This window comes from Salvelinus fontinalis, chromosome 14 (assembly GCF_029448725.1).
Source record: "Salvelinus fontinalis isolate EN_2023a chromosome 14, ASM2944872v1, whole genome shotgun sequence".
Classification (NCBI taxonomy): domain Eukaryota; kingdom Metazoa; phylum Chordata; class Actinopteri; order Salmoniformes; family Salmonidae; genus Salvelinus; species Salvelinus fontinalis.
In genome coordinates, this window is record NC_074678.1 from 17,250,284 (window position 1) to 17,394,462 (window position 144,179).

The 144,179-nt window shown below is 44.5% G+C and overlaps 6 protein-coding genes, 1 non-coding gene and 1 pseudogene across 14 annotated transcripts in view; 3 read left to right on the top strand and 5 right to left on the bottom strand.

Moving 5' to 3' along the window:
- The first annotated feature begins 23,041 nt into the window (after positions 1-23,041).
- On the top strand, positions 23,042-23,168 carry LOC129811180 (small nucleolar RNA ACA64). Its single transcript, XR_008752857.1, has one exon. It is a non-coding gene; the product is annotated as a small nucleolar RNA ACA64 (small nucleolar RNA).
- A 6,326-nt stretch (positions 23,169-29,494) lies between these two features.
- On the top strand, positions 29,495-32,362 carry LOC129811142 (aquaporin-4-like; annotated as a pseudogene).
- Positions 32,363-36,346: 3,984 nt separating this feature from the next.
- On the top strand, positions 36,347-53,203 carry LOC129869561 (BTB/POZ domain-containing protein KCTD1-like). Of its 2 annotated transcripts, none has more exons than XM_055944068.1 (5): positions 36,347-36,732; positions 49,188-49,381; positions 49,576-49,720; positions 49,882-50,187; positions 52,344-53,203. In XM_055944068.1, the coding sequence occupies exons 1-5, from the start codon at positions 36,724-36,726 to the stop codon at positions 52,503-52,505; spliced, it is 816 nt and encodes a 271-aa protein (XP_055800043.1). In that variant the 5' UTR covers positions 36,347-36,723; the 3' UTR covers positions 52,506-53,203. The 2 variants fall into 2 exon arrangements, with proteins under 2 accessions (XP_055800043.1, XP_055800042.1); XM_055944067.1 differs by lacking the exon at positions 36,347-36,732 and adding an exon at positions 46,120-47,865.
- A 99-nt stretch (positions 53,204-53,302) lies between these two features.
- taf4b (TAF4B RNA polymerase II, TATA box binding protein (TBP)-associated factor) lies at positions 53,303-68,013 on the bottom strand. Of its 2 annotated transcripts, XM_055944066.1 has the most exons (16): positions 67,912-68,013; positions 67,049-67,717; positions 66,581-66,714; positions 66,339-66,443; positions 66,036-66,197; positions 65,769-65,891; positions 63,306-63,395; positions 62,968-63,183; positions 60,475-60,610; positions 60,261-60,345; positions 59,832-60,001; positions 58,485-58,615; positions 57,066-57,191; positions 56,721-56,777; positions 55,506-55,613; positions 53,303-54,887 (listed from the first exon to the last, which is right to left on the bottom strand). In XM_055944066.1, the coding sequence occupies exons 2-16, from the start codon at positions 67,704-67,706 to the stop codon at positions 54,741-54,743; spliced, it is 2,448 nt and encodes an 815-aa protein (XP_055800041.1). In that variant the 5' UTR covers positions 67,707-67,717; positions 67,912-68,013; the 3' UTR covers positions 53,303-54,740. The 2 variants fall into 2 exon arrangements, with proteins under 2 accessions (XP_055800041.1, XP_055800040.1); XM_055944065.1 differs by lacking the exons at positions 53,303-54,887; positions 55,506-55,613; positions 56,721-56,777; positions 57,066-57,191 and having other exon boundaries at positions 58,523-60,001.
- Positions 68,014-68,506: 493 nt separating this feature from the next.
- Positions 68,507-70,968, bottom strand: psma8 (proteasome 20S subunit alpha 8). Its single transcript, XM_055944069.1, has 7 exons — positions 70,748-70,968; positions 70,268-70,394; positions 69,896-70,020; positions 69,577-69,699; positions 69,234-69,353; positions 68,937-68,999; positions 68,507-68,850 (listed from the first exon to the last, which is right to left on the bottom strand). The coding sequence occupies exons 1-7, from the start codon at positions 70,847-70,849 to the stop codon at positions 68,755-68,757; spliced, it is 756 nt and encodes a 251-aa protein (XP_055800044.1). The 5' UTR covers positions 70,850-70,968; the 3' UTR covers positions 68,507-68,754.
- Positions 70,969-73,696: 2,728 nt separating this feature from the next.
- On the bottom strand, positions 73,697-81,292 carry rad54l (RAD54 like). Its single transcript, XM_055944070.1, has 18 exons — positions 81,130-81,292; positions 80,637-80,723; positions 80,418-80,528; positions 80,231-80,291; positions 79,949-80,084; positions 79,661-79,730; positions 79,219-79,507; positions 78,789-78,913; positions 78,372-78,522; positions 78,076-78,202; positions 77,543-77,617; positions 77,048-77,181; positions 76,727-76,837; positions 76,168-76,291; positions 75,986-76,064; positions 75,721-75,900; positions 75,346-75,509; positions 73,697-75,124 (listed from the first exon to the last, which is right to left on the bottom strand). The coding sequence occupies exons 1-18, from the start codon at positions 81,130-81,132 to the stop codon at positions 74,923-74,925; spliced, it is 2,229 nt and encodes a 742-aa protein (XP_055800045.1). The 5' UTR covers positions 81,133-81,292; the 3' UTR covers positions 73,697-74,922.
- A 6,548-nt stretch (positions 81,293-87,840) lies between these two features.
- LOC129811143 (neurturin) lies at positions 87,841-92,126 on the bottom strand. The gene is made up of 2 exons (XM_055862350.1): positions 91,919-92,126; positions 87,841-88,268 (listed from the first exon to the last, which is right to left on the bottom strand). Exons 1-2 carry the CDS (start codon positions 92,124-92,126, stop codon positions 87,841-87,843), a joined length of 636 nt encoding a protein of 211 aa, XP_055718325.1.
- LOC129869564 (CMP-N-acetylneuraminate-beta-1,4-galactoside alpha-2,3-sialyltransferase-like) overlaps positions 92,039-144,179 on the bottom strand; it is a 121,217-nt gene continuing 69,076 nt past the window's right edge. For 5 of the 6 annotated variants that reach the window (XM_055944075.1, XM_055944078.1, XM_055944072.1 and 2 more), the window contains 2 exons: positions 140,853-140,999; positions 134,758-136,305 (listed from right to left, as the gene is read on the bottom strand). In XM_055944075.1, the coding sequence (XP_055800050.1) occupies positions 136,201-136,305; positions 140,853-140,999 (252 nt within the window). In that variant the 3' untranslated portion in view covers positions 134,758-136,200. Of the gene's footprint in view, positions 92,127-96,314; positions 96,377-134,757; positions 136,306-140,852; positions 141,000-144,179 lie in introns of those variants that run through there. The other variant, XM_055944073.1, reaches the window with a different exon arrangement.

Below are 144,179 nucleotides of genomic sequence, written 5' to 3' on the forward strand. Positions count from 1 at the left end.
TGAAACTGCTGGGCGCCAAATTCAAATACAGAAATACTATAGGTTTAAAGATTAACTTCTTGTGAATCTAACCACGGTCTCAGATTTAAAAAATGCTTTACTGCGAAAGCATACCTTAAGATTATTTGAGAACATAGCCCACTAGCCAAATCATTACAAACAGTAACCAGCCAAGTAGAACAGTTAACACAAGTCAGAAATAGAGATCAAATTAATCCCTTACCTTTGATGATCTTCATATGGTTGCACTCAGCAGACATTCATTTACTCAATAAATGTTCCTTTTGTTCGATAAAGTCTTTTTATATCCAAAAACCTCAGTTTTGTTCGCGCGTTTTCTTCAGTAATCCACAGGCTCAAACGCAGTCAAAACAGGAAGACAAAAAAATCCAAATTGTATCCGTAAAGTTCATAGAAACATGTCAAACGATGTTTATATTCAATCCTCAGGTTATTTTTAGCCTAAATAATCGATAATATTTCAACCGGACAATAACGTCGTCAATATAAAAGGTAAACAAGAAAGGCACTCTCTCGGTCTCGCGCATGAAAAAGCTCTGTGACACTTTAGGGTCCACTCATTCAGACTGCTCTTACTTCCTCATTTTTCAGAATACAGGCCTGAAACAATTTCTAAAGACTGTTGACATCTAGTGGAAGGCATAGAAACTGCAATTTGAGTCTTAAGTCAATGGATACTGTAATGGCATTGAATAGAAAACTACAAAACCACCACAAAAAAATACTTCCTGAATGGATTTTTCTCAGGTTTTCGCCTGCCAAATCAGTTCTATTATACTCACAGACACTATTGTAACAGTTTTGGAAACTTTAGAGTGTTTTCTATCCAAATCTACCAGTTATATGCATATCATATCTTCTGGGCCCGAGAAGCAGGCAGTTTAATTTGGGCATGCATTTCATCCAAAATTCCAAATGCTGCCCGTTACCCTAGAGAGGTTAAAGGAGACATAGGAGAACATGTCTCTAACAACTTTTTATTAAATGCCTGGGATTAAATATCACTGATACCTTACGCTGAGAAATTTACTACATTTGCGACAGGAAAAATTATTACATTTAGAGGGGTAACAGGACAATCTAAGGTGAAACAGCTATCATATATTTGTTGGACATTGGTCTAGTAACGGTACAAGGATAATTGCGTCTAAGGGTAGCGCATGTTAAATTAAGCACATATAAACATTTTGGAAGATTAACTTCTTTGGGGTAGGGGGCAGTATTTTCACGTCCGGATGAAAAGCATGCCCAGTGTAAACGGCCTGCTACAAAGCCAGAAAAGCTAGAATATGTATATTATTAGTTATTTGGATAGAAAACACTCTGAAGTTTCTAAAACTGTTTGAATGATGTCTGTGAGTATAACAGAACTCATATGGCAGGCAAAACCCTGAGAAAAAATCCAACCAGGAAGTGGGAAATCTGAGGTTGGTCGATTTTCAACTCAGCTCCTATTGAAGATACAGTGGGATATTGGTAATGTTGCACTTCCTAAGGATTCCACTAGATCTCAACAGTCGTTAAAACCTTGTCTGATGCCTCTACTGTGAAGTGGGGCCGAAGGAGAGAGGAATGAGTCAGGTCTATCATGACCTGAACATGCCCTGACCATGCGCGTTCACGTGAGCGCGAGCTCTGTTCCATCGCACTTCTGAAGACAATGGAATACTCCGGTTGGAACATCATTGAAGAATTATGTTAAAAACATCCTAAAGATTGATTCAATACTTTGTTTGTCATGTTTTTACAGACCGTAATATAACTTTTTTATTTTTCATCCGTACTTTCCGCTGGACCTGCCTGCGCGTCGTAAGTTTGGAAAGTGTACTGAACGCTAGAACAACAAGGAGGAATTTGGACATAAATGATGGACATTATCGAACATACAAACATTTATTGTGGAACTGGGATTCCTGGGAGTGCATTCTGATGAAGATCATCAAAGGTAAGTGAATGTTTATAATCTTACTTCTGACTTCTGTTGACTGTATATAATATGGCAGAAATATTTGTGTCTTGATTTTGCTCTGAGCGCCGACTCAGATTATTGCATGGTTTGCTTTTTTTGTAAAGCTTTTTTAAAATCTGACACAGCAAAATCAAAGGATGTTTTGGAACTTCTGAACGTAAGGCGCCAATGTAAACTCAGATTTTCGAATATAAATATGAACTTTACAGAACAAAACATACATGTATTGTGTAACATGAAGTCCTATGAGTGTCATCTGATGAAGATCATCAAAGGTTAGTGATTAATTTTATCTATATTTCTGCTTTTTGTGAATCCTCTCTTTGGCTGGAAAAATGGCTGTGTTATTCTGTGAATAGGCACTCACCTAAAATAATCGTTTGGTTTGCTTTTGTCGTAACACCTTTTTGAAATCGGACACTGTGGCTGGATTTACAATAAGTGTATCTTTAAAATGGTGTAAAATACATGTATGTTTGAGGAATTTTAATTATGGGATTTCTGTTGTTTTGAATTTGGCGCCCTGCAGTTTCACTGGCTGTTGAAGAGGTGGGACGCTACCGTCTCACGTACCCTAGAGAGGTTAAAACTAATGATTAACTTCTCTGCGCTACGGATCCCTTTTACGGGATCATTTTTCTAAACAACCCCTAGAAAAGCAATAAAATTAATCGCTTACCTTTGATAATCTTCAGATGTTTGCACTCACGAGACTCCCAGTTACACTATACATGTTTTTTTTGTTCGATAAATATGACTTTTATAACAAAAAAAACGCCATTTGGGTTGCGTGTTATGTTCAGAAAACTACAGCCTCATTCCGTTCCGGAAAGGCAGAAGAAAATTCCCAAACGTATCAGATTCAAAAATATTACAAAAAATATTTGTAATCATGCAATCACAAGTGAAATATACCAAAACACAGCTTAGCTTGTTGTTAATCCACCTATCGTGTCAGATTTTGAAAATACGCTTTGCAGCGAGAGCAATCCAAGCTTTTGTGAGTGTATCAATCAATGCTAGAACAGTTAGCTTTATATTAGCTTGGTTAGCTTGGTCACGAAAGTCAGAAAAGCAATCAAATGAATCGCTTACTTTTGATAATCTTCGGATGTTTGCACTCACGAGACTCCCAGTTATACAACAAATGTTATTTTTGTTCGATAAATATTACTTTTATAACAAAAAAACGCCATTTGGGTTGCGCGTTATGTTCAGAAAACCAAAGCCTCGTCCCGTTCGACGAAAATTCCAAAAAGTATCCGTAATGGTCGTGGAAACATGTGAAATGTTTTTTATAATCAATCCTCAGGTTGATTTTAACAAACAGAATCGATAATATTTCAACCGGACCGTAACCTATTCAATAAGAGAGAAAAAGAAAATGGAGAGCTACCCCTCTCGCGCGCAGGAACTAATCAGAGGACACCTGACTACTTTTGAAAAATCTCGCTAATTTTTCAAAATAAAAGCCTGCAACTATGTCTAAAGCCTGCTCACAGCATGAGGAAGCCATTGGAAAAGGAATCTGGTTGATACCCCTTTAAATGGAAGAAAGACGGGCCAGGAAACACAGATTTAAATTTAAAAAAATAACTTGTTTTCTTATACTCACAGACAATATTTTGACAGTTTTGGAAACTTTGGAGTGTTTTCAATCCAAATCTGTAAATTATATGCATATTCTACGATCTGGACCTGAGAAATAGTCTGTTTAGCTTGGGAACGTTATTTAAAAAAATAATAATAATAATAATCTGACCCCTAGCGTCAAGAGGTTAATGGACATCATGATTATCAGGTTTTGTTTGTAGTTCAAACTTTTGGCTTGCTGAATAGGTGTAGTATAATGAATGCTAACAAAATGATTTTTTTTTTTTTCTGGGAGAATGGGGGTTTCATTGTCTCTCTTTTAAATGTTTACCGGGGCTATAATCTTGGGGAGAGTGAGTGAGATTGAGGCTGTAAACTATCAAATTAAATAAGGCCATTTTTGTTTGTTTTTACCTTAACCTGTTTGGGCTGAAGGGGCAGTATTGAGTAGCCAGATAAAAGGTGCCCATTTCAAACGGCCTCGTACTCAATTCTTGCTCGTACAATATGCATATTATTATTACTATTGGATAGAAAACACTCTCTAGTTTCTAAAACCGTTTGAATTATATCTGTGAGTCAAACAGAACTCATTTGGCACAAACTTCCTGACCAGGAAGTGGAAAGTCTGAAATTGGGTCTCTGTTCTACTTCCTGCCTATAAATGGGCATGATACGTAAGAGTATACGTGCACTTCATAGACCTTCCCCTGGGTGTCAAGAGGCGGTGTGAGAAGAAATGGAGTGTTTATCTCGGTCTGAAGTGGAATACAGGCTCTTTGTATGACGTTTCCGCCCATTTCCTGTTTTCTGGAGGAGCGAAAGGGGACATGGATTTGCCTTCTGTTTAGCTGCCGTTATAGGCGACTAATATCTCCGGCTTTGATTTTATTTGATACATGTGACCATATCATCGTAAAGTATGTTTTTTCAATATAGTTTCATCAGATTATTGAACATTTTTCGGGAGTTTTGCCGTGTTCCGTTCTCTTCCGTTTGTTGACATGGAGAGATTCGAGCCACTTGGCCAGCGCGCTTGCTAAATCGAGAGGGAAAATGAACGTTCTAAATCCAAACAACGATTGTTCTTGACAAAGGACACCTTGTCCAACATTCTGATGGAAGATCACCAAAAGTAAGAAACATTTTATGATGCTATTTCATATATCTGTCGTGCATGTGAACTAGTCGTCGGCGCCCAACGTTTGGGTACTCAGCTATACCGAAGCTGGATGTCGTAATGAAGTTATTTTTTAGAATTCTAACACTGCGATTTCATTAAGAACTAATGGATCTATCATTTCCTATACAACATGTATTTTTTTGTTATGTTTATGAATAGCTATTTGGTCAGAATATGTGTGTCAGAAAACGTGTCAGAAAAATATCGTTGCTGTTTAGACGTTGTGGAAAAAGTAGCTAAGTTAGCACAATGTGTAACCACTGATTTCAGCTCTAAATATGCACATTTTCGAACAAAACATAAGTGTATGTATAACCTGATGTTATAGGACTGTCATCTGATGAAGAATATCAAGGATAGTCAAAAAATATATATCTTTTACTGGTTTGTTACGATCGCTAACTTTTGCTACTGGGAAATGGCTTGTCTTTCTGGCTAATATAACGCTATATTGTGTTTCCGCTGTAAAACACTTAATAAATCGGAAATATTGGCTGGAATCACAAGATGCCTGTATTTCATTTGCTGTACACTATGTATTTTTCAGAAATGTTTTATGATGAGTAATTAGGTATTTGACGTTGGTGTCTGTAATTATTATGGCTGCTTTCGGTGCAATTTCTGATTGTAGCTGCAATGTAAACTATGATTAATACCTGAAATATGCACATTTTTCGAACAAAACATAGATTTATTGAATAACATGTTATAAGACTGTCATCTGATGTAGTTGTTTGTTGGTTAGTTTGGTTGGTTCTTGGTTAGTTAGGTTTGCTTTGTGCATGCTACCTGTGCTGTGAAAAATGTCTGTCCTTTTTTTGTATTTGGTGGTGAGCTAACATAAATATACGTGCTGTTTTCGCTGTAAAACATTTTAGAAATCGGACATGTTGGCTGGATTCACAAGATGTGTACCTTTCATTTGCTGTATTGGACTTGTTAATGTGTGAAAGTTAAATATTTTTAAAAAATATCTTTTGAATTTCGCACCCTGCACTTGAAGTGGCTGTTGTCATAAGTGTACCGGCACCGCCCTGCAGCCATAAGAAGATAAGGTTCGCAAATACCCACACACAACACACTTGTTATGACTATATGTGTTCCATTTCCTTTGGGTTTAGTGAGTTTACCATTTGCCGACACCGGCCTCGGGGACGACCCGGAGGGAGAGGCGCAGGGCGATCCGGACGAAGACGGTGGAACTCCTGCAGCATTGAAGGGTCCAACACGTCCTCGACCGGAACCCAGCACCTTTCCTCCGGACCGTACCCCTCCCACTCCTCAAGATACTGAAGGCCCCTCGCCCGACGCCTCGAATGCAGTATGGAACGAAAGGAGTACGCCGGGGCCCCCTCGATGTCCAGAGGGGGCAGAGGAACCTCTCGCACCTCAGACTCCTGGAGCGGGCCAGCCACCACCGGCCTGAGGAGAGACACATGGAATGAGGGGTTAATACGGTAATCGGGGGGAAGCTGTAACCTATAACAAACATCGTTCACTCTCCTCAGGACTTTAAATGGCCCCACAAACCGCGCACCCAGCTTCCGGCAGGGCAGGCGGAGGGGCAGGTTTCGGGTCGAGAGCCAGACCCGGTCCCCCGGTTCGAACACCGGGGCCTCACTGCGGTGACGGTCTGCAATCTCTTTTGGCGCAGCACGGCCTGCTGAAGGTGAACAGCTTCCCATGTCTCCTCCGCGCGCCTGAACCAGTCGTCCATCGCAGGAGCCTCGGTCTGACTCTGATGCCAAGGCGCCAGAACCAGCTGGTACCCCAGTACGCACTGGAAGGGAGAGAGGTTAGTGGAGGAGTGGCAAAGCGAGTTCTGTGCCATCTCGGCCCAGGGCACGAACGCCGCCCACTCCCCTGGCCGGTCCTGGCAATAAGACCGCAGAAACCTGCCCACATCCTGGTTTACGCTCTCCACCTGCCCATTACTCTCGGGGTGAAACCCCGAAGTAAGGCTGATCGAGACCCCCAGACGTTCCATGAACGCCTTCCAGACATTCCATGAACGCCTTCAAGACCCTAGACGTGAACTGGGGACCTCGATCAGACATTATATCCTCAGGCACCCTGTAGTGCCGGAAGACGTGCGTAAACAAGGCCTCCGCAGTCTGTAGGGCCGTAGGGAGACCGAGCAGAGGGAGGAGAATACAGGACTTAGAGAACCGATCCACAACGACCAGAATCGCGTTGTTACCCTGTGAGGGGGGAGATCGGTAAGAAAATTCACCAACAGGTGCGACCAAGGCCGTTGTGGAACGGGTAAGGGATGTAGCTTCCCTCTGGGCAGGTGCCTAGGAGCCTTGCACTGGGCGCACACCGAGCAGGAGGAAACATAAACCCTCACGTCCTCAGCCAAAGTAGGCCACCAGTACCTCCCACTCAAACAGCGCACTGTCCGACCGATCCCAGGATGACCAGAGGAGGGTGACGTGTGGGCCCAATAGATCAACCGGTCACGAACAGCAGACGGGACGTACAGACGCCCAGCGGGACACTGGACGGGAGCGGGCTCTGCACGTAACGCCTGCACAATGTCCGCGTTCAGCTCCCACACTACCGGCGCCACCAGGCAGGAGGCGGGGAGTATGGGAGTGGGATCCATGGGCCGCTCCTCTGTGTCATACAGCCGGGACAATGCGTCTGCCTTCACGTTCTGGGAGCCTGGACTGTAGGAAAGGGTGAAAACAAAACGGGTGAAAAACATGACCCACCTTGCCTGACGAGGGTTCAGTCTCATCGCTGCCCGGATGTACTCCAGATTGCGGTGGTCAGTCCAGATGAGAAAAGGGTGTTTAGCCCCCTCAATCCAATGTCTCCACGCCTTCAAGGCCTTGATGACGGCCAACAGCTCCCGGTACACCACGTCATAGTTTCGCTCTGCCGGGCTGAGCTTCTTTGAGAAGAAAGCACAGGGGCGGAGCATTAGTGGCGTAGCCAAGTGCTGAGAGAGCACGGCTCCTATCCCAGCCTCGGACGACGGCCAGCCTCGGACGGATGGGCCAGCACGGGAGCCGAGGTTAACAGAGCCCTCAGGTGACCAAAAGCCCTGTCCGCCTCAGCCGACCACTGCAAACGTACCGAGCCCCCCTTCAGCAGTGAGGTAATGGGAGCTGCTACCTGACCAAAACTCCGGGTAAATCTCTGGTAGTTGTTGGCAAACCCTAAGAACCGCTGCACCTCTCCTTTACCGTGGTGGGAGTCGGCCAATTAGGCACGGCTGAAATGCGGTCACTCTCCATCTCCACCCCTGAGGTTGAAATGCGGTACTCTAGGAAGGAGATGGACTGCTGGAAGAACAGGCATTTCTCAGCCTTGACGTACAGGTCATGCTCCAACAGGCGACCGAGCACCCTGCGCACCAGGGACACATGCTCGGCGCATGTAGCGGAGTATATCAGAATGTCATCAATATACACCACTACACCCTGCCCATGCAGGTCCCTGAAAATCTCCTCTACAAATGCTTGGAAGACTGATGGCGCAATCATCAACCCGTACGGCATGACGAGGTACTCATAGTGCCCTGAGGTGGTACTGAAAGCCGTCTTCCACTAGTCTCCCTCCCGAATATGCACCAGGTTGTAAGCGCTCCTGAGATCTAGTTTGGTGAAGAAACAGGCCCCGTGCATTGACTCAATCGCTGTGGCTATGAGCGGTAGCGGGTAACTATACCTCACAGTGATCTGGTTCAGACCTCGATAGTCATTACACGGGCACAGACCTCCCTCCTTCTTCTTCACAAAAAAGAAACTCGAGGAGGCGGGTGAAGTGGAGGACCGAATGTACCCCTGACGCAGGGATTCGGAGACATTTGTTTCCATAGCCACCGTTTCCTCCTGTGAGAGGGGATACACGTGACTCCTGGGAAGTGCAGCGTCTACCAGGAGATCTATCGCACAATCGCCCCATCGATGGGGTGGTAATTCAGTCGCCTTCTCCCAAATCGGCATATTCAGGGGGAATGCGCACGGTGGAGACCTGGTCTGGACTTTCCACCGTAGTAGCACCAACGGAAACCCCTAAACACCTCCCCGAGCACTCTCGGGCCACCCCGTGAGAGCCCTCTGTTGCCAAGAAACAGTGGGGTCATGACAAGCTAACCAGGGTATGCCTAGCACCACGGGAAACGCAGGGGAGCCAATAAGGAATAGACTACTTCTCTCCTTGTGACCTCCCTGCGTCACCATGCCCAGAGGAGCAGTAGCCTCCCTAATCAACCCTGACCCCAATGGTCGACTATCTAAGGCGTGAACAGGGAAAGGCACAGGCACGGGAACAATGGGGATCCCTAAACTATGGGCGAACGATCTATCTATAAAATTCCCAGCCGCGCCTGAATCGACGACCGCCTTATGCTGGGAATGCGGGGAAAACTCAGGAAAAGTGATATACAAAAACATATGTGCAACAGAGGGCTCTTGGTGAAAATGGTGCCGACTCACCTGGGGTGACTCCAGAGTGCCCTGCCTGCTGCCTCACTACCCAGAGGAACCATCCCGGCACCGACCGGCAGTGTGACCTCTGCGGCCACAGATGGTGCACGAGCTGGAACCCCCTTCAGTCTCCCTGGGCACCGCCCCTCCCAGCTCCATGGGTATCGGAGAGGGGGTGCGGTGGGATGGAACCAACAGACCCCGATCTGAACGTACGCGGGTAGCCAGCAGGTTATCCAGCCGGGTGGACAGGTCCACCAGCTGGCCGAATGTGAGGGTGGTGTCTCTGCAGGCCAACTCCCGACGGACGTCCTAACGCAGACTGCAGCGATAATGGTCGATCAGGGGCCTGTCGTTCCATCCCGCGCCAGCAGCCAGTGTCTGAAACTCCAGGGCAAACTCCTGGGCGCTCCTCGTCCCCTGCCTCATATGGAAGAGGTGTTCACCCGCCACTCTACCCTCGGGCGGGTGGTCGAAGACTACCCGGAACCGGTGGGTGAACTCCTCAAACTGGTCCAAAGCCGCATCTCCCTCTCTCCACACGGTGTTGGCCCAATCCAGGGCTTTCCCGGTGAGGCACGAGACGAGGGCGGACACCCTCTCACGGCCCGAAGGAGCCAGGTGGACGGTTGCCAGGTATAAGTCTAGCTGCAACAGGAACCCTTGGCAGTTCGCAGCCGTCCCATAGTATTCCTGGGGAAGGGAGAGACGAGTCCCACTGGGACCAGGAGAAGGAGGGGCGCGTAGTGGAGACCCCGGTTGTGCTGGTGGAGGCGCTGGTAGAACTCCCTGTATCTCCCAGCAGTCCATTGTCTGGACAACGCGGTCCATGGCGGTGCCAAGATTGTGGAGCATTGCTGCATGCTCCCGGACGCGCTCCTCCACCCCTATACCTGGGGTATCTGCTCCTGCTGACTCCATAAGTTTGGGCCGGAATTCTGTAAGGGGTGCGTACTGGCTGCAGAAAGTTAGGCGCAGGAGAGCAAAAAATGTGTTACAACGGCGCAGATTAATAATAAAAATCACCATAAACAGAACAAACAATACAATGGGTACAAAACCCATCGCACACCAGAATAATGTGCACAAGCACTTACAATAAACAATTCCGGACAAGGATGTGGGGGGAACAGAGGGTTAAATACACAACATGTAATGGTGGAATTGAAACCAGGTGTGTGGGAAGACAAGACAAAACAAATGGAAAATGAAAAATGTATCAATAATGGCTAGAAGACCGGCGACACCGACCGCCGAACGTCGCCTGAACAAGGAGAGGAACCAACTTCGGTGGAAGTCGTGACATCTGTAAACAATTGTTGGAAAAATGACTTGTGTCATCCACAAAGTAGATGTCCTAACCAACTTGCCAAACTATAGTTTGTTAACAAGAAATTTGTGGAGTGATTGAAAAAACGAGTTTTAATGACTCCAACCTAAGCGTATGTAAACTTCCGACTTCAACTGTAGTTATTTCCACCATGCTGATCCATTGGAGTGTGATAGATAACTAAAGCTTACTTTATTAAACTCCATTGTTGGATGCACTGCATTATGCATTAAATATGTGCTTTTCACTGTCTATGAAGATATAGCTTTGATCTCATAAACTGTATGCATCTTTTGTTTTACTCCATGGGTTCGTGCAGGTTACTGTGTATCATAACCTTCCCAGACAAATTGCTAGAGGGCTTAGAAAATGTGTTGGAGGTTGAAATGGGAGACAGTGCTAAGTTTCTTGGCAGGAGGCTGAGCCAGTGCTATAGCAGCTGGTTACGTGCAGGAACCCATGCAATGAGCTATTGCTTGTATGCTTCTTGGTTTATGTAGAATATAATGATTGTTCTTAAATCTTGTAATTTTCTTTTAAGTTGAGCGGATTCTCAAAATGGGGGATTATGGTGGAAAATTGCAAGATTATGTTATAATACTTTCATTAAATCAAATGGTTGTTTTATGCAACAGAATAGAGTATTCTTAACTATTGTGTGTGTGTTCTACTGAAGATGGGCCTCTGGGAGATAACACTGACAGGAGATTTACAATGTTTTTTGGGTGATAAAACCTAAAGAGCATTCCAGAGCATGAGTATCATGAGAATTTTTTCTCGTATTAACTCCACCTCTCTTTAGGTGGGCTGTATTTTTCCACAATACTAACACACAATTTCTCATTATCTTCTACAAGCCTAGCCATTCCTAACAGTTACTCCCCCTACCTAAGTTGGGGAGGCCTCTTTCCTGTTATTTTGTTTCAGAGTTATCACAAGTCGACAGTTCAGTTGGCCTTGAATGTCTCAACTCTACCCAGCTCATATTGCGAAATAGTAACACAATGGTCTAGTCACACATATTATTGAATTATGACTCTAACACATTTCATACGATTATATGATTTCAGGGTGGAACACTTTAGCCATTACCTTAAAACATACAAATGATTCTATCAATGAGTTAATGTTTTTGTTCTATACGGGGCCAGACACTGGTCTCTACACAATGAAAACTGTTGACACAGCAGATACTGTCCACTATGTATTATAGGTATCTTTCATAAAATCTTAACCTTGTGACCTATTCTATATATCTGCTGTTCATCATGTAGGTTGACATGAGTGTATCTTGGCTATAAAGATACAAGCGTCAGATGCTAAGTGTCAGCTGCAGTGGTGTAAAGCTCGCCGACATTGGACACTGGAGCAGTGGAAACGTGTTCTCTGGAGTGATGAATATAGTATAAATATTTGTCATCGGTCCCCAGATCCTCAAAAGGTTCTACAACTGCACCATCAAGAGCATCCTGACCGGTTGCATCCCCACCTGGTATGGCAACTGCTCGGCATCTGACCGTAAGGCTCTACAGAGGGTAGTGCGAATGGCTCAGTACATCACAGGGGCCAAGCTTCCTGCCATCCAGGACCAATATAATAGGTGGTGTCAGAGGAAATTCATTAAAATTGTCAGAGACTCCAGTCACCCAAGTCATAGACTGTTTTCTCTGCTACCGCATGGGAAGCGGTACCAGAGCGCCAAGTCTAAGACTAAAAGGCTCCTCAACAGCTTCTACCCAGAAGCGATGACTGCTGAACAATGAATAAAATCCTCACCGGTCAATTTACATTGACTCCCCCCTCCCTTTTGTACACTGCTGCTACTCGCTGTTTATTATCTAGGCATAGTCACTTCACGCCTACCTACATGTACAAATTACCTCAACTAACCTATACCCCCGCACACTGACTCGGTACCGATGCCCCCTGTATGTAGCCTTGTTATTGTTATTCTTATTGTGTTACTTTTATTATACTTTTTTTTGTAAACTCTGTTTATTTAGTTTTACACACAAGACAACACAAAACAATATAAATAATATAATAAACTAGAAAGAATAAAAATAAAAATATATATAATTAGCTTTAAAACCTCTTCGGGCTAGAGGGCACTATTTTCATGTCCGGATGAAAAGCATGCCCAAAGTAAACTGCCTGCTACTCAGGCCCAGAAGCTAGGATATGTATATAATTGGGATATTTGGATAGAAAACACTCTAAAGTTTCTAAAACTGTTAGAATTATGTCTGTGAGTATAACAGAACTTATTTGGCAGGCGAAACCCCGAGGACAAACCATCCAGGACTTTTTGAGGTGACTGTTTTCAATTAGTTTTCTATGGGAATCTAGATTTCTGAGGCATCTGGTTGCAGTTCCTATGGCTTCCACTAGATGTCAAAAGTGTTTAGAAAATGGTTGAGGTTTTTCTTTTGAGTAATAAAGAAGTAGCCCTTTCCTTTCCTTTCCTTTCTTTCCTTTATAGATTTGGGGCCAAAGCCAAATCTATAAAGGGCAGCTGTTAGGTAGTCCCACTCAACGCGGTAAAAAGCTTTTTCCGCATCAAGTGAGACCACCACCTCCGGGTCCCCTGACGCGGGGGAGTACAGTATATTCATAAGGCGTCTAATATTGAAAAACAAATGCCTATTTCTCACAAAGCCAGTCTGATCAGAGTGGTGCAGCGAGCCTTCCATTCTGATGGCTAAAAGCTTGGCTATGATTTTGTAATCACAATTTAAAAGCGAGATTGGGCGATAGGGTCCACATTCCAGGGGGTCTTTGTTTTTCTTTAATAGTAAAGAAATTGAAGCCTGATAAAGACTAGGCGGAAGCTTTGAGTTATTAAAGCACTCTGCAAATAATCGAGACAAGAATGGAATAAGCAGACCAGAAAAGTCCTGTAAAATTCAGTTGGAAAACCGTCCGGACCCAGTGATTTACCACTTTCATTGCGGACACTGCTGTTGCAATCTCCCCAGGTGTAAATTCTTCTTCTAGCCAGTCATGGGAGTCTGTATCAATTGAAGGCATAGTCAAGCCTTAAAGAATGAATCAATCAGCAAAGGGTCTTGAAGAGTTTCAGAGGTGTATAGCGCAGAGTAAAATTGTTTAAATTGATCATTGATCTCTTTATGTATAACTGTTGTGGCACCAGACAGGGTCCTTATTTGTGAGATTAAACGTGAGGCCTCAGATTTATGGATCTGATGTGCAAGTAGTTTACTGGCCTTGTCGCCTTGTTCATACACTCTGTATCGAGCTTGCAAGAGTAACTGTTCAGCTTGCCTGGTAGAAAGCTCATCAAATTCAGATTGGAGTAGTTGGAGCTCTTTATGTAGATCAGAGGAAGGATCCGTAGCATACTTCTCATCCAATGTGGCTATGGATTCGCTTAGGTCTCGAAGTTGCTGAGAGAGATCTCTGTTTTGGTTGGCTGTATAAGAAATAACTTGGCCACGTAGGTATGCTTTGAGAGACTCCCATATGGTAGAGCAGGACATCCCTGGCGTTGAATTAGTTTCTAGGAATAAGGGGATTTCAGAGGAAATTAAATTGACAAACTCCTTATCTGAGAGTAAAATGGGGTTAAGACGCCATTGATAACACATAGGAGGTCGCTGGGAAAACTCTAGTTCAAGCACTAATGGTGAATGGTCAGAAAAAACAATACTCTCGTTAGTACACTGCCGAAGGATAGGCAGAAGTTTTTTATCTAAAAAGATGTAATCAATGTGGGAGTATGTTTGATGAACATGAGAATAAAAGGAATACTGTCTGTCTGTAGGGTGTAGGAAACGCCAGGCCTCAAACATGGCATATTTCTGAAGAAAGGCTTGAATAAGTAGGGCACATTTAGATGGGCCTGTAGTTGTTCGTGAGGACTTGTCAAGAACTGGGGACATTGTACAGTTGAAATCCCCCCCTAAAATCAACAAATTGGAATCTAAATTGGGTATAGCAGATAAAAAGGAAGAAATGAAACTTGTGTCATCCCAATTGGGAGCATAAACACTAGCCAAAACAAGAGGGGTAGAAAACAGCTCACCAGTTACTATGACATATCATCCCTCAGGATCAGCAATAACCTCAGAAGCTACAAAGGGAGTAGATTTATCAACCAAAATGGCAGCACCCCTTGATTTACTATGAAAGTCAGAGTGGAACACTTGACCAACCCAGTCCTTACGCATGCTAAAATGCTCACCAGTCCTCAAGTGAGCCTCTTGTAGAAATGCAAAATTTGCATTCAAACCCTTTAAGTGTGTCAGCAACCTCTTACAAGCCTAAATAAAACATGTTCTCTTCGCACAGAATGTCTGTGAGAGTGCGGTGTTAAACCCAAACCCACAGTCCCGCTCTTTAAAGTCGTGTTTTGTGTTAGTGGATCAAGCAGCAAAATGAGAGAAAAATAAAAAAGTGAATCCCTTGTGCAAACGAAATTACAAAAGCACCACGTGTAGATGTATATAATTATATTCCCAGTCTTATAACAGGCATTGAGAGAGAAAATAAATCAAATGTATAAAGGCTCTCAACCAAAAACCTAATTTGAAGTAAGCAAATCATAGAAAGACAATCAACAAAATAAAAAAATATTTAAAAAACTGGATGGTGCCGTAGTAGTCGTTTGGCCTGCCCGAAAGCTGCGCACTGCCTGGAAACAGTGGGGGAGTAATCCTGGTAGATCGAGAAGCTCTGTCCTTGAAAGCTCAGAGTGGTATTGCGGGCTCGTCTGAGAATCTGCATCTTCTCATGGAAAAAGTGCACTCGAAGAATTATGTCACGGGGCCTCTCGATATCCCGGGGCTTTGGGCGCAGCGACCGGTGGGCACGATCAATCAAGGGCTTTTCATCTAAGAAACTAAATCCGTGGCTCGAGGCATTTCCACTGACTCTGGGACCGATACCAGTCTCAGGTTATTGCGGCGAGAGAATCCCTCTAAACTCACACAACTCTCCTGCACCTTTTTCAAATCCGCATCCAGGCATTTCACGTCAGCCTCCAGAAAGGTAGTTAAGTCGGAGACATTTGTAGCAGAGGTTTCCAGTGCTGCAATCGTTGTAGTGTGCAACTCTGTTGTTGTTCTGAGTGATGTGATTGCTGGCACTATCTCGTTTCACAGGATGGTTAGATCTGCTTTTAAAGTATCAGAAACCTCCTGTATTCGGGCCTGAATCGTAGCAACTACCTCCGTTTTCATTTCAAATATCTCAGTTTAGTAGTTTGATGGCCTCAAGAATGTTCATTTCAGCGCCGTCAGACCAAGCCGCACCCCCGGGTAAAGTGTGAGTCCCCGGGCCTTCAGACTCAGGAGAGGGCGGTGATGAGAGTGGGTCTTGTAGGCCGGGTTTTCGCAAAGTCATGTTTTTGGCCTTGTGTTTCGTCGACATGCTGACATTCGAAAGCAAAGTAGTCTTGGTTTTTACGGAAAGGGATCAACAAACGAATATTTGAAAACAAATACAGTTCTGCTGCAAAATTCACAGAAACTTTAAGATTACTGCGGGAGTAAACAGAAAACCCGTCAGTGTTACTTTTTATTATAATTTATTCCTTTAGTCTACTTGGTAAATATTTTCCTAACTCTTCTTGAACTGCACTGTTGGTTAAAGGCTTGTAAGTAAGCATTTCACGGAAAGGTCTAAACTTATTGTATTCGGCGCATGTGACAAATAAAGTTTGATATGATTTGATTCGATTTTGATTTGATGAATCACGCTTCACCATCTGGCAATCTGGGTTTGGTGGATGCCAGGACAACGCTACCTGCCCGACTGCATAGTGCCAACTGTAAAGTTTGGTGGAGGAGGAATAATGGTCTGGGGCTGTTTATCATGGTTCGGGCTAGTCCCCTTAGTTCCAGTAAAGGGAAATCTTACAGCATACAATGACATTCTAGATGATTCTGTGCTTCCAACTTTGTGGCAAAAGTTTGGGGAAAGCCCTTTCCTGTTTCAGCATGACAATGTCCTCGTGCACAAAGTAAGGTCCATATCAAAAAATGGTTTGTCGAGATCGTTGTGGAAAAACTTGAATGGCCTGCACAGAGCCCTGACCTCAACCCCACTGAACACCTTTGGGATGAATTGGAACGCTAACTGCGAGCCAAGCCTAATTGCCCAACATCAGTGCCCAACCTCACTAATGCTCTTGTAGCTTCATGGAAGCAAGTCCCTACAGCAATGTTCCTACTTCTAGTGGAAAGCCTTCCCAGAAGACTGGAGGCTGTTATAGCAAGCAAAGGGGAACCAACTCCATGTTAATACCCATCATTTTGGAATGAGATGTTTGACGAGCAGGTGTCCATATACTTTTGGTCATGTAGTGTATCAGAAAGGTGGGGATATGACCCAACAATGTCCCCAGTATGACATGTGTTTAAGAGTTAGTATTGCCAAATCATAAACTCCATTATGTTTGCTTGGCACCAAAGTACCCCCAGCTTCTGTCCTCCAAGCCTCATCCTTCTCTCAGCCAACCCAACTGTTTAAACACTTACCCCTAGTGTGTGTGCATTTGTGTGTTTGTGAGTGTGTGTGCCACTGTGTGTGTGTGTGGATGTGTGCGTTTGGAACGTGCGAGTCTGTGTGTTGTTCTGGCCCAGAGTCAGCCACCTGATTAGCCCACTGTAGGGTTGCAGGGAGAGAGAACATGTATGGTTTGATAATGACTGAATACTTAGACCCTTCATACACCATCAGGCCAGAAAAATAAAAAAGGATTCCTGCGATCATGGGGTATTTAATGACCATCATCTATGTAATGATGACAGGTCATTGATGATGTCTGAACAGGCATAGACTATCTAACTGCGGGGGTCAAAGGCAGTATGTGAGCTCGTTCATAGGACACTTTCTCTCTGTGGCTCACTGTTGCTATATGACTCTTTCTGTCAAGGTGGACTCCAAGAACTCCCTTTCAGATAAAGGCTGGAAGGCTTTGACCTCAGCATTTTGGGTTTCTTGAACAAGAATAACGTGTGATGAATGATCTTTTTTGTCCTATCCCTCCTTTCCCTTATCCCTCTCTCCTCTCTGAGAGTTCCACTAGAGCAACTACCATTGCCAAGCCACTCCACATGAAGGAGAGGGGCTCTGTTAGAGCTTGAAGATTGGAGAGAAGGGGAGGTAAAGGGTTTGATGGGACTAGAGAGGGGTGGAGGAGAACCTTCTCTCCCCACCATTCAGAGCCATTGATTTGGCTGACTGGACTTGCCTGTGTTTCTTCCTGTGGAACTTCACTCTTTCAGGAATCTGCAGCAGACATGAATGAGTAATGTGTCTTTGAGTCAATCTGTATACACACACCATTCAGACACACACTCAACAAGCCATGTAAACTGTGAAGCCCACATTGAACTGAAAACAGTCTTGATATACACACTGAAACGCATATTGAGCTCCTCAAACAGACAAAGAGAGCCTAGAAACAGCTGAATTCATATCTAAATAAACTCTGGATAAGTAGAGAATAAGATAGACTATTCTCTTACAAAGGGCAGCGTCTCTGTGTATTAGAGGAGAGAAAAGCAGAGTAAAGCTATGTGAACATTCGCTCCACATGGCAGAATCACTCATGGAAAATATCTCTCTCATCCACCGCTCTCTTCCCGCTCCCTTCTACAGTACATTTCTCACTCTCCCTCTCTCTCTCTCGCTCTCCCTCTCTCCCTCCCCCTTCTTTCTCTCTATCTCCTTTTCTCTCTTCATCTTGGTCTCTCTTTCTCCCTCTCTCTCTCCCTCTCTCCTCCTTCTTTCTCTCTCTCTCCCTCTTTCGCTCTCTCCTTCATACTCTCTGTCCCCCTCTCCACCTCACCATCTCTCTATCTTTTTCTACCTCTGTTTCTTTTTCCCCCTCTCTCTCGCTCTACTTCTGCCTCTCTCTCTTTCTCTCTCTCCATCTCTCTCTTCCTCATTCTCTGTCCTGTCAATGTTGGTTCTGCTCAAACTGTCTTTGTTTGTGTCCCTGGCTCCTCTAGAGGGGTGCAGCTGCACAGTGATGGAAAGGGGGGTGGTGTGGTGGGGTGTGGGAAACAGAATTTATATATTTTTGTTTAACTATTTAAAACTTGTTCTTGGTATTGTAGAATTGGTGTTGAGGTTCACGTATACTCGTTTTTTTGGCTCTGGTCTTACCTGGTTGCAGTAATATTATGTGGATGTTGTGTAACTATTTCAGCGTGAAGTTGGTTTGGAGCTGGTTTGAACTTCTCTGTGGTTACAGTGTAACCAGGAACATTGTGTTAGTAGAGGCCTTATCAGCATGTCCCATGACCCTCCCTCCCTCATCTCTGTTTCTACTACAAACACTGATGCCATACACTGGTGTCTGTCTGCTACCTTCAACTGATATAAGCAAAAAGTATTTTATTGTGGTGGCAGCATCATGTTATGAGTATACTTGTCACTGGCAAGAACTTGAGAGTTTGTCAGGATCAAAATAAATATAAATGTAGCAAAGCACAGGTTCAAAAGTTACAGGAAACCCTACCTCTGTCTTCTGAAAATCTAACACTGGAACAGAGTTGGACAATTACACAAATTGCCTGTCACGTTCCTGACCTGTTTTCCTTTGTTATGTATTTGTTTTAGTTGGTCAGGGCGTGAATTGGGTGGGTTAGTCTATGTTTTGTATTTCTATGTGGGGTTTTGTGTTCGGCCTGGTATGATTCTCAATTAGAGACAGGTGTGTATCGTTTGTCTCTGATTGAGAGTCATACTAAGGCAGCCAGGGTTTCACTGGTGTTTTGTGGGTGTTTGTTTCCTGTGTCAGTGTTTGGGCCACACAGGACTGTTTGAGGTTAGTCACGTTTGTTGTTTTGTATTTTGTAGTGTTTTCTTGTTATTTACATTAAACATGTACAATTACCAATCCGCATCTTGGACCGATCCATGCTCCTCCTCGTCTGAGGAGGAGAACGACATTGACAACCGTGACAGAAACACCCACCACAACAGGACCAAGCGGATTGAGGAAGGAAAGAAGGAACTAAAGCAATGGAGAGAAGAGGAATGGACTTGGGAGGAGATCCTGGACGGCAAAGGACCCTGGACTCAGCCAGGGGAATATCGCCGTCCCAAAGCGGAGCTGGAGGCAGCGAAAGTGGAGAGGCGGTTTTATGAGGCAAAGGCAAGGCAGAGTGGCTGGAAGCCCGAGAGGCTCACCCAAAAATTTATTGGGGGGGAGGCTAAAGGGGAGTGTGGCGAAGCCGGGTTGGATACCTGAGCCAACTCCCCGGGCTTGCCGTGGAGTGAGAGGGCGTCGTACTGGTCAGACACCGTGTTATGCGGTAAAGCGCACGGTGTCCCCAGTACGCGTGCTTAGCCCAGTGCGGGCTATTCCACCTTGCCGCACTGGGAGGGCTAGGTTGGGCATCGAGCCGGATGCCATGAAGCCGGCTCAACGTATCTGGCCTCCAGTACGTCTTCTCGGGCCGGTGTACATGGCACCAGCCTTACAGGTGGTGTCCCCGGTTCGCCTGCATAGTCCAGTGCAGGCTATTCCACCTCGCCGCACTGGCAGGGCTACGGGGATCATTCAACCTGATAGGGTTGGGGAGGCTCGGTGCTCAAGAGCACGTGTCCTCCTTCACGGTCCGGTATATCCGGCGCCACCTTCCCGCCCCAGCCCAGTACCACCAGTGCCTACACCACGCACCAGGCTTCCAGTGCATCTCCAGAGCCCTGTTCCTCCTCCCCGCACTCGCCCTGAGGTGCGTGCCCTCAGCCCGGTACCTCCAGTTCCGGCACCACGCATCAGGCCGATTGTGCGTCTCAGCCGGCCAGAGTCTGCCGTCTGCCCAGCGGTGCCTGAACTGCCCGGCTGCCCAACGCCGTCTGAGCCATCCGTCTGCCCAACGCCGTCTGAGCCATCCGTCTGCCCAACGCCGTCTGAGCCATCTGTCTGCCCAACGCCGTCTGAGCCATCTGTCTGCCCAACGCCGTCTGAGCCATCTGTCTGCCCAACGCCGTCTGAGCCATCTGTCTGCCCAGCGCCGTCTGAGCCATCCGTCTGCCAAGCGCCATCTGAGCCATCCGTCTGCCACGAGCCATTAGAGCCGTCCGTCAGTCAGGAGCCGCTAGAGCCGTCCGTTAGTCAGGAGCTGCCAGAGCCGCCAGCCAGTCAGGAGCTGCCAGAGCCGCCAGCCAGTCAGGAGCTGCCAGAGACGCCAGCCAGTCAGGAGCTGCCAGAGACGCCAGCCAGTCAGGAGCTGCCAGAGACGCCAGCCAGTCAGGAGCTGCCAGAGATGCCAGCCAGTCAGGAGCTGCCAGAGACGCCAGCCAGTCAGGAGCTGCCAGAGACGCCAGCCAGTCAGGAGCTGCCCTACAGTCATGAGCTGCCCTCCAGTCATGAGCTGCCCTCCAGTCATGAGCTAACCTCCAGTCATGAGCTGCCCTACAGTCATGAGCTGCCCTCCAGTCATGAGCTGCCCTCCAGTCATGAGCTGCCCTCCAGTCATGAGCTGCCCTACAGTCATGAGCTGCCCTACAGTCATGAGCTGCCCTATAGTCATGAGCTGCCCTATAGTCATGAGCTGCCCTACAGTCATGAGCTGCCACTCAGTCATGAGCTGCCACTCAGTCATGAGCTGCCTCTCAGTCCGGAGCTGCCACTCAGTCCGGAGCTGCTGCCCCTTCTCCCGGAGCTGCTGCCCCTTATCCCGGAGCTGCTGCCCCTTATCCCGGAGCTGCTGCCCCTTATCCCGGTGCTGCCCCTTATCCCGATGCTGCCCCTTCATTTAGGTGGGTTTAGTTGGAGGGTGGTCATTGGGCGGGGGATACGGAAGCGGGGAGTGACTATGGTGGGGTGGGGACCTCGCCCAGCGCCAGAGCCGCCACCGTGGACAGACGCCCACCCAGACCCTCCCCTAGACTTTGTGCTGGTGCGCCCGGAGTTCGCACCTTAAGGGGGGGGTTCTGTCACGTTCCTGACCTGTTTTCCTTTGTTATGTATTTGTTTTAGTTGGTCAGGGCGTGAATTGGGTGGGTTAGTCTATGTTTTGTATTTCTATGTGGGGTTTTGTGTTCGGCCTGGTATGATTCTCAATTAGAGACAGGTGTGTATCGTTTGTCTCTGATTGAGAGTCATACTAAGGCAGCTATGGTTTCACTGGTGTTTTGTGGGTGTTTGTTTCCTGTGTCAGTGTTTGGGCCACACAGGACTGTTTGAGGTTAGTCACGTTTGTTGTTTTGTATTTTGTAGTGTTTTCTTGTTATTTACATTAAACATGTACAATTACCAATCCGCATCTTGGTCCGATCCATGCTCCTCCTCGTCTGAGGAGGAGAACGACATTGACAACCTTAACATTGCCAAAGTCACACCAGAATGGCTTTCCAAGAGGTGTTGAGTGTTCCGGAATGGTCCAGTCTCAGTCCTGACCTAAATTTGCTTCAAGATCAGAGACAAGGTTGCAACTCTATATTAGGAAGGTGTTCCTAATGTTGGGTATATTCAGTGTATGTTGCCCTAAGAGTTGTGCAAAGTTGGTAGAATCTTATTCAAAAGGATTCACAGCTGTAATGGCTGACAAAAGTGCTTCCACCATGTCCTAACTGGGGTGGGAAGACATACGCAATCAAGACATCTTTGTTTTTTACTTGTAATTAAGAACATTTTCACTTAGAAAATGTACAGTAGCTTTTGTAGATCAGTAGGAAAAACATCTAATTGAATTAATGTTTTGATTTCATTTTAAGACAGCAAAATGTGAAAACTGTACAAAGGGTGTGTTGTCCTGAGAAAAGGATTCTCCAAGTCTGGCCTCTGACCGCAGAGAGAACTTTCACCTCGTTCAGAATTACTTCAAGCTATAACATGTGTTTGTGTTCATATCCTCGATAAGACTGAATTAATAAATGTAATGTAATATAATATCAAATATGGTATAAGATCACTGACACGTACCCCATGTCCTCCTGCTCTAACCTCTGACCCCTACCCACAGGTGTGTCTGCGTGGTCTCGGGGCCCAGGTGTGTGGGCTGTTTGTGGAGGTGGAGGGCGTTCAGTTTGGCCGTTGTCTAGATGCCCTGCTGCCCCTTATCGAGAAACATTTACTCTTTTACAAATCAAACTTTTAAGATATCAAAATATTTAAAAAGGTATTTTTCCAAAAGCATTATCAAAGCATGATGTAGGTATTTATCTTTTCATTACAATCTTATATACCTGTGCTAACAGCTGCTCTATATCTGTCTCTGTGTCATTGAGGAGGAGCAGGATGAGAAGGCAGCAGACAAACAGCAGTTCAGCTACCTGACCCTGGTCTTCAAACTCACCAAGGACTGTAGCCTCCTGGAGCTCAGCAAGCCTCAGGACACACTCACTAACATCCTGGTTAAGACACTACAATAGTACCTATAACCTGGTCCCAGATCTGTTTGTGCTGTCTTGCAATCTGTTTGTGCTGTCTTGTAGTTGCGACCATAGGAATTGGCACGACAGCACTAACAGCTCAGGGACCCAGCTTTACTACCTCTGGATATCATATCTGTGATGTGCGCCCAGTCTGAAAATCACCTCAGATATCTCAGATGTCTGGAGAGAGACAACTGGGCCTACAGTACTGTGGTACGTTACGTTTATTGCCTGCTCTGTACGGCAGTGTGATTAAACTCATGTGCCACAATTGTTCACCTGAAATGTCTATTTTTGCACGTTTCTCACCTCTTGCTCTTTGGGTCGATGATGATGATGGCTATGTAGAACTGTAGATCTACATCAATTCATCGATCATTTAATTGATTTCTCAAATAAATAGTTTACTCTCTGTACTGCTTGCTTACCCCTTGGTGAAATGGTGTAATATTTCCCTCCACCAGTTCATGTTGAGACCAACCTGTGCTTCCCCCACTGTTGGGTGTGGCTCACCGCCTCTCAGCTGTTTGGTCAGCTGTTTGCTGCCTACCGGCCGGACCAGCTATCAGCCCACTGGAGGGAGGACACCACAGAGGAGGGCAGTGCCAACAACACCACAGAGGAGGGCAGTGCCAACAACACCACAGAGGAGGGCACTGCCAACAACACCACAGAGGAGGGCAGTGCCAACAACACCACAGAGGAGGGCAGTGCCAACAACACCACAGAGGAGGGCAGTGCCAACAACACCACAGAGGAGGGCAGTGCCAACAACACCACAGAGGAGGGCAGTGCCAACAACACCACAGAGGAGGGCAGTGCCAACAACACCACAGAGGAGGGCAGTGCCAACAACACCACAGAGGAGGGCAGTGCCAACAACACCACAGAGGAGGGCAGTGCCAACAACACCACAGAGGAGGGCAGTGCCAACAACACCACAGAGGAGGGCAATTCCAACAACACCACAGAGGAGGGCAGTGCCAACAACACCACAGAGGAGGGCAGTGCCAACAACACCACAGAGGAGGGCAGTGCCAACAACACCACAGAGGAGGGCAGTGCCAACAACACCACACAGGAGGGCAGTGCCAACAACACCACAGAGGACGGCAATTCCAACATTCCTTTCTACCAGCCTGGACAAGAATGTGACACACCACTTCACATAATCATATTTATCCTGCTACAAAAGATTCTGGTGTAATCAAGATAGGGAGGACAGAAAAAGTAATTGATAAACCTATCTCCCCTGTCCCTCAGATGAGAGTGCTAGTCCTGTCCATTCATCATCAGCTCCAGTCTAAATACCTAGACATGTCTACAGGAGAATAGGTAAAGACTGTGCTGTTACTCTGATCATGATGTAAACACAAACAATTGTGGTCCGGGTGTCAAACATCAGGGTTATGGGCCTCCCGGGTGGCGCAGTGGTCTAGGGCACTGCATCGCAGTGCTAGCTGCGCCACCAGAGTCTCTGGGTTCGCGCCCAGGCTCTGTCGCAGCCGGCCGCGACCGGGAGGTCCGTGGGGCGACGCACAATTGGCATAGCGTCGTCCGGTTAGGGAGGGTTTGGCCGGTAGGGATATCCTTGTCTCATCGCGCTCCAGCGACTCCTGTGGCGGGCCGGGCGCAGTGCGCGCTAACCGAGGGGGGCGGGTGCACGGTGTTTCCTCCGACACATTGGTGCGGCTGGCTTCCGGGTTGGAGGCGGCTGTGTTAAGAAGCAGTGCGGATGGTTGGGTTGTGCTTCGGAGGACGCATGGCTTTCGACCTTCGTCTCTCCGGAGCCCGTACGGGAGTTGTAGCGATGAGACAAGATAGTAATTACTAGCGATTGGATACCACAAAAATTGGGGAGAAAAGGGGAGAAAATAAAAAAAATTCAAAAAAAAAAATTTTTTTTAAAGAAACCATCAGGGTCATATTAATTTGTCACGAATGGAAGAAAATAGACTGGAAAAGGAGTGACAACCCAAACTTGTCCAATGTGAAAAAAACTTGTCCAATGTTTTTGTTTTACTTTATGAAAATCTTATGCTGCAGTGTGCCCTCGTGAATACAACTGAGTCAGTAAAACAACAAGGACCAAGACACACTTCATATAATTCATTAAAAATGCCTTATTTTAAACGCATACAGGAAAAAATACATACAAAATGTAGTTTTAGATAAATGTTTGGGGATACATGTGAAATATAAAAAACTGCCCAAATAATTATATTTAATACATTTGAAATACATTCCAGCATATATTACAGAATTACAGTGCCTTCGGAAACTATTCAGACCCCTTGACTTTTTCCACATTTTGTTACGTTACAGCCTTATTCTAAAATTAGTTTAAAAAAATGTAATCCTCACCACACACAATACCCCATAATGACACGGACTTGAACCGGATCGATCATCTCTCTGGAGAGACCTGAAAATAGCTGTGCAGCAACACTCCCCATCTAACCTGAGAGAGCTTGAGAGGATCTGCAGAGAAGAATGAGAGAAGCTCCCCAAATACTGGTGTGCCAAGCTTGTAACGTCATACCCAAGAAGACTCGATGCTGTAATCGCTGCCAAAGGTGCTTCAACAAAGTACTGAGTAAAGGGTCTGAATACCTATGTAAATGTGATATTTCAGGTTTTTATTTTTAATACATTTGCAAAAAAATCTAAACTTGTTTTTGCTTTGTCATTATGGGGTATTGTGTGATTAGGGGGAAAAACTATTTAATACATTTTAGAATAAGACTGAAATGTAACAAAATGTGGAAAAAGTAAAGGGGTCTGAATACTTTCCAAAGGCACTGTATTTCACAATATATGTTAAATATATCAGAAAATGTATTTCATGTATTTCAAAATACATTCTGAAAAACATTAAAGAATATATTTTCAAATGTATTAATTGATAAATTTGGTCAATATATATTTTGATGTATTTGGAAATGTTTTGTAAAATATATTCGAACATGCATTTAAATGTATTTGTAAGAAATATATTTTAAATAAAAATGTAGGGCAAATATACAAAATTGGCCAAATCATACTGTAAAGAAATGCTGACCGTCTTAACAATGAAACTTTAGTACTTTAGTGCGCTCTTGGGTATCACATGCACTTCTATCCAACTAGCTCTCACAGTCTAACATCAGAATTAGACTGTCGTCCATGTTTCTACAACGTCAAATTTCGACATTGCAAACATCAAATGTCAGTGTTTAACTATAAGATAGGAATTAACTCTGAAGGTTAGAGTTAAGTTTTGGGACATCTCAAATATCTCAAAAACAACTTTCTATCACTGGATTCAAACTTGCAACATTAACCCTTACCTTAACCAGACGTTCATCCATGTTTGTCAAATGTCAAATTTAGAAGTTGTCGCAAACGTCGAATTTCTAAGTGTTTAAGAATAAGTTTAGTCATTAACTCTGAATGGTTAAGGTAAGGGTTAAGGTTTGGGATAGGCTTAAAACAAATATCTAAAAAATTACTTTATATTGCTGGATTTGAACTTTCAACCTTTAGAATCAAAGGCAGATGCTCAAGCATCCACGATCCCCATCCACATCACCCTAGCAAAACTGAAACCTATTTGTAGGTAAGAGCGCTCACTGTTGCCCCTAGTGGCTGGTTTCCACATCATCTCCCAAAATCCTCAGACATGGATAGACATCAATTGCTGACTTGTATCACAGGTGACATGGCTGCTTATGTCAGTCTCATTAAGACTGCAGGACTGGTATGTACATGCTTAACCCTTAATTAAAGAACACAACATGACATATTAACTGGCATGACAATCCTTCTCATGGGAGGCCAAAACGCAATAAGACAACGCCATGCCCCCAACAAGCCATGCCTCTGAGTCTTCTAATAGCCTTTCGCTAAAATATATTTTGTCAAAATTATTTTTTATTGTACTTGACACATACCAAAAGCACTAACATGTGGTTATATGCATTTAAATTCAAAAAAGATTACTACAATCAATGGTAGTCATGTAGTCAGTCATGTAGTGACTCCATAGCTGTGTTCAAATACTCATACTAAACACACTAATCGTACTATTTGTGACGTAAATTGAGTATATAGTATGCTTATTGGTCATAGTATGGATGTAGTTAGTAATTTAGCAATTCAATTGTTGCCAGCAGCACAGTTACAGTTACCAACACTCTGGATAACATGAAAAAAATAAAATGGTCAGAGTGAGGTGTTCTCTCATTTGTGTCTGGAAGTAGCTAGCCAGTTAGCTTGGTTGTTTGACAGCCGTTGAGAGGTCAGAACACTCAGATCAACCCTACTCCTCAGCCAGAGCGTTCAACATGCGCTCCTAGAGGGAAAAGTGCAGAATTTGCGAAAGGACAATCTGACAACGCCCTGAATTTACAAATGCCCAGAGCACTCTCTGGCACTCCAGATTGAATATACGAATACACACCTGAAGTCTAGCTAGTAATTTGTTATGCTAACAAGCTAGCAAGAGGATGCATAGCAACAGCATCAACTTCGGGCAGACAGAGTACGCTCAACTGAAAGTATACCGTTTGTTTACAATATTTTTCATTACACAGAAAGTCAAAAAAGTATGTTTTTTACATCCATTGTGAATGACAACATTCATCTCTCAATGCGAAAAATCTTTCCAACACTCCTCCTCCATAACCACCAAGCCTCGGTGTAAAAGAGAACATTGTCATGCTCTGATCCCATATCTCTACATAGTTTTGCGAACAGGCATGCACGCAGTGGATGTGGTTTGATGTAGTTTACAATCAAAGTTACCGGCTGCAGTATATCTCAGAGTTCTGTGCTCAGCTCGTTTGTTGCTCTTAATGTATCATACAATGAAAATTGCAGAGTGAGACACATTTGTAACTAGATTGCAGGGGCTTGCCCGCCGTCCTGCCATAGATGGAGCCCCATCTGTGCAAAAGCCCACTATTTGATCCCATATGGAATCTGCTTTTCGTCAATATAGCCACACAGCACACTGAACTGAGCTAGGCTGAAACACCTGCATTTTAGAGCTGCCTTAATCAAGAAATCAAAAAAGATTTTTGTTCCCAAGACATTTGAGCTCCTCGTTGTAGATGTGTCCATAAACCAGAATACATGTGTATTTGTTTCTGGGATTTACCGCCCCCTGCTGCCACTGCGAATGCGATTGGTGCTATATCCAAGTGTTTAAAGCCTTTCTTTTTTCCTCCGAGTTGGTCATTTTGGGATTTGAATCTGGATTGGCTGTACCCGGCCTCAGATCAATTTAAGAGACACTGATGTGAAGTGGATTTAACAAGTGTTTTTTACACTCAGTGTATATAATATATTTTATTACTATTTTGATTTAAAAATACACCTCCCCAAAACACCCCACCCTGGTGGACACACAAAAGCTAACAAACAAGAAATGACCCTAACAAACTACAAAAGGACATAAACAGGAATGACATAAATAAACACAAAAAAAACAATAAATACAACTCATCAAACAAAACAAAACAACTACTATTTGGCTGGCGATCAGGAGCACCTTTCCTTTGTTTATGAAATCAGACCATCCGTCTTGACATGTTATGTGGTCCCACTTATTAGTAAAATCTTGAGACCTTACACTTTCTTTTGCAATCAATCCTTCTAGTGTATAATAGTGTTTGAATAGTAGTGTTATTTTGAAAGCATCCAATACTAGCATATTTGTTTTTTGAGTTTTAAAATGAAAACCTTCCCCAGCAGAATTAAGAGATTGTATATCGTTTTGCAAATAGAAAATATTTCCATAAAAAAGCGGATTAGAACTAGAACGTCAGCGAAACTCGGAATGCATCATTATGGATAAATAGAGGCTATTATAATCAGCAATCTGTCTGTTCTCTGTCCAAACTGAGCAGTATATCAGCAGTGAGGGGATGTTGATGGATACACCTGAAACATCCTCAGAATCAGAGGCATCACCTTTATAAACAGGGCAATGCATAGCCACATTTGTTGTTTGGTGTAAATTAAACAAATATTTCTAAACTACCAGTGAGTGAAGCTGGATGGCTTTCCTCCTCTCTCTCTCTCTCTCTCTCTCTCTCTCTCTCTCTCTCTCTCTCTCTCTCTCTCTCTCTCTCTCTCTCTCTCTCTCTCTCTCTCTCTCTCTCTCTCTCTCCTTCACCTTACTCTCTCTCTCTCTCTCCTTCACCTTACCCCCTCTCTCCTCTCTCTCTCTCTCTCTCCTTCACCTTACTCTCTCTCTCTCTCTCTCTCTCTCTCCTTCACCTTACCCCCTCTCTCCTCTCTCTCTCTCTCTCTCCTTCACCTTACACTCTCTCCCCCCCCCCCTCTCTCTCTCTCTCTCTCTCTCTCTCTCCTTCACCTTACCCTCTCTCTCCTCTCTCTCTCTCTCCCCCTCCCCTCTCTCTTCTCTCTCCCCCATCCATTCATCCTCTTTCCTCTCTGTCCCTCATCCTATCTCCTCTCTTTCCCTCATCCTCTCTCCTCTCTCTCCTCTTATCAGGACGTGTTGGTCCCGGTGTGTGTGTCCTTGCTGTACCAACCAGTGCCGATCCATCTCCTCTCCCTCCTGGCCTGCATGTTGTCATAGAGACAGGGTCATGGCCGCCTTCAAGGGGATCTTGACACAGGAGTTCTGGCGTTGCATGGGGGCGGAGTTCCTAGCCATGATAATCTTTATCCTCCTCAGCCTGGGTTCCACCATCAACTGGGTGGCTGAGGAGCACCCACTCTGACCTAGTCCTCATCTCCCTCTGCTTCGGAATCAGCATCGCCACCCTGGTCAAGTGTTTTGGACACATCAGTGGAGCCCATATTAACCCTGCGGTGACCGCAGCCATGGTGGTAACCCAGTGACTCAGCCTGGCCAAGGCAGTGTTTTACCTCCTGGCACAGTGTCAGGGAGCAGTGGTGGGTGCAGCTGTGCTCTACGGGGTTACTCCAGATGTTGTCAGGAGCGAGATGGGCGTCACATCAGTAAGAAGGAAGGGAGACAGAGTCTGAACTTTAACCTTGATTAGTTGTCATGTTAGTTGTCATCATCACTAAAGAGGAACTCAAAGTTTAAGTTGTTATGGGTAGTCATTGTCCGAGTCTAAAATGGCACACTATTCCCTACATAGTGCACTACTTTTAATCAGAGTCCTATGGGCCCTGGTCAAATGTTGGCCTGGGATAAAACCAGTATCACGATACATGTTAGTATCGTGGCAAGGAAACAAAACAAAAACAGGAAGCGGATTTAACTTCTTTAGGAAAAGAGCCCTAATGTTGGAAACAGACATCATTATGTTGTCATCCAGAGTCACATGTATTTATTTTCCCAGCTATAGCATACTATATTTTACATACAGCAGGTTTTTAAAGGACTAAAGAGTTTTTTCATTTTTGCCATATGTCCCGGCTCTAGTCAAAAGTAATGCACTACACAGGGAAAGGGGTGGCATTTGGGATTTAGCCCTTGTCCTCAAGTCTACTGCACGTACCTTACATCCTGTCTTGTTTGCTAACCAAGGTCTTGTGACTCTCCCCAGGTGAACACCAGTATCTCTGTGGGCCATGCCCTGGTTGTAGAACTCTTCATCACCTTGGAACTCATCTTACCATGTTCGCCACCTGTGACCCCAAATGCAGAGACCTGAAGGGCTCAGCTGCCCTGGCAATCGGCTTCTCTGTCTACATCGGACACCTGTTCGCTGTGAGTAGTACCTCAGATAGCCAACAGAGCTTGCCACTGTCATGACGTTGGCCTGTGGGTAAGGTTTATGACCCCCCCCATAAATACCTTTCTGCCCTCTCTCTCTTGACTCTACTGAAGGACTCTTGAATAGCCTTTGCTAAACATAGAGAGTCTGGGAACATCAAACGGTGGGGGGAAAGGAACCATATTTCGGTAATCCAACCAGTGGAAAATATGCATTGGTACTTAATGAATATGATGTCAGTTCGGTTGTCATCTGAGACATTATGACTGATGACAGGACGACATAAACTGTATCTGGGAAAGTCTACACATTCTAGTTATCAGATTCACATGGAATTGTTGTGCAACTTAAATGTTTAAATATAAAACTATTTGTGAAAAGATGAAATGTCATTTTAGCTTCCAAATGAGAGAATTGGGTTTTCATAAGGTTAGAGCTCTGCTCAATCAGTGGCCCGCCCCTGTGAAGAGACATGGGTTATAAACTATGAAACACACCCTTCTCTCTCTCCACTATATAAGCCCTTGACGAAAATGTAACCTCCTGTTCCGAGTACGCGAGGCCTGCAGCCTCTGCGTTAAAAGGGCAAATAACTTGCTGTTCCGGGTACATTAGGATGACGATCCGATGTCAGAATGGTTCAAGATAATAACTACAGAACGAAGCCAACCTCAGCGTGAGCTTTGGTTGCGAATGGTATGAACTTTGAACTCTTATTCACTACAGAAGTGATACCTCCTAGCCGTTGAGTTAGCAGCGGCCGCTGTAAATGTGGGCTAGGAAAGGACGGACGACGTATCCAGTCTAACACACAACGACAATACTACACGTATCCAATTTACCACCAGTGACATTCTTCCGAGGACAGGAAAATCTCTGTTGGCCAACACGGCCAGCATCTACGACCAACCTACCGAAGCGCAGCTCAGAGTAAATATTTATTGCATTTTCCTTTTCCAAATGGGCGGTAATTTAGAATGCATAAGATACTGTATTTACAATAGCACAGCTTCTCCCTTTGTTCCTCAGTCTTCCCGCTCTTTCACTCAAACCCAACCCCCTTTCTTTGTGTAACCAGCTGTCATATCTGTTCCGTCCGCTAGGGACGTTTTCCTTTATGACATAATTTGTAATCAAGGTATGATTCATTCTGTGTACATGTAATTCTGTGTGATTAGTTAGGTATTTAGTAAATAAATAATTAAACCCAATTTTGTATTGCTGATTCAACTTGTTAGTCAGGGTTCGTGAAGATAACCAAGAATTCTATGGTGTTCAGAGGAGTCTGAAAAAAGGTGATGATTAAATATTGACTGCTATTGATGTAAAATATTAATAGGTCTTTCAGAGTTTATTCGGAAGATAACAGCTCTATAAACACTCTTACATGGTGCCCCGACTTTCTAGTTAATTACATTTACATGATTAGCTCAATCAGGTAATATTAATTACAGAGAAAGGATTTTATAGAATAACATGTCATATCACTTAATCCGGCATAGCCAAAGACACGACACCACTCTTCATCAGTCAACAAACCCTAACCCTAGCACTAACTCTAGCCCCTAAACCTAACCCAAGCCGTAGGTATCACTACTCTAATCTAAGCCCTCTGGTTGGAATGTCCCAATTAGTATATGTGTGTAATATCTCTCCTCTGTTTAGCTTCCCTACACTGGTGCCAGTGTGAACCCTGCTCGATCATTCGGACCTGCCATGGTCACCTGGAGCTGGGAGAACCACTGGGTAAGAGTGAACAAATGAAACACAATGCACAGAACCACATACAACCATATACAACCATACACAACCACACACAACCTACACACAACCATACACAACCACACACAACCTACACTCAACCACATGAAATCCCTGAAACCCAACCACGCACATCCTCTCTCACAACTTCACTCAACCACACAGGGGTAGATTCATACAACCACAATCACAAAAACATTGACGCAATGCACAACCACACAAAAGCTGTATAAACTGCACACATTACCCTATGTGTTTACACACACAAAGAGAGAGCTCAAGCAGATAATTTAGTGGTTTCATGCATTGTGTGAATACAAATGTATGGTAAATAATGTATTGTAATATTTTGGAGTCACAGTAAAAGTGACTCCAAAGTGGCACAATATATTATTTACCATTCATTTCTATTGGGAACAAAATAATCTGAAACATACCCAAAACAAACAGCAAAACAAACAGCAAATGCATCTAACAAGTTTGTAGAGTCACAAGCTTGATGTAATCATTGTCATTGCGTGCTAGGAATATGGGACAAAATACTCCAATTTATATAAGTGAATTTTCCCTAATTCTTTTGGTCCCCTAAAATGAGGGGACTATGTACAAAAAGTGGTGTAATTTCTAAACGGTTTAACGGTTTATGGATGAAAATACCCTCAAATTAAAGCTGTCAGTCTGCACTTTTAGCTCATAGTCATTGTATAATTTCAAATCCAAAGTGCTGGAATACCGTGTGTCACTGTCCCAAGACTTTTGGAGCTCACTGTAGAAACAGACTCAGCCCTAAGACTCACAGCACCAGTCTTCTTTCAGTGCACGTGGTGAAGTCTCTACCCTCTCTGCTGAGTGGCTCTCTCTTCATCTTTCTATTCTTATTGGCCTGAACGATTCTCCAATAGATAACATATTGAGTCACTAACTTTATATGTAATATGTGTATAAAAAGACAGGGATGTGACAGGGTGGCTTAGAGAGATTTATTCTACTTTTATACTACTGTGTTTATTTCAACTGTTTCACTGTCTCCCTTCCTTTAGATTATTGCTATTGTCCTCCCCTCCTATCCCTCTCTCACAAACATATTTAATCACACACACAAACACACTGATCTTCCTCTGTTTTAAGTGAATAGTATAATTGATAAAATTATTCTTTGAAGAGAACAATGATTATTGCTCAGCCAGAAGGATTAAGCTGTTTCGTGCTGTTTTTACATAGTTAATATTGTTGTAATGGATAAGACCTCATGTTGGACATATCTCTTGAATTTTATATCAGTTGTCTTTCCACTGAGCTATGCTGCAGTATACTGAGGTACCTCATCACTTTTAATGTGAACTGGCCGATGGATTGGGTGATTTGTTGATTGATTAATTGATTTATTCGTTTAGCAAAATGATTCATAATCGAGAGTATGCTTTCCCTAACCCACCGCTATCAGATACAGTGTTTTCCTAAACAAATCCCCTGCGTTTGAGGCTCTAAGTGGAACTGAAGTTTGATCAATGTTAAGGTGTACTTACCACTTTCTAACAGCAGAGGACACCTCAGGAAAGGATTGACAGGCTTTCAAGTTTTTGAAAGCACAAGCATGTGCATGCAATGTGCATGCATGAGTGTTTTCTGTGTGTCTGTGAGCACACGTGTTGTGCGTGCATTTATGTTAGTGTACCGTAGGCCAGTCCCAGGACAGTGCTTAGTAAACTGTTATGTTGGTACAGTGGAGTCCCTCTCTCCTCAAAGAGCTCTGTGTTCTATCCGGTGGCTATCTATTACAATTTTAAGTATAATTGCTCCATTTAAATTTACTGGAGGGAGAAAAAACACAATTATTCTCATTTAAATTAATTGACCAGAGTAACAAGACACAGACATACTGTAGTTGTCCACAAATACCACAAGGACATAGAGACAGGGACATAGAAAGTGCTAACTATGTCAATACCTTGTTCTGTTGCTGGACATTCTGTCAATGAGGGAGATGTTTAGCCTCAGAATGTGAGGGAAATCACACAGCCAGATTGTACTGTGAATGGGAGGATTCAGATGACACGCCTGAAGGAGAATAAAACAGGGCAGGCTGATTACACACAGCGATGCGCTCCCCTTGTTCTGATGAGTACCTCCCCTGAGGAAGTTTAAATACGAAGTATTATTGATGTCTGACTGACTGACTGGTCTTGAATATTTAGAAAATTTGTGGTGGAATACCACAGGAGACCAATCAAACAAGACATGCCGGAAGGTGCGCCCAGCCTACAGTCTCCCTGTCTGTGGCTTCTCATCATCAACAGATCAGATCACCAAAACACTGCAATACTAACACAAAGTCACCACAACCATTGAGAGATCCTCAAAGTTGACACAATCATACTCATCAGTGTGCTGGTAGTTAGGGACCATATCCTCCCTTCAGTGGTAACAGGGACCAAATTATCCACAGGTGGTGCACCGTTGTCAGGACAGTAACCACTACTATAGGGCTGGGTGACCAAGGTGATACTAACTCACTCAGAGAACTGTTACCACACAACTGTAAGAAAACAACCCAGTCAGAATAGAGTTGCTGATAATAGCTCATTATGGCACTCTCTCCCAATCTCTATTTCACTGCCTCTCCATTCTCTCTCCTACTTTCCTGTGTCTGTTGTTCACCCTTCCTCTCCATTCTCTCTCCTTCTACTTTCCTGTGTCTGTTGTTCACCCTTCCTCCCCATTCTCTCTCCTTCTACTTTCCTGTGTCTGTTGTTCACCCTTCCTCTCCATTCTCTCTCCTTCTACTTTCCTGTGTCTGTTGTTCACCCTTCCTCTCCATTCTCTCTCCTTCTACTTTCCTGTGTCTGTTGTTCACCCTTCCTCTCCATTCTCTCTCCTTCTACTTTCCTGTGTCTGTTGTTCACCCTTCCTCTCCATTCTCTCTCCTTCTACTTTCCTGTGTCTGTTGTTCACCCTTCCTCTCCATTCTCTCTCCTTCTACTTTCCTGTGTCTGTTGTTCACCCTTCCTCTCCATTCTCTCTCCTTCTACTTTCCTGTGTCTGTTGTTCACCCTTCCTCTCCATTCTCTCTCCTTCTACTTTCCTGTGTCTGTTGTTCAACCTTCCTCTCCATTCTCTCTCCTTCTACTTTCCTGTGTCTGTTGTTCACCCTTCCTCTCCATTCTCTCTCCTTCTACTTTCCTGTGTCTGTTGTTCACCCTTCCTCTCCATTCTCTCTCCTTCTACTTTCCTGTGTCTGTTGTTCACCCTTCCTCTCCATTCTCTCTCCTTCTACTTTCCTGTGTCTGTTGTTCACCCTTCCTCTCCATTCTCTCTCCTTCTACTTTCCTGTGTCTGTTGTTCACCCTTCCTCTCCATTCTCTCTCCTTCTACTTTCCTGTGTCTGTTGTTCAACCTTCCTCTCCATACTCTCTCCCTCCACTTTCCTGTGTCTGTTGTTCACCCTTCCTTTACATCTCTCTGAGCCCAAGTAGACTCCCAATTTCAGGACGAGAAAGTAATTAATAGTGGCTTACGGGCATGGTGTCACTATTGTGTTCTAAGCCCTTTGATCAGCACCTACTGTGGATGTTTGAGCTGCATGACTTATTGGGCTGCATTAAAACTCAAACATTTACCTGACTGAGAAAGAGCAAGATAGAAAGAGAGAGAGATAAATCGTTTTTATGGAAATAAAAAACATACACAATAATGAAATTAGACATGTAGACACACTTTCTCCATTCCTTTCTGAATAGTCAACACAGTCTGACTCCTATCTCTTCCTCTTGATTGAGATTCACACTGTTGATTGCTCCATTGGTCCAGACAGTGTCCAAGAGATGTACTTTCTCTAATGTATAGTATGATACATATTTGATTTCGATAGATAGTGGCAGTTGACACAAGCTACAGTTTATATAACCACCATCATCTGCTGTTTCCCTGCCTGGCACACAGCAGTGTCCCTCCATCCATTAGAAGAAAAGTGCCCGCGGAAGGTCTCCATCAAAACTAATCATCACGAATAACATCAGCCTCTCCCGCCGCGAGGAGTAGCGCAGGCGAGCTAAAGGCGGGAGTGCGAGAGAGCCACAACTCTATTGCGGGGAGGCTTTCCAAACAAACCAGCTATATAATATAATCATTATTATTGTATAGAGTTGATCATTAGAAAAGGTATAAACGGAATCCAGAATAATGTTCATTTGATATGATGCAGGAATACGCTAATTGTCTCCTGATCTTAGCCTGAGGGGCTAGTGGAGCCTTGGAGCGACTGTTCTGTCTTCCGTCCCTCGCCAGGCTAATGCATTTCTCTGTAGCGTGCCGGGGAAGCAGCATATCGCCGTTTTTCAGAGAGAAAAGCCGATGATTGATGTCGAATGTTTCAGGTAAGAACCGTCTGAAATTTGGTTTGTTTTTAATTTCCTAGTAAAGATTGTGGAGGTGGATGTTGGGACTTATATGGGCGAGGGGAGCAGCACTGTTTTGCCCATGGGGTAGGATAGTGGACAAGCCTACAGTTTGCTGCTAAAATGATTAATCACTTGTGGTGAGGAAATTCTGATCTCTGTTAGTCTTGGAAGTTGTCACTGTCCATGGTCCTGCACATGTAGAGTGTGTTGATGGCTTGTCAGCAGTAGCTGACCAGGGCAGTGCTGAATGGACAGCTCCGAGGTGTTCACCATGCGGAAATGCCCCTTATTCAATTACAAAGTTAAATATGGAAATAGATTAATGACAATATTCTGTTGTTATACTGCAGTTCTATTGTTCACAGTAAGAATGTCATCATACTTACATGTTTCATATTTTCCCACACTCTGGGACACTCTGTGTGTGTGTGTGTGTGTGTGTGTGTGTGTGTGTGTGTGTGTGTGTGTGTGTGTGTGTGTGTGTGTGTGTGTGTGTGTGTGTGTGTGTGTGTGTGTGTGTTGTGTGTGTTGTTGTGCTTACTTGTGTGCAGCTTGCGTTCGTGAGTGTGTGTAGATATTGGAGCAGACGCAGTGTATAGGATGTGCCGTCAGCCCTGAGCCATCCAGTTGTTTGGCATGTCATTAATAATGGATCCTAGAACTCATTAAAGCTGAAGTGACAGCTTGCTATTTACGCTGGCTGGCAGGGAGAGAAATATGCTTATAGATGTACATTCCAAAGCATGTCTGTTCTCCTTTTCAGGATAATGAAATGTTTTAGGAGGATAAAATACCAAATATATGATCAGAAAGTATATATGAGTTTGATAGAGAGTAGGTAAGACATTAAAGACATGTCCCGGAACTTTGGCGACTAAGTCTTTTTTAAACCTCCTGATGCACACACAGCGAGCGAGAGAGAGCAGTGACGTGGTGAACATATCTGCACATGTGTGACTTTAAATAAGCAATTTCCCGGGGATCACTTTTGGCTTGTAAGCGCTTTCAGAACTACTGGCTAAAAAAGTACACAAAAGTACCAGGGGATCTCATTAAAGGTGTTATGGTGTAGGCCTACTTCATATGTGATTATTACACTATTGTAAATTCTTTACACTGCGAATGATTGTGCAGTTGTGTAGGTATTTTTTGTTATAATGTTATTTATATTGTGTATGTAAGGGATGGTGTACTACTGGCTGTGTAATCAAGTCTTCAAGGTTTTCCTACATTCTTTCTTGTGACAAGCATTGCTCTGATAGGCATTGTATGTATGCAAATAGTTTCTGAATTAGTGTGTGTGGGTTTAGTGTGTTGTTTGATATAGTGGGCATGTTTACATGGTGTTGCAGGTCTCTCCCGCGAGACAGACAGATAAATAGAGTGTTTGTCCCTGACTGAGATCTCATTAGAGACTACTGCTGGGAAGAATGGTTGTAGTCAATAGTGAGTGTGAAGGACAGGTGTAATGTGAGCACTTTCTGTTTATATAAGAGCATGCACGCACGCACACACACACACACACACAATTTATATACTCACACACAAACATGTCCACACAAACACACACATCCCTCTTTCATGCCAGCCCTATGCTGAGGGAGCATCTCTATCTATTGCATGGTGTTCATTTCGTAGGTTTTGACAAGGTGCCTCAGAGAGAGAGAGCTTTGTTCTTTGTGTAAGTGATTTTTCTTCTACAACTTCTCCCTATCTCTGCAGATTAGTCAGGGAGTAAATTACCTACCTGCACACAAAAAAAACGCAATCCTACACACTTTGCTGCCACGCGGCACACAGATATCCTTTTGAAGAGCGGCCATGTTATTCCCCGGAGCCCCTAAGGCTCTCCTGACATGCAAATCATCATAAAATGAAATGTAAAACTCTAATATGTATTCTGGGGCCCTTCTCTTATCAGCAACTGCACAAGCGGCATATAAATCAGGCTGGGATCAGACGCCACAGCAAAGGTCTCCACTTAAAGGCCTGGCTAATTGCTAATTGGGTACGGAGGTGCAAAACGAGGCATGGGTGTTTTTTCCAAATGTCTCAGCATTCCTTCCTGGTGATATGCCTTGGAGGCTGAGACACGGTCAGAGACAAAAGACACTGCTTCAGTTAAGCAAAGAGGTTTCAGAAAGGAAGGTTTCACTTTGGCTGTTTCTGTAGGGCTGTGTTTGCTTGTTGGTTGCTCCTTCCTGTACTGGACCTAGATTCATCTTAATCTTTGACCAAAAAAACACATTTTCAAATGAAAAAGTCCATTAAAAGTGATTTTCAGTCCCTCAATGTGTGCAGGTTTAGGATCAAGGTATTTCATATTAATTTCCTCACATATTTAACATTCTGACACATTCACATCAAACTCAGAAAATATGGTTATATTGCTATGTTCTACTCTCTGCACTGCTGTGATGGATGGAAGTGGATCACACTGCTTTTTCCATTGTAATAAATGTCATTAACACACTTCCTATAGATACACACTGTTGGGTCTGTCTGCCAGACGATTTCCATTACTGCCACACATGTCACGTTCGTTGTAGTGAGGAGACCAAAGCGCAGCGTGATGTGAATACATACTTTTAATGTAAGATGAATAAACACGAAGAACACTAAACAAACTAACAAAACAAACGTGACTGCTATAAACAATGAGTGCAGACATGCAACTTCACATAGACAATAACCCACAAAACCAAACTGGAAATGGCAACCTAAATAGGATCCCCAATCAGAGACAACGATAAACAGCTGCCTCTAATTGGGAACCAATCTAGGCCACCATATACCTACATATGTCTAGACTAGACACACACACCTAGACATACAAAAAACCCTAGATAAGACAAAAACACACATACCACCCTCGTCACACCCTGACCTAACAAAAATAATAAAGAAAACAAAGAATACTAAGGTCAGGGCGTGACAACATAACACCTAATTACCCACAACATTACCCACAACATCCAGCACTGCCATGTAGCAGCAGAGATAAACAGACTGCCTGAGATTTGTTCACTATATTACATTTGAATTTAAATGACAGCTCTGTTAGGCACTTGGCTTCTCACAGGTCCTCCCGTTTTGTTACTCTGAGTAAAGTTAGGGAAGAGGGTCTTCAACATTACAACTCTCTACATTATCTCCTTAGGGTATAATCAGGGAAATGTTAACTGTATGTCTATATGAACCCTAAGTTGGCAGCATAAGAAGTCTATGAACTTCCACAAGGGCAACATACAGTACAGTGAGCTCCAAAAGCATTGGGAGAGGGACACGTTTTTTGTTGTTGTTTTGGCTCTGTACTCCAGCACTTTGGATTTGAAATGATATAATGACTATGAGGTTAAAGTGTAGACTGTTAATTTGAGGGTATTTTCATCCCTATGGGGTGAACCGTTTAGAAATTAAAGCACTTTTTGTTCATAGTCCCCCCATTTTAGGGGACCAAAAGTATTGGGACAAATTCACTTATATGTGTATTAAAGTAATCCAAAGTTTAGTATTTGGTCCCACATTCCTAGCATGCAATGATTACAACAAGCTTGTTGGATGCATTTGCTGTTTGTTTTGGTTGTGTTTCCGATTATTTTGTGCCCAATAGAAATGAATGGTAAATAATGTATTGTGTCATTTTGGAGTTGTTTTAATTGTAAATAAGAATAAAATATATGTTTCTAAACACTTAAGCATTAATGTGGACGCTACCATGATTATGGATAATCCTGAGCGAATCGTGAATAAAGATGAGTGAGAAAGTTACAGAGGCAGAAATATTATACCCCCCCCCCCAAAAGCTAAATTCCCCGGTTATCATAGGGAAGTAGGGGTGCTGCATCACCCCCTGATAAATCATAATTAAAAAAGATACATACAGTATATACAGTAACAGTAAAAAGTCATTCAAGGGTTTTTCTTTATTTTTACTATTTTCTACATTGTATAATAATAGTGAAGACATCAAAACTATTAAATAACACATATGGAATCATGTAGTAACCAAAAAAGTGTTAAACAAATCAAAATATATTGTATATTATAGATTCTTCAAAGTAGCCACCTTTTGCCTTGATGACAGCTTTGCACACTCTTGCTTCATGTTTTTTTTTTCATAGAACCTTAGGAAAGGGTTCTTTATAACGCCATACAGGTTCCATTTAGAACCTGATGAATATGATTCTTTATAGAATCTTCAAAATAAGGTTCCAATAGCACGAAAAAGGGTTCCGCTATGTAACCCCTGGTTACAAGCCAAAGAATCCTTATTTCAATCAATCAATCGCTCAATCAATCAAATGTATTTATAAAGCTCTTTTTATATCAGCAGATGTCACAAAATGCTTATACAGAGACCCAGCCTAAAACTCCAAAGACACCAAAGAGCAAGCAATGCAGATGTAGAAGCACGGTAGCTAGGAAAAACTCCCTAGAAAGGCAGGAACCTAGGAAGTAACCTAGAGAGGAACCAGGCTCTGAGGGGTTGCCAGTCCTCTTCTGGCTGTGCCGGGTGGAAATTGTAAGGGTACATGGCCATTAAGGCCAGACCATTCTTCAAGATATTCAAATGTTCACATACGACCAGCAGGTCAAATAGTAATCACAGTGGTTATATGGGGTACAACAGGTCAGCACCACAGTAGTTAATGTCAGCTGGCTTTTTATAGCCGAGCATTCAGAGGTTGAGACTGCAGGTGCAAAAAGAAAGAGAGAAAGAGAGAGAAAAAGAGAGAAACAGAGAGAGAGAGATCACACAGGATGCCAGAAAAGACAGGATAATTACAACAGATAGGAAAGACCCTAGCCACCTGGCACATACACTATTGCAGTATAGATACTAGGGACTGAGACAGGGGGAGTTGGAGAACACCTGGACAGGGCCAAACAGGGAGGATATAACCCCAATCACTTTGCCAAAGCACAGCACCCACACCACCAAAGGGATATCAACAGACCACTAACTTACTACCCTGAGACAAGGTCGAGTATAGCCCACGAAGATCACCCCCACTGCACGAGCCGGAAGGGGTGCAAAACCAGACAGAAAGATCACGTCAGTGACTCAACCCACTCAAGTCAAGTATAGCGGGAAAAAGCCTGGCATGACGTGATGCACCCCTCCTAAGGATGGCATGGGAGAGCGCGAGTAAGCCAGTGACTCAGCCCCCATAGCAGGGTCAGAGGCAGAGAATCACAGTGGAGAGAGGGGAGTCGGCCAGGCAGAGACAGCAAGGGGGGTTTGTCACTCCAGTGCCTTCACATTCACCTTCGCACCCCTGGGCCAGACTACACTCAATCATAGGACCTACTGAAGAGATGAGTCATTCGGAAACATTGTGTTTCCGAATGACATCACCAAGAGGTAGCATATAGAGTGAGAACAATAGTGGTCCCAGAACAGAACCTTGAGGACCAGCGAAACATACCATCGATTTGTCAGAGGACAAACCATCCACAGAGACAAACAGATATCTTTTCAACAGATGAGATCTAAATCAGGCAAGAACTTATCTGCGTAGACCAATTAGCACAGAATCGTCTAGAATGTCATTGTATACTGTAGCGTTAAGATTTCCCTTCACTGGAAATAAGAGGCCTTGTCCGAACCATGAAAAACAGCCCCAGACCATTATTCTTCCTCCACCAAACTTTACAGTTGGCGCTATGCACGGGGGCAGGTAGCGTTCTCCTGGCATCCGCCAAACCCAGATTCGTCCATTGGACTGCCACATGGTGATGCATGATTCATCACTCCAGAGAAAGCATTTCCACTCCTCCAGAGTCCAATGACGGCAAACTTTACACCACTCCAGCCGACGCTTGGCATTGCTCATGCAGATCTTAGGCTTGTGTGCAGCTTCTCGGCCATGAAAAACCATTTCATGACACTCCCAACAAACAGTTTTTGTGCTGACGTTGCTTCCAGAGGCAGTTTGGAACTCGGTAGTGAGTGCTGCAACAGAGGGCAGATGATTTTTACACACTACACGCTTCCGCGGTCCTGTTCTGTGAGCTTATGTGGCCTACCACTTCGCGGCTGAGCCGATGTTGCTCCTAGATGTATTCACTTCACAATAACAGCACTTACAGTTGACCGGGGCAGCTCTAGCAGGGCAGAAATTTGACGAACTGACTTGTTGGAAAGGTGGCATTCTATGACGGTGCCACGTTGAAAGTCACTGAGCTCTTCACTAAGGCCCTTCTACTGACATTGTTTGTCTATGGAGATTGCATGGCTGTGTGCTCAATTTTATACACCTGTCAGTAACGGGTGTGGCTGTATTAGCCAAATTCACTCATTTGAATATATAGTGTAGCTCTTTCAATAGTTCAATAGTTTAGTTGGAATAGGGTCCAGTAGACAGCTGAAAGGTTTAGATGCCATGACTATTTTAGTGAATGTGTTGAGCGATACAAGTTTTTTCAAAACTTGAGTGTCTCCATTAAGCCAAGGTCCTGGCAGTTCTGTGCAGAATCAGGACAACTGAGTTTTGGAGAAATATGCATATTCAAAGAGGTGTCCGTAATTTGTTTTCTAATGATCATGATCTTTTCATCGAATAAGTTCATGAATTCACCACTGCTGAAGTGAAGGCCATCTTTACTTGGGGAAAGCTGCTTTTTAGTTAGCTTTGCAACAGGATCAAAACATTTATTTGGGATTGTTTTTATTATCCTCAAAAAGGTTGGAAAAGTATGTTGATATTTGGCACTATATAGAACCACTTGTTTTTAGTTTGTAGAGTCCTTAGAAGCTGTAATTGTAGAAGAGTATGAAGGACATAATTTATCTAAGCTAAGGTGGCAGCATAACTATGAACCTACACAAGAGCAGCATAAGAAGTATATGAACCCTCACAAGGGCAACATAGCTAACCTATGAGCCTTTATAAGAGCTCATACAGTCCCTATAAGCTGTAATGGGAGCAGTGCATCGTATGGAGGACACCCTGTAGCCTATCAGGCTGTATAAAGCTGCATCAAGGTCACGGATGCCCAGGGGAGGAGCAGTACTCTTAGCCTGGAGGTACAGCAGGGTGATGAGGTTCTATATTAAGAGGAATATAATATCATTGCTTTGTACTTCTGAGGCATTGGCATGTATGCTCAAATCAATGCACAAGTCCAACAACAGACTTCACACACAGTGGCTTGTGAAAGTATTCACCCCCCTTGGCATTTCTCCTATTTTGTTGCCTTACAACCTGGAATTAAAATAGATTTTTGGGGAGTTTGTATCATTTGATTTACACAACATGCCTACCATTTTGAAGATGCAAAATTGTTTTATTGTGAAACAAACAAGAAATAACACACACAAAAAAAGACTTGAGCGTGCATAACTATTCACCCCCCACAAAGTCATTACTTTGTAGAGCCACCTTTTGCAGCAATTACAGCTGCAAGTATCTTGGGGTATGTCTCTATAAGCTTGGCACATCTAGCCACTGGGATTTTTGCCCATTCTTCGAGGAAAAACTGCTCCAGCTCCTTCAAGTCGGATGGGTTCCGCTGGTGTACAGCAATCATTAAGTCATACCACAGATTCTCCATTGGATTGAGGTCTGCGCTTTGACTAGGCCATTCCAAGACATTTAAATGTTTCCCCTTAAACCACTCAAGTGTTGCTTTAGCAGTATGCTTAGGGTCATTGTCCTGCTGGAAGGTGAACCTCTGTCCCAGTCTCAAATCTCTGGAAGACTGAAACAGGTTTCCTTCAAGAATTTCCCTTTATTTAGCACCATCCATCATTCCTTCAATTCTGACCAGTTTCCCAGTCCTTGCCGATGATGCTGCCACCACCATGCTTCACTGTGGGGATGGTATTCTCGGGGTGATGAGAGGTGTTGGGTTTGTGACAGATATAGCGTTTTCATTGATGGGCAAAAAGCTACATTTTAGTCTCATCTGACCAGAGTACCTTCTTCCATATGTTTGGGGAGTCTCCCACATGCCTTTTGGCGAACACCAAACATATTTACTTATTTTTTTCTTTAAGCAATGGCTTTTTTTTCTGGCCACTCTTCCGTAAAGCCCAGCTTTGTGGAATGTATGCCTTAAAGTGGTCCTATGGACAGATACTCCAATCTCCGCTGTGGAGCTTTGCAGCTCTTTCAGGGTTAGCTTTGGTCTCTTTGTTGCCTCTCTGATTAATGCCCTCCTTGCCTGGTCCGTGAGTTTTGGTGGGCGGATATTTTTTTATAACCCAACCCTGATCTGTACTTCTCCACAACTTTGTCCCTGACCTGTTTGGAGTGCTCCTTGGCCTTCATGGTGCCACTTGCTTGGTGGTGCCCCTTGCTTAGTGATGTTGCAGACTCTGGGGCCTTTCGGAACAGGTGTATATATACTGAGATTGTGTGACACTTAGATTGCACACAGGTGGACTTTATTTAACTAATTACGTGACTTCTGAAGGTAATTGGTTGCACCAGATCTTATTTAGGGGCTTCATAGCAAAGGGGTGAATACATATGCACGCACCACTTTTCCGTTTGAAATATTATGGAATTGTTTTAAACAAGTTGTTTTTTTCATTTCAATTCACCAAATTTAGACTATTTTGTGTATGTCCATCACATGAAATCCAAATAAAAATCCATTTAAATTACAGGTTGTAATGCAACAAAATAGTAAAAATGCCAAGGGGGATGAATACTTTTGCAAGGCACTGTAGCGCTCAGAGTAGTGTATGACATCCAGGAAAGTACTGAATGTTCACTAAAGAGTTTATATTAGGACTGTCAAACAATGAAAAAATGTCAGAGTAAATCGCAGGATTTGCTCAAATTGAGCTGTAATTTAAGATTTCTTTATTCAAAAAGCATTACAAGAATATTGATTTTGTCCAAAGTTAAGGTAAGCAAAATCTGGTACATGTATAAAGCCCACTCATCAATAACTTTTTTTTTTTTTTTTTTACCATTATTTTACCAGGTAAGTTGACTGAGAACACGTTCTCATTTGCAGCAACGACCTGGGGAATAGTTACAGGGGAGAGGAGGGGGATGAATGAGCCAATTGTAAACTGACTTTTTTGACGTTGTATTGTAGTTTTAAGCTGTATAAAATATGTATTTTGAATGTTTTCAGTGTATTTTGAACACTTCCAGATAATGGGATTAATTGTGATTAAAAAAAAAACTTTAATTAACTGATTCATTCTGACAGCCCTAGTTTATAATTTTTCCCAAGAAACCTCGCCGACCCTGGCCTGTGTCATGTGCAGGGAAAGGTGTGTGTGTCAGGTATTGCCTTATCAAATGCAGCAGTTACTTCAATTAAAGAGAGACATGAAACCCTGTTACATATTCGTGCTGCATGTGAGTGGTCCAATATGCAGTCCAATACTGCAGCCTTTTTTGTGAGCGCGCTCCATTTACCCACTCGCTCGCTCCCTGCACCTTTAAGAGCGCGTGCCTAGCTGAAGGTCACTAAACAGTAACACAAAGCTCTCTCAGCTCTGCGGTCCAATATAGCGCATGCGCTCTGCCTGAGGACTGCTACACAGACTGCAATATGGCGAGAATGCCTGGCAGCGCAGACTGCTCTAGCGACACGGCGGGGACAGAGCGGGAGGAGCACATGAGCTGCCCAGAGACTGAGAGGAGCGGAGACGAGGCGGAAGAGGATGAGATCCAGGAGGTGAAGATCACCGGCGAGGAGGAGGGGGAGTACGAGGAGGATGTCGAGCTGGAGTGGGAGGCAGAATGTGTGGACCCCGTCAGCTGCTCGGTTATGGAGACAGAAGCGGTCCGTATGCGCAGTACGGACCAGTGCAGCGGGTTGGGACCGGGAGCGGGGGCGGACCCCGGACTGTTCCACATCACCGGACTGGACTCTGATCCGGAGGGAGACCTGCAGCGGTCTGACCGCTCCAGACTGAGCGAGAACACTCGCCTGGCTACTAGGTACGCAGTCAGGATCTTCCGGGAGTACCTGAGTGAGAAAGCCCAAAGTCCTGACTTTGAAACTCTGGACAAGGAAGCGCTGTGCGCGGTCCTGCGCTCCTTCTACGCGGAGGCGCGATCGAAGAGCGGCCAGCTCTACAGCAAGTCCTCTCTCATCAGCATCCGGAGTTCTCTTAACCGCTACCTGAATGAGCCGCCTTACTGTCGCACCCTGGACCTCACCAAGGACCCAGAACTGCGCAGCGCCAACCTGACCCTGGCCGCAGTCATCAGAAAGCTGGAGGAGCAAGGTGCTGGTCCCGTTGTGCAAAAACAGGCTATTACGCGGGCGGACCTGAGAAAACTCTACACCTCTAGTGTGTTTAACACCGATACGCCGTTCGGGCTTCTCAACAAAGTGTGGTTCGAGACATGCATGTATTTCTGTACGAGGGGGAGAGAGAATCAGCGCGAGCTGGAGGAGGATTCATTCGGGCTAGCCATAGATGAGGATGGGAGAAAGTTTATCTATTTCAAAGCGCTGGGGCCGTATCACAAGTCTCGCTCCGCGTCCTGGACTAAAAAAAGACCGGACACGGATGATGATACTCTGCCGCGCATGTATGAGACGGCCACGGAGTTTTGTCCATATGCCAGTTTTGTGAAGTATGTCTCGAAACGGAACCCGGTGTGCAAAGCGTTCTTCCAGCGCCCGCGAGACCACTGCTGCTTAAGCGACATGACATGGTACGAGAACAAAGCAATCGGTAAAAACCTGCTGGGCACGAGGATGCAGATGCTGTCGCGTGCTGCCAAGCTTTCAAAGACCTACACCAACCACTGCATCGGCGCCGTCTCCATAGCAACGCTCAACAGCATCGCGGGTATTGGGTCAAAGTCAGTGTCCCTTCACGTTGCCTCGGAAACGGTCAATGGTGGCGCACAGTCTTATCTCCAGCTCGTGATCCCATATAGCCGACAGGTCACGGACGCAGTGGAACTGAAGCCGCAGAGAACGACAAGGAAATCTCGTTCTCACTGCCCCGGCGACGTCTCTGGCCCTCCATCACCTAAGAAAATCTGTATGCGTTCCGTGGAACGCGGAGAGTCCCCGGTGGTCATAGTGGACGGTATCGAGCCCGTGGACGCCCGATCCCCGGAGCCCCACCGTCAGCCGCCCGCTCCTTTACCAGCTGGCGTGGTAGCAGCGCAGGTAACACAGTTTCACACTGCACCAACTGATCAGCAGTCTTCTAAATTTAATGTAGAATAAATGTACTAGTCTCCAAAGCATCCACAGATTATGCATAAATGTAATGATTTACATAATTTTCCATTTACTGTGGAAGTATTGACCAGTAAGATGTGTGTGTTGGTACTGTTTAGGAGTGAGTTCTGTCATTGGGTGTTCTAGGTGCTTTAGGAAAGAGGTCATGAACATTGTGTTAGCGTCCCAAATGGCACCTTATTCCCTATATAGTGCACAATTTGTTTACCAGAGCCCTATGGACACTGGTCAAAAGCAGTTCATTGTATGTATAGAGGTTAGGGTGCCATTTGGGACAAGCCTGTGAGTAGAGGACACATGAGTGAGTTCTCTCTGGGACTTTGTCTGTTGCTATGGGTGATGGCGCCCCAGGCCCACAATTACCCACCATGCACCACAGTGGAGCCCGCAGGGGGAGAGCCAGAGCGTGCAAGCTCTCCCTCCCTCACTCACACACTTATTTTATACCCATTTGCCTAAAGCTCACATTTTCCTGAGACACAGGCACTATACTGAACAATAGTACGACAGGCTGTCTCAAGCCTCTTTCCCCTAATGAAAAAAAAATTGTGTGTGAATGTGCATGTGTGAGTGTGTGTATATCCAGTATCATAATGAGTTGAATGTTTTTGCGTCGTTCCTCAGAAGAGCCTGCCTGTCGTGACCCTAGAGAGATGCACATGTCTCCTGCAGCACTAACAGCTCTGCTAATCTGTTTTCTGCTTTATCAGCTATACATCTATCTCACTATTTACCGTTTTCTCAGCTTTAAGAGGCAGACTGCCTTCGGCCATGGCTGTCTTTCTCCCTCACTGCACTTACCACAGTGAATGCTGACCAGTAGACTTTATAGCTTGTCAGTTTTTCAGCAGTGAAAACTTACTTGAAGCATTTCCAAGGTGTTTAAAATCTTCCTCTACAGGAATGTCCTCACCTTTCTCACCTGTATAGCAGAGCAGAGGAGACAGACAGACTCATATCTGTCTCTGGGTTTCTTTAACAAGACTCAGCCCACTCCACTGTCCTTAGTTAGCCCTGACAGACACTGAAATAGGAAAAAAAAACTCTTCGTCATGTAGTTCAGTGATTCATGAGTTAAATTGTACTCAAAACGTTGACAGAGTATGAATGAAGTCCCAGTCTACAACTCTTTACTAGAGTCCTGTCTCTACTTAGTCACTCAGGGAATGACTGTGTGCTATGTTCCCACAATATCTGTGACAAATTTCAGTTGGACATTTGTGTATCTTCTTCTTCTTCTCTCCCAGGATAGCCGTAATAGCAGCATGGCCAGCCGGCCACTGGTCTCCCAGACCCCTGCCTCTCCGCTGGGCTCAGGGGGTATAGGGGGCATCCCCACCCCCGCACAGCTCACCAAAACCAACGCCCCTGTACACATAGACGTAGGAGGTCACATGTACACCAGCAGTCTGGCTACACTGACCAAGTACCCAGAGTCACGGTAAGACTCGCACACACATAGCGTGTTTGAGATTGACTACATTGAAGTGGAATGCAGTCACTGATCTACAAATGACCTTGCATCCCAAATACCTACTCATTATGTGATCAAGATTAGCAATTCTGCGCTTGGCTTTGCTCAAACTGATCCCCTCAAACATGTACACTCTGATGACATGTACACCCCAATGATAGGATTGGTCGTCTGTTCAACGGGACAGAGCCCATAGTGTTGGACAGTCTGAAGCAGCACTACTTCATAGACCGAGACGGTCACATGTTCCGCTACATCCTCAACTTCCTGCGGACGGCCAAACTGCTCGTTCCTGACGACTTCAAAGTGAGTTTCTGACCCTGCACTCAGGCCTTGAAAACATTGTCTGTAATTGCACACTTATAACATATGGTGTGAAGCTTTGTGGGATACATTTTCTTTTTAAGAATCTGATGATCGTTATGTTTGTGTGTGTATGTCTGTGTACATGTGTGTGTGTGTTCCAGGAGTACTCTCTACTCTATGAGGAGGCCAGGTTCTTCCAGCTTTCTCCACTACAAGCAGAATTAGAACGCTGGAGGAGTGAGCGTGAGGCCAGGAAGGTGTGGCGTGTGTGTGAGTGTGTGGTGGTGCGTGTAGCTCCAGAGCTGGGGGAGAGGATCACTCTGAGTGGAGACAGGGCTCTGATCGAGGACGTGTTTCCAGAGGTCGGGGACGTCATGTGTAACTCCCTGAACGCAGGCTGGAATCATGACTCTACTCACGTCATACGCTTCCCACTCAACGGATACTGTCACCTCAACTCTGTACAGGTAACATGACAGACACTACCCTTACACTGCATAGAATAACCATAAAAGTACCCTACAACAACCCAAAATACTAAGTTAAGAGATAACGTCCCCTCAACAGATAAGGTCACCTCAACTCATAACATCACATTAACCCACCTCAGCTCTGTACAGGTAACATCCCACTAACTAGTACCCATGGCACAAGCATAGTATAACCTCATAGAGGGCCAGACCAGCCACAGAGAGAGAGACTAATCCTGGTTAGATATGAAACATGTGGCCATCGGCTACTGGGTCTGCTGGTTGCAACACTCACTACAGAGTTCCAAACTGCCTCTGGAAGGAATGTCAGCACAAGAACTGTTCGTCGGGATCTTCATGAAATGGGTTTCCATAGCCGAGCAGCCGCACACAAGCCTAAGATCACCATGAGCAATGCCAAGCGTCGGCTGTAGTGGTGTAAAGCTCGCAGCCATTGGACTCTGGAGCAGTGGAAACACATTCTCTGGAGTAATGAATCACGTTTCACCATTTGGCACTCCGAAGATGAATCTGGGTTTGGTGGATGCCAGGAGAACGCTACCTGCCCGAATGCATAGTGCAAACTGTAAAGTTTGATGGAGGAATAATGGTTTGGGGCTGTTGTTCATGGTTCGGGCTAGGCCCCTTAGTTCCAGTGAAGGGAAACCATAACGCTACAGCACACAATTACATTATAGATGATTCTGTGCTTCCAACTTTGTGGCAACAGTTTGGCGAAGGCTCTTTCCTGTTTCAGCATGACAATGCCCCTGTGCACAAAGGAGGTCCATACAGAAATGGTTTGTCAAGATCGGTGTGGAAGAACTTGATTGGCCTGCACAAAGCCCTGACCCCAACCCCATCGGACACCTTTGGGATGAATTGGAACGCCGACTGCAAGCCAGGCATAATCGCCCAACATCAGTGCCCGACCTCACTAATGTTCTTGTGGCTGAATGGAAACAAGTCCCCACAGAAATATTCCAACATCTAGTAGAAAGCCGTCCCAGAAGAGTAGAGGCTGTTAAAGCAGCAAAGGTGGGATTTTGGAATGAGATGATCAACAAGCAGGTGTCCACATACCTTTTGTCATGTAGAGTGGGTCCTTATAGCACTGCACTGACATGATTGGTTGATGGTAGGTGGGGGCGGGAGGTCCTGTATAAACACAAACTCACTTCCTTGACAACTTCCTTTAAAACAGCTCTGGCCTGCTCTGTGAGGTGCAAGAAGTATGAATGCTCTGATCTCTGCGGAGGCCACATCACAGTAAATGCTGTACGGCCACTACAGATGTCGGTTTGACTATGTAGAGCCTTCAAGGCAGAGAGAGAGGGAGTGGGATGGAGGCAGACAGAGGTTTCTAATTTAGCCTACTGCCTGCAAGAAACAAAGAGAGAAGGAGAGGGCGACAGAGCGAGACAGCGAGGGAGGGAGGCAGACACGGGATAGAGGTACAGATGCTCCTTCAGTGTATACTAATGGAATGCCATCTTGCAGCTATCAAGAGAATGTCTGCATACAAAATGTCCCCCTATTCACTATTTAGTGCACTACTTTTAACTAGGGCCCATAGTGCACTACATAGGGAATATGGTGCCATTTGGGACGCACATACTATTACACTAGAAAAAGGGTTTGTGTCTGTGTGCATATGTCAGTCCGTGTTTGTATGTGTGAGTTGTCGTAATAGAGGGGATCCTCCTATCTGTCACTGTGTTTTTAGGTCAAGGAAGGACAGGGTGAGATGGCTGGCTCTTCTTTAGTCAAACGGAGTCTTGCTAAAGAGAGAGATGAGTGAACTTGGGCCCTATGGGCTCTGTCTGTGCTATTGTTAGTAGCACATTTGCACATATTCACACATTGGTTCTCTTCCACAAACTGGAGTCCTGTATGACTGTGGTATGACTGGACCCTGAATCAGCCCCTCTCTGAAATCACTTCTCTGCCCCTCGGTCAACTGACCTTCCATACATACTGTATCAGACCACCAATTACCTGATTCATCGTCTATTCTCTTTTTGTCAAACCCCAAATAACTGTTGTGATGTGATTAAAACTTGAGATCTGAGTCTGTGTCTACCTGAGTGGTTATTCTGACAACAAGTGTGTGTACGGTGTCTGTAATGTATGTGTGTGTGTTTGATTAACAGGTGTTGGAGAGGTTGCAACAGAGAGGATTCGAGATAGCAGGGGCATGTGGCGGGGGAGTAGACTCCTCCCAGTTCAGCGAGTACGTCCTACGCAGGGAGGGAAGTAGCAACGGACAGCGTGGCCACACCCTCATCCGCATCAAACAGGAAGCACTGGACTAAGCCCGACCCAGGTCAGATCAGGGGTCAGTGGATAATTGGTCAGGAGAAACCAGAAAGCCACGCCTCCATCTCCAAGGGAACGCCAATAGTTGTTTTAAAATTTTGGGGACATAGGTATTGCCATAATGAAACGGTGATTGTACCTACACCAAAGGAGAGCAATAGAACTATGACCTCACCGCAATGAACTATGGAAGTCACTAACCAGGCGGTACGCAGATAGTGACTGACCCCTCTCCCCATGAGCAGGGACCTATAGCATAAAGAGAAGCAACATTAGCACTATCATCATACTACTCATGTTACTGTGTAGGATTATTCTGATTTATAGTGTCATAATACAATGTGGATTCATTAAGATTCTTACAATAATGTAAATAATCATAGAATGGGATGAGGTCATGACGGAAACTCTGAAATGGAGAAACGGCACTGATGAACATGGAAGATATGCAGCTGAATGTTAAAAAGCACAAGTGTCTGGGAAATCTAACCCAGCCTAAACTAAATAGATAAAATATATGGTTCTGTGAAGCTAAAGTTATTACGAGGAACTCATGGAATTTTTTTTAAGGCAATTTTTATAAACCAAAATATGGTTTTCACATGTTAAGTCTTAATCTTATGACAATGGAATTCTAAAGAGGTTCTTCAACATTTTATATTCATCACATTGATAAAAGAGATTTGTCTTGTCAGAGATTGAATTGTTGCATGTTTTATGCTGAGCATTAGCGCAGCAGAGGACTTGAGATCTGTATCAAAACTGTCTCTGTCACACTAAAGGAAATTTGATTTCATAAATGAATGACTGTACCAAAAAAACATGTTTCATACAAAAAAAGTATGCATGTGTGTGTGTCTATTAGTTATTCAGGAAACTGTAAATGATGAGAATATTCACAAAATGTTAATTTTAGTTAGGCTAGTCTTTCTCTAGCAATCACAGATCAGATGACAAACCTACCATCACCGTATAATTGAAACCGGAAAGTTAAGGGGGAGGTTTGCATTCATTTTAGGTGGCATGGTAAATATTCCACCTGCTTCAGAGTTGAGCAGAAAGTAGTTAATGAATATGTATAAGCAAAGCATGAATATTAAGTACACTAAAGTGCCTTTGTCTTCCTGGATTTGACAAGCTGTCAGAGGGAGGGGCTTGTCTTTGATCTGAGACAGGAACAGGAAGCAGTGGGACATATGAGCTTGTTAACGTTGTCGACGATAATCAATAATTCAGCAATCACCTAATCAATCAGTAAATCACATGAATTAAAATACTCCCTAACCATTTGCTATAACTGGCACAGTTATATGAAACAGTCTAAGTAGCTAACCTCCACATTAAGGGTCAGCATTCATTTCCACTATCAGATCCTTCTTTAACTGGCACACTGTCAGTTTGCCTAGCTTAGTGTTAAGTTAGAGGTGAGCAGTCTTTTCAGCTGAAAGAATTCTGATCCATTTCATTCTTTCCGCCCTCTGTATTTCATAGCCAAAAGGTACTTCTGTGCCTTAAAGCTCCTATCTTCTGTATTCAAAAATAGAGGAATAATGAATCTCAAAAACACATCCACAACTCTGACACACATTTCCACACACTCTCTGAAGGATCACTGTTTTTCCCTCCAAGTGACAACCTAAAAAAGGTATCAATTATGAAGCATAACATTTTCATGAAAACGTGTGAGTAATGTGGAAATAAACAAAGAATCCCTGTTAGACTGTAAAAGTACACCGTACGACACTCAACTAGGGTTTGCTATTAACTTATTTTAAATTGTCACAGGTTTACAATCATCAGGTCAACCATGTAAACATCAGTAAGGAATGGCTGTCTGTCTGTGATATTAGTAGCATGAAACTGAAAAAACAAGGAATAGTCAATGACCTCACCACAGAACACTCTGAATCACACTAAGGGCAGAGGGTCACTGCTTTAGGCTGTAACACAGAGCTGACTTCTACTGTTCTGACCTCTTCTCTCACAGAGTTGCCCTTCTCAAAAAGTGCAATATAAAAATGTTTGGTCCTGCCAACCTGACTACAATCTTTTCTCAGCATAAATCAGCAGAATTCAGTTACATTACTGACTGTGCTACAAATTGTTAGAAAATAAAATACATAACAAAAATATCAACAAAATAAAAATAATATACAACATCTGAAAGAGTGGTAAGGCATAGAATCTGGCACAAATGGTGGGGGAGAGTGATAGTATCTCACACACACAAACTATCTGAGCAGGCCCTTGTAGAGAGTGAAAGAGTGTCGTAGAGGAGGGTCCTGTTCCAGACAGAAGAGTAGGTCCCTCAGAGAGACCCCAGTCATTCTCTGAACCCCAGCCCTCTGTAGTACTGACATAATGCCACCTGGCCCCACCTGAGAGAAAGGGTGAACACCCCAACAAAGAGAGAGAGAGAAAGATGAACGGCCCAACAGATAAAGCTTTCATCCTAAACTTTTCAACATTACCATTATGCCAAACAGCTTCCCCCTTCTAGACCCCTCCGTTTCTCCTTCACATTCTGGCACACAGAGGCGATGCCTTAGAGAGCAGAAAGGAAGGCCCTGTAGCGCTACAAAGGAAAGGGAGAGGAGGCAGGAGAGGAAAGCTCCTCAGGCTGCAGGGTCCTCTGGGTAACGCAGTTCAAAGGCAGCGGTTAATGTGTTCAGTTTACAGAGCTTAATCTCTAAACCCATCGCCTGCAGGGCCAGGGAATTAAATAAACTTTGTTCAATTAGACACTTTAACCTAAACTAACAGTCCTGCGCATATCTGCTCCTTCGCGTCACAGGTCTAGTCTCCCCTGAATGTTGTTTCTTATCAGTGATACTAACACAGGTGTTCCTCATATACGCATCCCCTACCCACCTGGTAGATCCCCTGCCCACCTGATTTCAAAGATTGAAAATCTGCCAAAGATACCATAAAAACACTGATAACCAAGAACCTCCATCCACTCTCAGTATAATAACGTACACGCATACTGTACATACCTGGTTTCCATTGGAGTCCAGTGGTCTCTTCCTGCGAGGTCCGATGGCAGCCAGGGCAGTGAGGTTGGCTTCTCTGTGCTGCAGCTGAGCCTGCTCCAACTGCTGGAGCTACAGATAGAGAAGAGGGGGGGGGGGGGGTGTTATAAAACTCTAAAGCGGGTTTCCCAAACTTGCCCCGCCCCCCCGCCCCCCCCCCCAACTCATCATCCATCTTCGTATATTTGAGTTAGCTATGTAGTGCTAATCTAAAACTGTGCACCCCTTGGGGTCCCAAGACAGAGTTAAAGAGACGCTGCTCTATAGGATGGGAAGTTGAATGCTCATGAAGGAATAACTGAAACACTGAAGCTAGGGTAATTTCCATAAAACGATATACAGTGAGATATAGTGAGCCAATAAAGAATCACACTAGCCAAATGTCAACCAATTAATGAATAATGTTGTCAAGGTCACAGAGACAACCTCACACACACCGTAGGTGTTCTAATTTGATTCCGCTTTGTGCCTGCCGCAGGCCTCTACTCCAGCCCCAGAAACAGGCTCCATTAAAATTAGCTCCAATTACAGCTGTACCTTCTCTGGGGCTTGGATGTGTGTGAGTGTGTTGGTGTGTGTATATGCGCATTGGTGTGTAGGGTGAGTCTGAACACCCACACAGGCTGGGTATGCAAATTAAACGATTTTGTTGATTTCCGCTGTTGCCGTGGAAAGACCTCTGGGAACATTGTTGCCGTGAGCGATCCACCAACGGAGAGAAAACAACCTCAGTCTCTCCTCCCTCTGTATTACCAGTACCCTACCGCTGGCTGTCTCATCTAGCTACAGCCTCAGCCCCTACAACCCCCTCAGCCAAACATCACACACAATCTCATTTACTAAATCAACAATTAGTCTAAGAAATAGCAGGCATTCAAGCATTCCCAAACATTACTAATAAAAAGTATATATTAGGTTAGTTGTGGTAAAACTTTTTGAAAATGCTCCACCACTGTGCTATAACTGAGGAGAAAGAATCTAAAAATTAAGCTCACTTTGCAGCTACCAGTAAAAGCCCAGAGCCTTAATGAGCTGATGTGTGTGTGTTCTACTTGTCCTTCCCTGGAGACAGTGCTTCCGTCGAATTGTTTGGAAATGACAGTCTGATTGAATAGTTAAAGCTGACGTGACGCAAATTCAAGTAAAGCAAGCGCACACACAATGACATAACACACAAACCTCTTTGGCCCGTTGTTTCAGTAGTTGCTGGTCTGGATCATCAGTGTTACAGCGACTCTGAAGCAGAAAAGAAATAGACAGATGTTGACCGTCTGGAGGCAGCAGGGTTCTACAATGGTTCATCTAGACCAGACAACTTAAGTAATCATGAGTAACCATGTCCTCAGCATACTATAAATCATACAGTCAATATTTGTTTTTAATTCCAAGAACTTAATACACAGTAGCTAATATGAATAATGTAGCACCCATCACTCGCATTTATTCAACCCAAAATGCTAAATACTCAAAACCATGTCTGAGTAGCTTGTCAAAACTGAAACCCCATTAGTCTGCAACATGTACCCTGGCGACGCGGAGCAGTGTCTCCCTCTCCTCGCCGTCTCTCCTCTGCTTCTCCAGACGTTCCAGCTCTTCCAAGAAGTGGAGCTGGGAACGCACGTCACTGGTCTGAACGTGACTGTAGTCCTCCTACACAGAGAGACCATGAGGATTCTAGAAGAGCTGTAGTACTAGTTGTGAAACGGTGTTATAGTTGTAGTATGTGTATTATGAGGGCATCATGCTGGTAATAATGTTGTAGTGCAGGGTTTCTAAACTCCTGGAGAGCTTCTGGGTGTGCAGGATTTTACTCCGGCCCTTCACTAACATACCTGATTCACCTAATCAAGGTCCAGCAGAGAGAAGAGCTGGATAAGTTGAATATTCCGATCGGGTGTGTTACTGCTGGGCTGGAACAAAAGCCTGTACTCCAAGTAGCTCTCCAGAAGCGGAGTTGGAGACACCTGTTGTATTGCTTGTGTATGTAATGATGCCAGGGTAGGGCTGTGGTAGTGTGTATAATATAGTGATGCCAGGGTAGGGCTGTTGTCGTGTGTATAATATAGTGATGCCAGGGTAGGGCTGTTGTCGCGTGTATAATATAGTGATGCCAGGGTAAGGCTGTTGTCGTGTGTATAATATAGTGATGCCAGGGTAGGGCTGTTGTCGTGTGTATAATATAGTGATGCCAGGGTAGGGCTGTTGTCGTGTGTATAATATAGTGATGCCAGGGTAGGGCTGTTGTCGTGTGTATAATATAGTGATGCCAGGGTAGGGCTGTTGTCGCGTGTATAATATAGCGATGCCAGGGTAGGGCTGTTGTCGTGTGTATAATATAGTGATGCCAGGGTAGGGCTGTTGTCGTGTGTATAATATAGTGATGCCAGGGTAGGGCTGTTGTCGTGTGTATAATATAGTGATGCCAGGGTAGGGCTGTTGTCGTGTGTATAATATAGTGATGCCAGGGTAGGGCTGTTGTCGTGTGTATAATATAGTGATGCCAGGGTAGGGCTGTTGTAGTGTGTATAATATAGTGATGCCAGGGTAGGGCTGTTGTCGCGTGTATAATATAGTGATGCCAGGGTAGGGCTGTTGTAGTGTGTATGATATAGTGATGCCAGGGTAGGGCTGTTGTCGTGTGTATAATATAGTGATGCCAGGGTAGGGCTGTTGTAGTGTGTATAATATAGTGATGCCAGGGTAGGGCTGTTGTAGTGTGTATAATATAGTGATGCCAGGGTAGGGCTGTTGTCGCGTGTATAATATAGTGATGCCAGGGTAGGGCTGTTGTCGCGTGTATAATATAGTGATGCCAGGGTAGGGCTGTTGTCGCGTGTATAATATAGTGATGCCAGGGTAGGGCTGTTGTCGTGTGTATAATATAGTGATGCCAGGGTAGGGCTGTTGTAGTGTGTATAATATAGTGATGCCAGGGTAGGACACCTTGAGGACCATCTTGCGATGCTGTGCCACCACTGTGACTTTCTCCAACAGGTCTCTGAGACGCTCCTGTGTGGCGTGAGACACCAGACTGACCACATCTGACCCCACCTCGGACAATCCAAACTTCTCACCTGTGAGAGAGAGCGATGGAGAGAGAAGGCGAGAGAGTCCGGGTGGCCATTTGATTAATTAATTGTTCAGCAGTCTTATGGCTTGGGGGTAGAAGCTGTTAATGAGCCTTTTGGACCTAGACCTGGTGCTCCGGTCCCGCATGCCGTGCGGTAGCAGAGAGAACAGTCTATGACTTGGGACTTCCTCTGACACCATCTAGTATCTAGGTCCTGTATGGCAGGAAGCTTGGCCTCAGTGATACACTGGGCCATACGCACTACCCTCTGTAACGCCTTACGGTCATATAAACCTTTAATTCTGAACATTTTGACATCGCCACTATGCCACACTAATTCCATTCTCGTCATTTCTCCTACAATTCTGAAACAATGAGGCGAGAGGGAGAGATTCATTGTTATCTGTATCTGAGGTTAAGAAAGGTCAATTTTTAGTTAACATTGCTCCCTGCAGGTGACCAGAGGCATGACGCCTATCTAAAGCACAGAAGGAGTGGCAAAGTTGTACATCTTTACTGGTTACCAGTGTGGAGGATGTGTGTGGTGTGAGCAGTTGAGAAGGATTGTGGGTACCGGTGTGGAGGATGTGTGTGAGCAGTTGAGAAGGATTGTGGGTACCGGTGTGGAGGATGTGTGTGAGCAGTGGAGAAGGATTGTGGGTACCAGTGTGGAGGATGTGTGTGAGCAGTGGAGAAGGATTGTGGGTAACAGTGTGGAGGATGTGTGTGAGCAGTGGAGAAGGATTGTGGGTAACAGTGTGGAGGATGTGTGTGAGCAGTGGAGAAGGATTGTGGGTACCAGTGTGGAGGATGTGTGTGAGCAGTGGAGAAGGATTGTGGGTACCAGTGTGGAGGATGTGTGTGGGCAGTGGAGAAGGATTGTGGGTAACAGTGTGGAGGATGTGTGTGAGCAGTGGAGAAGGATTGTGGGTACCAGTGTGGAGGATGTGTGTGAGCAGTGGAGAAGGATTGTGGGTACCAGTGTGAAGGATGTGTGTGAGCAGTGGAGAAGGATTGTGGGTCCCTGTGTGGAGGCTGTGTGTGCGCAGTAGAGGTGGATTGTGGGTACCGGTGTAGAGGATGCGTGTGCGCAGTAGAGGAGGATTGTGGGTACCAGTGTGGAGGATGTGTGTGAGCAGTAGAGGTGGATTGTGGGTACCGGTGTGGAGGATGCATGTGAGCAGTAGAGGATTGTGGGAAAAGAGAGGGATTGTGGGTACTGGTGTAGAGGATGTGTGTGAGCAGCGGGGCTGGGGACAGGAAGGGTTTGTCCTGACAGGATCGTTCCACAGAGCCCATGAGCCCAGAGTTGGTTGCTAGGATATGCGCATTCTCCTCGCTCACGTTGACCCCAGCCATGGAGGCCACATCGTTGATGTCATCCTCCTCCCTGAGGTAAGCAAATCAAATTTATTTATATAGCCCTTCGTACATCAGCTGATATCTCAAAGTGCTGTACAGAAACCCAGCCTAAAACCCCAAACAGCAAGCAATGCAGAGTTAACAGAAAAAAATCTACCTCAGACAAACAAGATAACTCGGGCCTGGCTTAGAGTGAATTAGCGTTCAGTGAATAGCTATGCAATATTTGGACCCTCCATACATTCTGGTGCAGTACAACAGGCTCTGGTCACAAATGTATGTGTTACCTGAAAGAACCAACACTGTCCTTGAAGGGGTGTCTCTGGGCTGGAGGCAGCGGGACCAAGAAAGGAGTCCGCCTGACAACAGCACCTAGGGGGACAACACGGAGATGGGAACACAAAGTAGTGAGGAGAAAAAGGCCTTAGTCAGTTGACGTGTAAGGTGTGATTGACCTGTGTTGTGTGTGTGTGTGAGACTGTCAGGTGAGTGTGGTTCTACCTGTGTTGTAGTGCTGTCCTGACTGTATGACCATAGGTTTGGCCAGGCTCCTGTTCTGAACAGACAGGTATGTACGGGCCGGGGCGGGGTTTGTCACAGCAGGCTTATACACCACACCTCTAGGCTGCTGGATCACCTGTGGTGGGGCAAACACACCTCAGACTGAGCCTCTGGAACACAATTACACAAACCACACCATCTGGACATGTACAGTGAGGGGGAAAAAATATTTGATCCCCTGCTGATTTTGTACGTTTGCCACTGACAAAGAAATGATCAGTCTATAATTTTAATGGTAGGTTTATTTGAACAGTGAGAGACAGAATAACAACAAAATCCAGAAAATCGCATGTCACAAATGTAATAAATTGATTTGCATTTTAATGAGGGAAATAAGTATTTGACCCCTCTGCAAAACATGACTTAGTACTTGGTGGCAAAACCCTTGTTGGCAATCACAGAGGTCAGACGTTTCTTGTAGTTGGCCACCAGGTTTGCACACATCTCAGGAGGGATGTTGTCCCACTCCTCTTTGCAGATCTTCTCCAAGTTATTAAGGTTTCGAGGCTGACGTTTGGCAACTCGAACCTTCAGCTCCCTCCACAGATTTATGGGATTAAGGTCTGGAGACTGGCTAGGCCACTCCAGGACCTTAATGTGCTTCTTCTTGAGCCACTCCTTTGTTGCCTTGGCCGTGTGTTTTGGGTCATTGTCATGCTGGAATACCCATCCACGACCCATTTTCAATGCCCTGGCTGAGGGAAGGAGGTTCTCACCCAAGATTTGACGGTACATGGCCCCGTCCATCGTCCCTTTGATGCGGTGAAGTTGTCCTGTCCCCTTAGCAGAAAAACGCCCCCAAAGCATAATGTTTCCACCTCCATGTTTCACAGTGAGGATGGTGTTCTTGGGGTCATAGGCAGCATTCCTCCTCCTCCAAACACAGCGAGTTGAGTTGATGCCAAAGAGCTCCATTTTGGTGTCATTTTACCACACCACTTTCACCCAGTTGTCCTCTGAATCATTCAGATGTTCATTGGCAAACTTCAGCCGGGTATGTATATGTGCTTTCTTGAGCAGGGGGACCTTGCGGGCGCTGCAGGATTTCAGTCCTTCACGGCGTAATGCGTTACCAATTGTTTTCTTGGTGACTATGGTCCCAGCTGCCTTGAGATCATTGACAAGATCCTCCCGTGTAGTTCTGGGCTGATTCCTCACGTTCTCATGATCATTGCAACTCCACGAGGTGAGATCTTGCATGGAGCCCCAGGCCGAGGGAGATTGACAGTTCTTTTGTGTTTCTTCCATTTGCCAATAAATCGCACCTACTGTTGTCACCTTCTCACCAAGCTGCTTGGCGATGGTCTTGTAGCCCATTCCAGCCTTGTGTAGGTCTACAATATTGTTCCTGACATCCTTGGAGAGCTCTTTGTTCTTGGCCATGGTGGAGAGTTTGGAATCTGATTGATTGATTGCTTCTGTGGACAGGTGTCATTTATACAGGTAACAAGCTGAGATAAGGAGCACTCCCTTTAAGAGTGTGCTCCTAATCTCAGTTTGTTACCTGTATAAAAGACACCTGGGAGCCAGAAATCTTTCTGATTGAGGGGGTCAAATACTTTTTTCCCTCATTAAAATGCAAATCAATTTATAACATTTTTGACATGCATTTTTCTGGATTTTTTTGTTGTTATTCTGTCTCTCACTGTTCAAATAAACCTACCATTAAAATTATAGACTGATCATTTCTTTGTCAGTGGGCAAACGCACAAAATCAGCAGGGGATCAAATACTTTTTTCTTCACTATCTGATCTACTCAGGGAGTGAAGAATAATGATGAGTGTGATGCTCCTAAAACTCCAAACAAACACATCCACTCATACAGAGCTGTTCGTCACACTGTTAATTACGTAATCAACATTACAGAAAATCTGAATAAATATTGTGATTGCTCTCCACATCACGAGTTTTCCCTCTGAAGGTGAGAGAGCTGTGTGTCTCTGTCTGCAGAGGGAAGTCTGTCTGTGTGCAGAAGATAACTGATGAGAATCCTCATTTTGGGAGCAGTAGCTGTAACATAGTTAGTCCTCAGCCTAGGCTCTAACGGAATTAGACTTAACCTCAGGGCTCTGTGTGTTAGGAGAGAGAGAATGAAGACAAAGTGCAGAGAAGAACTTTGAGAAGTGAGCTGCCTGCTACACAACAGGGACTCTACATCTATATTACACTTTAACTGGATTACTATGTAAACCTCAGGTACATTATACAGTGTTGGAGTCGCCAAGCCCAGAACTTTTGAATGGATATAGACCGGAGAATATAGGAGCCCTGACCTGGGATCATGCTTGGCGTTTGTGTGATAGGTATATAGGTGATCAGTAGGATAGGCATGATTGGCATTTGTGTTGAATAAAAGGGATAACTTATATCCTGACGGAAACCTCTGCCTGATGCTTGGATGAAAAGGTGTAATCATTGAGAGTCTGGCTTACTAGCTGGGTGGATTTGATTGACTGGCCACTAGCAGTGCTGAGGTGGGTAGGCCTAGAGTTGGTGGAGAGGAGGGTAGGGGTGCGGCCTGCAGTGGGGGCCGGGGCTTTGGATGCCGGGGCCTTGGAGGCGGCTGGAGCCTGTGGCTTCGGTTGGTCAACCTCCTGGATGAAGAGCTGTGGGTTGGGGGTGAGCTGCCGCACAGCTGGGAGACTTTTCTGGAGGTATGGAGATAGGAGTGAAGAGGAGAGAGAGATAAGAAGACAGAGAATGAGAGGGATATGAATAAGGAATAGAATGTCCAGTTTTGTGTGTTGGTGTTTCTCTCTGATCACATCACCTTGAGAAAGGGTACCAGGTAGGGCTGGGGAGAAGACTTGAGCTCACGGTAGAGTTGGTCAGTGAACTCCTCAGGTTCAAGTCTCCCATCCTGGAGGACAAAAGACAAGAGACAGGAAAAAGTGTGTACGAGAAAGCATTTGAACGTGTGATTATTTAAGTAGTGTGAGCATGTGAGTGTGCTTTTCCCTGGTTACCAACCCGGTTAAACCCCCATTAAATATCATATTTGTACATTCAATCTTCACGATTAACAAACAGACCATATTACATTTTAAGTACACAATGCTGAGCTGTTATCCTATAAGTGTTTCAAATTTCACTTCTATTTTTCTTTACTCTATAATCCTGAGCCACAGGTTTGACTCCCTACAAAAACGTTTTCTTCACAGGAAGGCCACGGCACACTTTACTTTCTCATTATTGGAAGGCATTGTTTATGTATTTTAGTCTTACTCTATAATGTTACAGTACATCCTCCTGAGACCCAGCAAGTCATTTTTATAATGGACATTCGTTTTTGGTCCGTATCTCTAAGCAAACTGAGTTAGGTCCTGTTGTACCTTAGAGGACATGTTGGGCTTTTCAATGAGATCACGTTTGGTGTCGTCACCTTAATCCCTTTTTAATTCTGGTTCTTCAAAATATCTACCATCACAGTTAGCACATTTTTTGGTAAGTGTGTGGTTGTGTAATTATAATTGTGAGTTTGATATTCAAATAGGTAAATACAGTGCATTTGGAAAGTATTCAGACACCTTCCCCTTTTCCACATTTTGTTGTTAGGTTAAAACCTTATTCTAAAATGGATTAAATAAATGTTTTCCCTCATCAATCTACACACAATACCCCATAATGACGCATATGTATGTTTAAAAATAAAATACCTTATTTACATAAGTATTCAGACCCTTTGCTATGAGACTAGAAATTGAGTTCAGGTGCATCCTGTTTCCATTGATCATCCTTGAAAATGTTCTACCACTTGTTTGGAGACCACATGTGGCAAATTCAATTGATTGGACATGATTTGGAAAGGCACACACCTTTCTATACAAAAAGGTCCCACAATTGACAGTGCATGTCAGAGCAAAAACCAAGCCATGAGGTTGAAGGAATTGTCCTTAGAGCTCCGAGACAGGATTGTGTCAAGGCACAGATCTGTAGAAGGGTACCAAAACATTTCTGTAACATTGAAGGTTGCCAAGAACACAGTTGCCTCCATCATTCTTAAATCAAAGAAGTTAGGAATGACAAAGACTCATCCCAGAGCTGGCCCCTCAGCCAAACTGAGCAATTGGAGGAGAAGGGCCTTGGTCAGGGAGGTGAGCAAGAACCTGAGGGTCACTCTGAAAGAGCTTCAGAGTTCCTTTTGTAGAGATGGGAGAACCTTCCAGAAAGACAACCGTAACTGCAGCACTCTACCAATCAGGCATTTATGGTAGTGGTCGGACGGAAACCACTCCTCAGTAAAAGGCACATGACAGCCCGCTCGGAGTTTGCGAAAAGGCCCCTAAAAGGCTCAGACCATGAGAAACAAGATTCTCTGGTCTGATGAAACCAAGATTGAACTCTTTGGCCTCAATGCTAAGCGTCACGTCTGGAGGAAACCTGGCACCATCCCTACGGTGAAGCATGGTGGTTGCAGCATCATGCTTTGGGTATGTTTTTCAGCGGCAGGGACTGAGAGACTAGTCAGAATTGAGGGAAAGATGAACGGAGCAGAGATCCTTGATGAAAACCTGCTCCAGAGCGCTCAGGACCTCAGACTGGGATGAAGGTTCACCTTTCAACAGGACAACAACCTCAAGCACACAGCCAAGACAACACAGGAGTGGCTTCTCTGAATTAAATAAGAGCGTGTTAATAAATATCCTCTGTAGTAATCAGGATGTGCGCAAAGATATGGTTAATTGACTACAAAAATAAACATTTCGCAATGGCCATCTCAGTCTCTGGACTTAAAGCCCATTGAAAACCAGTGGTTTGAATTGAAGAGGGCAGTCCATAAGCGCAAATTGAAGGATATCAAGGATCTGGAAAGATTATGTATGGAGGAGTGGTCTAAGATCACTCCCAATGTGTTCTTTAAACTCATAAAAGATTATAGAAAAAAGATAAACGCTGTTATCCTCGCAAGGGAAGGGTGCCCAAATTATTTAAAGAGTGGCAATAATTTTATCATTTGTTTTATATATTTTACTAAAAAACAATCTCTTTCTGACAAATTGTATTATAAAATTAAATTTTCCAAAAAATGTGAGCATACACTACCGTTCAAAAGTTTACAACATTAACAATGTCTACACTGTATTTCTGATCAATTTTATGTTATTTTAATCGACAAAAAAAATAGCTTTTCTTTCAAAAACAAGGACATTTCTAGTTGACGCCAAACTTTTGAATGGTAGTGCACATTATAGCTCGGTATTTGTATTATTTATTTTATACAGTGTGTGTGTACCAGCAGGCTCTTGACAAGTTCTCGGACGTTCTTGGCCATGTCAGCAGAGTGGGTTCCACTAGAGGCCAGCTTGATCAGCGTCACCAGGAAGTTCTTACACTTCTTCACATTCTCCAGGACCTCCTGAACAGAGAGCAAAATGGGACACGTCAGAGGTCACACTGAGCAACAGAAAGACATACTAACCTTGGGTGTATCCAGGTAAGTGAAATGTGCCATGAGAAATGCAATGAATAGAGCTGACATCCAGTCAGCGGTCTGACTCACAGGTGTGATGGTGGGGGGTGTGGCCCTGGGGGTGTTGGTGGGTTTGGTTGGGATGATGAGAGGACCAGGGCCAGGAGAACGGGTGACTGTGACAGGGGCCACTGGGCGGATCATAGGCCTGGGGATCTGGCCTGCAGGAGGGGTCGGAGCAGCCCCTACCACCTGGAGTGAAGCAGAGCAAAACACGCATGCAGACAGAAAATGGTAACTGAAATGAACCACTCTTTATCCACTAATCAAACCATACCTGTAGTTAAATCACACACTAAACCAGACCTTGACCATTGGTTGAGACCAGCGTACCTTAAGCAAGGGTGTACTCTGTGCTGTGGTCACATGGGGGCTAGGAGGAGGCACTCTGATCACACCTGGATTTTCAGCTTTTCTCACGACAGTCGCTGCAGACACCTTTAATGACATAACAGCTGAATCTGTATCCACAGTAAGGCGGAAATCCAGTGCACAGCCCTAACACACACACACATTCATCTTCCAGGTAGGTACATAGTATGATAGACACCTGTCACAGTTTAACACACACACACCTGTGTGGTTGGTGGCCTAGGGCTAGGGGAGGTCCCAGTTCCAGGAGTTCTGGCTGCGAGGCCCTGGGCTGCAGCCAAAGCTTGTTGGGACACCAGCATCAGTTGGCCACTGTCACTACGGATGAGCACCATGCCTGTTGACAGAACATCACATTAAAAAAGGGAAACTTCACTGCACCATACCAGTGTCTATGTTAAAAAGTGCCCCTTAAGACAACCTCTACACACACTTTGCCAGCTAATCTTTCATTGATTCATTAAGTCCTCTCTCCTCCTCAAAATGCATTGGAGGAGAAGGTCCAAGGGGAGGGACCTTGGAACTTCTCCAATAAGGTTTGAGAAGGAGACAATGAGAGTGGTTGTGAGGAAATATGAAGACACTTTTTTCTCTCCAATATCACTACTCCCATCCACCTCCCTCCATTTTGCTTTCTATCAGTCCCAGGTGATGCTTGGTCAGTCACTCACCTGGCGGGATTTGAAAGTTGGCTGGAAGCTGGACAGACGTGGTCTGTGGGGGTCTGATCGATGCAGCTGGTTGCTGAAAAGTTGTTGGTCTTGGTATGGCTATCACTGCAGCCTTCCCCGGTGCCTGGGTCGCGGTGGCAACTCGAGTCACCGCTGGTCCCAAAGGAGAGCTCATGCGCGCTGGTGGCTGTGCGCTCATGGTCACCGTTGGAGAGCTCACTCTCGGTCCCGCAACCACCGGAGAAATGGGTCTCGGTCCCGTGGTTATCATGAACACCGTTGGAGGCAGGTTGCTCACGACTGACTTTATGGTTGTGGATGACGTAACAGGTTGAGCGCTTGCCTGGACAGGTGCGACAGTCACGGTGGCGGTAGTAGGTGCAACATGCATCACGGACAACGGAAGCTGGGTGGCACTGGATCCATTATTTGCGTTCTGTGGCTGGGTTTGGGCAGGGTCGGGGTCTTTCGTTGTACCTTTCGAAATGAAGGCGGGCATTGCAGGGCAACTGACAGAAGGTGTCGGGGCTTTGACTGTCGCTCCCACCTGCACAATAGTGTCCGAGATATTCGTGGTTCCACTTCCACTGTTTGCCGGGTAGGCACTTTTCTCTGCCTGATTTTGAGTTTCATTTGCGGAGTTTTCGGTGGTTGACATGATTTTGAAATCTAAATTGAAACATACAATACCTTAGTTTGCAAGATGACCTCACCATAGCAATCCTTTGGTAGTTGCTTTTTGTCGCTAGCTAGTGGGCTACTGACTAGCACCACCAATAAACAGCAAGTGGAACAGGTCTAGTGAATTGTTGGAAATGTCAGTCTAGGAATCACAGAAAAACATGACAAATAGCAGGTTTTACCTTAGTCGTGTTCATTCATTCTTCAGACCCACGCGTCCAGCAAGTGACCATGAGTTTGTAGCCATGTGGAGCGTGCATGCTGAGTCTGCACTGCGCTCTGGAAGCGCGAGGGATTCCGTTATACTGTGCTCTCATTGGCTGGTATACGCGATGACGCAGAAATATGAGCCACCTGCACGCGATACCGGTGTTTCCTAAATGCTGCCTGGAAGCCAATTATCCCCAAAGGTGAACACTTGAGAAACACTCAATTTCACTACATTAGTTCTGGAAATACTGTGTAAACCCATTATTTGCACAATAAAGTTAGGCTACAGCACATTTACATTTGAGTAATTTAACAGATGCTCTTATCCAAAGCAATTAGGGTTAAGTGCCTTGCTTTCGGTTACTGGCCCAGTACAAAACTAAATTGCCCAATGTAGTACTATTTGCAATCATTCATAATGAACATTTGCATCTCTTGGTTCTATTCTATTTCCTATGTAAGCAAATAAGAATGGACTGCACTCACATCTCATTATCACATCAGGTCAACTAAGAGTAACAGTTATTTTTCAACATTGTAAATGAGACCCGTTTGAGCAGTCAAAAATAAAAGCACAATCTTTTATTATTCAAGGTTCAATTTATAAAAGCATTATTTGAGTCAAATGCTTCAGTTCAGGGTCAGAATAATGTGCTAACATTACAGTGAACAGGGAGGTAGTAGCCGCACTACAGAACGATATATATAAAATGAAGACGAGTCAGTGTGTCTTGGAAAAGGGGGGTTGTGTTCACCCTCATTGAAGCCCATCCTCACACAAACTGAAAACAGGTCATGTGACAGACTAGTTTGACTTATGTAGATTTCTTCGGCTTCTTTTTCTCTGCCTCCTCCTCTTTCTCCTTCTCGATTTCAGCCACGAGGGTTTCAATTTCTTTAGACTCCAAAAGCTGATAAAGATGTACGAAACAGGGAATTAGTAATGATTTCAAATGAGAATTAATTGTTCAGTTAACTGCTTTTAGTGTGTGTGTACCTTCAGTGGCTGATTCCTCCTGATCACTGCCAGCTCAATGTTCTTTCCTCCTGACTGAACAACCTGTAAGCATAGGGTCAGGAGGTAAGCATGCTGCTGTTCATTACCATCAACCCCCATTAGTGACTTAGTTTCCCAATTCACATTATAGGGTCAACATGAACCATATTGTGCCGGCTCAGATATTTAGATTTCCAGCAACTATGGTGGATGGGTAATCAGGCCAGCCTAGTACAGCTTGCCTTGTTGGCCTTCTAGTATGAATCAAGCAAATGTTAGTGCCTTGTGTTAGCCTACCTCCAGCAGGGCTTTGATGGCCAGCTTTATAGCCTCGTTGTCAGTGGCGATGGCCTCGTCTGTGTAGTTCTTCTCCAGAAACTCCCGGACAGTCTTTGCACTGCGACCGATAGAATTGGCCTGCAGGGGAGAAGGTCGAGAGAGGTTACACATAGAAAATGGAACACTAAGCAACCCTGCAAAAATGTTGGGCTGAATAAACCACACCCCCAAAGTGAAAAATTCAAACAGATTGGATAATGCCAGCATTAGTGTGCGGGCCTCTGTGTTATGTTTTCTACACATTTAGCAGGATAGCAGAGTGTGATCTACTAGACATAAGAGAGAGGACAGTGTTACACACCTTCCAGGCATGATATGTTCCAGATGGGTCCGTTTGGTAGAGTCGTGGGGTTCCATCGTTGTCGAAGCCCACGATCAGAGCAGAGATACCGAAGGGTCTGCGTCCGTTACTCTGTGTGTAGCGCTGAAGGGGGGATAAAGAGACACACACACTTACTAAAAGGGTTTGACTGTGAGAGACACTACCTGCCTGGGTCATGTTCATTAGGCACCAAATGGAATAAAACTGAATGAAACAAGGATGACTACCACTACCAAGAAACACTAATTTCTATGGCAGTGAAGCATGTTAATACCAGTTTGTTTTGCATGTAGTCTACCTGTTTGAGTGTGGCAATGTGGCGTGTGATATACTCCACAGTAACAGGGTCCTCTACAGTAAGCCGGTGGCTCTGACACTCCACCCTGGCTCTGTTGATAACGATACGAGCATCGGCCGTCAGACCTGGAAGGACAGAAGAGAGGGACAATGTCTGAGTCACAACAGTCTGCATTTCAGGCCGTTTACTCAAAACTGACACAAAATACCTGCTTTTCGACTAACAAAACCAGTTCTGCATCTGAAATCATATCAAAGTTTATTGAAAACCAGTGAGAACTACAGCACGGCTCAATAAAAACTAGCTAACTAGGCTAATCAGACTGATAACAGGTGGTTAGGACTGTGTGTATGAGTAAATGGATGGTCTTACCTGCAAATGCCATACAGACATGATCATCAAGTGCACATATCTTGCGTACAGTCCTCTCCTCTTGGAGTTTAGCTACAGACTTTTTCTCAACACCCAAAACGACAATGTCTTTCCCTCTGATGCCCACCTGCACAAAATAACAATGATTAGTCAGTATATTACCATGTTCTGAAATGCGCATTGCGACTGCAATAAAGACGACGTGGAACAAAACCTGTTTGCTAGCTAGCTGGGCTAGTTGGTAGGTTAGCAATTACATGCAAGTCATGCTGTCCCCGTGGAATGTGTATCTCGTTGTTAGCAAGTTAGCTATATTGAATAATCATCTTATCTAGCTAATTCAGCTGTCAATTGTCAGTTCAAATTCACAAAGCAAATGAAGTAACGTTATGACAAATGCAAGAGAGTGAAAAGTAACTAAAGATAACGTTAGCCTTGCTAAATTGGCTAGCTAACTTAGCTAGTAGTAATAACACTCACCGCAGTAGAGCCTTTTTTCACAGCCTCTTGTGCATATTCCACTTGAAACAGGTGTCCATCGGGGGAAAATACTGTTATAGCTCTATCATATCTAGCGGCCATCTCTAACGACTAAGAAAAGTTAAAATACGAAGAAGTATTCACTTGTTAGCCAAATAAACCGCTAAGGATTTTGACTGGTACCAATCTGCGCATGCGGTTCTAGCTACACACTGGCGGTTGGTGCGATTGGACAGAAAGGACTAACCGGAAGTCCACAAAACATTAATTTGAAGGAGAGATATTTTACAATTAAATGGTTTGCTATTTTGAGGTATTCAGTGGTGAAATGTATTGAACCCATGTGTTTGCCAAGGATTGGACCCTTTTTTTTCCAATTTTCTCCTAAAATGACATACCCAAATCTAACTGCCTGTAGCTCAGGACCTGAAGCAAGGATATGCATATTCTTGATACCGTTTGAAAGGAAACACTTTGAAGTTTGTGGAGATGTGAAATTAATGTAGGAGAATAACACATTAGATCTGGTTAAAGATAATACAAACAAAAAAAGCGTTTTATATTTTTTGGGTTCCATCATCTTGCTAGGGAAAGCAAGAGAAAAGCCATACATTGAGATAGGATTATAGGTGTAATCTAGGTGTTGTCCACAAGATGGCAGCAGTGTGCGCAAAGATTCAGACCGATCCAGTGAAGAATTACATCACTACACAATAGTTTGTATCAAGTCTGCCAGGAGTTCGCCAAAATGTGCCGAATTGGTCAATTTATACATTTAAGTACATAACTATAGAGAACATACAAAAATGCTATGGTAATATTTTTTTTTTAGTTTACACACTCCCAGGAATGTCATACATGACAAATCATTAGCTTCCCTACAGAAAATACACAAACCTTCACACATCTAGATGGCAGGGAGGGAGCCAGAGAAAACAGTGGACTCAAACTGTAGAAACCAGTTCCTACATTTTAATGTAAAAATGTATTTTATCAAACAAACTATGCTTAATTTTATCTCTGGGACCCTCAGGATGACAAATCAGAGCAAGATTACTGAATGTAAGTACATTATTTACCTTTAGAGGTGAATGTATCAAACCAGTTGCTGTGATAAAAGTGTTTTGTAGTTGTGCACTATCCTCAAACAATAGCTTTTGTTGCTGTAATAGCTATTGTAAATTGGACACTGCAGTTAGATTTACACCAATTTAAGCTTTCTGCCAATATAAGGTCTACTGAGTGGCGATAGCAGTCTAAGGCACTATCGCAGTGTTAGAGACATCACTACAGTCTCTGGTTCGATCCCGGGCTGTCCCATAGGGCGGCGCACAATTGGCCCAGAGTCGTCCGGGTTAGGGGAAGGTTTAGCCGGGGTAGGCCGTCAATTGTAAATAAGAACTTGTTCTTAACTGACTTGCCTTGTTAAATAAAGGTTAAATAAAAATAAGACATGTCTATGTCCCGTAAAATTGGCTGTTGTTTACAGCGTCATTCTAGTCACATTATCACCTATTGAGCAACAACTGTCCCGGTTTAGGGACACCGATCCCGTAGAGGCTAACAGCTTACAGACGGTAGGCAATTAAGGTCACAGTTATGAAAACTTAGGACACTAAAGAGGCCTTTCTACTGACTCTGCAAAACACCAAAAGAAAGATGCCCAGGGTCCCTGCTCATCTGTGTGAATGTGCCTTAGAAATACTGCAAGGAGGCATGAGGACTGTAGTTGTTGCCAGGCCAATAAATTGCAATGTCCGTACTGTGAGACGCCCAAGACAGCGCTACAGGGAGACAGGACGGACAGCTGATCTTCCTCGCAGTGGCAGACCACGTGTAACAACCCCTGCACAGGATCGGGACATCCGAACATCACACCTGCAGGACAGGTACAGGATGGCAACAACAACTGCTCGAGTTACACCAGGAACGCACAATCCCTTCATCAGTGCTCAGACTGTCCACAAAGCCAGAGAGAGGCTGAACTGAGGACTTGTAGGCCTGTTGTAAGGCAGGTCCTCACCAGACATCACCGGCAACGTCACCTATGTGCACAAACCAACCGTCGCTGGACCAGACAGGACTGGCAAAAAGTGCTCTTCACTGACGAGTCGTGGTTTTGTCTCACCAGGGATGATGGTTGGATTCGCATTCATCGTCGAAGGAATGAGCGTTACACAGAGGGCCTGTACTCTGGAGCGGGATCGATTTGGAGGTGGAGGGTCCGTCATGGTCTGGGGCGGTGTGTCACAGCATCATCGTACTGAGCTTGTTGTCATTGCAGGCAATCTCAACGCTGTGCGTTACAGGGAAGACATCCTCCTCCCTCATGTGGTACCCTTCCTGCAGGCTCACCCTGACATGACCCTCCTGCATGACAATGCCACCAGCCATACTGCTCGTTCTGTGCGTGATTTCCTGCAAGACAGGAATGTCAGTGTTCTGCCATGACCAGCGAAGAGCCCGGATCTCAATCCCATTGAGCACATCTGGGACCTGTTGGATCGGAGGGTGAGGGCTAGGGCCATTCCCCCCAGAAATGTCAGAGAACTTGCAGGTGCCTTGGTGGAAGAGTAGGGAAACATCTCACAGCAAGAACTGGCAAATCTGGTGCGGTTCATGAGGAGGAGATGCACTGCAGTACTTAGTATCTGGCCAATAGCTGCATTGTTACTTTGATTTTGACCCCCCCTTTGTTCAGGTACACATTATTCCATTTATTTTAGTCACATGTCTGTGGAACTTGTTCAGTTTATGTCTCAGTTGTTGAATCTTATGTTCATACAAATATTTACACATGTTAAGTTTGATGAAAATAAAGACAGTTGACAGTTTCTTTTTTTGCTGTGATATATATATATATTCATGTACCCATGAGTTTCTAGTACAGAGACCATATGGTTCAAGAGAAAATAGCCTAATTAATGGGGGGGGGGGGGGGGGGGGAAACATCTAATCATCAATGGCATTATTTTCAGTTAACTCTGCAACTCTTCCCACTGATTTTTTTTTCACAACTGCCACCAGTTAGACTCCAAAACATTGGCAAGAAATACTGTAAATATAGACTTTGTAAAAAAAAAAATATCTATATATATATATTTCATGCTGAACACCTAATATTAAACACCAATGGTTTATATTTCGGATAATGTTTTACAACTGTCACTCTATAAAATATTTTACATGTGGTAAGGTCACACAAAGGGCCAGAGGTTATTATGCACCTGTACAAATCTTAAATGCACAAGTCCCACTAGATGTCTTGATAGATTGGATTACATAGAATCCTCCAACATTCTGGTAGTTCACTGGAAGTACATCCAGTAGTATACCCTTCCTTTACAACCCTAGTCAAGACTGTTGCATGCCTAAAGCCAAAAATAATTAATAATAAAGTGGCCTTATATGGCGTTTCAAATTGTGAAATAATAATGAACTCTGTGTGAAGAAAAACATTTATATGCACCATTTCCTTTATCTTGTTCAGCTCACCAATGTTTCTGTTTGTCACCCTTTACTCAGCATCTATGTTATTGTTTACATATTGTAATCTTTAATGCAGCATCTGCAGTCCTTAAATAATTGTTTTGTTAATATCTTGTTTGTTGAATTGCTAACAATTGTCTTGGTTCAATAAATCCTGACATTGAAATTGTCAGTTCTTTACAAAACATTTTCACTATCAAGGGAAAAAAATATACGATTTAACAGAAAACAATACACAATAACATTTACACTGTGGCTACAACACAAAAGACTGTAAGAGAGATGTGTGGACAATTGCAGGTAAGATTGCCTTTTCATAAGAAGAAAATGGTCTTCAATATGGTTATTACTCTGTTACACACCCTTATAAAAGAGTATGGGGGAATTCAGCCGTGAATCCATCACGATAAGTAGTATTCCCTTCATAAGATAGCTTGTCTCTTTTTGTCCGTTTTCCTAGGGTCCGTGCAATCCCGGGTCCTTGGGACGTCCCTACCACATTGAAATTTAAATGGGGTAGCGGTTTAGGGTACGGACATCCCAAGGATTCCAGATGGCCCAGTAAAACTGTCTGCGCTCTCTTGTCCAGTAACGTTGCTCCTATGTGCTGGTTGGCCGTCCTTGGTTCAGGGCTAGGCCCTCTCGTCAAATACCATGACTCCTGGTTGTCTCAGACCGCATGGCTGTCACACGACCCCTCTCTGGTCCTCGTGGGAGCGCTGGTGGAAGACAAAGGAGATGGCAGCGTCCCAGGAGGCCTGCAGTATGGGGTCTCTCAGGCCCCTCTTGTCAGAGCAGTGTTGCCACTGGGACAGGTCACAGGTACAATCAGAGTCCTCAGGAGGGGGCCGCACCTGTCGCCCATTCACACAGCGCCGACAGCGGAACCTGGCAGGGGCACAGGAGACAGAATAGTTAACATTAGTGGACAAATACAAGCGTTGTGATTAAGGTAAGTCTCGAACACATAAGATGTTTTAAATTATACTTGAACTCTTCCAAAGAGGGAGGATGTAACAACATCCAAGAATTGACCTCAACTTTAAATTAGTGTCAATGGGCTCTGCCTACTGCTGCGAACTGTGTTTGTACCGGTCGTGTGTGTGTACCTGTCATGCGTGTCACTGGTGGTCTCCTCACTGAGATGAAAGAGTTCTCGTAGCTCCCCCAGAGAGAAGTGTCTCTCCACATCCTGCTCTTCATCCACCACACAGCTGCTCAGAGCCTTCTTATGGGCCTGCCTCTGAAGGATCTTCTCCTCAATTGTCCCTGTCTGCAGGAACACACATAGCAACTGTCAGTCATACACGTGACGTAAAACACCATTTTGATAGTTCAATTGCAAATACCACCATACCGAGGTGAGACTCCCCTCCCTCCCCAAGCACTTGGAAAAGCGATATAAATCAAATGAATGAATTAACTAATTTGCGGCCGACACCACTTTTCAGTATGATACTCTTGTCATTCTCTGTTCTACTCACTGAAAGCAGTCTGTAGATGTAGCAGGTCTTTTTCTGTCCATCTCTCCAGACTCGAGCCATGGCCTGCTCGTCATTGGCTGGGTTCCAGTCAGGGTCAAACATCACCAGGCGATTAGCACCAATCAGATTCAGGCCACACCCCCCAGCTTTGCTGCTCAGCATAAATATGAACTCTGGGCTCTGAGTGAGAGAGATGTCATGTAAATACTCATGATCAAACAAACTCTTATAGCAAGATGCCATTTACAACATGTTCACTACCTACAGATGGGCTGTTGAACCTCTCCACTATCTTTGCTCTCTTCTTGATGGACATTGTGCCATCAAGCCGAACGTAGAGGTATCTGATCAAAAGAAAAAAGCGGTTTCTTTCCAATCTCAAAGTTCATTTTCAAGAATAACTGAAAACAATGGATGTGACAGCTCCTGTGTCAGTTCCTTTCTTACCTTCGAGTTCGACAGAGCTTCTCAAAGAGGTCCAGTGTTTGTGTGTAGTTGGAGACCAACACCACTTTGTCACTGGTGGTGCTTCTGGTCATGGCCAGGATATAGTCCAGAACCAGCATTTTACCTGGAGGAAAGATCAACGTCATTATAGATCCCATATTAACAATGGGGTGATTATAATTAATTATAAAATCAGGTGGGTCGAGCCCTGAATGCTGATTGGCTGACTGTATACCATTCGTATGACACTTTTTTTTGTTGGTAACCAGTTTATAATAGCAATAAGCCACCTCTGGGGTTTGTGGTATATGGCCAATGTACCATGGCTAAGGGTTGTGTCCAAGAACTCCGCGTTACATTGTGCGTAAGAACAGCTCTTAGCTGTGGAATATTAGCCATATACCACACCTCCTCAGGCCTTATTGCTTAATTATAAGGGGATAATACTGTACATGCTCATGACAATGCATTAAAAAACAGCATCGTAATGAATTATATCTGCGAGTTCTAAGTGTTACCTGTCCCGAATCCTTCATAAAACTAAATAATGTGTTCTTACCAGAAAGCTGTGGCTCCACAGCCTTGGTGGAGTATCCTGTAGGGAAGAGATCCAGGGCCCCATCAAAGCCCTCATCTCCCTCCACACACTTATCATAGATGAGAGCCGGGTCTGGGAGGCAAAGGAGAAAAAAAGTCACAATACAACAGACCAACATACACTGACGCAAAACCAAACAGCTAACAAAAGGATATCCACACACACACAACAACAAAAACAAGTTGTGTCAGGACAGAAATGTACATGGGAGGATTTCACTAATAATAAACTAAAGACAATACATATATAAAGCACCAGTTGATTTGTCGTTTGGACACTTACGGTTACAGAGCTTCTTGAGAGAGGTGATGGAGGACAGAGAGGAGACACTGATCTTGCCCTGCTGCTGCAGTGTCTGTAAGGGCTTAGCCTGCCTCAGGAACAGTTTATACAGCTCTGACTGGAGGGGGGTCAGCCTGCAGAGAACACGCAAATATTAAGCCGTGAACAATACAGGCTTTTAAATCTTTCCACTAAATGAGAGTGCCTTGATTACTTCTGGAAGCTTTTTTGGTATTGTTTACTATCCAACATCAACTTATTTGTATTTTATAGTATTCCAACCGAAATTAACTTGTATATTCAAGGGTCCCTATACGCCTGTAATGACTATTCAGGTAGTATACATTTGCAATTAGTTGAACCAGCGACACCATTATTTGTGACACTAAACACACCTGTTAATACCATCAGAAATACCATTATCAGTGGTCAGTTGCAATCAATACATATAATAAAATCTTAAAATGTAAAAATACATGAAAATGGAAGAGTTACCTGCAACAGACGACCTGCTCGATCTTAACAGGAAGATACTTTGAGAGGATGTCTGAGGTTCTCCGAATCAAGCATCTAAAACCACCAAGGAGAGAAAAATATTAAGTATAGGGCTGTGATGATACCAGTATCACAAAAGTTTTTCCATGGCAAAAATGAAAACACGAAGAAGACCAAACTCTTTGGTCCTTTAAAAACCTGCTGTATGTAAAATATTGTGTGCTATAGGTTGGAAAATAAATAAAATGAAAGTCTGGATGACAACATAAGGATTTTGGTTTTCCTAAAGTTTCATGTTTTGCTTCCTTGCCACGATACTAACGAGTATCACGAACTGGTATTGTCCCGGACCTATTAAGTAGTTATGTTTTGCCTTACTAAAGCGACCGACTTGCTCACTGTGTACCATGTGGGTCTGCGATTCAGCCAAGCTAAGATATATTAGGCAGATAGTCTGAAAATACACATGACCATAAAGATGTCCATTGTGTTGTAGATAAACTATTAAGTCTTCAGCAACGTGTGAGGTTTACCCATTGACAATGCTGATCAGCTCCTTGAGTTTCTCCTCTCCAACCTGCCTGTCTTTGCCGCTGGCGTCTGCATCACGACCCTTCAGGATGGGGAATTCAAAACGCTTCTTAAACTCCTGGGCTGTTCCTGAGAAGGGAAAGAAACCACAGGAGGACAGTTAGAAGGCAGAGAAGGGGCGATCTAACCGACCTAATTTAACATGTCTCTTCGTCTATTCAGAAAGCATACATACCTTCAACTTTTTATAGAATTTTATCCATTTGCCTCCATGTAGTTGTAAGTAGTGTCAGCTTACCCAGGATGCCAGCGTTGACAAAGTGCACCAGACTGAAGTATTCCAGCAGGTCATTCTGAATGGGAGTGCCTGAGATCAGCACCCTCCTCTGGGCACTCATAGCATTCAGAGCTTGGTACGTCTGGTTGTCCGAGTTCTTCAGCCGATGACCCTACAGGGTGCACAAGGAACAAGGTGTTATTGGCATAACCAGGTGAAATATATATTTACAATATATTACAACTATTACTACTTGTATATGGTCCATTTGAGGATAACATCAATCCAAAACCTGAGCAGAAGCCTAAGAACCATGACCTGTGTTCATAAAACAGTGTAGGAGTGCTGATCTAGGATCAGTAATTAATAAGAGTGGGGACCTGATCCTAGATCAGCACCACATTGTGAATATTGGCCTACATCTCCTCGTCACGGTACCTCATCACAGATGACAAGTCCCACTTTTCCTTTGTGTAGAACTTCAGCATGAAGCCGGAACGTCTCATATGAAATGATCAGGATTGGAGTAGGAACCCTCAAGCCACGCTGAGTCATGAAGTTCACTGTCAAGCACATAAACCCAGTTCACTGTCAAGCACATAAACCCAGTTCACTGTCAAGCACATAAACCCAGTTCACTGTCAAGCACATAAACCCAGTTCACTGTCAAGCACATAAACCCAGTTCACTGTCAAGCACATAAACCCAGTTCAATGTTAACATTTTATGTTATTCTTATTTATTTAGCCTGAATAGTCCACTAAGTAACAATTGTCACTGTTTCCCCAGGGAGTCCTGGGAACAACCATGCCACTGCTAAGGGTATTGCCACAACAGGAATAATGCTTAATGGTCAAAACAAACCTACCTAGTTTTTTGTCTATCTCCTCCTTGGATCCCCCATCGATGGCCACCGGTGTGATGCGTCCGCCCAGCCACTTTCCCACCTCGTTGTACCAGTTACGAACCAAACTGGAGGGTGAAACAACAATGGCCTTGTCTATCTCAGGCTTGGCATCAGGACTCTGGCGCAGCAGGGTCCACATGAGGGCAATACACTGCAGGGTTTTCCCCAGCCCCATCTCATCAGCCATGATGCAGCCATACGAGTCGGCAATACGTCTCCCGGTCACACAATCCCACAGGAATTTCACTCCCTGACAGAATACAAAATCTGGTTATTAGAAACAAAAGTATACACAAATACAATTAAGCGTGCTCTGGGCCCTGGTCAAAACTAGTGCACTATATAGGGAATAAGGTGCCATTTGGGACACAGAAAAGTATCAAGATTTACAAAGAGACTGTACCTCTCGCTGATGGGGTCTGAGGACCTTTCCAAGGACTGGATCCACAACAACATGTACAGGCAGTTTATCTCTGCACACAGAGAAACATATTAATAAACTTCTACTACAACATGTCATTTTGTGCAAAGTTATAAAAGTCTAATCTTTATAACAATCCGAGACCGTAACTGAGCTACTGACTTCACATCACCATGTTTTTCCTAATCTCTCCCTTTCCTTACCATAATTGTGCTACGGACTTCACATGAACATTTTCTAATCCCTCCCTAAATATTGAGATGAACTCACTTCTCTGCTTTTATCAGCTCATGAGCGCCCAGCACTGGAGGCTCATAGAGGACCAGTGCACCGTTTTCAAATGGGTCGTGAAGAGACTTCCTCACCCCCGCACGCTTCAGTCCTAGTGCTCTTATCCCCAGAGAGCCTATAGAACAAATACAATCCCATTGTAATAGATAGATCCATCCAGCATAATATACTGAGACTGTTCCTAAAGATAGTCATATAGAGATATGTGAGATATGTGGAGAAGACCTAGGGTAGCAACATTGATTTGACATATTTACTTACCTGTGTAATTGGGGATGGGGATTTTAAAAGGTTTTGAGAGAATACTTCGAATGAAGGCTTCCTGTAAAGACAATACATCCATGAGCAAAGTACTTCAAAATGATTGGCATGTCTATAACAGCATTATACTGAGTGTTTGTGTAAGCACATGCCAAATACATTTATGCGTCAAAATGACCATACTCACGTGTGCATTGCTGTCCACACATACGGGCTGGTTGGTCAACTGTGTCAAAGGCTTTCTGAAGGGAGAGATATAGCTTTCTCTGTTTTCATTTCCTCCTTTCCTTCTTTTGGTCTGAAACAACATGTTGTGTTATCCTATCTGCTTGACATTACAGTGAAATATAAGTAGGACATCATAGTCAAAATGGATGAGTTTCTGATCAACTCAAACATAACTTACATCTTCTTCTGGGTTCCAATCCTCATCCTCGGACGAATCTCCTCCATGCTTCCTTTTGGCAACCTGGCTTGGTGCTAGGCTTCTCCTCTGTCATGACATAATACACATTTGAGTAGACCATTTAATGTCACAAATAATTTTCTCTCTGCTCCTCCTTATGTCAAAATAAATGTTCCCCCACAAGCCTCATGCACATATATGGTGCACATGTAAGATTTTTGTTGTTGACATGAAGTGAAGTAGAGATAAAAGGGATTTGTCAGGTGAAGAAATAGAGAACCATTCAGAAAACCAGTCTGTTCGCAGTTTGGATTATTGTGGATATGGTGTCTCAAATTACGCGCTGCATAAGGACCAACCACCAAGGAAACCGGTAACGTTAGAGTGAGATCAAATTAAATTGTATTCAACATTCTGGCTATGCACTGAAGTAACGTTAGCGAGCTAGCAACTGCTGCTTCGACAACAAGCGTATTAGCAACGAACTACTTACCATTTTCCTCGTCTCTGGTGATTAATGGGGCAGTTAGGATATGATAACTGCTGTAGATGAATAGTTAAGTTAACAAACGATACATGACAGTTGCTACAACAATTGATTAGCTAGCTAGCTAGACTCCCATGTTTCTCCGTGGTTTGTTTACGTCTGTTAAATATCCCGCGCGCAGGTTGCACAATCATATGGCGACCGTTAAGGCTCAAAAAATAATTATCGTTTTGGAAATACAGTGTGGGAAAAAGCTCATAGGCCATCATTGGCCACCAGGGGACCTACTGAGACAGGCTATGCAGCACTCAGTTGACAACACATTACACATGTGAGATTATAATGTTGAATGGCAGTTTTATTCAGTAGTTTTATCAGTATCCATTTTTTTGTCATGATTAAAAGCATGTGTCTAGCTGTGTCTTCTTTATGTTATGTTGTTGACATCTGCTCATAGACCACAATTCACAGAGCTGGGAAACCCTTACAAATACTGAATTCCCCTTTTACCAGTGTTGGGGAGTAGTGAACTACATGTAGTTCAACTAGTAATTTAACTATATTTTGCAGTAGCTTGGTGGTATTTGAACTAAATTCAAATCTAGGTAGTGTTTTCAGTAGTTTTAATAACTTTTTTTGCCATGTAGCGGTCAGCTAACTACTGTAACTACACTACTTTTTTCCGAAAAGAAAATACAGGTGAAGTAGGCAATCTTTTCCTTTGTTTTGCATAAGACCTGCATAATTCTCACTTGAAACATATTTTTGCGTGTTTAATAGGCTAAATTACACACTATGTTAACGAATGACCCAAACGTGATCTGCTCTTGCAATTTGCAGTCTATGACAATTTTTCACTAAATAGTTTGGATGTAGTGAACTACTTTTTCAGAGTAACTTTACTGAAGTAAACAATATGTTTTACAAGGGTAGCTCTAGTGTAGCTTAACTTCTTCCAGTGTGAAGCTTGGTAAACTATATTTTCAGAGTAGCTTCCCCAACACTGTCTTTTACTGAATTGTTGCTAGGTAAAGATTATGCTACTTCAAGTGTGAAAAGCTTAAATATCTTTATCATCACCGTTCATCTCTGTGTTTGGGCATCTGTACCACACCTGTGTTAACATGGAGTTAATGTTCCTACAGCCAGTGCAGATCTCCCATTCACATGTCTGATAAGAAACATAAGAGTTTCCATAAACTCTGCAAGGTTTCTCCACAACCTCCCCTTATCCCTTGTAAACCGGGATCAGGAAACATGGGGGCAGGGCAGAGCTGGGTGTGGTAAGGTGAGGTGAGGTCTAGGTAACCACTGACCTGGCCGGCTGCCCCGGTGTGTGCATCCCAAATGGCACTCTATTCTCAATTTAGTGCTCTACTTTTGACCAGGGTCCATGGGGCTCTGGTCAAAAGTAGTGCACTATGTAGGGAATGGGGTTCCATATGGGATACAAGTTGAGGGTTTCCCAATCAGCTTCTGTTTTATTGTGGTCTGTCTTTCTCTCATGCAAACCTATATGGGACGTGGGCAGGTGAAAGGACAGGTGATATGATCCAGGGTCAGGTTCCTATTTTAGACACCTGAGTCATTATCATTATCTCTGACTGAATCTAGACTGAACTAGGCTAGTCTGCAGCATCACTGACTGAGTCTAGACTAAACGAGGCTAGTCTGCAGCATCACTGACTGAGTCTAGACTAAACGAGGCTAGTCTGCAGCATCACTGACTGAGTCTAGACTAAACTAGGCTAGTCTGCAGCATCACTGACTGAGTCGAGACTGAACTAGGCTAGTCTGCAGTATCACTGACTGAGTCGAGACTGAACTAGGCTAGTCTGCAGTATCACTGACTGAGTCTAGACTAAACTAGGCTAGTCTGCAGCATCACTGACTGAGCGTCTAGATTGAACTAGGCTAGTCTGCAGCATCACTGACTGAGTCTAGACTGAACTAGGCTAGTCTGCAGCATTCCAATTCATGTGTTAGATTTGGCCCTGGTGGCTAATTACAACACACTATTGTGACAGTGCCAAAATCAAGTAGCTGATTTGGTTCTGGGGCCGAGATTAGAACACATTTTAGTCTCAATATTGTGAAGACATGCAATGGTGATTAGAATGGTTATATCATATGAAAGACCTTGGATGTGTGTATGTGTATGAGTTTACTGCCTGCGTTCTGCCATGGTTGCTCTTCAATGGTCTGAGTGACAGGGCCTCAATTGAAAAAGGAGTTCCCACAGGAGTTTTTTTCAATAAGCAGAGCCAACACCACGTTCTGCACGTCTCTGTAAACTACCACACAAGGCAAGTCTTGTTCTCTTATCCAACACCATCAAACTCTTGATAGACTGTTTCTCTTGCATGAACACCTTTACTGTTAAGATAAGACCCGTTTTTAAACCATGAGGTAGGCCCCAGTGTTGCCCCACTCTGTATGACAATGTGCTGTCATCTGTCTATGCTACAGCACATTGCATGACTCACTGATTACACATCAACCACACACAGTCAGCGTGAGGACCTGCTCTAGGAGGTGCAAATCTACATTCTGATCTCTTTACTGTACCCCTGAAGAGAGAACACAGTGTAATAATAATATCTCACAGCCACAGGGCAGGTGGCCAAACAACTTGAACTCAGGCAGGGTGTAAATAGTCCAGTGTTTTGGGAATGAAGAACCTGCCTCCTGTTCAATCCATTAACAAATACATGGGAAAAACAAAGAAGCCAAAGAGTTATTGATGAATGAACTCAGATCTGCATTCAGTCCTGGGCAATTCCATGGTCACAGAGTGATGCTGAATTTTTCACTTTAAAATGTATGTCAAACAAAAACCAACGATTGCAAAGTTGAACAAACCATACAACTCTATGCACAATTACTACTTTTACCAGTTTCCACTGAACATTTTACAAACAAACATTTACTTGAAGAACTGTGCAGATGCAAAGTTTGGTAACAGAATGACGGTTTGTGCCGTTTGTGCCGTCCTTCTGTTACCAAACTTTGCGTCTACACTGTTCTTCCTTAATTAAAAGCCATTAGTAACAACTACTTATAAACAGTTATGATTACAGTCACAAACATTCCTTGATTAAACTCGGCCTATTGCAGATGTACCATATATGACCTTTGTGTATTTCTATCTTAATGCACATTTTTATCAGGGGTATGGTTAGGTCGGGTGTATGTAAAAAAAGGACAGGAGATACCAATATCAGGACAGGAGATATATATTTTCATATTTAAAGAAGCTTTATTCTTTTAAGTACAACAATAGTATCCATGAGACCTTTCAGACATGACAGTAACACAATAATAATAATAATAACAAGAATAACAATACACTACCATGTCAATATAATATGAATACCAACATTTATTGTCTTCGTTAAACACTGGATAATAAGGTTGTTTTAATAACAGGTAAATGTATGGAACTACAACAAGGTCCGATGAACAGGAGTAGGTCTAGTGCTGTGTCTGACTTAAAAGGGAAAATTCAACATTTTTCAACTTTATATTCATCATCTCCAGCACCATCAACATATGTGAAAATGGCGCGTTTATATGTTTTGTAGTAAAAAAAGATGGAGAAAGATAAGTGTTTATAATGACATCAACCAGTTAGTCGACAATTAGTAGAAAATGCCTACTCACAATTGGTCAAAATCACACAATCCACACCGATGATGTCATTGGAAACACTTATCTACCCTTATCTTTTTACTACAAAACATAGAAATGCACCATTTTCACATATGTTGATGTTAGGGTGATGCTGGAGATGATAAATATGAAGTTGAAAAATTGTGAAGATTCCCTTTAAGCCTAATTTATAACCTACACAAGTAAACAATCAAAGAATGCAATTAACTATGCAAGAGGTAATCCTACATACTTGCGTTGAGTTCCAAATTGTGGGGCTGCACACATTTGCGACAGAACAACGCAGGATTGCCATTTTGCATAGCTAATTGTGGATGTGTACTTGTGTAGGGTATGAATTGGGTTTTAGAGCAACATCTAAAAGGGAACAGAAGTGTTGGGTCTCTGATACCAGGGTGCCAGGGACTGACACTCATCTCTTGGCAAGGTTCCCTGGCAACACATGTGACTGACAAAGCTAGTGGAGGAGGCTACACCAGGTTACATTAGCTTGTTTTCTATCAGTGTATCTGGTTCATATAAAAATGTAGTGGATAGTGGATATACCTACATGCACTGTTTTGAAAGGTAAATCCCTCCTTGTCTGTGTGTGTGTGTGTGGGGGGGGGCAGAGACTTGTTGCTTGGAAACATTCTCTTTCCACAGAGAAAACAAAAGAAAAGAAAAAGAAAATAAAGCATACATGGCCACTTCATAAATTATAAACATCTGATATTTGTAAGAACAAGTGTATAACATAAAATGACAATAAATAAATAATTTAAATGTAATAAATACTTTCCCTAATGTACAATTCGGCGATGATGAGATGCATGGCATCTAACAGGGAAGTTAAGTTTGGACTTAAACGATGGGTGAAGGCCCCATGTTTGCAGATTAAATGCACACCAGATGCTGCAGCTTAATATAACCACAAACCGTACATGTACTTAAGGCAGAATAAAGATCAGTTATCATTTGTGTTCACACTTTGCCAGTCCCTAAACATATTTCTGTGAACAACTAGCAAACACAAAATCTCTGCACGTGTTACGGTTGAAGCACATGGTTAAAATGGAATAGAAACCTCTCTCAGTACATGGTTTGGTTAAACTTTAGTAGGCCTACCATTGGTGGTGGGATCTGGGTAGGCAACACAGATTGAGACAATGAATGACATCATGGATATAATAACAATGTATGGATACATCTTTCAATAGACTCTTGATTGTTGATTATTGTGAATACAAACACTTCTTGAAAGATTGATCATAACATTTCTATAATAAACAATAGTTCTCCAGATGATAACTATAAAGAGATTGAGGAGATATATGTCTTTCAGCTAATGTAAATCATAACAGCATGATCCTGAGAACTAGGCACAATGTACACAATGTACATAGCCTACTACAAACAGATGAACATTTCTTTATGAAATCCTACTGTAAAAACTTCAACAGTTGAACAAAAATAATGCTTCACTTTTATTTTCTTAACACCACTTGATATGAATATGTTTCTCAACACCTACACTTTCGCTTAACCATCAACAATCTAAAGAACACTGAGAGAGAGGGAGCTACAGTTTATACAATACTTTATAAATACATAAATATACTATAATGCAATATGTGGGATACATTAGTTCGTAAACTTTCCCCTTGTTTTGATATACTGTATCTACAGTACATTATGTCTTATTCTCTCTGCTGTATGTCTCCATTTCATTGGTCAGGTGTGGAGAGGCAGCCAATCAGAAGACATTATGTACATATGGGGTCCACTCAAACGTTCCTTCAACACAGATGCAACAGAGTGGTGTCAATGAAGAGTTCTGTTTGTCCATAAGAAACATAACGTAGATAAATTATGCAATATGAGATATTTACAGTATACCATCACGGTACAAAATATGATAAGCACATTCTGAATAACAGCTGTCAATATGCTCAATTATCTTTGTAATCCAAAAAGTTAAATTGACAGCGGTGAAGTGCCACGTTCAGAGCTGAAAATAAACCATGTGATGAAAGCTGTGTGTCAGGCAGCATGAGGTATGGCTGTTCCATGACTGACCTTGGCCCTGTGATGGCATCCTACAACACACTGTTTATAGTGTACAGGAAACAAGTTGGGCCAAGCTACAAACAAGTGCTTCAGATTCTGCTAGACTTTACAGTTAATCTAAGTAGGTACAGTTGATACCGTTTTGGTATTGTTCTCAGAGCATGCATGAGTTACTAAAGTAAGAGTAGATGTGTGCTTTGTCATAGGAATCAACTGAATGCCATGATGAAACACTTGGAGATGGGAGATGTACTACGGTTGGCTCAAAGCTACCTTGCTATGACCAATTCCTATGTGGATGAGCTGCCATGGATGAAGGAAACATAAAAATGCATTACATCTCATAGTTATTTTGGTCTTATTGGAGAGCCTTCGAAACCAAAAAACTTAACTTCTTAATATTTCTTCACAAGTATTTGTTCTTCAAACTGGTTGCCCTCTTTACGGTCAGGTGCCATGTAACCCAAAATGCTCCTCTTCTGGTTCAGAGTTAAGGTCCAATGGTCCAAGGCTTTTGCTTCACCATCTCCTCTTTTTTGACATAACAAAAGGCACATGAGGGCAGACACCAAGTGAAGAGCACCCTCTTATGGAACATCTTGCTGTCAGCACAGGGAGGGAGACATCCAGTCCTAACCACCCCAGTCCTAACCACCCCAGTCCCTGCCCAGGAACTCCATTCCTCACCAGTCTCCAGAGCCGTGACTCCTGGGCTCTGACTGAGGATGTAACTCCTCTGTTAAACATAGGGGTTTGATAGGCTGTATCTCTATCTTGCATCCGTGCTTTCCCTACCCGAGAAGACTGGTTAATCCAAAGTGGATCCACATCAGGCTGAAACCCAGCCATTGGGCCAAGGCTTCGGTCCAGGCTCTGATCCACCATTTATGCCCAACACGCCCACAGTGAAGGCATCTTAGCCACTTCCTCTCTTCACCCTGGAGTTTCTTTATGCATGTGTGTTCTGCAGGTAGACATCCTCTTACTCCCCGCCCGTCACCCCACACAGCTACAGTTAGCCGCTGACAGCCACTTGATGGTCTGCCATATAGTCTGGGCATCCATGAAGGAGACAGTCTCGTAGCGGGTGGGCCGGCAGCAGGGGTGGGCGCTCACCTTCCTGCTGGGGATACTCTCGTTCTCCATCAGGGCCTTAAGGGCCAGATCGTAGTTCTTACGGGAGCTCGAGCACGTCCCCACACAGTACTTAAACAGGATGATCTCATCTGAGTCGAAGCCCAGGCCCAGGTCTCTGACACGCATCTCCTTCTTCTCCATGCGGCAGTCCCGGCTGCTGTTCTTGGGCTTTTTGCTTTTCTTGCGAGAGCCTCTACGGGAGGGTTCGGGGTCTGGGTCAGGGTCTGGAGGTGAGCGTTGCCACCTGCTCGGATAGCCCTCTCTGTCGTCCTGCAGACCTGGGTTCTCTACAGGAGACAGGACACAAGGAGACACATTATGAGACACACGGAGAGACTAGGTGAATGAAATGGTGAGGCAATGACCTCTCTATATAGCACTTTGTGTTTGTTTGAATTACTAACCTTTCCCACAACATTCATAGGTACAATGTGTTTCTTGCGTGAGAACATAAGGAAATATAAGTCAATGAGAGAGTAGGAAATTAGCCCTTTGGATTTTGGCGTAGTTGTAGGTGAGTGACATAATACCGAAAGCAAGTAATATCTCTAAACCTGTGAACTCCGCAAGTAGTTCCAAAAAATGGTGCCTAGACAAAGCAACCATAATCTTAAATTATATACAGATTTCAGAGATATCCCAGATGTCTACTATGGCCTTTAGCAAGTAAAGTGAACTTCTCACAGTCTCGCTGGGTGAGGGCCACTGAGTACAGTGTAGGGTAGGTACTGCTGCAGCCTGTTGTGTGTGTCTGTGTGTGTGCGGTTCTTCTATCCTTGTGGGGACCAAAAATCCCCAAAAGTCCCCAAAAGGATAGTAAAACAAGGAACATTTTCCCACATGGGGACATTTCACACATCCCTATGAGAACAAAGGCTATTTTAAGCTTAGGGGTTAGGTTTAGGGTTTAGGGCTAAGGTAAGGGGTTAGTGGTTAGGGTTAGGAGTTAGGTTTAGGTTAGGGTTACAGGTTAAGGTTAAGGTTAGGGTTAGGGTTAGGGTTTGGAAAAAATAGGTATTTGAATGGAAATAAATTTTAGGTCCTCTCCAGGATAGAAGAACATAACATGTGTGTGTGTACATGTGTGCACATGAATAGTCTAGTGGGAGAGCTAGAACAGAGCATGTGTGGTTAAATTAAAAGCAGATAGGGCTGGTGTTGAAACCGGGAGTGGAATTCCTCCTGTTATCAGCTGAACGGTGCAAAGTGTACTGTAACAATGTAGGGTGATTACCACCGGAGGAGAGGAGGGAGAGTAGGAGCGGCTGGCTGGTCTCCAACAGGAGAAGTAATGTTGCTCTGTGTGAGTTATTAGTTATTAGTTATTTCAAAGGGAGATTTACCTTCCATAAACTTCCTGAAGCCCATCAGTATGTATGATGCATGAACACATTGAAGGTTTTTACTTCATTTGCGTAACATAGCACAGGCATTAGAGCTGTTTCAACATTCTTCTGACATGAGAATGGTTATGCACTGCACTATTGAAGTTTTGTAGGTCTACTCCGAGTCCTTAATGTGCTCATATGTCTTGGGTAATGGGTTTTCTGGGGAGAATGTTTTCTTTCAGTGTATGAGCTGATGCATGGAGAATTACAATAACACAAGTCAGGTCATGTAGTGTTGTTTACGAAAACGAAAAAATTGAATTTGAATAAAAATGTTCCTCCGGCAAAACAAGAACAAGGGAGCTGGTAGTCAACTCCTTCCACATCTAGCCATGTTAAAACACGCCACAAGGGTTTTAAATAATTTCATACAATTATAGAAATATTCCACAAGCTTTAGGGAATCACTTCCGACACAGTGTTGCTTCAAAGACTCTCTAAAAATCGGCTTCACAAGTGAAGGGGGGGGGGGGGGGGGGCATGTGTATACAAAGAGTCAATAAAGAAGCATGAACAATATAAACCAAAAGATATGCACTCATTTACAATATCTTGAAACTATCTTGCCCTCTAAGACCTGTGTGTTCTTGACAGAGTTCAAGTTTTATTGTCACATGCACAAGTACATTGAAATGCTTACAGTACCAGTCAGAAGTCTGGACACACCTACTCATTCCAGGGTTTTCTTTATTTTTACTATTTTCTAACTTGTAGAATAATAGTGAAGACATCAAAACTATGAAATAACACATATGGAATCATGTAGTACCAAAAAAATGTTAAACAAATAAACAAATAAAAAATTATATTTCATATTCTTCAAAGTAGCCACCCTTTGCCTTGATGACAGCTTTGCACACTCTCGGTCTTGCTGAAGTTGAGGGTGAGGTTGTTGTCCTAGCACCACACTTCCAAGTCTCATCACCGCTGGTGATCAGGCCGACCACTGTCGTGTCATCAGCAAACTTAATGATGGAGTTGGAGTTGTGTGCGGCCACGCAGTCATGGGTGAACAAGGAGTACAAGAGGGGACTAAGCACACACCCCTGAGAGACCCCCGTGTTGATGGTCAGCGTGGATGAGGTGTTGTTGCCTACTCTTACCACCTGGGGTCGGCCTGTCAGGAAGTCCAGGATCCAGTGGAGTGCAATTGAGATTACGTAGTCTGTGGATTCATTGGGGCGGTGTGCAAATTGGAGTGGGTTCAAGGTGTCTGGGATGATGGCATTGATGTGTGCCATGAACAGCCTTTCAAAACACTTCATTATTAGAGATGTGAGTGCTACAGGGCGGTAGTCATTGTGGCAGGAGACCTTAGAGTTTTTGGGAACAGGAATAATGGTAGTCAGCTTGAAGCATGTAAGTGTTACAGACCGGGACAAGGAGATGGTTGAAGATGTCAGTGAAGATGCCTGCCAGCTGGTCTGCGCATGCCTCGAGGACACATCCTGGAATACTGTCTGGCCCTGCGGCCTTACGAGTGTTGACCCGCTTAAAAACCTTACTCACGTCAGCCTTGGCGAGAGAGATCACCCAGTCCTCCGGATTAGCGGGGGCCCTCACGCAGGGCTCTGTGTTGTTTTTGTGAAGCGTGCATAAAAAGCATTGCGTTCGTCTGGTAGAAAAGCATCGTTGGGCAGATCACAGCTAGGGCTTCCTTTGTAGTCTGTAATGTACTGTAGCCCCTGCCACATGCGCCAAGCATCGGAGCTGGTATAATAGGATTCCACCTTGTTCCGATATTGTCCTTTTGCCTGTTTGATGTCTCTGCAGAGGTCGTAGTGGAATTTGCTGTAGGCGTTTGTGTCCTCAGCCGTAGCCTCAGGGTTGGCTGTGATAGCTCTGTGATTGGTAACTCAGAGGTCAGTGGAGATCCATCCACCCAGACCCAGGACATAACATATACAGCAACCTGCTGCATTGAAAACTACCAGAAGTTCTAGTAGCCATAAGCGAGTGATGGACTGCCTCCCAAATGGCACCCTATTACCTATGTAGTGCACTACTTTTTACCAGGGCCCATAGGGAGTCCTACAGGGCTCTGGTTATAAGTATTGCACTATACAGGGAATAGGGTGCCATATGAGACACAGACATTATCTTGTTTTATGGCCATTACCATTCAAGGCATCAGCTTCAGATGTATTAATTGTTGTTCTCAGAGAGACAGCTTGACAGCTCTAAAACTGATTTGATTATGGTTACAGTACACTGAAGGATGTATAATAGGATAAAGAATGTGCTTCTCCATCTAATAAAAACTCTGCGGACAGAGATGAACATGCAGGGCTGGGTATGTACTGTTAGATGGCTCCCACGCAGCAATCAGAGACCTTGATATACAGTAATGTTACATGCTTTCCCATGGTGCACTGGGGGGTCCTCTGCTCCAGATACTTTGGCTGCATCCCAAATAACACCCTATTCCCTACTGTAGTGCATGTCTTTTGACCAGGGCCCATTGCATTTTTATGTGATGTGGTTTGTGTGACAGCATCCATTATTTGACCCCTTTCTGAGATCGTGGAGTGGTCTGAGGAAGTACTAACCGAAAAGACTAGGCCAGGAGGCCTGGCCATGGCCGCCCCTCTTCTCTTCCAGCTCGTGGACCTCTGGGTGGTGGTCTGGGAGCCAGGTCCCAGTGGTGGTGGTCCTCTCCTGGGCTCGAAGCTGCTCAGTGTGGGCCTCCTTTGGGTCCTCCTCAGAGAACACCCCCTCTATCAGGGTCAGCAGAGAGGCCACCACCCACAGCATCATCTGGGAAGGGGAGGGAAACAGTACATGTCACTACAACATTAGAATTACTACACCCATTACAACACATTCATCCACAGACAGGGATTCAGTATGTCACTAGAGCACAGAGTTACTAGAGATGTAGGACGTTAACTTGAGCCTGTTTGCTACAGCAGGAAAATAATCCTGCAGCAACAGGAAATTTTAATTATTATGTGGATTATAATTAATGGACATTTTTTGTAGGGGTTGATAAATGTTTATTTTGGGGCAAATCAAGTCTGACATTTTAATAATATTTTTAAACATTGAATACTCTATAAATTCTCACCAACAAAAGAGTGATCAAATGAAGATCCTACATCTGTAGTTATTACACCCATTACAACACATTCATCCACAACATTAAGAGGAGCAGGGATACAGTATACACTGCATCATTAGAATTACTACTCCCATTACAACACATTCACCCACAACATCATATATAGGACAGACAAGGTTACAAGGCACTACAAAACTTACTGCAGTTACTAGAGCCATTTCCAAATATTCAACAAACTGACTGATTGAAGTTCAACAAAGGCAGAGAAATATAGAAATGACACATACATGATGTTGAATAAATAAACATAGTAAAATAATCAACATAGAGCAGACAAATTAAATATAGCATAAGAAAACATACAAACATAAACACAGAATGTAAACATAACAACATAGATAAAACAGTGGCTGCAAAATATAAAACCTGTGAGCCATACCAACCACAGCTGGTGATAATGTAATGTCACCACAAGCAAAACAACTCACAGCAAGGCCAACACTCAGTCTAACATTTTTGAGAAAGAGATACATTGTATATTGATTTATCTGGCTTGCAAGTCACAGAAGGCATGTTTATCTCTATGACAGCAGGCAACAACCACAACAAAGTTGCTTCGCTGGTTACCGAACACATCTCTCCTGTCATCATTTTGCTGTTTACTTGACTCCTTGTATGCACAGCAATAATTGCCTCTTGGGAATGAATACCGTTTATTGAATTGAGTTGGTTACAGAATACATCTCCGTGGTGGGTGGTGGCCCCAGCCCTGTCAAGGCATGCCCTGCCTGTTGTCCATTTGCATTTGATTTGGTCGTTGTATGTTACATAATCCCTGTGAGGTTGTGGGACTCCAAGCTGTTGTAGGTAAGGTGATCCGGATGCCTATCCTTACTGTCCCATCCCCATCAGCCTCCAGCCTCTAACACATAGCCGCCAGCCCCCTAGTCTGACATAGAGACACTCCCTCCCTGGTCAGGCCTCACTAACCAGGCCTAGGGCCCACTGGAACAGCCATGGATTCAAATACTATTTGAAATCATTTTGAATACTTTAGCTGTACTTGACTGAGTTTACCTGTTGCAATGGAACCAATTGTAAAGTCCTAAAAGTGAAAACCTTGCCCACTTTGCACTCCAGGTAGGCTAACCAATAGCTCCAAACTATTTGAAATAGTATTTGACCCAGGTCTGCTGGACAGTCCACTGACAGGCCTGTGGGCCGGCTGTGGCCAACACCTACCTCTTTAATTACTTCATTGACAGCCGACACCACTCCAGGGCCCAGCGAGGATAATGTTTCAAAGGCACTTATGAAATGAGTTTCTCTGGAGGCAGCAGCTGTATGTCTGTCAGGCCAGTACAAAGGCCCAGATCAGATTGGCTGTGTAGTGGAAACTGGCAAGGCTGAAACATACTACTACAGACAACGCTAATGGTTAAATCAAATCAAATTTTATTTGTCACATGCGCCAAATACAACAGGTGTAGACCTTACAGTGAAATGCTTGCTTACAAGCCCTTAACCTGTTGGGGATGGGGGCGCTGTTTAGACTATTTATGCTAATGTGGCTAATTTTTTAAACGGCTTCCCACAAAATCCTTGATCGTACAATATGCATATTATTATTATTATTGGATAGAAAACAGTCTATAGTTTCTATAGGAGTTGAAATTTTGTCTCTAAGTGGAACAGAGCCCATTCTACAGCAATTTCCCTGACATGGAGTCAGATTTGAGAAACGTTGGCCACTTTTCTGAAGTCATTTAAAAGGGCTCTGTCGTTGCTATGACTATACGGACACTTCTTACGTCTTCCCCTGGATGCCTTTACGTGATGACGATTCCAACGGGCTCGATTGCTCGTTCACAGGCCCTACAAATGAAAAAAACCTTTAGCTAGCAAGTCTTTTCTTGCTGCGTAACGCGCGTGGAAGACACCGACCCTCTCCTGTTCCAAGCATTAGTTTAGCCTGTTATATTTCTCCGGTCATCTTTTCACTCGTTATAGGAGTTACAAACATCACAAAGTAGTTAATTTAAAGCGTTTTATAGCAATTTATATCCGTTTAGTGCGATTTTGGGACATTTATTTTTGCAACGATGTGAAAAGTTGGAAACGCTTTTCAGTTCATCCCGAACGTAGTTGACATTTCCACATGGCAAGAGGACAGCTTTCCACCAAAAGACGATTTCTCCCAAGAAAGGATCCTTTGCCCAAGATACTGATGGAAGAACAGCTCAAGGTAGGACATTTTTATTATGATAAATCGTGTTTCTGTCGAAACATTTTAGTGGCTTAGGACGCCATGTTTTTTGACGTAGCTTCGCTTGGCGCAAACTGTATTGAAAAGTAAGGATAAATTAAAAAATGTAATAACGCAATTGTATTAAGAATTAAATTGTCTATCAATCCCTGTCCACCCTATATTTTTTAGTCACGTTTATGAGTATTTATGTATAAGAGTAGATCACTGTCTAAGTGGCGCAAGGACGTTTTCTTTACCAGCTTGTCTACATTTCACATTGTCTAACCATGATTTTGGTGGCTAAATATAAACATTTTCGATCAAACTGTATATGCATGTTGTAATGTGATGTTACAGGAGTGTCATCGGAAGAATTCTGAGAAGGTTAGTGAAAAAATTAATATCTTTTGGCGATGTTGACTTTTATCGCTCACTTTGGCTAGAATCAATGCTGGGCTGCTAATTGCTATGTGCTAAGCTAATATAACGATTTATTGTGTTTTCGCTGTAAGACACTTAGAAAATCTGAAATATTGTCTGTATTCACAGGATCTGTGTCTTTCGATTCGTGTATGCTGTGTATTTTTACGAAATGTTTGATGATTAGTAGTTAGGTAAACACGTTGCTCATTGTAATTATTCTAGTCCATTTGTGATGGTGGGTGCAATTGTAAACTATGCCATATACCTGAAATATGCACTTTTTTCTAACAAAACCTATCCCATACCATAAATATGTTATCAGACTGTCATCTAATGAGTTTTTTTGTTGGTTAGGGGCTATAAATATCTTAGTTTAGCCGAATTGGTGATGGCTACTGGTGTTGGTGGACAAATAAAAGATGGTGGATTATGCTAATGTGTTTTTAGGTAATAGATGTACATCTTTACATATTGTGTCTTCCCTGTAAAACATTTTAAAAATCGGAAATGTTGACTGGATTCATAAGATCTGTGTCTTTCATTAGCTGTATTGGACTTTAATGTGTGAAAGTTAAATATTTAAAAAAAATATTTTTTTTGAATTTCGCGGCACTGGTTTTTCAGTGGGGGGGGGGGGGGGTGCCGCTAGCGCCACGCTGATCCTAGACAGGTTAACCAACAGGGCAGTTTTAAGAAAATCCCAAAATAAAAAAGTAAGAGATAAGAATAACAAATAATTAAAGAGCAGCAATAAATAACAGAGGGGATATATACAGGGGGTACAGGTACATAGTCAATGTGTGGGGGCACCGGTGTCGAGTACTACGGTATATACATGTAGGTAGAGTTATTTAAGTGACTATGCATAGATGATAACAGAAAGTAGTAGCAGCGTGGGGGGGGGGGGCAATAGTCTCGGTAGCCATTTGATTAGCTATTCAGGAGTCTTATGGCTTGGGGGTAGAAGCTGTTTAGAATCCTCTTGGACCTAGACTTGGTGCTCCGATACCGCTTGCCGTGCGGTAGCAGAGAGAAAAGTCTATGACTAGGGTAGCTGGAGTGTTTGACAATAAAACAGGCTGCCAGGAAGCTAGCAAACCCTCTGCCCACTATTCATTATTTCATTGACAAGGTTTTAGACATGTCAATGGCTGTTGAGATTTTAAGGTGGTGTGTTGCTGTTGCTTGTTTGTTGTTATAATGGTACACTCACCTTCCAGTTCCTCAGGTGATATTTGGCCATTGACACTTCCTGCCTCTTCCACATTTTTCCATCTGTAAAAATAAAATATTGTCTGTTGAACAATCACTATATTATGTTTTTTGGATAATGCATTTCCATTACCCCCCTCACATGCCTACTTTCCCACTTCACAGGTTAGTTTGTAGTTTTATACCTTGTCAGTTATTTAATAAATAGTTTTTGTTAGTCCATAACTGCCAACTGCCATAACTCCCTTGCTTGGCCCCATCTAAGAGCCAGGATGTGACACTATTGAAGAAAGGAGCACATGGTCTTGAGATCATTCATGACCACATAAATCTGGTCTTTAACTTGTCATGGTCTCAGCTCAATGGGTCTGGATCTTGGGACCAATGTCCTGGTATAAATCTTAGTCTTGGTCATGGATATTATTTTAGTCTTTGATTTACAAACCATAGGCAACCAAATTTGAAGAAGACAATGCTCTCTGATGATTGGCTGATCACACCCCAACCCATAGGAATCCCCACCCAGTTGACTACTTTTAAAATGGTGGAAGCCCTCGATGGCAATGTCAATACCAAAATTAGCTATATACATCTAGATTCCTCTGTTTATCTCTATAATTGACACTTGACACTGAAATGTGTAGGATGTAGCCATGCTAAGGACTATTAAACTATTAGTCCTAGTCCAATCAACGCTGGTCTGAATCCACGCTTCAAGATTGTTTTGATCACGCGGACTGTGACATGTTCCGGGTAGCCTCAGGGAATAATATCGACGTATATGTTGATTCGGTGAGTGAGTTTATAAGGAAGTGTATTGGAGATGTTGTACCTACTGTGACTATTAAAACCTACCCTAACCAGAAACCGTGGACAGATCGTGACATTCGCGCAAAACTGAAATCACGAACAACAGCATTTACCCATGGAAAGGTGACTAGGAAAATGGCCAAATACAAACAGTGTAGTGACTCCCTTCGCAAGGCAATCAAACAAGCGAAATGTCAGTATAGAGACAAAGTAGTCGCAATTCAACGGCTCAGACACGAGATGTATGTGGCAGGGTCTACAGACAATCAGGGACTACAATAGGAAAACCAGCCACGTCACAGACACCGACGTCTTGCTTTCAGACAAACTTAACACCTTCTTTGACCGTTTTGAGGATAATACAGTGCCACCAACGCAGCCCGCTACCAAGGTCTGTGGGCTCTCGTTCTTCATGGCCGACGTGAGTAAGACATTTAAACGTGTTATCCTTTGCAAGGCTGCCGGCCCAGACAGCATCCCTAGCCGCGTCCTCAGAGCAGACCAGCTGGCTGGAGTGTTTACGGACATATTCAATTTCTCCCTATCCTGCTGTCCCCATATGCTTCAAGACGGCCACCATTGTTCCTGTATTCAAGAAAGCAAAGGTAACTGAACTAAATGACTATCGCCCCGTAGCACTCACTTCTGTCATCATGAAGTGCTTTGAGAGACTAGTCAAGGATCATGTCACCTCCACCTTACTTGTCACCCTAGACCCACTTCAATTTGCTTACCGCTCCAATATGTCCACAGACGATGCAAGCACCATCACACTGCCCTATCCCATCTGGACAAGAGGAATACTTATTTAGAATGCTGTTCATTGACTATAGCTCAGCATTCAACACCATAGTACCCTTCAAACTCATCATTAAGCTTCAGGCCCTGGGTCTCAACCCCGCACTGTGCAATTGAGTCCTGGACTTCCTGACAGGCCGCCCCCAGGTAGTGAAGGTAGGAAACAACACCTCCACTTCGCTGATCCTCAAGGATGCGTGCTCAGTCCCCTCCTGTACTCCCTGTTCACCCATGACTGCATGGCCATGCACGCATCCAACTAAACAACACAACAGTAGTGGGGCTTGATTACCAACAATGACGAGACAGCCTACAGGAAGGAGGTGAGGGCACTCGGAGTGTGGTGTCAGGAAAACAACCTCTCACTCAACATCAACAAAAGAAAGGAGATGATCGTGGACTTCAGGAAACAGCAGAGGGAGCACCCCCATATGCGTTTTGCACAACGCATCACCGGGAACAATCTACCTGCCCTCCAGGACACCTACAGCATCCGATGTCACAGGAAGGCCAAAAATATCATCAAAGACAACAACCACCCAAGCCACTGCCTGTTCACCCCGCTACCATCCAGAAGGCGAGGTCAATACAGGTGCATCAAAGCTGGGACCAAGAGACTGAAAAATAGCTTCTATCTCAAGGCCATCAGACTCTTTAACAGCCATCACTAACACAGAGAGGCTGCTGCCTACATACACACTTGAAATCATTGGCCACTTTAATAAATGGATCACTAGTCACTTTAATAATGCCACTTTAATAATAATAATAATAATAATATCATGTATCACTAATCTCATATGTATATACTGTATTTTATACCATCTATTGCATCTTGTCTATGCCGCTCTGTTATTGCTCATCCATATATTTATATGTATATATATTCCATTCCTTTATTTAGATGTGTATATCAGGTAGTTGTTGTGGAATTGTTAGATTGCATGTTAGATATTGATGCACTGTCAGAACTAGAAGCACAAGCATTTCGCTCCACACGCAATAACATCTGCTAACCATATTATTATGTGACCAATAACATTTGATTTGAAACACCTGTTATTTTACCAAAACGTAAAGTGGTAATTGAAACATCTAACATAATTAATTAGATGCATAAGTAATTCAATCAATCAACAGGTTTCAGATTTATACAATCAACACTGAACATGTCACAGAGAACAATAGAGATTATACTTCTCCAAATTAACTTAAAGGTTTTGAAAATCAGGTAAAAAATAATGTTTTTAATCTTTTGTTAATTTGGTATGCAAATAAAATGTCTAAAATGTATCTGTAATAGGTGACTCACAATGATCTATGCATGTTTCTCCCTTTACTGCAACTTTACACTTTGTTCAGTAATTTTTTATTTAACCTTTATTTAACTAGGCAAGCCAGTTAAGAACAAATTCTTATTTACAATGACAGCCTAGGAACAACTGCCTTGTTCAGGGGCAGAACGACAGAATTTTACCTTTTCAGCTCAGGGACTCGATCTAGCAACCTTTCGGTTACTGGCCCAACGCTCTAACCACTAGGCTACCTGCCGCCCCATGTGTAGTGCGATGGTAAGTAATTCAGGTAAATATTTCAAATATGCAAAACAAACGAAGTGTGTGAGTATTATATATGTCTACCTGACATACGTCGGAAGACGTGTGCTGAAAGTTTGGGAGAAATAGGATACAAATGGGATTTTTTTTCCAACCGCCACTTCACACCACTAATGTAGAACTATCTATATAGTGCATGGTATGGGCCCTGGTCAAAAGTAGTGCACTACATAGGGACTAGGGTGCCATTTGGGATGCAATCAAGGACAGAGAATATTGGTGTGGAAGAGAAGAGTGTCACGACTTCCGCAAAAGTCGGTCCCTCTCCTTGTTCGGGCGGCGTTCGGTGGTCGATGTCACCGGCCTTCTAGCCATCGCCGATCCACTTTTCATTTTCCATTTGTTTTGTCTTTGTCTTACACATCTGGTTTCAATTCCTCAATTACCTATTAATTATTTAACCCTCTATTCCCCCATGTTTGTTTGTGAGTAATTGTTTATTGTATTGCGGTCCGTATTTGTGGCCTTGTATTTATATGACGTGTATTGTTATATTATTGAGTAAAATCGCTTTCATTACTCATATCTGCTGTCCTGCGCCTGACTCAACTCACCAGCTACACACAGACGCATTACAGAATTACTCACCTGAAAAGGAGTCAGCAGGAGCAGACAGCCCCCATTTCCCGGTCAAAGAGCGCATCTAGCAGCACGCGACCTTGTTACAACGTCTGGGCACCGCCATGGATCGCGTGCTGCAGACGACGGATAGATGGGAGAGAGAAGGAGCTTTTCCAACGCCTCCACCAGCCCCACCAAAGCAGGCTCCACGGTCCACCCCTCCTTCACCCGGTCCCAGCGGGATTCGGCTCGCACTCCCGAGGGAGTATGATGGGACGGCTGCCGGATGCCAGGGGTTCCTACTCCAGCTGGAGCTCTACCTGGCGACCGTCCACCCGGCTCCTTCGGGACGTAAGAGCGTGTCCGCCCTCGTCTCCTGCCTCTCAGGGAAAGCCCTGGGGTGGGCCAACGCCGTATGGAGTGAGGGAGACGCGGCGTTGGACCATTACGCAGAGTTCACCCGCCGCTTTTGGGCAGTTTTCGACCACCCGCCTGAGGGTCGAGCGGCAGGTGAACGTCTGTTCAACCTGAGGCAGGGGACGAGGAGCGCGCAGGATTTCGCGTTGGACCAGCTGGTGGACCTGTCCATCCGGTTGGACAACCTGCTGGCCACCCGCGGACGTCTGGATCGGGGCCCGTCAGTTCCATCCCCCAGCACCTCCAATCCGACGCCCATGGAGCTGGGAGGTGCTGCGCTTAGGGCGACCGGAGGAGGGGGGTCATTCCCTGCACCATCTGTGGCCGCAGAGGGCACACTGCTGGTCGGTGCTGGGGGGGGGTTCCTCAGGGAGTCGAGGCAGCAGGCAGGGCACTATCGTGTCACACCAGGTGAGTCGGCACCAGGCTCACCCAGAGCCCCCTGTTGCTCACATGTATGTGTTTATTAAGTTTTCCCCGCATTCCCAGCATAAGGCGCTCGTAGAAAGAGGGTGACTAAATTACCACCCCATCGACGGGAGGATTGTGCGATAAATCTCCTGGTAGACGCAGCACTTCCCAGGAATCACGTGTATCCTCTGTCACAGGAGGAGACGGCGGCTATGGAAACATATGTCTCCAAATCCCTGGGGCAGGGATACATTCGGCCCTCCACTTCACCTTCCTCCTAGAGTTTCTTTTTTGTGAAGAAGAAGGATGGTGGTCTGCGCCCGTGTATTGACTATCGAGGTATCAATCAGATCACTGTGAGGTACAGTTACCCGCTGCCTCTCATTGCCAGTGCGATCGAGTCAATGCACGGGGCGCGCTTCTTCACAAAATTGGATCTCAGGAGAGCTTACAACCTGGTGCGTATTCGGGAGGGGAACGAGTGGAAGACGGCATTTAGTACCACCTTAGGGCACTATGAGTACCTCGCCATGCCGTACGGGTTGATGAATGCTCCATCAGTCTTCCAGGCCTTTGTTGACGAGATTTTCCGGGACCTGCACGGGCAGGGTGTAGTGGTGTATATAGATGACATTCTAATATACTCCGCTACACGCGCCGAGCATGTGTCCCTGGTGCGCAGGGTGCTTGGTCAACTGTTGGAGCATGACCTGTACGTCAAGGCTGAGAAATGTCTATTCTTCCAATAGTCCATCTCCTTCCTAGGGTACCGCATTTCCACTTCAGGGGTGGAGATGGAGAGTGACCGCTTTTCAGCCGTGCGTAATTGGCCGACTCCCACCACGGTAAAGGAAGTGCAGCGGTTTCTAGGGTTTGCCAACTACTACCGGAGGTTTATCCGGAGTTTTGGTCAGGTAGCAGCTCCCATTACCTCACTGCTGAAGGGGGGACTGGTGCAGCTGCAGTGGTCGGCTGAGGCGGACAGGGCTTTTGGTCACCTGAAGGCTCTGTTTACCTCGGCTCCCGTGCTGGCTCATCCGGATCCCTCTTTGGCATTCATAGTGGAGGTGGACGCGACCGAGGCTGGGATAGGAGCCGTGCTCTCTCAGCGCTCGGGCATGCCACCAAAGCTCCTCCCCTGTGCTTTCTTTTCGAAGAGGCTCAGCCCGGCGGAGCGAAACTATGATGTGTGGGAAGGGAGCTGTTGGCTGTTGTCAAGGCTCTGAAGGCATGGCGACATTGGCATGAGGGGACTAAACACCCTTTTCTCATCTGGACTGACCACCGCAATCTGGAGTACATCCGGGCGGCGAGGAGACAACCCTCACCAGGCAAGGTGGGCCATGTTCTTTACCCATTTTGTTTTCCCTCTGTCCTACAGACCAGGTTCCCAGAGCGCTAAGGCAGACGCACTGTCCCGGATGTATGGCACAGAGTTGCAGTCCATGGATTACACTCCCATACTTCCGGCCTCTTGCCTGGTGGCACAAGCGATGTGGGAGCTGTACGCGGACATCGAGCGGGCGTTACGCACAGAGCCCACTCCCCCCCAGTGTCCAGCTGGGCGCCTGTACGTTCCGTCTGCTGTCCGCGACCGTTTGATCTATTGGGCCCACATGTCACCCTCCTCTGGTCACCCTGGCATCGGTCGGACGGTGCGTTGCCTTAGTGGGAAGTACTGGTGGTCAACCTTGGCCAAGGACGTGAGGGTTTATGCTTCCTCCTGCTCGGTGTGCGCCCAGTGCAAGGATCCCAGGCACCTGCCCAGAGGAAGTTACAACCCCTACCTGTTCCGCAACGGCCGTGGTCGCATCTGTCGGTGGACTTCCTGACGGATCTTCCTCCTTCACAGGGCAACACCACAATCCTGGTCATTGTGGATCGGTTTTCTAAGTCCTGCCGTCTCCTCCCTTTGCCTGGTCTCCCTACGGCCCTACAGACTGCGGAGGCCCTGCTCACTTACGTCTTCCGGCACTACGGGGTGCCTGAGGATATAGTCTCTGATTGGGGTCCCCAGTTCACGTCCAGAGTCCGGAGAGCATTCATGGAGCATCTAGGGGTCTCGGTCAGCCTCACCTCAGGTTTTCACCCCGAGAGTAAGAGGCAGGTGGAGAGAGTAAACCAGGATGTGGGTAAGTTTCTGCGGTCATATTGCCAGGACCGGCCGGGGGAGTGGGCGGCGTTCATCCCCTGGGCAGAGATGGCACAAACCTCACTCCGCCACTCCTCCACTAACCTCTCTCCCTTCCAGTGCGTACTGGTGTATCAGCTGGTTCTGGCACCTTGGCATCAGAGCCAGATCGAAGCTCCTGGACGAATGCTTTAAGCGCTCAGAGGAGATCTGGGACGCCGCCCATGTGCACCTGCAACGGGCCGTGAGGCGGCAGAAGGCGAGCGCCGACCGCCACTGCATTGAGGCCCCGGTGTTCGCACCGGGGGACCGGGTCTGGCTTTCAACCCGAAACCTGCCCCTCCGCCTGCCCTGCCGGAAGCTGGGTCCAAGGTTTGCGTGGCCATTCAAAGTCCTGAGGAGACTGAACGAGGTATGCTACGGGTTACAGCTTCCCCCAGATTACCGTATTAATCCCTCGTTCCATGTGTCTCTCCTCAGGGCGGTGGTGGCTGGTCCACTCCAGGAGTCTGAGGTGCGGGAGGTTCCTCCGCCCCCTCTGGACATCGAGGCGTATGCTGTTCGAGCCATCCTGGACTCGAGGTGTCGGGCGAGGGGCCCTCAGTACCTCGTGGAGTGGGAGGGGTACGGTCCAGAGGAGAGATGCTGGGTGCCGGTGGAGGACGTCTTGAACCCTTCGTGGCTGCGGGAGTTCCACCGTCTCCATCCGGATCGCCCTGCAACTCGTCCCCGAGGTCGGTGTCAGCGCGCGGCTCGGGGTACTGTCACAACTTCCGCCGAAGTCGGTCCCTCTCCTTGTTCCGGCGGCGTTCTTCGGTCGACGTCACCGGCCTTCTAGTCATCGCCAATCCACTTTTAATTTTCCATTTGTTTTGTCTTTGTCTTACACACCTAGTTTCAATTCCCCAATTACTTGTTCATTATTTAACCCTCTGTTCTCCCATGTTTGTTTGTGAGTAATTGTTTATTGTATTGCGGTCCGTATTTGTGGCCTTGTATTTATACGACGTGTATTGTTATATTATTGAGTAAAATTGCTTTCATTACTCATATCTGCTGTCCTGACTCATCTCACCGAAGTAGACACATCTCACACATAGACACATTACAAAGAGTGGTGAGTTAATAGAATTTTTGTTTCCCTCAGTAGGAGTGCCTTGTCCCATGCTGCAGGGCCAAGGTTCATAGCCAGAAACAGAGAGATGTCAAGTGGAGAGGTGAGAAAGAGGTCTGCTGTCAACCTCAACACGTTTGTGACAGTCTGCCAAGGAGAGGAGCTGGAGCTGTCGCTCACAGCTAGTTTGTATCGATGGGCTGGTTCCTATCTCAGCTTGACCAGGCAAGAGTACATGATGCGCCTCACTGGGCTTAATGAGGACAGAAAATAGATGCTGTTGTGGCTGAGGGTTGAGGGTTGGGTTAGTGAGCATGGATCTTGCATTCTAGTCCAGTGTCTCCTCTCTCAATTCTTGCCTGTATTGTCTGGAAGAGAGTTCTTGTTCATTTTCCAGCTTTCACTGTTCAGAACAAGATACGGCTGGAGCTAGTTCTGAGAAGACAGTCGTTCCTGCATACAGCCTAGCCTGCTCAAAACAATGAGGTCCTGGATAGGACTCAATCTCAATAAAACAGACCCTGTAAAATAGGAATATTTGCTTGACCATTTAATTGCTTAAAAGGGTCCTTGATTTAATCATCCATGTGTTTTATCAATAAAACAACTGGTGAGTCTGACTTGAATTTCAATCCCATTTATGCCCTATAATCAGATTACAGAATAAAATACTTTACATTACATTGCAGACAGTACTTGGACCATGAAGACAGCCACAAGGTTCGCACTAAACACAAAAGTGTGACTTGAATTTCCTAGCAAGGCAGATACAAAGGTAACAGCCATAAAGAATCTAAAGGAGCACCTTTCTTCCCCGATGACAGTATAAATAACCAAATAAGTCAATAATAAAGTCGTATCTGCTTTATCTCAGTATTTTAAAATCGCTGTTATGACTGTAGGTTTCTAAAAATAACCCTGACTGGCCTTACCTGGCAGACAAAGCCTTGACAGTGCTTCCTGATTGCAGGTTGGATGACAGGCATGACGTGGTAGGTTAGGAGAAGACCAGGCTCCCATTACACAACACCAGTTAGCCTCGCCAGCCCGGCCGCCACAACCCTTACCCAGGGAATCAGCTAATCAATAGTCTATTATGCCCAGTAAACTGGGATACTACTATTACAACCACAAGCTACATGACTAGGACAAACAAGATAAGGTATGTGTCCCAAATAGCACCTTATTCCCTATATAGTGCACTACTTTTGATCAAAACGCTATGGCATTTGGGACGCATCGAGGGTTTTGTAATAAAGTTAAAATGGTAGAGTGACTATTTAGCCTGGCAGGAAGAGGAAGCCAGGCTTTTAGATCATCGTAATCCTGTGCATACTTAATCATGGTGGTTAAGTGTTGGTCTGTAACACTCTGGCCCATAAAGGGAGCATAGAAACTGTAGGTTACAGTCAAGTGGGGAAGATGTAGTTGAAACTGATGGACTCATCATGATGGAACTGTGTGTGTTGTGTTGTGTTGTGTTGTGTTGCCTGTATGTGAGTCCATATCTGAGGTGATGCATGAGCCATGAGCTCATTAGAATACTTGAATTGTCTTTGCCCACAAACAGTGCAGATGTCAGGTCAGGCTCGTAGCATTCCACACCAATAGAGAATTTACCCAAGCTTTGATGAGAGCAGAGGGAAGCAGAGAGAGCTCCTCAACCACATATGGGCACAGTGAGCAAGTCAGACCAAGCCACACCATCCCAGACCCAGGGTACATCCCAAATGGCACCCTATTCAGTGCACTGCTTTTGACCAGTAGTGTACTACAACTAGCATGGTCTATGGTCAAAAGTAGTGCTCTATAAAGGGAATAAGGTGCAATTTGGAACGCAGTCCCAGCTCCACCAGGCTGAGCTGTGGCCGGGCCGCTGGAGGTCAAGAAAAAGTTGGAATGCTTCACTGTGACCCAACAACCCTTCACACCCTCAGATTCATCACAATATAGCAGGAGAAAGGAGGGAGACCATCACAACAGAGCAGGAGAAAGGACGGAGACCATCACAATAGAGCAGGAGAAAGGAGGGAGACCGTCACAATAGAGCAGGAGAAAGGAGGGAGACCATCACAATAGAGCAAGAGAAAGGAGGGAGACCGTCACAATAGAGCAGGAGAAAGGAGGGAGGCCGTCACAATAGAGCAGGAGAAAGGAGGGAGACCATCACAACAGAGCAGGAGAAAGGAGGGAGACCGTCACAATAGAGCAAGAGAAAGGAGGGAGGCCGTCACAATAGAGCAAGAGAAAGGAGGGAGACCGTCACAATAGAGCAGGAGAAAGGAGGGAGACCGTCACAATAGAGCAGGAGAAAGGAGGGAGACCGTCACAATAGAGCAGGAGAAAGGAGGGAGACCATCACAACAGAGCAGGAGAAAGGAGGGAGACCGTCACAATAGAGCAGGAGAAAGGAGGGAGACCATCACAACAGAGCAGGAGAAAGGAGGGAGACCGTCACAATAGAGCAAGAGAAAGGAGGGAGGCAGTCACAATAGAGCAGGAGAAAGGAGGGAGACCGTCACAATAGAGCAGGAGAAAGGAGGGAGACCATCACAATAGAGCAGGAGAAAGGAGGGAGACCATCACAATAGAGTAGGAGAAAGGAGGGAGACCATCACAACAGAGCAGGAGAAAGGAGACCATCACAATAGAGCAGGAGAAAGGAGACCATCACAATAGAGCAGGAGAAAGGAGACCATCACAATAGAGCAGGAGAAAGGAGGGAGACCATCACAATAAAGCAGGAGAAAGGAGACCATCACAATAGAGCAGGAGAAAGGAGACCATCACAACAGAGCAGGAGAAAGGAGACCATCACAATAGAGCAGGAGAAAGGAGACCATCACAATAGAGCAGGAGAAAGGAGACCATCACAATAGAGCAGGAGAAAGGAGGGAGACCATCACAATAGAGCAGGAGAAAGGAGACCATCACAATAGAGCAGGAGAAAGGAGACCATCACAATAGAGCAGGAGAAAGGAGACCATCACAATAGAGCAGGAGAAAGGAGGGAGACCATCACAATAAAGCAGGAGAAAGGAGACCATCACAATAGAGCAGGAGAAAGGAGACCATCACAATAGAGCAGGAGAAAGGAGACCATCACAATAGAGCAGGAGAAAGGAGACCATCACAATAGAGCAGGAGAAAGGAGACCATCACAATAGAGCAGGAGAAAGGAGACCATCACAATAGAGCAGGAGAAAGGAGACCATCACAATAGAGCAGGAGAAAGGAGACCATCACAATAGAGCAGGAGAAAGGAGACCATCACAATAGAGCAGGAGAAAGGAGACCATCACAATAGAGCAAGAGAAAGGAGGGAGACCATCACAATAGAGCAGGAGAAAGGAGACCATCACAATAGAGCAGGAGAAAGGAGGGAGACCATCACAATAGAGCAGGAGAAAGGAGACCATCACAATAGAGCAGGAGAAAGGAGGGAGACCATCACAATAAAGCAGGAGAAAGGAGACCATCACAATAGAGCAGGAGAAAGGAGACCATCACAATAGAGCAGGAAAAGGAGACCATCACAATAGAGCAGGAGAAAGGAGACCATCACAATAGAGCAGGAGAAAGGAGACCATCACAATAGAGCAGGAGAAAGGAGACCATCACAATAGAGCAGGAGAAAGGAGACCATCACAATAGAGCAGGAGAAAGGAGAGAGACAAACTAAACCATGACACACTGAAATCTTGCAGTCAATGATTACCAGTGTGCAGGGAGGCATGCAACACACACACACACACACGCAACGTCCACACCTGTAAAATGAGAAGCTTATCATGGATTCGATTACACATGGATTCAATTGTTCCACTTCCAGCTGCTACTGCTTACACATCCTTAGCCCACTCTGTCACTTGGTATAGTCTACCTCAGATATGTTTAGACAGACAGACACTAATCCTTTCTGAGGATGTTGGAACCAGAACAGGGAATCCCTTGGATCTCCAAAAGTGTCAAAATTATAAGGAAACAAATGATTGAATGAAGGACATGACATTATTTAATCAAGTGCAAAAATCCATCACCCTACTGAAGGAACGATCCCGTATATAACTTGTATTGTTTCTCTGACAAAATATGTATTTGTGTTTACAGCTTAGATAGAGAAACAATGTGAAGTATGCTGAGAACAACTCTGAGGAATGTGATGCTGCGTCACTAGACTGCTAGCCTGGATCCCAGATCTGTTTCTGCTGTCTTTTCAACTACTATGGTGATTGTAATGCCAAACATGAAGGTCATGGCTAAACAGCACAAACAGATCTGGGACCAGGCTATCAGGCAGGGAGCTCTATGATTCATCCTCCAGTATTCATCATCATTACTACAGATGTTGGATCATAATTTGATCACCCAGATACAGGAGAACTTTCCTGCAATACAGGACACTTTAAACTTGTAGAGTATTTGACGTTTAATCCTTAAGAGTCTATTGATGCACCCGTGCATCAGTGTAAGTAACATAATAAAAAATATCCATCAAAATCCCTCAGTTTAAGCTAGAGATATCAGTTTTTTTTGCATGGGCTGCATCCACCTATGTCGGCCTTCCACATCTGCGGTGGAAGGTGTCTGAGCTACAGCGGTGTTTGTCAGACCAGGAGACATCCCGAAAATTGGTCTTCTCACAAAAACGTCTGTCTCCTCTTTGCTCCACGACTCCCCCCAAAAAACAGTTAATATTCTTGATTACCCCAGAAAATTGGGGAGCCGATCCACCTGACCTGTGTTGATTGACAGTTTGCTGGTCCAATCAAAGGGCCAAGTATGCATTTCACTAGCCAATCTGTTGCACGTTTTTTCCCAAGGGGCGATGCTGCGTCTACTGTGTCTGGCTGTGTGAAGAATAAGTACTAAGTAATAAGACTTTGTGCAACAAAATAAGTGATGAAACATTACAAAACCTGGCCAGATAATTTCAAGTCATCAAACTCGAGTCCAAGTCATGTGACTCGAGCCCACAACTGCTACAAGTTTGCATTTCCTGCTGTGCAGGAAAGTTCTCTGTGACAACAGAGATCAAATTAAGATAGTATATCTGTATACATAGCTCCTCCACCTCCTATTTTTCAGCAACACACACACTTATGCAAGTCTTCCTCAGATTGAAATATAGAAATGTAGCTACAATGCATAGGCCTACAGTATACGCAGATGATGTGCCCTTCAGAATATAAGAAATGTAACACTATCAGGCAGCACATGATTCAAAGCTGACGGGAGGTGCTTGAGTTTGCGCATGGTTCACAACGGATTGGACATGGTTGACCACAGATTAAGCCTGTTATGGTTAGAATGTCAATTAGTTGGCTATTCTTAATCTGGCCTGCCACTCTGAATGGAGACATGTCAAAACAGGCCTTCTCCCTGGGCCGTAGAGGACCTTAGCCTGGCTGCCTGGACTGAGCTGTCCTGGAGGGCCAGTTTCCTTTCAGACTGGGAAATATAGAGCCACTGGCAGGGAAAACACTAGCGACCGCTAAACATACCTGAGGACCTGTTGTGATGCTCAAATCAGATGGAACAACAATACTGCAGCTACTTCACTTTTTGAACAATAATAATAATAATAATAATAAATAAAGTATGTTTGAGGTGAACTTCTATTGTCCTCCCAAGAGTTGCTGAGTATTTTACATCTTTATGATGCTCAAGTGGAAAACTTTGTGTGTGGCCTACTATGATAGTCTAAAGTTGTTCTCAATAACAGAAAGGGGATGTCACTTCTGACCTTGAGAGTTCACCAATGGAGTAGCTGTTCAGTTTAGTTCAGTGTACAAAATGCTACTTCCCATGGTCACATCTCACTTGTTTTGCATGTTACAATATGTCTAAATCTGGTGAAATCCTTCATTAAGCAACGGGCACACTCAGTTAAGACTTCCATAACTTCCACGGAGGCTTCTGAGTAACCTTAATGATGTTTGATAGTACTCATGCTGAACAAATCTGCAGCAAATATTTTACATACCCAAACAGAGATGATTTACACTTTAATAGAGATTTAAAGCATGTTGAGTATGACACATTCAGCTCACTACCTTTCAACAATATACATCCATGCAGTTAGTTTCTGTACTGTTACAGGATGGAAGGTTCTAGAAGGTACTGAACCTCCCTTTCATGTCAACCTTATTGACGCTATGGCAAAACACGTGTCATGGAAGGACGTGGGGGTATGGTGGAATAGCCTTATTCAAAGTGACAGCCCTGCATGTTTTATGTAATTTAATTAGCATATAACATTTCATTAAAAAAAAAATCATATTATTGTTTTAGGGCGCAAGTGTTCAAAGATGGATGCATACAGTTTGCCTATATCCCAGGTTACAGTGACTTGTTCCACTTACACTGTAAGTTTACTGTTAACACATTATAAGGATGTAATTTAGAACGTTGGGCCAGTAACTGAAAGGTTGCTGGATCGAATCCCCTGAGCTGACAAGGTAAAAATCTGTTGTTCTGACCCTGAGCAAGGCAGTTAACCCTCTGTTCCCCGGTCGCTGAAGACGTGGATGTCGATTAAGGCAGCCTCCCGTACCTCTCTGATTCAGAGGGGTTGGGTTAAATGCGGAAGACACATTTCAGTTGAATACATTCAGTTGGACAACTGACTAGGTATCCCCCTTTCCTTAATAAAGAGGAGAAAAATACTTGAATTATGACTAAAAGAGGTTATATATCAAGATCCCCTTATCTCCTCTGCGAGTAATCACCTCCATTCATTTATCCAGACGATACAGTAATATAGAGAAGGGTAGAATCTAGATAACTCTCATTGCGGAGAAAGCTACTGTGACTAACATGGAATTCAGATCACCAACCGTCCAAACAAAACACTATTCAATTTCCTTAACAGTACACCAGCGAAACAAACACTATACTATGTGTGAGTATGATTTAATGTGTGTGTGTGTGTGTGTGTGTGTGTGTTAGTGTGTGGCGGACCACTCCGAGCCTCTTGAAGGATGAGTCCCTGTCTGGAAGACATTTTTTACATTTGCCTTTTAGAAATTAAGTGGAGGCTGTTTGCATTCCCAGCATGCTCCTTCCGTGTGAGCGTGACTTGTGTGGAGCAGATGTTTAGTTGGGCTGTTAGTGAGGCTCGAACTCCACTGTGAGTCTATGCTTGGCTCTAAGCTCGGAGTGAGGCTACAACTCCACTGTGAGTCTATGCTTGGCTCTAAGCTTGGAGTGAGGCTACAACTCCACTGTGAGTCTATGCTTGGCTCTAAGCTCGGAGTGAGGCTACAACTCCACTGTGAGTCTATGCCTGACTCTAAGCTCGGAGTGAGGCTACCGGTAAGCTACACCTGTGACTCTCTGGCTTCACGCTCAACCACACTCAGTCTCTCTCTCACAGTCTCTCTCTCTCTCTCTCTCACAGTCTCTATCTCACAGTCTCTCTCTCACAGTCTCTCTCTCACAGTCTCTCTCTCACAGTCTCTCTCAGCTAGGATGGACATGCTCTGAGTCTGTAGCCTACTATACAAGCATTATTCAAACATGGGATTCACTTTGAATGAAATATGACTTATAAAAGGCTTTATAGAGCATTCACAAAGTCATTGGCATTTCATAAAGTTAAACATTGTCTCAAGTAGTTAGGGGAAGGTTTCAAATTGAAAATGTGCTTTGCGCCAACAATTGTGCTTGCTATGGTGTGAGTAGCTAGGTAGAGAAAAATAGTAGCTGGGTCAGAGAGAAGTGTGGGGGGAGAGAAGAGGAGCTGGCATGGTGTCCTCTCTCCACTGCTGGGGACATCGCATCCACATCTGTGACTCAGGCTTTCTGGGAGAAGTTAGCTCTGTTTACACACATGCCAATATACTGCATTGCCACAGCAAGCTGTTTGGAGTAGACAACTCAATTCCAAAAGCTTTTCCTAGTAATTATCTTCCCCTCCGCAGAAAACCAGCAGGATCCTGGGTCTCCTATTCTAAAACACTGACTACGGCACCCTATTCCCTATATCGTGCACTACCTTTAACCAGAGTGCTATGGGCCCTGGTCAAAAGTAGTGCAGTAAATAGGGAATAGGGTGCCATTTGGGAAACACAAAGTATTTGTATGCACTTCTCTGTTAAAACAAGACTAACTTAAAACAAGACTAACAAGACTAACTTTATCTATCTAGCTAATGTTATGTTGTTGCAGTTTTTTTTACTATACTGTATTCAAAAGATTAGCCAGGTGGATGGTTCTGGAAATGGATTTATCATAAGCATTGATTTAGGGAAAAGTTTGCCACAGATGGAAACAACTGGCATATCTTTGACTTTGCCATCTATTGTCATCTCAAAAGTGTTGGTATCTTCCATAAATTGCGTCAGAGAATCCGCCATAAAAATAGTTTGAAAGAATAAGATGAAGCTCCAGTAATATGGACAACTATTGAAAGAACTTTTCATTGTAATGGACACGGTGCAACATTTGGTAGGTAGGCAGGCTTAGCTGGCAGGCTTCGGCTGTGGAACAAATCAAATCAAATTGTATCAGTCACATGCGCCGAATACAACAGGTACCCCACAGTGAAATGCTTACTTACGAGCGCCTAACCAACAGTGCAGTTTCCAAAAATATGGATAAGAATAAGAGATAAAAGTAACAAGTAATTAAAGAGCAGCAGTAAGAAATAACAATAGACACAGGGGGGTGCCGGTACAGAGTCAATGTGCGTGGGCACAGACTATCTGAGGTAGTATGTACATGTAGCTAGAGGTAATTAATGTGACTATGAATAGATGACAAGAGAGTGGCAGTGGTATGGAGGGGGGGGGGGGGGGGGGGGAATGCAAATAGTCTGGGAAGCCATTTGACTAGATGTTCAGGAGTCTTATGGCTTGGGGGTAGAAGCTGTTTAGAAGCCTCTTGGACCAAGACTTGGCGCTCCGGTACCGCTTGCAGTGCGTTAGCAGAGAGAACAGTCTATGACTAGGGTGACTGGAGTCTTTGACAATTTTTAGGGCCTTCCTCTGACACAGCCTGGCATAGAGGTCCTGGATGGCAGGAAGCTTGGCCCCAGTGATGTACTGGGCCGTTCGTACTACCCTCTGTAGTGCCTTGCGGTCAGAGGCCGAGCAGTTGCCATACCAGGCAGTGATGCAACCAGTTAGGATGCTCTCGATGATGCAGCTGTAGAACCTTTTGAGGATCTGAAGACCCATGCCAAATCTTTTCAGTCTCCTGAGGGGAATAGGTTTTGTCGTTCCTGCTTCACGACTGTCATGGTGTGCTTGGACCATGTTAGTTTGTTGGTGATGTCGACACCAAGGAACTTGAAGCTCTCAACCTGCTCCACTGCAGCCCCGTCGATGAGAATGGGGGCGTGCTCGGTCTACTTTTTCCTGTAGTCCACAATCATCTCCTTTGTCTTGATCACGTTGAGGGAGAGGTTGTTGTCCTGGCACCACACGGCCAGGTCTCTGACCTCCTCCCTATAGGCTGTCTCGTTGTTGTCAGTGATCAGGCCTACCACTGTTGGGTCATCGGCAAATGTAATGATGATGTTGGAGTTGTGCCTGGCCGCACAGTCATGAGTGAACAGTGGGTACAGGAAGGGGCTGAGCACGCACCCCCGAGGGGCCCGTGTTGAGGATCAGCATGGCGGATGTGTTGTTACCTACCCTTACTACCAGGGGGTGGCCCGTCAGGAAGTCCAGGATCCAGTTGCAGAGGGAGGTGTTTAGTTCCAGGGTTCTTAGCTTATTGATGAGCTTTGAGGGCACTGTGGTGTTGAACGCTGAGCTGTAGTAAATGAATAACATTCTCGCATAGGTGTTCCTTTTGTCCAGGTGGGAAAGGGCAGTGTGGAGTGCAATAGAGACTGCATCATCTGTGGATCTGTTGGGGCGGTATGCAAATTGGAGTGGTCCTAGGGTTTCTGGGATGATTGTGTTGATTTGAGCCATGATCAGCCTTTCAAGGCACTTCATGGCTACAGACGTGAGTGCTACGGGTCGGTAGTCATTTAGGCAGGTTACCTTAGTGTTCATGGGCACAGGCACAACGGTGGTCTGCTTAAAACATGTTGGTATTACAGACTCGGACAGGGAGAGGTTGAAAATATCAGTGAAGACACTCGCCAGTTGGTCCGCGCATGCTTTGAGTACACGTCCTGGTAATCCATCTGGCCCAGCGGCTTTGTGAATGTTAACATCCCCTACCGAGAGCGTTATCACACAGTCATCCAGAACACCTGATGCTCTCGTGCATGCTTCAGTGTTGCTTGCCTCGAAGCGAGCTTAAAAGGCATTTTGCTCGCCTGATTGGCTCGCGTCACTGGACAGCTCGCATCTGGGTTTCCCTTTGTAGTCCGTAATAGTTTTCAAGCCCTGCCACATCCAACGAGCGTCAGAGCTGGTGTAGTAGGATTCAATCTAAATCCTGTATTGACACTTTGCTTGTTTGATGGTTCAGCTGAGGGCATAGCGGGATTTCTTATAAGCATCCGGATTAGTCTCCCACTCCTTGAAAGCGGCAGCTCTAGCCTTTAGCTCAATGCGGATGTTGCCTGTAATCCATGGCTTCTGGTTGGGATATGTACGTACAGTCACTGTGGGAACGACGTTGTCGATGCACTTATTAATGAAGCCGATGACTGAGGTGGTGTACTCCTCAATGCCATTGGATGAATCCCGGAACATATCCAGTCTGTGCTAGCAAAACAGTCCTTTAGTGTAGCATCCGCGTCACCTGACCACTTCCGTATTGAGCGAGTCACTGGTACTTCCTACTTTAGTTTTTGCTTGTAAGCAGGAATTAGGAGGATAGAATTATGGTCAGATTTGCCAAATGGAGGGTGGGGGAGAGCTCTGTATGCATCTCTGTGTGTGGAGTAAAGGTGGTCTAGGAGTTTTTTTCTTTGGTTGCATATGTGACATGCTGGTAAAAATTTGGTAAAACTGATTTAAGTTTGCCTGCATTAAAGTCCACGGCCACTAGGAGCGCCGCTTCTGGGTGACCATTTTCTTCTTTTCTTATAGAGTTGGTTGAGAGCGGTCTTAGTGCCAGCTTCGTTCTGTGGTGGTAAATAGACGGCTAAGAATAATATAGATGAGAATTCTCTTGGTAGATAGTGTGGTCTACAGCTTATCATAAGGTACTCTACCTCAGGCGAGCAATACCTCAACCTCTTTAATATTAGACATTGCGCACCAGCTGTTATTGACAACCAGACACACACCCCCACCCCTCGTCTTAACAGAGGTAGCGTCTCTGTTCTGCCAGTGCATGGAAAATCCCGCTAGCTCTATATTGTCCATATCGTCGTTCAGCCACGTCTCCGTGAAACATAAAATGTTACAGTTTTTGATGTCCCAGTGGTAGGATCATCTTAATCGCAGGTCATCAATTTTATTTTCCAATGATTGCACGTTAGCAAGAAGAACGGATGGTAGTGGGAGTTTACTCGCTTGCCTACGGATTCTCCGAAGGCTGCCCGATCTGCGGCCCCTTCTCCTGCGTCTTTTCTTCACGCAAAAGGCGGGGGTCTGGGCCTGTTCCAGTGAAAGCAGGATAATCTACACGTTAATAGAAAAAGTTTCTTCCAGTCTGCCATGAATAATCGCTGTTCGGATGTCCAGAAGTTATTTCCGGTCATAAAAGACGGTAGCAGCAACATTATGTACACAATAAGTAAAAAAATAAGTTACACAAAACGCAAAAAAACTAACAGAGTAGCACAATTGGTTGGGAGAATGTAAAACGTCAGCCATGTTCCTCGGCGCCATCTTATGGCTAACTTTGCAGCTGTGTATGATTAATAAACAATGCCATGCTGCTGGATGGTAAAATTCAAATAAAACCCAGCCCTGAAACGAAACGTAGGCTGAAAATAATTTGTACGTCATATCATAGGAAAATACACCGCATTCACATGGATTAACATGTGAAGTTCGGATTATATCAAATATATCATACTTTGACTAAAACAATGACTTATGGACTTAAATCGTTGTGCAACATCATGGGTAAGCTCTGGCCATCGTTTTTCAGCTAAAGAAAGTGGATTTCTACTGGTGTGAGCAATTAATGTCAAGGATGGTCTGGTGTCAAAGCACGTTTCCATATCTGCAACAGTGATCAGCTGAGCAGGGCCTGTTATGACCGCATGTCATGCTGCATGAGGTCATAAGAACAGAGACCCTATCAGAGGACAACTAATAATGTACACACAGTCGGCAGAAACACACTCAGTAACATTTAAACTATCTACTAACCCTAGCCATAAACCTAACCTTAACCCTTACCCTAACCTTAACCATTACCATAACCTTAACCCTTACCATAACCTTAACCTTAACCCTTCTGGGTTCTGACTGAGAGCAAGGGTTCTAACTGAGAGCAAGGGTTCTGACTGACAGAAAGGGTTCTGGACTAAAAAAAAGGGTTCTAACTGAGAGCAAGGGTTCTAACTGAGAGCAAGGGTTCTAACAGAGAGCAAGGGTTCTGACAGAGAGCAAGAGTTCTGACAGAGAGCAAGGGTTCTGACAGAGAGCAAGGGTTCTGACTGAGAGCAAGGGTTCTGACTGAGAGCAAGGGTTCTGACTGAGAGCAAGGGTTCTGACTGAGAGAAAGGGTTCTGACTGAGAGAAAGGGTTCTGACTGAGAGAAAGGGTTCTGACTGAGAGCAAGAGTTCTGACTGAGAGCAAGGGTTCTAACTGAGAGCAAGGGTTCTGACTGAGAGCAAGGGTTCTGACAGAGAGCAAGGGTTCTGACAGAGAGCAAGGGTTCTGACAGAGAGAAAGGGTTCTGACTGAGAGAAAGGGTTCTGACTGAGAGAAAGGGTTCTGACTGAGAGAAAGGGTTCTGACTGAAATAAAGGATTTTAACTGAGAGCAAGGGTTCTAACTGAGAGCAAGGGTTCTAACAGAGAGCAAGGGTTCTGACAGAGAGCAAGAGTTCTGACAGAGAGCAAGGGTTCTGACAGAGAGCAAGGGTTCTGACTGAGAGCAAGGGTTCTGACTGAGAGCAAGGGTTCTGACTGAGAGCAAGGGTTCTGACTGAGAGAAAGGGTTCTGACTGAGAGAAAGGGTTCTGACTGAGAGCAAGAGTTCTGACTGAGAGCAAGGGTTCTAACTGAGAGCAAGGGTTCTGACTGAGAGCAAGGGTTCTGACAGAGAGCAAGGGTTCTGACAGAGAGCAAGGGTTCTGACAGAGAGAAAGGGTTCTGACTGAGAGAAAGGGTTCTGACTGAGAGAAAGGGTTCTGACTGAGAGCAAGGGTTCTGACTGAAATAAAGGATTTTAACTGAGAGCAAGGGTTCTAACTGAGAGCAAGGGTTCTGACTGAGAGCAAGGGTTCTAACTGAGAGCAAAGGTTCTGACTGAAAGAAAGGGTTCTGACTGAGAGCAAAGGTTCTGACTGAGAGCAAGGGTTCTAACTGAGAGCAAAGGTTCTGACTGAGAGCAAGGGTTCTGACTGAGAGCAAGGGTTCTAACTGAGAGCAAAGGTTCTGACTGAAAGAAAGGGTTCTGACTGAGAGAAAGGGTTCTGACTGAGAGCAAGAGTTCTGACTGAGAGAAAGGGTTCTGACTGAGAGCAAGGTGCCTGTCACACCCTCTGTATCTCCCAGCTCTATTGATCCACAGATATTGCCTGGGCCTATACTCGATGCGCTGCAGACAATTCCACTATTGTTGTCATGTATGGCACAACAACCAACAATCCAAAGGTTTCCTACAGCACATTCAGTATGGGACCAAGCTACCAGCTAAGGATGGAGTATGAAGTATGGCATTTGGAGTATGGGCTGCTACTCTAACTGGTTGTTAATGGTGAGGTCTGACCTGACCCTGAGAGGGGACTGAAAACTGAAGGACTGAAGGTGTTTGTCATTACTACCAGGCCTCTCATTAGTCCTCACTGCTATAAAGCAGACTGCCGTTATTCTGCCACAACCTGACTGCAGCCCATAACTCTCCCCAGCTCCCCAGCACCCCAGCAGAGCACCCATGCCCTATCCCTGCCTTACCCCCTCCTTATGGATTACTAAATGGACCCTGTTGGGATTTGGTGTATCCTTTAAAAGAGGATATGTACTGCAACACATCTTCTCCTGTTTTCTAACCTTTTATGTAACTCCTGTCCTGACACAGGACAATACACATTTCAGCTTAAGAGTATAACAGAGTAACTGGTTATTGTTGTGTATAGTTAGGGCATTTTAAACTCAGAGGAAAGACTTCTACTACAAACTAATTGCCTTTCTTTCATTTCAAATAAACAATCCCACCATTATTAATGCATTTTATCTGGTAAGAGGATAGCGATATAATTTACTGCCTACATGAAGAGGCCATAGTTCCATGAGAGAGCAGACAATGGACCTATTTAACATTCTAGACACATTTGTAAAAATACCTTAAAAGGACAGAGGGAGAGAGTGATGGAGAGAGGGATGGAGAGAAAGATAGATAGATAGATAGATAGATAGATAGATAGATGGGGAAGCTTGATGGTGATTTGCTCCAGCCTCAAGTAACTGCAGATAACAATCACTGTCTGCACCTAGGACCTGGGTAAACCCATTTTGAACTTTAAAATAGCCTATTTTTCTAATGCAATTTTCAGCTTGGTTTCATTCATCAGTAAAAACACTCATGTTAGAAGAAAAACAAGCTTGTCAACTTGATACACATGTCAAGTAAAACATAGCTAACATTAAAATGAAAATGGCAAAGGTGAACAAATGAACATCCACACCAATGAAACGGTCTCTTTAGAACTAAAATACAGCTCCGGACCCAGAGCTAAACAATTTAATCACACAAGTAGCAGGTGGTTTGTCGCCCTCTTTGGAAAACGCTTAAGAGGGTGTCGAGTTCAATATCACCACACAGACTGACATCTGCGACCAGGAAAATAAAGTGACCTAACGATGGAAAAAACAAACAGCCTGAAATCACAATTTCTCCACGCACCAGTCGGTCCCGCACTCGCTCCAACGAATATCCTTCCATGATTCCCATGCATTTACGCATATGTGGTAGATGTCAATTGTCCTATCCAACTATCTAATCAAATAAACATTTGACTTTGTAGGTATTTAACATCTCTTTCGTTGACAGTGCTTTCTTGGTATACATTCTTTGAAATCTCTGCATTTCAAATTAGAAGAGGAATATATTTTATTAGTTTTTTGCGCACAAGTGGATAAATGCTTTAGAAACACAAACATGCATACAGAAAAATAACACAGCTATACAATTTGTACTGAACGTTTGATTGTTTATTACCAATAACTGTATTATTATTATTGTTATTGCTATTATTATTAACATTATTGGTATATTACTAATATTGTAATTATTATGACCACCATTATCATTCGTTGTAGTAATAAATTACAATTATTATGTAGAAGAAGTAGGATTAGCATTTATGTCAGAGTTAGATAGATAGAAATATAAACTAATATAGGTTGGATTACAAGTCAAAGGACTTGGCACATTTGGCACAAAGTCAAATGATCATTACAGAGCGCAGCTGAAGAGAGTCCAATTCATGCCGCGCAGGAGTTTGAACATGACTGCAATAACTAGGCTGCAATTACTGACATATTATATAGGCTACATCGACATTGTTTGCTTGTGTGTGGTAATTTAAAACATTAAACTTTACTGTAAGCAAAACAAACATTAAACATAGATTATTATAGAATTAGCCAACAAAACAATAGTGTTTATTTGAATCTTACCTTCACCGACAACCTTCCCAATCATGGACGTGTGTGTGAGCAGAAAAACATCAACCTTATAAGACCAAAAAAAACTAAATGCAATGGCACTTCATTCCTTAGAAATATTTCTCTGGATTCCTCTCTTACATACACTGGCATACTTGCGCAATCTTAATTTTAATTAAAAATATGCAGCCAAAGTTTTCTGAAAAACTTCCAGATAGACAGATAAGAGTTCCATACAGAACTTCACTTGATCATGGGATTCTCTGTATGTTCCACAATGGATGCGCCCGAGATGCGTTATGGTCCGCGTCACAGGTATCGTTCTCATTGAATATAAATAGTCTCCCTCTTTCTTCACTGAAAACTGCAGATGTTAGTGTTAAATTGTAGCTCCAAATACAGATGTGAGTTGGCTCACGTTTTTTAAAGCCTGGGGTGGTGTCAAATTCCACCGTCTATCACATGATCCCAGCCCACAAAAGCCTACACAGGTTGCTTTCTGTGAAATGACACTCAATTTACAAACGCTCATGATTAGGCCTACTTACTATTTCGGTTCCTTATTTTAATCTCTACATTAACTTGATTGCGTATCTCGTTCTTTTACGTCCAAAGTTGACCCGGTTCAGTTAGAATGGGTGGCGCGTCCCATTTAGATTCCAAAGGATCGCGCGCGAGCGGCGGTGTCTATTAACTGCGCATGTTAAACGAGCACTTGAAGGCAACCTATAGGAGAGAGCTGTACACCCATTTTATGAGCGTCAAATGCAACCACACTGCTGGTATTAACTTTACACACTGCACTGCAGTACTGGTATTAACTTTACACACTGCACTGAAGTACTTGTATAATGTGTTATCTCATGAAAACAACGAAACCGACAAATGACCCATGACAATCATAATTTGACATCTAGTAACATGTAGAATTGTCTTCTCGTTTTGCCTGTTGAATGACCCTTGTGATCGTTTATCATATCAGTAGCCTACTTGCTTGACATAATAAACTTAAACAAAGGGACTTTGTTTTAAAATAGGTTGAATTTCAAGTGTTTATTTTTACAATCCATACACAATTACTTGATGCCTAATCAATACCCACACTTTTCTATGTGACCACAATTGGCCCAATGCTTGTTTCTGAGATAAGGCCATTTAAACCACCAGTCACACACTTAACAATTGATAAAACAAACCTCAGTAATGAGCCAGGTTACGTCCCAAATGGTAACCTATTGCCTATATAGTGCACTATGGGCCCTGACCAAAAATAGTGCACTAAATAGGGAATAGGGTGGCATTTGGGATGGAAGCTTTCATGACCAAACTTCCCGCAAGCGACTGGGGTGCAATCTGAATCGCAAGCTTTAGAGGTGTTATCAAGATTGGCCTGGAATCCAACCCACCCGACTGGCTACAAGGCCAGGGCCAGCCAGCTCTGAACTCTACATGTCTGTCCCAAATGGCACCCTATTTCCTATGTTTTGCACTACTTTTAACCAGAACCCATAGGTCTCTGATCAAAAGTAGTGCACTATATAGGGAATAGGAGGCCAAGGGGGCCATTTGGAACACAAACTAAACCTCTTTTCCAGATTGTGGATCTCTTCTCCACCTCAGGAGCGCGAAGCCATAGCATCTTCAGCCCAGGCCGGTGCCAAACAGCAGATTAAAGCCCCACAGAGGGTTGCCTTCTTTGGGCAGCGATGGATGCTGACTGGCTCACTGGGTGCTGCTGGTGCTTGACCCAGCCACACTCCGCTGGCCGAGCTTTGGCCAGCCTGGGAGGCTGCCTGACAGGGTGAGACCAGCCAACGTGCCAGCCTGCCTGGAGCTAGGGCATGGAGACAGGACAGGAGGCTGACTGGGGCACTGGGGCAGGAGACAGAAGGGCTCACAGGGGCACTGAGGAGTGACTCCAGGCCACGCTGCTGACTCTGAGGCCAGGTCTTTATTCAGCATTGCTCAGAGAACAGCATCAGCATGACCAAAACAACCTCTTAAGCCAAAAATGTATAAAGCCTGAATTGTATTCAGTATCCTCACTGTGTGGTTGGTTATGGGTCACATGTGACTGTGGAGGGGTTGGACAGGGGCAGCAGGCAGTCCTGGACTGTGAGTCTTAGACTAGTGTTGTGGTCTATAGAGCCATGAGGAGCTAGTTGACCCCTGCAGCAGTCCTGGACTGTGACCAGTGAGTAGTGTTGTGGTCTGAAGACCTGGCAGCAGCTCTGGGCCTTTTCTCATTTGGGCAAAAGTCCATTCTCCACCCTCTCTCCTTCGTCTTCTCTCCTCCGTGACCCAGAAACCGATAAGTGTTCAAGGAGATGCCATTTCATTAGTAGGCAAACGGAAGAGCGTCCTCCCCTGCTTTATAGCCACCTTTCATCGAGGATATTCATGTGTATCTTATCTGAGTCCTTCGTGGAAACGTTTTGAAATCTGCCACACGCCCTTGGAATCAGCTTTTGTTTTGTCGGGAGGAGAAAAGCATGCACACGTTTAAAAACAATAAAATGTTTTGTGAAACTAACTTAAATGATTTTGTTCACTTTACACATTTATTTTGGGATCCACCCTGTAAACGTAATTTGCCTGATGTGGAGAAGGAGTCTCATTTCATACAAACGCATTTTCATCCACATTCCCTTTCCTAGCCGCCTATCCTCCATTACCTTTGACCTTTTTCATAAGGAGGCGAGAGAGGACAGAAGACAACGGAGTTTAGCAAATCCAATTGAGAAAAGGCCCTGGACACACTGTGACTGGTGTGGTCCAAAGGCATGAGAACCTAGTTCAAATCAAATCAAATCAAATCACATTTTATTAGTCACATGCGCCGAATACAACGGGTGTAGACCTTACAGTGAAATTCTTACTTACGAGCCCCTAACCAACAATGCAGTTTAAAAAAATAAAATAAAAAAATAAAATACAGATAAGAATAAGAAATAAAAGTAACAAGTAATTAAAGAGCAGCAGTAAAATAACAATAGCGAGACTATATACAGGGGGGTACCGATACAGAGTCAATGTGTGGGAGCACCGGTTAGTTGAGGTAATATGTACATGTGGGTAGAGTTATTAAAGTGACTATGCATAGATGATAACAACAGAGAGTAGCAGCAGTGTAATGGGGGGGAGGGAGTTGACCTCTGGACTGTTCTTGTGTAGTGGTTTAGAAGTATGAGGACCTAGTTGACCTCTGGACTGTTCTTGTGTAGTGGTTTAGAGGTATGAGGACCTAGTTGACATCTGGAGTGTTCTTGTGTAGTGGTTTAGAAGATTGAGGACCTAGTTGACCTCTGGACTCTTCTTGTGTAGTGGTTTAGAGGTATGAGGACCTAGTTGACATCTGGACTGTTCTTGTGTAGTGGTTTAGAAGATTGAGGACCTAGTTGACCTCTGGACTGTTCTTGTGTAGTGATTTAGAGGTATGAGGACCTAGTTGACATCTGGACTGTTCTTGTGTAGTGGTTTAGAGGTATGAGGACCTAGTTGACCTCTGGACTCTTCTTGTGTAGTGGTTTAGAGGTATGAGGACCTAGTTGACATCTGGACTGTTCTTGTGTAGTGGTTTAGAGGTATGAGGACCTAGTTGACATCTGGACTGTTCTTGTGTAGTGGTTTAGAGGTATGAGGACCTAGTTGACCTCTGGACTGTTCTTGTGTAGTGGTTTAGAGGTATGAGAACCTAGTTGACATCTGGACTGTTCTTGTGTAGTGGTTTAGAGGTATGAGGACCTAGTTGACCTCTGGACTGTTCTTGTGTAGTGGTTTAGAGGTATGAGAACCTAGTTGACATCTGGACTGTTCTTGTGTAGTGGTTTAGAGGTATGAGGACCTAGTTGACATCTGGAGTGTTCTTGTGTAGTGGTTTAGAAGATTGAGGACCTAGTTGACCTCTGGACTCTTCTTGTGTAGTGGTTTAGAGGTATGAGGACCAAGTTGACATCTGGAGTGTTCTTGTGTAGTGGTTTAGAAGATTGAGGACCTAGTTGACCTCTGGACTCTTCTTGTGTGGTGGTTTAGAAGATTGAAGACCTAGTTGACATCTGGACTGTTCTTATGTAGTGGTTTAGAAGATTGAGGACCTAGTTGACCTCTGGACTGTTCTTGTGTAGTGGTTTAGAGGTATGAGGACCTAGTTGACATCTGGACTGTTCTTGTGTAGTGATTTAGAGGTATGAGGACCTAGTTGACATCTGGACTGTTCTTGGGTAGTGATTTAGAGGTATGAGGATCTAGTTGACCTCTAGACTGTTATTGTGTAGTGGTTTAGAGGTATGAGGACCTAGTTGACATCTGGACTGTTCTTGTGTAGTGATTTAGAGGTATGAGGATCTAGTTGACATCTGGACTGTTCTTGTGTAGTGATTTAGAGGTATGAGGACCTAGTTGACCTCTAGACTGTTCTTGTGTAGTGGTTTAGAGGTATGAGGACCTACACTGATTGTACAAAACATGAGGAACACCTTCCTAATATTTAGTGGCACCCCCTTTCGCCCTCAAAACAGCCTCAATTCATTGGGGCATGGATTATAAGGTGTCGAAAGTGTTCCACATGGATGCTGGCCCATGTTGATTCCAAAGATTCCCACATTTGTGTCAAGTTGGCTGGATGTCCTTTGGGTTGTGGACCATTCTTGATATACACAGGAATATATACACAGCAACTATGAGGACCTAGTTGACCTCTGGACTGTTCTTGGGTAGTGGTTTAGAGGTATGAAGACCTAGTTGACCTCTGCTCATAGGGAGAAAATTAATGACGGCCTCCAGCAATGATGACACTCCTAAAAGTCCTAAAAGCCAGCCAGGCACCCAGGAGGCCATAGTGGCACGCACTGACCCATAGCAGGGAACCTTGTCCTGCCCAGCCCACACAGGCCCTCCCTGCTCTGGCCTGGCCCAGGCACTAAGCAAACATGGGCCCACCTGCTCCGTCTCTGGAGTTTCAGACATTCAGCTAGACCACCTCCCATCCACCTTCATCAGAAGTTCAGATCTCCCTCCTAACATTTCCCAAGCCTCTCTCTGCTCCTATAGCCTCCTACTGTAAGAGCAACCGGCTGATTAAATTCACATGTTCTAACACGGACCAATGACCATTAATTAATGTTCTCAGTGCTTTCCAGGCCATAAAACACAAGTGGACTTCCCTATGGATACAATTAACCTTCCCTCCCTCTCTACAGAAATGATGGCTGAACCCTTCAAAAGGAATTGATGACCGAAATAATTTTATTCCAAATAGCCATTTAAACTCAATTTGGCCTCTGTCAGAGTGATGTATTTTCAGGCGTATGGAATTCAGCTGGAACAACAGAGCTCATAGACTGTCCCAAATGGAACCATATTCCCTACATAGTGCCCTATTTTTGGCCAAGCCCTAGTCAAAAGTAGTGCACTATACCGGAAATAGGGTGCCATTTGGGACACATTCATTGACTCTGGATGGATAGCAGGAGGAGAATAGGATCCCGACCGGGTGTGTGTGCACAAACCGAGACCTGGGTTTGTATTTAAATGGGGAGATAGTTATTTGATGTCATTTTCTTTTAAAGCTAGTTTTCTTTAAAAAAAAATTGTTGTTTGTTTTTAGACCTTTCCCCGATCCTGATCCAGAGTGCTTTTTCATCCCTTTAAGACCAAGGGAACTATTGCAAAACAGCAGACATATTGATCTTGAAGCAGGGACCGTTTGTTTCGAGCATGTTGAGCACAGTGCCACACTGCCAACCCACACATGTATCTTTAGTCATGGCTAATTAAAACTGAGAAGAGAACGATTTTAAATCCTGATAGAGAGGTCACAGTAGCAGTATTAATAGGTTGATGACACATATCTAATATAACAAAGCTTGATATTTACCGATCATCCCTCCACTCCAAAATGACCACACTCTTTGCATCTAAAACACAACATGACACTGGAATTAACCTGTGGCTAAGGTACTTAGTGTCAAGCCCCCTGCAGTGCCAAGCATGTGTCCATCCACATATCCCAGCATGGTTTCTCTCTATGAAGAAACGTGTAATCTTGGCATCTGAGTAAGGCTCACAATGGCACTGGAGGACTACATGTAGAGCTTTATCAAATGTGGCCTCTTGGCCTGTTCCTGTGGTGAGGTGGGGTTAGAGGTGAGGGGTTAGAGTCTCTGGGTGGCCAGGCATGGCCCCCCTGGATCTCCTGCTGCTAAAGCTTCCAGGTTCTTCAGCTCTCCTGCTGATTCACAGCATCCTGCTCTTGTGAAGGAGTTGGTGATCAGAGGATTTCTCCCAGGCATGGGTGGTTGAGAGCCTGTTCATTATTCATATATACCGTTTCACATTGCTTGCATTATAACAGCATGCCCTTGTAAAATACTGTGGGTTAAGTACAGAACCCAGCAAACACAAACAAACACACTGTATGCCTATTACTCACATTGCTGGAGTGAGGAGAGAGAAAGAGGAGCATGAGAGAAGTCTTTGTGAAAAGGCATGATGGACAGGAACTCTCTCTCTCCTAGATGTAGCCTAGTGATTCCACTCCACTGAGCTAGGAACACAGTGAGCCACTTCATCTATTTCTGGAGAGCATACTAAATGTGAAGATATCTCTAAAGCACCTGGCAACCTGAGAAAACAAGCAGTAGATCAGCGTGGCAAAAGAGGATCGCTGAACAAACCTGGTCCACATTACACATACACTACTAATGAGTATCTATCAGATCTTCCTTCAGTGATTACATGCATCATTTGTTCTAGAACACATCATGTTCTAGAATCTATTCTGTCAGTTCCTGAAGTATAATACAAATGATAATGAGAAAACAGAATGTTATTTCTCATGGCGGCTATATAACAGCAACGGGAGACGTGTAGTGACCAGACCACCTGTTTCTCTGTCTGTCTTCTGTCCCTATTGCAGATGTGAACTAGGCATGTGTGTGTCTACGCTCATGGGTCTCTTAAAATCCCCTTGTGGTTTGCTGTGGGCCTGCTGGGTCTGCTAACGTAAACACTCTTCTCTGGAACACAACTGAGTGAGTGCTGGCTTTGGGATGCTGATGTTTCACAGAGTAAAATGTGTAATAACATTAATTCAATAAACATTGTACCTGGGGAGTGAGAAGGAGCACGCCTCCTCTTAGGCTGTAGAAGGGACAAGGAGACCCAAGATGACATGAAAAACCACAGCTGTGAAATGACATAAAGAAGGGGACTAGAAAATAAACCTCTCCAGCATCCCAGCCTCAGTCCCAAACATTTCCCATGCATGCATCGGGGACAGAGAGAGAGAGAGCGATATGGAGAGAAAGAGAGAGGAGGGAGATAGAGGGAGGCAGAGAAAAGGAAAAAGGAGCAACATGTTTTCCATCTGCAAGTGTTCCCACGTCTCCCATTTTTGAGTAAACTTTTTTGGGTCAGCGTTGTAGCAGCCATGGGTATATCCAGCGCAGATGCAGTGTCAGTTAAAATAAAAGGGTGTGGAACCTGAGACTGCACAGACACACTCCACTGGAGAACAGTGCAGGGGCAGACCAAAACCCTGCCTCACTCAGGGTTTAATTAAAACAAAATGATGGGAACCACCGACAAGAACCAGGGCTCGTATTTCAGGTCAGACAGAAGAAGGAATCAAAAGAAGATCAAAAGACTTGGGAGCAGCAACAGAACCCCGTCTGGCCTGCTGCTGCTGGTGGTATGTGAGAGCTGTCCCCCGGTGTCCCCTCCCCAGCTCAGACCAGAGGCCACCTACATAGAGTAGAGAAGAGCAGACCACCTGTCTGTGTGCACTCTACCAAGCCCCAGCACCCCACCCCAGAACACATGTGCACACACATGCACGCACGCACACAGTGACAGACCATGTCCAGGTCAAGGATCCAGCTCTTTAAATAGTGTACACCTGCCTGTTGTGTCCATAGCAGAGCTGTCTGTGATCTCACACACTTTCTAAATCTGGGTACTATTTACAGCAGATGCTACAAGCATATTAAAACCATTGGAAGATCTGGCTGCCAGCATTCTTAGAGAGTTGTATGCTGTTGTTAGGTTGTTGTCTAGTACTGTAGCTGCTGGTTTGGATTCTAGTTTAGTTTTTTGGTTGTCTATATTGAGTCCATATATTTTCAAGATAAATCTACAGTATATTGGTGTGTAGATCATCAAATCTAAATGTATCTAATATCACTAGTCTTCTTTTACGACCATTACAGTAAACCACTAACGAGAAATCATATAATTTATTACTGTAGTTACCATGGTGTTTCTGAATAGAAAACAACACAGCAGACCTTGTGTGTGATTTATCTGATCATCTACTGTCTAGGACAGGGCTCTCCAACCCTGTTCCTGGAGAGCTACCCTCCTTAAGGTTTTGCAGGAGGGTGCCTCTCCAGGAACAGGGTTGGCATTAAAACCTACAGGAGGGTGGCTCTCCAGGAACAGGGCTGGAGTTAAAACCTACAGGAGGGTCGCTCTCCAGGAACAGGGTTGGCATTCAAACCTACAGGAGGGTGGCTCTCCAGAAACAGGGTTGGAGTTAAAACCTACAGGACGGTAGCTCTCCAGAAACAGGGTTGGAGTGAAAACCTACAGGAGGGTGGGTTCTCCAGGAACAGGGTGGGAGTGAAAACCTACAGGAGGGTAGCACTCTAAGAACAGGGTTGGAGTAAAAACCTACAGGAGGGTGGGCTCTCCGGGAACAGGGCTGGAGTAAAAACCTACAGGATGGTAGCTCTCCGGGAACAGGGCTGGAGTAAAAACCTACAGGACGGTAGCTCTCCAGGAACAGGGTTGGAGTTAAAACCTACAGGAGGGTGGGTTCTCTAGGAACAGCGTTGGCGTTAAAACCTTCTGGAGGTTCACTCTCCAGGAACAGGGTTAGAGTGGAAATCTACTGGCGGGTAGCTCTCCAGGAACAGGGTGGGAGTGAAAACCTACAGGAGGGGAGCACTCTAAGAACAGGGTTGGAGTGAAAACCTACATGAGGGTGGGCTCTCCGGGAACAGGGCTGGAGTAAAAACCTACAGGAGGGTGGGCTCTCCAGGAACATGGCTGGAGTGAAAACCTACAAGAGGGTGGGCTCTCCGGGAACAGGGCTGGAGTAAAAACCTACAGGAGGGTGGGCTCTCCAGAAACAGGGCTGGCGTAAAAACCTACAGGAGGGTGGGCTCTCCGGGAACAGGGCTGGAGTAAAAACCTACAGGAGGGTGGGCTCTCCGGGAACAGGGCTGGAGTAAAAACCTACAGGAGGGTGGGCTCTCCGGGAACAGGGCTGGAGTAAAAACCTACAGGAGGGTGGGCTCTCCAGAAACAGGGCTGGAGTAAAAACCTACAGGAGGGTGGGCTCTCCGGGAACAGAGCTGGAGTAAAAACCTACAGGAGGGTGGGCTCTCCGGGAACAGGGTTGGAGTTAAAACCTACAGGACGATACCTCTCCAGGAACAGGGTTGGAGTGAAAACCTACAGGAGGGTGGGTTCTCCAGGAACAGGGTGGGAGTGAAAACCTACAGGAGGGCAGCACTCTAAGAACAGGGTTGGAGTGAAAACCTACAGGAGGGTAGCACTCTAAGAACAGGGTGGGAGTGAAAACCGACAGGAGGGCAGCACTCTAAGAACAGGGCTGGAGTGAAAACCTACAGGAGGGTAGCACTCTAAGAACAGGGTGGGAGTGAAAACCGACAGGAGGGCAGCACTCTTAAGAACAGGGCTGGAGTGAAAACTTACAGGAGGGCAGCACTCTAAGAACAGAGTTGGAGGGAAAACCTACAGGAGGGTGGGCTCTCCGGGAACAGGGCTGGAGTAAAAACCTACAGGAGGGTGGGCTCTCCAGGAACATGGCTGGAGTGAAAACCTACAAGAGGGTGGGCTCTCCGGGAACAGGGCTGGAGTAAAAACCTACAGGAGGGTGGGCTCTCCGGGAACAGGGCTGGAGTAAAAACCTACAGGAGGGTGGGCTCTCCGGGAACAGGGCTGGAGTAAAAACCTACAGGAGGGTGGGCTCTCCAGGAACAGGGCTGGAGTAAAAATCTACAGGAGGGTGGGCTCTCCGGGAACAGGGCTGGAGTAAAAACCTACAGGACGGTAGCTCTCCAGGAACAGGGTTGGAGTAAAAACCTACAGGAGGGTGGGCTCTCCGGGAACAGGGTGGGAGTAAAAACCTACAGGAGGGTGGGCTCTCCGGGAACAGGGCTGGAGTAAAAACCTACAGGAGGGTGGGCTCTCCAGGAACAGGGCTGGAGTAAAAATCTACAGGAGGGTGGGCTCTCCGGGAACAGGGCTGGAGTAAAAACCTACAGGACGGTAGCGCTCCAGGAACAGGGTTGGAGTAAAAACCTACAGGAGGGTGGGCTCTCCGGGAACAGGGTGGGAGTAAAAACCTACAGGAGGGTGGGCTCTCCGGGAACAGGGCTAGAGTAAAAACCTACAGGAGGGTGGGCTCTCCGGGAACAAGGTTGGAGTAAAAACCTACTCGAGGGTGGGCTCTACAGGAACAGGGCTGGAGTAAAAATCTACAGGAGGGTGGGCTCTCCGGGAACAGGGCTGGAGTAAAAACCTACAGGAGGGTGGGATCTCCGGGAACAGGGCTGGAGTAAAAACCTACAGGAGGGTGGGCTCTCCGGGAACAGAGCTGCAGTAAAAACCTACAGGAGGGTAGCTCTCCAGGATCAGAGTTGGAGGGAAAACCTACAGGACGGTAGCTCTCCAGGAACATGGCTGGAGTGAAAACCTACAAGAGGGTGGGCTCTCCGGGAACAGGGCTGGAGTAAAAACCTACAGGAGGGTGGGCTCTCCGGGAACAGGGTTGGAGAGTACTGATCTAGGACATCCATTCTGCTTCAAAGTAAAAGAGAAGAAAACACAAACGTGGTCCACTAAACACAGCTTATAACATGTTCTGAAATAGAGTGCAATGTTTTTAAGATCTCATAACATTTATTAGCAGAATAATTGCGATATGTTGGCGCTAGGATCCTTTAGCCAAACAGTGTCCATTACATGGTGCACACTATTAACAAGCCAATTTATACTGTAGCAGGCTCCAAATAATCTCATGAAAGCATACTCATAGTATGCATCACAAATGACAACCTATTCCTTATAGACTGTATGTAGTGCACTACTGTTGACCAGGGCCTATAGGGCATTGGTCAAAAATAGTGCACTATATAGGGAATAGGGTGCCATTTGGAACGCAGACATAGGGACTGCATCCAAGCCAAGACAAGACAAGAATAGAAACCTCAGCCATAACTATACTGAACAAAAATATAAACACAACATGTAAAGTGTTTCATGAGCTGAAATAAAAGATCCCAGAAATGTTGCATTTGCACAAAAAGCTTATTTCTCTAAAATGTTGTGCACAAATGTGTTTACATCCCTGTTAGAAGCGTATTAAACATAATGACCATTCCACAGGTGCACCTTGTGCTGTTAACAATAAAAGTCCACTCTAAAATGTGCAGTTTTGTCACACAACACAATGCCACAGATGTCAAGTTTTGAGGGAGCGTGCAATTGCCATGCTGACAGCAGGAATGTCCATCAGAACTGTTGCCAGATAATTTGATGTTAATTTCTATACCATAAGCCGCAGACCACGTTTATTGCGCTGTGTGGGCGAGTGGTTTTCTGATGTCAACGTTGGTGGTGGTGGGGTTATGGTATGGGTAGGCATAAGCTACGGACAACGAACACAATTGTATTTTATCGATGGCAATTTGAATGCACAGAAATACTGTGACGAGATCCTGAGGCTCATTGTGAGGCCCATTTTTTTTATGGTATCTCTGACCAACAGATGCATATCTGTATTCCCAGTCATATAAAATCCATAGATTAGGGCCTAATGAATTTATTTCAATTGTCTGATTTCCTCATACGAACTGTAACTCGGTAAAAATCTATCAAATTGTTGCATGTTGCGTTTACATTTTTGTTCAGTATACAGTGCATTCAGAAAGTATTTAGACCCCTTGACTTTTTCCACATTATGTTACATTACAGGCTTATTCTAAAATAATGACAAAGCGAAAACAGGTTTTTGGAAATTCTTGCAAATGTATTATAATAAAAAACAGAAATACCTTATTTACAGTATTCAGACCCTTTGCTATGAGAATCTAAATGGAAGAAGTTTGCAACCCCTAAGATTCTTCCTAGAGCTGGCTGCCGGGCCAAACTGAGTAATAGGGGGAGAAGGGCCTTGGTCAGGGAGGTGCCCAAGAACCCGATGGTCCCTCTGACTGAACTCTAGAGTTTCTCTGTGGAGATGGGAGAATCTTCCAGAAGGACAACCATCTCTGCAGCACTCTACCAATCAGGCCTTTATGGTAGAGTGGCCAGACAGAAGCCACTCCTCAGTAAAAGGCACATGACAGCTCTGGTCTGATGAAACCAAGTTGAACTCTTTGGACTGAATGTCAAGCGTCAGGTCTAGAGAAAACCTGGCACCATCCCTACGGTGAAGCACGGTGGTGACAGCATCATGCTGTGTTTTTCAGTGGCAGGGACTGGGAGACTAGTCAGGATCGAGGGAAAGAGGAATGGAGAAAAGTACAGAGAGATTCTTGATAAAAACCTACTTCAGAGCACTCAGGACCTCAGACTGGGGCGAAGGTTCACCTTCCAACAGGAAAATGACCCAGAGCACACAGCCAAGACAACGCAGGAGTGGCTTTGGGACAAGTATCTGGATGTCCTTTGTATTTTAATTTATTATGGATCCCCATTAGCTGCTGCCAAAGCAGCTAACATTTCTGAAGATTTCTGAAGAGACCTGAAAATAGATGTGCTGCTACTCCAACCTGACAGAGCTTGAGAGGATCTGCAGAGAAGAATGAGAGAAACTCCCCAAATAAAGGTGTGTCAAGCTTGTAGCGTCACCCAAGAAGACTCGAGGCTGTAATCACTGCCAAAGGTGCTTCAACAAAGTACTGAGTAAAGGGTCTGAATACTTATGAAAATGTGATATTTCCGGGTTTTTTATATATACATTTGCACATTTCTAAAAGCCTGTTTTTGCTTTGTCATTATGGGGTATTATGTGTAGATTGATGAGGGGGAAAAAACAATTTAATACATTTTAGAATAAGGCTGTAATGTAACAAAATGTAGAACAAGTCAAGGGGTCTGAATACTTTCTGAATGCACTGTATATGTAACACCTATCACTGACCCTATCCATATACTGTAGCTCAGGCTTGGACTCAAAACCAACCTTTTTATTAGCAGCAATAACCCTAGCTTTGGTCCAGGGCGTTACATGCCTTCTTTAGGACGCATGTAATGCTCTGGACCAGAGCTACAATAATCCTGACATTGACCCCAGTCACCCTGCACCTTTGACAGTCTTCTAAGTGTGGACTCAAACTATAACCATAGCCTTAGAGCCAAGTCTGTAATGAGATAAACATCCACACACTACATTGATTTCTCTATCCATGTGAAATCTTTGAAGTCTCTCTTTCATGACTCACAGCAGAAGAATGTCATATGAGGTGAAATCACTTTAATAAACTGAAGTCATCTCTGTCTCAAACGGCACCCATAGGGCTCTGGTCAAAAGCAGTGCACTATATAAGGAAAAGGGTGCCATTTGGGACGCAGCCCTAGTGTTGTGTAAGGGTGGCCCTTGATAACTATTCTAGCCATTAAGGCAGCACTCCTAAGTCCAAAAGAAGTGAACAGACATTCCTTTTGGAATAGCAAACTCCAGCTTTCAGCAGACTTCAGCCTCTCCCGGCTTCTCCTGTTTCTTTCTACAGAGGTGAGATAAATTGAGTCCCTGTTGGACTGGTGTTATGGTGCCACAGCTGTCTAACCTGTCTGAGCCACAGCTCTCTCTAACTAACCTGATCTAACTTGCAGACCAAATGGTTGGGTTGGACTCTCCCTCCTGGCTGAAGGCAATACAAGCTTGGTAACACCTCTGACTCATTACAAAAAAGGTATAGTTACAATGCAATAGTAACCATGGCAAAACAAATTTCCGCTTGCACTCAAGCACACACACACACACACACACACACACACACACACACACACACACACACACACACACACACACACACACACACACACACACACACACACACACACACACACACACACACACACACACACACACACACACACACACACACACACACCAGTGGTTAGTCTCAAAGAGTTAAGATGGTCAGTAATCTGTTCCCAGGATACTGTTCTGTTGTTGGCAGTCTCCAACGTGTGGAACATAGAACATTCCCTGTCCTTGACCTTTTCCCCACAAATATCCTGCAAGAACCCACCCAAGAAAGCAGCAGACCTGGGTTCAGATGCTATTCGAAACCATCTCAACTATTTTATCATGCTTGATTGATCTTCCCTGGCTTAATGGACCAATAGAATAGTCAAAAAATCTGCAAAACCTACCGAACTGGCACTCCAGGGAAGCTAGAGCAAACGCTGAAAGACTGAAAGATTTCTAATAGTATTTGAACCCAGCTCACAACACAATGATGACTCAGCCCCACCAGTTACATTGACCATGTTTACCAGCACTCTCTCATAAACACTGACTGTTTGTTGATGCCACTTAGTAGGACAAGAAAAGCTGAGATGATCTTTCTGATAAGGTGTATCCACTCCTGGAATACATGGATGGGTGGGTGGAAAACTTAGAAACACAAACATATACTGTATCTGAACAACATGGCATTAGAAAACAACACTGTTAGACATTGCTGTGTTGCAATATCAAATAGATGCTTTTTAAATGCAAAAAAAACGTTTAGGGAAGACAACAGTAGTTATAATATTCAATTAAACATTAAAAACAGGAATATAAAAACACGTTTCATTACCTCTCTCCAGTTGTATGCATTTCATAAAATGACAAGGGGCAGAGTTATAATCTGCTTTATTTCATTTATCAAACCATCTTGATGCACGACGATCCATAGTGTAGTGACTGTGTATCAGTGGAGGCGGCTGAGCGGAGGACGGCTCATAATAATGGCTGAATGTCGATGGAATGGTATCAAGCATATGGTTTCCATGTGGTTGAAACAATCCCATTGACTCAATTCCAGCCATTATTATGAGCCGTTTCCCTCAGCCGTCTCCCCTGCTGTGTATGAGCGATGAGAAGTTCAGATCAAGTGCTTTGGCTTGTGCATATGAGTAGAAAATAAGATAATATGTGGCTGAACAGAGAACGGTGGTTAAGACACCATATATTATTGCTTAACAAAATACAAAGAAACAAAGAAATAAAACAAGACATTTAAAATTGATAAACCTCAATTGTTTAAACAACAACTGACAGTAGTAAGTAGTAACACTGATTATGTTTGCAGGCCATGCAGACTTGAAATAAAGTATGCACCCCAAATGGCACCCTATTCCCTATATAGTGCACAATGTTTGACCAGAGCCCTATAGACACATATAACAGCATTAAGACCAGAGTAACAGTCTGAAACGTGATCCAGGACAGATGAGTGTTTGGGAAGAACACTGATGAACTGAAAATGACACAAAGCTCAGTGCTTCTCTGAAAATAAAACATGTTTATCCAGTGAGGGGGGTCGGTCACTCGTCACCCCCCATTTTTTTTTCTTGATCTTTGCATTTTAAAAAAGACAGAGGAGAACAAAGTAATCTCTCAAGGTAAATCATTTAAAAGCATATCTTAAAGGGGGAAGGAAGGTGTGGAGGGCTTCTAAACCACGAGCACCGGCCCTTCCGTCCACTTCCCGATACATTAGAAGCAGAATATGTATGTGCATTATTTGCTACCTGTCTGGAAACCTATTCGACTGAGCCCAGAGAGGGCAATGCTGCCATTACAAGAGATTCAAATAAATATATAACAGTGATGCGTACGTGGTGACAGAATACATTCAGGTATACTGTCGAAGTATGAGTAGAGGCATGTCCTTTATCCTTCTCCAGAGGTATTCTTGGCACAACCCATTATGTCCAGATTGTCAGTCCATCTTTTCATCAAACTGTAATGTCACACTGCAGCAAATCCTTAAACAGAATAGTGTGTAGCTCTCAGTGTTCTAGACAGTTCTAGCTCTCGGTTTTGTAGAGAATTCTAGAATGTTGTAGTTCTATCTCTCTAGTGTAGTGCAGGGATTATGCCATTTACCACAGTTCTCCTCTGTCAGAGCGAGAAACCCTTCAGAACCCTTCACCAGCCTTCTTTCCTGAATACAGTATGGCTCAGCCAGGGGTGCAGGTTAGGTTGGGGGGAACAGAGCAGAACTACACAATGCTGCTTCCGTGTTTCTCCTCTCTCTATCTCTCTGTGACCTGGGATTGGCTGGATGTTGTCATCAGCATCCTGAGCCACAGATCCCATTGGTCAAGTCCTGTATAACCCCAGCCTTCACCAGCTTAATCAGGAACTCCTTCTCCTTAGAAATGTTGTGAGTCCAGGACTGTGAATAGAAGACAGACAGGGAGGAGAGGTGGGGAGAGAGGGGGATAGAGGGAGGATAGAGGAGTACAAAGGAGAGAGTGGTAGAGGAGAGGAGATGCAGAATAACAGGAGTGGGAGTGGACAGGGAGAGACAGAGGAAAACGGTAGGTACTTTACAGGAGATGCAGGTAAAAAGTCACATTCTTTGGGAAGGGAGGCAGGGAGGATGTCAAAGCTGTTGCGTCCACATACCATTACTTTACTTTCAACTTTTGATCACAGAGATCAGTGGAGGTAAATGCCAGAGGTACAATAGTAACATAAAAGAAGACGTAAAGTAAACAGACTATTGAGGTTGACAGTGAAACTATTGTCTTTTTAAAGGAGCTTTCTTCACTTACGGAGCTGCCCCTTAAATACAGGGGATGAGAGGGAGAGACAATACCAGAAGACTGACTGTACAACGTGGTACACTAAATGTTGGGTCTAAACCACTTTATTGTGGCTGTTGGATACAAAAGATAAGAGACAGAAAGAGATAACTGCTTTCTTGTCATGGCTTTACAAGCGAAATGTGAAAACCATTCACCGCTCAAAATAGCAACGTCTATGGTCAAAGATCTGAGGTTGGGGACGCTGGTATATGACGGAAAATTATGGTGGGGAAACTAGTGTCATTACAGACTTGTTCAAAACACCTGTAGTATCAACCACGATCAACCACGACAGGAGCGACCCATCCCTAAGAGCTGTTGTCATGCAGTTCAAAGGCAATATCTATAGCGTGTCTGGTCTAAAACCCCACCCTTTACCTCACTATCCTATATAACTGCCATAAGTGTTCCATTGTTTATAGGACACGTTATCTGTAGAACCATGCTTAAAAGAGAGTGCTGTAGGCTAGACTGGCTATCTCAGGTAGAGTTGGTTCATGTTTGGAGCCTGTAGGGACAGCTGAGTGACTGACAGCTCAGAAGAGCAGGAGGGGGAGGATGGGATTGACTAGGGCTCCACATGCTTTCACCTGCTCCTCAGACTCTATCTCTCTCTCTTTCTCTCTCAGAGAGCAGAGCTTCACAATCCCTCCTCCCCACCCAGGGCTTCCCTCTACAGAGTTAGGAAATCCTTCAGGCAGAGATTAGACAGACAGAACAAAACACACCTCAGCATAATATGCTAGAAGAATGCAGGATTCCAGGCACTTGATTTCTCAATAATATCTATAGGATATTTGTTCAGTCTTGCTTCATTTGGTCTTAGTGACTAATGCTGGTGTCATTATGAGGAGACTACGGTGATAGATGATTGAACAGTTCTATCTGTTCAGGACATGGCTGTGTGTGATCCATTCAGAGGGAGCTTAGCCTGCTGGGCCGAGCCGTTCTACAGGAACAGACCCAAAGGTCTTTGAGTGTGAGGCCCAGCGGTCGTCTTGGATTGACAGCTTCACACTGGCCCCGGACTGGGTCACCCACAGAGAGAATACTGTACTACCACAGCTCTCAATTATACATGCAAGGGGGTTGGAGGAGGGGCTGAGACAGGTTTGTGTCGCTGCAAATTGACACGAGTCTGAAGATAGTGCACACTGACACCTGGTTGGGGAGTCGTGTGTGTGTGCTGGGGGTGATCACATGTCAGCCATGGAGGGACCAGACCAGCCACTCTGGGCTCTGACATACCTTAGTAAAGAGTGATTTATGACCAGGCAGAGTGCTGTGTACATAACGAAGGGATCAGATGGACCTTCCAGACACTGGGACAAGTGTCTGACAGGTGTCTGTGTCCCAAGCCACTTGGGACACACTTGCTATTGTGCTTGTGGTCCTGCCCCCTCTTCAAACACCAGCACCCACAGGCTCCTCTACACCTGACTTCCGTTACCCATCTAACTCCACATCTTACTCCACATCTAACTCCACATCTTACTCCACATCTAACTCCACATCTTACTCTACACCCTACTCCACATCTAACTCCACATCTTACTCTACACCCTACTCCACATCTAACTCCACATCTTACTCTACACCCTACTCCACATCTAACTCTACACCCTACTTCCGTTACCCATCTAACTCCACATCTTACTCCACACCCTACTCTACATCTAACTCCACATCTTACTCTACATCTAACTCCACATCTTACTCTACATCTTACTCTACATCTTACTCCACATCTTACTCCACATCTTACTCCACATCTTACTCTACACCCTACTCCACATCTTACTCTACACCCTACTCCACATCTTACTCCACATCTTACTCCACACCCTACTCCACACCCTACTCCACAGCCTACTCCACACCCTACTCCACACCCTACTCCACATCTTACTCCACACCCTACTCCACATCTTACTCCACACCCTACTCCACATCTTCCTCCACACCCTACTCCACATCTTACTCCACACACTACTCCACATCTTACTCCACACCCTACTCCACACCCTACTCCACATCTTACTCCACACCCTACTCCACATCCTACTCCACATCTTAATCCACACCCTACTTCACATCCTACTCCACACCCTACTCCACATCTTACTCCACACCCTACTCCACACCCTACTCCACATCTTACTCCACATCTTACTCCACATCTTACTCCACACCCTACTCCACATCCTACTCCACATCTTACTCCACACCCTACTCCACATCTTACTCCACACCCTACTCCACATCTTCCTCCACAGCCTACTCCGCATCCTACTCCGCATCCTACTCCACATCTTACTCCACACACTACTCCACATCTTACTCTACTCCACATCTTACTCCACATCTTACTCCACACCCTACTCCACACCCTACTCCACACCCTACTCCACAGCCTACTCCACACCCTACTCCACACCCTACTCCACATCTTACTCCACACCCTACTCCACATCTTACTCCACACCCTACTCCACATCTTCCTCCACACCCTACTCCACATCTTACTCCACACACTACTCCACATCTTACTCCACACCCTACTCCACACCCTACTCCACACCCTGCTCCACATCTTACTCCACACCCTACTCCACACCCTACTCCGCATGCTACTCCACACCTTACTCCACATCTTACTCCACACCCTACTCCACATGCTACTCCACACCCTACTCCACACCCTACTCCACACCCTACTCCACATCTTACTCCACATGCTACTCCACATGCTACTCCACATCTTACTCCACATCCTACTCCACATGCTACTACACATCCTACTCCACATGCTACTACACATGCTACTCCACATCCTACTCCACATCCTACTCCACATCTCGCCTCCCGTGTGGTGGTGGGAACTGGGAAGTAACACGATGAACATTAGAGAGAAACCACAAGACTCTTGGAGAAGGCTATTAAATAAGGAGAGAAAGGTCAGTGTAAACTTCCCCTGCAGAGAAGTAAACTAGGCAAGCTAAACAGAGAGGATGTTGGTAGACAGTTTAAAGGGAGACAGAGACACACGCTTAGCAGGGAATGCTAACATACCAACACAGCCCTGGCTGTATGGTTCATAGCTGTTGACTGAGTGGGCGGATGGATGGATGTTGCTGTTCTGTTCCGGTAACTAAGGGTTCAGAGAACAGACGATACCACGGCAACACACAGTCATTTGACATACAAGGTTGTCTGTTTGTCTCTTTCAGATCAACCTAACTCTTTCATAAACCATCCCTTTCACAACTTAACCCTTTCAAAATCTAAACTTGTCATAGCGCTTTCACAAACTTAGTAGGATAGCCTTCTGGAATGAGGGCTTGAATGACTCACTTCAGGAATGAATCACTGCAACCAAAGATGAGATAAAGATCTTTATAGTATTCATGACCTGAACAACTGTGATTCCCTACAAGGTTGTCTGTCTGTATCTTTCAGGTCAACCTACCCCTATCACAGAGACTAACACCTCACCTCACACAAGTCTAAGTCTGAGTGAGTGGACTTAAAGCAGATCTGAGTCTGTCTAGATATAGCCAAACATCCATCCTGCACCTGTTCACTACACAGTAAAGTCTCTAGAAAGAATGACTGGGGTTTCATTGGAAATAGTTTAGAATTACAGTGCATGGTTCAAATATTCAGGTCAGTTTGTCTCTAAATGTCCCTCCTGTTTTACAAGACGTTTATAAACACTTCTCTTAATGGAGTTATTTTGACATTGGCACCAAACTAAGCCATCAGTTCTTCTCACTTTGATGCAGTATGGAGTGTGTGTGTGTGCGTGTGTGTGAACATGTAGGTGAGCGGTGAGTTGCTGGGTAAGGATGACACAAACCTCATCCATAGTTACCCATCAGACTGACAGCATACAGTACACATGCCCCTCTTTCAGCTTCCTTTATTTGAGCAGGGCTCTGCTAAAAACCTAAACAAACCTTCTGCTTTTGGTCAGTGTGACCTCATGGTCAGATGAAGGCATTGTTTTACAATTTACATTACATTTTTCGTTCCATGATGTGTGTAAGTGTGTGTGTGAGTGTGTGTCAAGGCCCCAATGTGAACCTTAAGAGTGGTAAATGGCTGGCGTCAGTCGTCACGTCAGTGGTACCTCTTTGATGGCCGCCATCCTGATCTTCTCATAGTAGTGTAGGGGGGCGTGAGGGGTGCTCATGTCATAGCCAAATCCAGCCACGGCTACCTCATCACAGTTATGGAGGGCCATTGTTATGGCAACCGTCCCCAGTGTCGGAATATTCTGGAAAACACAGAAGAGAAGACAAATGTTCCCTGAAACAGGACAGAATAGCAGTAATACTATTGGAGGAATAGAACATGGGGTAACTAAAGGGAAATGTAAAAAGGTTACCAAAACAGAACACATGGAATGGAACTTTGAAAGACCTAGTCATGGCACATTTAGATTAAGGAAACAATGGCAATTTATTTTGTTAACAGAGCTGGTGAGAGAAAGGAAAACGTCCTCTCTCTCTTCCCCGGTCACTCTCTCCCTCTCCCTCTCTCTCCCGCTCTCTGTGCTGCTTGAACTTCTGCTGCTTGAGATAGCTGGACATCCCGGTAGGAACGAAGTGAACTTATCAGCTGTCTGGGTGTTTGAGGGAGTTGCTGCAGGTTTATCTGTGGTGCTGAAGGTCTCCACTCTCCCTCTGACAGACACACTGTGGCAGACCCTGTGTCAGGCTGAAGGCAGCAGGTCAACAGCCCTGTGGCCAGGCAGGCTAATACCAGAAGGCTTATCAGTGTAGCTCTGTGAATGACAGACATGGCTAATCCTGCTAGCATAGCAGCAGGCGTACTGCATGGTGGCTGATTAAAAGCAACCACCTCCAGCCTCTACAGTACATCTCCAGCCTAGGTCCATGCTCCCTCCATGGCCCTCTATAGGTGTGGATGTTACAACAAGGAAGGGTGTCTTCTCTAGCAGCTATTGAAAAGTTACTGGTTGATAAAAAGGTCCAACTACCTCTAGCCTCTACAGTACATCTCCAGCTCAGGTCGATGCTTCTCAGGTCCTTGCTCTCTCCACGGAGGGAAGGGCATCTTCGCAGGTAAACAGGACTGTGTTGTGTACACACTGTTCTGCTGTTCACTAGTATTCACGTCTTGATTATTAAAGCCTCAATTCACACTTCCATGACAACATTCCGTCAGGAGGGGGTATCACAAACTGCACAATTCTGAGCTTGATTTTGATGCCCCCTTGCAGCATAGCTCTTAAAGATTTAAGGACATCAATGAACACAATTTGTGTACATTATCTTTGAATTCCTGAGATTGGAGGCATGGCATTGGCTCATATTAGTTCCAGTAGTGCTGACATCCAAACGGGACTCTAACAGTAAACAGTGTTAGTTTGTGTTCTGACTCATTGCTGCTGAGACATCTGGAGCACCCAGAGCAGAGCAGAGCCAACTAAGGCACCTGGAGGGGCTGTTGTATGTCTGTAGTGTGTTAGGGTACACTGAAAACAGGACCGAATGGTTCTGGTTCTGAAATGGTTCTGAAATGGTTCTTCCTCAGCTCTTGGAGAACTCTTGCCCGATAAAGAACCTGTCAGTTCAGTGTGGTGTTCTTGACGTGGCATCTACGGTTCTTCAGAATTCTAAAAGGTTCTTGAACGTATGGAAGCCTGCAGATGGGTCCCTTTCATAGCACACAGCAAACTGGTCAGTGTTACTTGTGCTGATTTTTCAGTGTAACATTTCTAGTGTTGATTCAAGAGTTAAATTAACACTCAGTGGTGTAAAATAACCCCAATGTTGGTGTTAAGTTATCAGAGTTGAACCCAAACCACGCACATCATTATCATATTTCCCAATATGCTCTAATACAGGTTGATTTTCTGAATTGTTTGTTTCAATATCTATGTTTTTGCAGGTACTGTGATCAATTAATTAATCTTATGCTACTCAAATATGTGACCCGTTTCAAGAAGGTAGGCAGGCGTATGTCGCCTGTCACTATCTCACAGGGGAGGAATTTGAACGTTTTATTTTTTTATCAAAATGTGTTTTTTGGCAGAAATGCCTTCTGGAACATGTGTGCCTTAATAACAAACTTGTATGCCATCTGTAAATACGAATAACATTGTTAAATTACAAGCCTAGTTGGTTAAGCCACAGAAAAATACAGGAACCTTCCCGCTAGACATGATTGGCTGAGATAATGGATGTGCTGGACATGCCGAGAGATGATTTCGGATTGGGTTTGCCATGTAGCATGCGTCTATAACATGAGCTGCTCAGTATGTGTGGATAATCCTTTCTACCTTTGTTAAAAAAAATTGAACAAGTTTTGCTACTCCGCTCAACATTGCTGCCCTGAAGTTAATAGCGCTATCGACCAAGATCGTGGGAAAAAGCTATGATGGACTACTTTCTGGAGGACGATCGTGCCATGCTGACTCTCTCTGAAAATGAATCAGACAATGAGGAAATCCCTGATTTAGGTAAAAACATTTTCATTGAACCAGAAATTGTAGTCTTCTGATGACGGTGGGGAAGAAACGGTGTCGTTGTCATGGAAGACGTTGACAGAGTTTTGAAATCAGTGGAATGCCCGGTGGAAGCAGAGAGGTGATTGCCAAATACGGAGAGAGTCCAAAAGAGAACACAGGAGGCTGTTGTATAAAACACCTGTCTCCGGATGACATCTTCAAACTAAGGGCAACCAAGGTATCCATGACAAAGAGGGAGAAGCATTCATCCATGTATACGAGTAAGAGTCTAGCTACATTTTCAGATATTATACCTTTCTAATTTGGTCAGAAAGTAATTTTCATTGCAAGTTAAAGCGTACTGTTAGCTAGCTAGCTAACATTAGCTGGCTGGCTCGCAAGCTAAGGTTACATGTACGATCTGTGTAGTAATATTATTCGTATCTCAGAAAGCCATTTGCATTGCTAGTTATAGCTTTATATTAGCTAGGTAACATTGAACCTAGTTGGTTAGCTTTAGCTACCTGCAGATTTATGCAAGGTATTATTGCTGCGTTCAAAACAATTAGGAACTCTGAAAAATACGAGGTCAAATCGTGACATCAGTGATTTTCAGGTCAGAAAGTCAGAGTTCTAGAAAGAGGCCCGAGTGGAATTCCCGAGTTGGATAACTGTTCAAATCAATTTTTCCCAGCCAGAGCTAGTTTTTTTCAGAGTTCCCAGTTGTATTGAATGGGGCATTAGAGTTGGGATTAGGGTTTATTGTTTAGCTACCTAGCTAGCTAGCTACATGTCTAAACAAAAGACTCCACTATGCAAGTAACCATTTCCCTGTACTGTTAACACATTCTGCTTCCTGTGCATGTAAAAAATACACTTTGATTTAATTGCAAATAGTGTGTGTTTACCAGAGACGGTAATGTGAAGAACAACATGACGTGCACCAAAGTCAGATTAGGATATAGGCCAAGGTCAAGATAA

Coding starts and splice junctions, on each gene's coding strand:
- LOC129869561 (XM_055944067.1), top strand. CDS start 46,282: ATGGCGAGAATGCCTGGCAGCGCAGACTGCTCTAGCGACACGGCGGGG. Junction 47,866..49,187: donor CTGGCGTGGTAGCAGCGCAG/GTAACACAGTTT, acceptor CTTCTCTCCCAG/GATAGCCGTAATAGCAGCAT. Junction 50,188..52,343: donor GTCACCTCAACTCTGTACAG/GTAACATGACAG, acceptor TTTGATTAACAG/GTGTTGGAGAGGTTGCAACA.
- LOC129811143 (XM_055862350.1), bottom strand. CDS start 92,126: ATGATGCTGTGGGTGGTGGCCTCTCTGCTGACCCTGATAGAGGGGGTG. Junction 88,269..91,918: donor CTCCTGGCCTAGTCTTTTCG/GTTAGTACTTCC, acceptor TGTCTCCTGTAG/AGAACCCAGGTCTGCAGGAC.
- taf4b (XM_055944065.1), bottom strand. CDS start 67,706: ATGTCAACCACCGAAAACTCCGCAAATGAAACTCAAAATCAGGCAGAG. Junction 66,715..67,048: donor CAACTTTCAAATCCCGCCAG/GTGAGTGACTGA, acceptor TTCTGTCAACAG/GCATGGTGCTCATCCGTAGT. Junction 66,444..66,580: donor CTAGGCCACCAACCACACAG/GTGTGTGTGTGT, acceptor ATGTCATTAAAG/GTGTCTGCAGCGACTGTCGT.
- psma8 (XM_055944069.1), bottom strand. CDS start 70,849: ATGGCCGCTAGATATGATAGAGCTATAACAGTATTTTCCCCCGATGGA. Junction 70,395..70,747: donor TGAAAAAAGGCTCTACTGCG/GTGAGTGTTATT, acceptor TATTTTGTGCAG/GTGGGCATCAGAGGGAAAGA. Junction 69,354..69,576: donor GAACATATCATGCCTGGAAG/GTGTGTAACACT, acceptor TCTCCCCTGCAG/GCCAATTCTATCGGTCGCAG.
- rad54l (XM_055944070.1), bottom strand. Junction 80,529..80,636: donor ATTGGAACCCAGAAGAAGAT/GTAAGTTATGTT, acceptor ATGTTGTTTCAG/ACCAAAAGAAGGAAAGGAGG. Junction 80,292..80,417: donor GTGTGGACAGCAATGCACAC/GTGAGTATGGTC, acceptor TTGTCTTTACAG/GAAGCCTTCATTCGAAGTAT.